At 38.4% G+C, this 123,681-nt stretch overlaps 4 protein-coding genes across 5 annotated transcripts; 3 read left to right on the top strand and 1 right to left on the bottom strand.

Annotated features, from left to right (window-relative positions):
* Nucleotides 2,431–27,041, bottom strand: IL18 (interleukin 18; the record flags this gene model as incomplete). Its single annotated transcript, NM_001285544.1, is given in 6 exon segments — nt 2,431–2,662; nt 5,244–5,377; nt 6,188–6,319; nt 10,378–10,389; nt 11,286–11,372; nt 27,019–27,041. Coding segments are annotated over 5 exon segments (579 nt in total). The 5' UTR covers nt 11,365–11,372; nt 27,019–27,041.
* TEX12 (testis expressed 12) lies at nt 27,266–35,388 on the top strand. Its single transcript, XM_005689452.3, has 6 exons — nt 27,266–27,611; nt 30,323–30,932; nt 32,937–33,015; nt 33,725–33,836; nt 33,927–33,978; nt 34,744–35,388. Exons 3-6 carry the CDS (start codon nt 32,953–32,955, stop codon nt 34,886–34,888), a joined length of 372 nt encoding a protein of 123 aa, XP_005689509.1. The 5' UTR covers nt 27,266–27,611; nt 30,323–30,932; nt 32,937–32,952; the 3' UTR covers nt 34,889–35,388.
* Nucleotides 39,526–107,056, top strand: BCO2 (beta-carotene oxygenase 2). Of its 2 annotated transcripts, none has more exons than XM_005689454.3 (12): nt 39,526–39,702; nt 41,917–42,121; nt 77,299–77,510; nt 77,731–77,846; nt 78,636–78,738; nt 84,497–84,625; nt 86,569–86,729; nt 87,866–88,033; nt 102,289–102,426; nt 103,296–103,478; nt 104,726–104,836; nt 106,441–107,056. In XM_005689454.3, exons 1-12 carry the CDS (start codon nt 39,615–39,617, stop codon nt 106,552–106,554), a joined length of 1,728 nt encoding a protein of 575 aa, XP_005689511.2. In that variant the 5' UTR covers nt 39,526–39,614; the 3' UTR covers nt 106,555–107,056. The 2 variants fall into 2 exon arrangements, with proteins under 2 accessions (XP_005689511.2, XP_017915272.1); XM_018059783.1 differs by lacking the exon at nt 106,441–107,056 and adding an exon at nt 106,266–106,428.
* PTS (6-pyruvoyltetrahydropterin synthase) lies at nt 113,763–121,663 on the top strand. Its single transcript, XM_018059782.1, has 6 exons — nt 113,763–113,928; nt 116,647–116,726; nt 117,971–117,993; nt 118,371–118,427; nt 121,060–121,130; nt 121,320–121,663. The coding sequence occupies exons 1-6, from the start codon at nt 113,846–113,848 to the stop codon at nt 121,441–121,443; spliced, it is 438 nt and encodes a 145-aa protein (XP_017915271.1). The 5' UTR covers nt 113,763–113,845; the 3' UTR covers nt 121,444–121,663.

Below are 123,681 nucleotides of genomic sequence, written 5' to 3'. Positions count from 1 at the left end.
TCCTTTTTCTATTGTTTTGATCATAGCCATTCTGGTGGGTGTGAAGTGGTATCTTATTGGGTCTTAATTTGCATTTGCCTAATAACTAATACACCTTCCCTGGTGGCTAATAATGTTAGGCATCATTTTATGTGCTTATTAGTCATTTGTATATCTTCTTTGGAGAAATTTCTATTTAAATCTTATGCCCATTAAAAAAATTGGACTGTCTTTTTATTGAATTGAATACTTCCTTGTATTTTCTGGATACAAATTTTTTGCCATATATGTGATTTACAAATATTTTCTCTGTAGCTTGCTTTTTTACTTTCTTAATGACATCTTTTGAATAAAATTTTTTTGAAAAAATTTAAAATTTGGAATAATAAAGAATCACAGGACCTTGCAAAGATATTATCTAGAGGTCCCCTGCACCATTCATCCAGTTTAACTCCCAAATTTTGAATTTTGATAAAGTTCAATTTATTAAACTTTTTCTTTTACAGATCATGCTTCTTGGGTTGTGTCTAAAAAAAGCTTTTGCCTAACTCAAAGTTCTTGACATTTTCTCCTGTTTTATTTTAAAAGTTTTACAACTTCAGTTTTTACATTGAAGTCTCTGATTTCGAATCAATTTCTGAATATAGTGGGAAGGGTCTAGTTCATCTCTTTGTTCATTTTGCATGTGGATATTCAGTTGTTCCATCATCATTTGTTGAAAACTCTCCTTTTCTATCAAATTGCTTTTGTCAAAAATTAATTGGCCATAAATATAGGGGTTTATTTCTGGACTCTCAAATTTGTTCCATTGATCTATATGTTTACCCGTGTGTCAATACTAACCTATTCTGAGTACCGTAGCTTATATTAAATTTTAAGATTAGGAAATGAAAATTATCCAACTTTTTTGTTTTTCAAAAAATTTTGGCGATTCCATGCTTTTGGATTTCCTGCTTCCCAGGTGGCTCAGTAGGTAAAGAATATGCCTGCAGTGCAGGAGACACAGGAGACACGGGTTTGATACCTGAGTTGGGAAAATCTCCTGGAGGAGAACAAGGCAATCCACTCCAGTATTCTTGCCTGGAGACTCCCATGGACAGAGGGTTCCTTTTTTTTTTTTTGGACAGAGGGTTCTGGGAGGCTAGTCCATAGGGTCACAGTCAGACAGAACTGAAGTGACTTAGCACAGAGCACACACATACGTTTTAAGCACAGGTTGTCAACTTCTGCAAAAAAACCTGCTGGAATTTTGGTGGAGATTGAGTCGAATATAATGATCAATTTGGGGGAGAACTGCCATCTTAACAACATTGAGTCTTCCAAACAGTGAATATGAAATGTCTCATCTCTCCATTTAGAACGTATTTAATTTTTCTCAGCACTGTTTTGAAATTTTCAGTGTTTAAGACTTGTACTTCTTTTGCTAACTTTATTTATATGTCATATTCTTTGTAATATCATTGTAAATGGAATTGCTTTCTTATTTTTGTATTTAGATTGTTCATTCTCATATATAAAAATACAATTCATTTTTGTATACTAATCTTGTATTCTGTGACCTTGCTGAGCTTGTTTATTAATTTTAATAGGGGTTTGTGTAAACACATGAGTATATATTCCTTAGGATCTTCTACATTTAGAAACATGTTGTCTGCAAATAACATTTCCTTCTTCCTTTCTAATCTGGATATGTTTTATTTCTTTTTCTCGTAATTTTATTGGCTTGAACCTCTAGCATGATGTTAAACAGAAGTTGCAACAGCTGAAATTCTTGCATTTTTTTTACCATTAAAGTATGATATTAGCATTAGCTTTTCATAGATGCCATTTATCACATTGAAGAGGTTCTCTTCTCTTTCAAGTTTGTTGAGAACTTTTACTATGAACTAGATTTTGTAAGTGCTTTCCCTGCATTTATTCAGATAATTGTGGGTTTTTATCCTTTATCCTATTAATATGGTATATTGCTTGATTTTAAAATTTAAACCATCTTTGCATTCCTGGATTGAATGGTACTTCACCAGATTGCATAATCCTTTTTTATATGTTGCCAGATTCAGGATTGATCTGACTTTTAAAGATATCCTGACTTTGAAAGGAATACAAAAATTAACATTTAAGGTTTTAATTACTTATTGAAAACTAGAAAATTCAAGTATCAATTTTATTCATCATTAGGACCAATAACCCCAAAGTTTCAAAACATTTCTATTGAATATAATCTATTTTCCAGTTAACACTGTACAATGTGTTTTCAAACTATTCATTCTTTTTACACTATAGAGATATTTTATTCACCTGGATGAGAGGAAGTCAATTTAATTTTTCAAAAGCTTATTATTAATTTTTCAGTGACATCTTTGAGATCACTATTCATTTTATCATTATAATTACACATTCAAACTCATAATCTTTTTGAAAGGTAAAAACTCAGACAGTTCAAACTATGCCATTTTAATTTCTAGTTCTGGTTTTGAACAGTGAACATTACAGATTTATCTCTATTATCATCCTGTCTTTTCAAAATGAGTTTGAAAAGGTCATTCTCTTTTTTACAAGCTAGAAAGTACCCTTTGTACAATGAAGACTCAAATTGTATCTTATCATCATGTCCTGGAACACTTCTCTGAAAGAATATGATGTCACTTCCTTCATTATCAATGTTATCAGGAGGATTCATTTCCTATAAAGAAAAAAACTGCTTAATTTTTTTAGGACATGACTGATTTGAATATGTGCAATTTATTGTGAAATACTGTATAGAACTAAAGAAGTTCATATTCTCAAGAATTAAGAAAAAAAATCTCTGAATGTAGGAATACTGATCTCCCCTCCCTCTTAATCTCTAATCTTCCATTCTTCTTGACCACTTTGGCTTTCCCCACTATGTAATGCATATTTAGGTCCAGGCCTCTGTTTTTCCCAATATATCCATCAGATGATTTCCTTCTCTCCTTTCCCATTCAGTGGAGTCCATTATTTGCTCAAGACGAAGTAAAGTTCTAGCAAAGGCCACAGCCCTTTTAGGCTAATATCAGTTCCTATCTTCTTCAACCATTCACAGCTGTAGACTTTGATGACCTTCAGCCATGAGCCTAGGGTAGCTCCAGTTTGTGAACCAACTATGAGAGAGACAGGAAGGAGCAGGAATCTCAGCTGCTTCCTTCAGTGGAGACAAGAACTGAAACCGGCTGTAAATAGACCTGTTACTTGTTCCAGGTCTTGGTCAGCAACTTTTGGTGCTTCCCTGCCAAGCACTTCATTTCCATAGTAGTCCTGAATTTCTGTCCTGGAAGTAGTCTGTCTCTTGGCTGGACCCTGCCCTGGGAGGTCACATGCTGATTCCTACATCTAAGTGGCAGAATGGGGTTTTCCGAAGAATGGCTAGATCTCTTGAAACTATAGCCCTGCTGGTCACTTAACTGATAGTACTGCCTGTGCCTTCCCCATTAGCGCATCATGCATACTTTTCAGGATGGACTAGAAAATGTGAGCACCTCTTCAGGTTCTTTCCATGTTAATCCCAGAACCAGTAGAATATTTGAACTTTATTTTCACCCCCTGGTAGCAAAGATCTTCATGATCCTAACCAAGGACTGACAAAGAGCCCTCCAAACCCAAAACAGCATCCTGGTATCCTCCTTAGATGCCTAAAAGGACCTGGATTTCCCCCCTAAACTTCTCAACTGGAATTTATAAAGCCATAACTCTTGACCTTTGTCCTTTATCAACAAGTGTGGATCTGATTTAATGACACTATAAACTAGTTCTCCCTTTCTATTTGCCAAGAACTATGTCCATCTTCCTGACACTGCCCCAGTTGCTCAGGAAGAGTCTACTTACATGTGAAAGTGAAGAGTTAGTTGCTTAGTCATGTCTGACTCTCTGTGATCCCATGGACTACAGCCCACCAGGCTCCTCTGTCCATGGGATTTCTCAGGCAAGAATACTGGAGTGGGTAGCCATTCCCTTCTCCAGGGGATCTTCCCAACCCAGGGATTGAACCTGGGTCTCCTGCATTCCAGGCAGATTCTTGACCATCTGAGCCACCAGGGAAGCCCCCACTTACATATAGATCAGGCTTTTCCCAGTTTCTGAATCTGTCTCGCAGCTGAATTAGTTTTCCTCTATCCCACGTGGCTTGAGCTTGGCCATCTCCCTCCTTCCCTTCTGATTTTGTTGCTAAGTAACAACTTGCTTAATCCTCTCCACCCTGTCTGTCTACCTCCAGGCTTCTAAAGCCATTACAGTAACTGAGCTTCCTGACTGTCAGATCAGGGAACAGGGATTCCATACTGTCACTTGAAGGGGTGGTACTTTGCTTGGAAGGGAATGGCTAAGGGTTTTTTTTTTGGAGGCTCTATTTGTTACAGATGCACTGATCTTACTTGGATTATATTTTAGTGTGGCTTTTCCCTCTGTCCCAAGTTGCTCCTTTGCATGTCTGTGAAGGTCTTACTTTAACTTTCAGTGGGAACTGGGTGATCTTTATTGTAGTTCTTTATTGGCAAATCTCCACTCAGAAAGTCTTCATGACATGAGATTCCCTTTTGAAATACTGCCAATATGTGAGCATCCCCTGGCTGCTCTCACTGGGAGGAAAGTTTTCTGAGTCAACCTATATCTATAGTTGGTTGTTTATTTAATAATAATGGAAAAAATAGAGAAAAATAATGATGGTGAATAGAGAAAAAAGCAGTGGCCAAAAAGAATTTATATCTGGCTTTGAGATATATCATACCATTGCTTTACAACTGATCCTATTAATTTTGGTCACTTAGATTAACATTGAAAATAATATATATCAACTGAATGTTATGTTGCAAGGTTATATCAAGACTTAGGCTAAGAAGCAGGAACAAAATGATTAGGGGTTAAAATATTATCATCATAGTTTATACAGTAGAAGATTTACAGAAGAACTATTAACTTCATTCCTTGCAGCAGGACTTATTCTGGAAAATCACATGCAGTTCTTAAAATAAAATAATTCATAAAGTATTCTGTGTTATTGTTTATCTATAGGTTGATTATTCAGAAGACCTGGATTATGAAACAAGTGTTGAAGACCCTCTTTCCCTGTGGCAAACTCCGAAAAACTATGATGTTACTACAGTAGGTTAAAGAGTTTAACAATTTTCAGTAATGATTTTAATGGTTCTCTACTTGCTATTCTTGTCCAGATGAAAGGTGGGACTGGGGATATTTGGGCTTTCTAATTTTGCACATAAATATGACTAAAACAAATTAAGGCTCAGTCTTACCTTAAAGGAAATAATTTTGTTCTCACAGGAGAGAGTAGACATTTTCTTACACTGCACAGAGATGGTTACAGCCAGACCTCTAGTGAGGCTGTCCTTATACATATATATGATAAATATGGTCTGGGGTGCATTATCTGAAATAAACATTAATAAATAAGAACACTAGTTAGAAGAATTTTTGCAAATAAGTATTTAAGGGAGTTAGCCAAAAGATAATCCTTAATAGGCCCATTTCCAATCCCATACTCTGAGATTCAGCCACTTAGCAGGAGACTATATACAGTGATTCATACATTCTTTAAAACATATTTAAGTATGTATTAAAATACAAATACAGCAGCTTTTTAAAGTATGTTAGAAATATTCTGAATTTTAAAAGATTGTCTTTAACTTTTAAACACTAAATAGAATATTAAAGCTCTATCTGTTAAGATAAAAATTCAGCATTTTTCAAGAGTGCACCATTCACTTTTCCCACTCTGCCTAAAGTCTCATATTTGAAATTCATACCCTGGAAGGCACAGTAAACTTATACATTTTCTAAGGCACTCTAAATTTCTGGTGGAAGACAGACTTACTTGCAGTGCTTATATATTTATATTTAATGTTTAGTTTTGAAAATGTTATCAGCAGTTTCAGCTATCACCAGCAGATATTAAGGATCCAACTCAATGAAGATCACATAGAGTTAATGCTATTATAGTGAAGGGATTGATGATTCAAGGATAGGTTCAAACAGTGTGACCCCTAGCACTATCTTTATTGCATCATTTTTTCAGCCCAACTAAAAAATATGGATTCCCTATAAAGTTTCTTGTCAGTGAAATTACACCACTATGACTTTTCATGTAAGCTACTGTCTATCACAGAAAATGTAAGCAGTTAAATGGAATAAGAAGAAGTAGCTTGTTATTTCCATATTTACAAATGTATATTAAAAATACCTGAACAGTCAGAATCAGGCATATCCTCAAAGACAGGTTGATTTCCCTGGCTAATGAAGAGAACTTGGTCGTTCAGATTTCGTATGATTGAGAGCTTAGGTTCAAGCTTGCCAAAGTGATCTGATTCCAGGTCTTCTAAAATGCACATGAAATCTCATTAAAAAATTTTTTTTTCCCAAGTTTACAAATAGGTATACTACACATTCCAGTTTTTAATAACAATCACAATTTTCTGTATAAGAAGCTAAGGTAAAATTGTACAGTGTTTTTAAATGGACTTCCAGGGGCACCTTGATTCGTGTTATTACTCAGAACCACTCTATTTTTTAAATCTTCGAATATCCTGCTTTTGACCACAATTTTCTATCTTTTTAGTCTTCTTAACACTTTTCTTTCACTTTTTCCTGACTCTTGATTTTCTTCCTGTCTTCCCTTCCTTCTCTATGCAGCCTGGACCTCATGATTCATCATTTATACCCTTTTGCCACTGTCTTAAATCCCAAACTCATTTGTCTTTCCACTGCAGAACTCTAAACCTGGCTGCTGAATGCACTGCTGGTAACCAGTCATACAAATGTACAAATTGGTGCTATAACGAACCTTCTTTTCTGGTTCAACATTCTCTTCCATAGTCCACAGCTGCAATTTGAAGCCTTCTTCGTTATCCTCAGGATCTCTACACCATCATCTCTGCTTTCACTTTCAGCAAATGATTTCCTGCTACTTCACTTACAAACTTAACTAGGGCATCACCTCTTATTTCCTCTACCCTTCTCGTCTCAAGGGATATGTGAAAACGGGGCCTCTTCTGGTATCTAAGGCCAAATTCATCTGTGTGTAACATGTACTTTCAATGAATCAATCATTCCCTCTCTTCCATCGACTCAGCAATTTTACTTACTGTATTTTATCCTGAGGAAATAGCAGACAAACGTGTAAATATTTCTCTACAAGAATGTTTATGGGGTGACTTTTTAAAAATTTTTTATTTATTTGGCCATGTAGGATCTTCGTTGTGGGAACTCTTAGTTGCGGCATGTGGGATATAGTTCGCTGACCAGGGTTTGAACCCAGGCCCCCGTGCATTGGGAGCGTGGAGCTTAGCCCCTGAACCACCAGGGAAGTCCCTATGGGATGACTTTAATAATAAAAACAACTGGACACAACTTAAATGTTCATCAGTTGGGAATTGATTAAATAGATTTTGATATTTCCTTACTATGAATTATCATGAATTTAGTATAATTATAATTTAAAACAATTATTAATTGCCATGGAAAGATGTCTATGTATATTATATTAGAAAAAGAAGTTTAAGTATGGTATTTTATTGATATATATATATAAAACATCAAAATAATAGCAATGAATATTTTGAGGTTATTTTCATGTTTTAATTTTTCTTAATTTTCTAATCTTCATTGCCTGAATTATTTATTATAAACAAGTATTTTTATAATCAGAACAACATAAAGCTTTTCATTTTGAGATTTAAAGCACCTCCATCAACAGAATCCCACTCTAAAGCCTGTCTTGTTTCTTTCCTCCTTGTAGTAGCTGAGCTTCTGGTAAGAATTTTATGTATCATTTCCTTACTTTCCATTCACAATTCTACTCATTGCAAGCTTCTACTCACTGGCTCCATTTTTCCATCAAACTGCTTTCACCAAGATCACCAAACTCCCTGTTGCTAATTATAATAGATGCTTTCTGGCTATCGATTTTCAAGGCTGCAAAATTCAACACAGTGCCTATTATCTCTGTCCTGAAACGCTCTCCTGGGGTTCCATGGCATTCTCTGGTTTTCTTCTTCCTCTCTGGCTACTCTGCTCTGTTCTTTGTTAGGTTCTCTTTCTACTGAATCCTTTAAATATAGGTATTCCTCAGAGTTTAGTCCATGACGTTTACTTTCTCATGCTACGCATTTCCTCCAATTTGTCATTGTTACTCTTATAGCTCCAGACAACGTTTCTATATGTCTCTCACATCATGTGCAGCTCAAATTTTTATCCTGAGTTTAGAACCACATGTCCAAAAATCTACTGGACATCTCCACTAGGAAGTCATACAGATAAGATCATCATTCACCATCACTAAATCTATCATCTGTCTTCCTCTTTGCCTCTCAAACCTCTCCACCTTGCTCTTCCTCCTGTGTTTCCTATTTCACTGAATAGTACAGATTGCCTATGTGAAAAAACATAGGCATCATCTTTTCTTTCTTTCCATCCCCTTCAAAATACATGTCCTATTGATTTTTCCACGTTTGTTTTTAATCCATTCACAGCTCTTCAATGGCACCCCACTGTGCCTATCTTAATTCATGTCACCATCATTTCTTAAAGGGGCTACAATAATAGCCTCTTAATTGGCATCCCTCTTTTACTGTCCACACGGCAATTCTTTATAGAATAGAAGCTAGAAGGAATTAAAATTCAATCTTAACTAAAGTTAACATCCAGAGATATGATCATGTTAATCTTTCAATTTTAATGAATGACATGGTCTCCTTGAATAAAGTTTATATTTTCTATATTTCCCTTGCAGTTTGTGCCATATGACTAAATTTGAGTCAATGGAATATGAGTGGACTTAATGTTTACAACTTGTAAATAGAGCCTTTCTTTGAAAAGAGTGGACCTGTCTTCCTCTTATTTTGAACACTTTCTTGCTAGCTGGGATACAGGTTCAGAAAGTGTGATGAAGATTTTCAAGTATGTAGATGAGTTCAACAACTAGGGGATGATGGAAGAGAAAAAGAAAAAGTTTAGATTCCAATATCATCAGGCTGTATCCAGCCATACTAATACTGAACTGCTGCCTACTTGGATTTATATTCACGAGAAATTTTTTTTTTTTATCTTATCCAGTTACTATATTTTGGGATCTCTTTGTTACAGAAAACTAATTTGTATCCTACATCATACATATTGTGCTTAATGAATCCCCAAAACCCAAACATAAGGCTGAGATTCCATATATCAGAATAAGAGACACTTATGGATCTGCATCCTATTTTTCATTCCTCTCTCATTATTTTCCTACTGCTGCTCTATTCCCATTCTGACTAACTCGAGTTCTTATATATGCCATGCTTTCTTTTGCATCTTGATATTTGCATGTGTTCATCTCTCTGCCCAGAATACCTTCTCTTGGCTAACCCCTATTGACTTTTCAATTCTGTCCCTCCTTCAAATTGCCCTTCCAGAATCTACTAGACTAAGTTAGGTGCCCTTCTATGTGCTCCCATAGCATCCCCGGCCTTTCTAACACTCCATATTCCAACTGCCTTCCTAATGGGCCTGCTTCTCCAATTAGAACTGTGTTTTGCTCACCATTGTATCGGAGTGCCTAACATAGTGCCAGGGATACAGATGCCAGTACTTGCTGAATCAAGTAAATAGGTATAGAGCAATCTTCCAGAAACATGAGGAGCTATATGGCAATAGTATCACAATAAATCTAGAGAAAGGAATAGTATTTTTCAAAAGTCCCTGTTTTCTATTTTTGGTCTAGTAGGGATCACACTACGAATGGGGAAAGTGCAATTTTTAAGGAAAAGTATGAGAAACTGGTGACCTTTAATAATTCGGGGGTCTGTTAGGAGATCATAGGCTTTATATGGGTATGAGCCTCTCTGAATGCCAGAGGGACAAGGGTTGGGTACATTCACTTCTTAGGAAGACTTACTGACTCAACCTCACTGGTCTGTTTGCTCTACCCTCCCCCTTCTCCACTACTTCCGGAATTGCCTGCACCCTGGGAACCTGCCAGGCTTCTTTCCAGACCATTCTGAAGGGGAGGGTTGAAGAAGGAAGATGTTCCTGATTTTAGGCAACAGTTCTCATTCTTCAGTACCCTGTTCCTATATACACCAGAGAACACATGACTTTCTGCTAATCTCAGGATCTGCATAACAGGCAAGGTCTATTTTGGAGATTCTAATAGCTGAGAATTTCCTAAGCTGGGAGAAACATATTTTGTTGGAAATTCTTTTTTGTATCCCTTATAGTCGTCTTTATTCCGAGGCAGTGCTAGTGAGTACACATTCCTTTGAGGGAATATTAGCTTCTCAAATAGACTGGTATCAGTTTCTATCAGCTGAGAATGGTATTATGGCTGTGTCTGTGGGATGTTTACTCAAGTAGCTATCTATTTTGCAAAGAAAGAGAAATAAAGTTATACTTTACCGCCATTTTCAGCTAAAGGGGGAAAAAAAGAAACAAAATATGTTAATTCTATATTTAAACTCAGAATATCCTCTCACAAACCCTTTTATTACTCTTTTCTGCCCCTCTGTATTCTCTAACCCATATCTTACTGCTTATGGCCTTTGCTGGCCTCCATAAAAATATATAATCATCCAAAAGTTTCCATAAAATGAAGCTAATTAGACTTGGTATGTTCTTGGGTATGGTAGGTTTAAAACCTAAATCTCGGATTCATAAATTTAAATTTGTAGCTAAAAAGAAATTTTATAAAGTGATAGATTTTAATCTTAAATTTATTGCTTCAATGGAAAGTCACCAAAGAATTTTCTATGAAGCTTTCAAGTGAAGCCCAACTGCCCAGGGAAGACTAATCGTAAGAATCTGTTTTTATTTGTCAAACGTATTTACATAAAATAACTCACAGAACTCTAGATTTAAGATACATATCTCTTATGTAATTTGCCAGTTTGCTTTGGGAAATTGTATTACCCAAATGTATCTGATTTAGTGGGATTTTCATGACATGCACCTGCAGCCACCTTCTGGGTGGGCTACTATGAACTAATTGCTTGGAGAGGTGGCAGGACAAAGTATTGGGACCTTGGACATACTACGATTAATTTCTAGAGGCCCAATATTTTTTTCCAGGGAAGTGTGTATATTACAATGGAATCTGGTAACAAAAACCAAGTGACTTAATAGTTTGCCTATAACATATTTTCTAGATGAATTGTTGTTCAGTTGCTCAGTCATGCCCGACTCTTTGTGACCCCATGGACTGCGGCATACCAGGCTACCCTGTCCTTCACCATCTCCTGGAGCTTGCTCAAACTCTAGTTGAATACATGTGTCTAAACCCTGTATTTGGCCCACTGTTTTGAACTTACCTACAAAATAAAGTGTATTGTTAATAAATTTCATTTCCACAAAGCTGATGCAATTGTCTTCTACTGGTTCTGCAGCCATCTTTATGCCTAGTGAAAGCAAACAGTCATCTGTTAAAAGGTAGTGATTATTTCTTTTACACAAAAGGAATCTTTTACCACTTACAGCCTCGTTCTGTTCTACCTCCAATTTCAGAAGTCCAGCATGCTGATGAACACTCTGGACATTTAATAAATGACAGGAGTCTTCAGTTTATGAATGCATGTGTTCAAATGTACTCTTGCAAACCATTAGATATTTGAAATCTAGATAACGGAAGTATATTCTCATTAAACAGTGTTATAAAGGGAGGATAAGTTGTCCATTATTGAACTGATTTACTATTCCGGTATTTTGTTAGAAATATACATATATTATCAGTATAAACATAGGAAACACATCTAATCCTGTCCTTTAACTAGGGACTGGTTCCATCTCTGCCTTACAACCCACGGGATTCTGTGAGTGAAAGACTGAAGACTGTGACTTCACTGTCAAAGTGCTAAAGGTGAGGCAATGCTAAAAATGGTGTTTCTGCCTGGAGGAGGGGTGAGGTAGAGAAGGTTGAAGGGCTCTGCGTCTTGATGGCTCCCTCTCTGAGCCAGAGGAGCTTTTGATCTGGAGTCTGGACTGGACTATGTTATGCTTTTAGCACAAGTAATACATAAATTCAATCTTTCTGTAAAAAAATAATCAAATATAGAATTTGAAAATGCTAAGAATTTTTTTGCTCTTTTCCTCTGTTCCACTCCACCCACCCTCACTCCAAAATAGTATGTATCCTTCCAGACCTTTGTTTATTGAGCAAGGGTTCTAAATCTGGGAAATCTTTGAACTTGGATGGGGGAAAAAAAACCACACAAATATTTTCACCAACTTCTAACTGAAATTTAACAGTTCCTTCCATTATGCTTCAGGAAACAAACCACAGTATTATACACAGTATCTGTGACTATCATTAATAGACATATATATTTTCTACTGTATTATAATTGTTGCAGAGATCTTGAAATATGGCTCATTACTACTTTGAAACATATGGAAGTTATTATTTTCAATGTGACATCTTGTTATTTAATGTACAAATAAAGACTCACATATAAACCTATTAAAATTTGTTAAAAATTTTTTGGTAACTCTTTAATTATGAAGGATTTCCTTTCTAATCCTAAGTATTTAATTTTATGCATATAAAATCATGATTCTGAAAAGGACTCCACAGACTCACCAGATTGGCCATAGGAGGGTCCATGTCACAGAAATGATTAAGAAATTCTACTCTAGACTTCAGAGGTCCATGGCTCCCTGAGGATAGTTATGGTTGGTCCTCCAAGGAAGATGGTTAGGACAAAGTTGTCAATTGGTTTATACGCCTATACTTAGAGGTGACTCAAATTTTTTCTAGCACAGTTTGCTAGAGGCCAAACATATATAGAAGGAGGAAATTAAAACTCAGTTGAAAACACTTAACTCATATTGCTGCTGCTGCTAAGTTGCTTCAGTCAGGTCCAACTCTGTGTGACCCCATAGATGGCAGCCCACCAGGCTCCTCCATCCCTGGGAGGAGGTGGATGTTCAGCGACTGAACTGAACTGAACTGAACTGATTCCATTATATACACCACATCTTCTTTACCCATTCATCCGTTGATGGATACTTATGTTGTTTCCTGTTCAGTTCAGTTAAGTTGCTTGGTTGTATCCGACACTTTGTAACCCCATGGACAGGAGCACACCAGGCTTCCTTGTCCATCACCAACTCCTGGAGCTTGCTCAAACTCATGTCCATTGAGTTGGTGATGCCATCGAACCATCTCATCCTCTGTTGTCCCCTTCTCCTCCAGCCTTCAATGTTTCCTAGCATCAGGGTCTTTTCCAATGAGTCAGTTCTTCACATCAGGTGGCCAGAGTATTGGAGCTTCAGCTTCAGCTTTAGCATTTGTCCTTCCAATGAATATTTAGGACTGATTCCCTTTAGGATTTACTGGTTGGATCTCCTTGTAGTCCAAGGGACTCTCAAGAGTCTTCAACACCACAGTTCAAAAGCATCCATTCTTTGGCACTCAGCTTTCTCTGTGGTCCAACTCTCACATCTGTACATGACTACTGGAAAAACCATAGCTTTGACTAGACAGACCTTCGTTGGCAAAGTAGCATCACTGTTTTTTAATATGCCATCTAGGTTGGTCATAGCTTTTCTTCCAAGGAGCAAGCATCTTTGAATTTCATGGTTGCAGTCACCATCTGCAGTGATTTTGGAGCCCAAGAAAATAAAGTCCTCACTGTTTCCATTGTTTCCCCAACTATTTCCCATGAAGTGATGGGCCTGGATGCCATGATCTTTGTTTTCCGAATGTTGAGTTTTAAGCCAGCTTTTTCACTCTCCTTTTTCACTTTCATCAAGAGGCTCTATTGTTCCTCTTCACTTTCTGCCATAAGGGTGGTGTCATCTGCATATCTGAGATTATTGATATTTCTCCCGGCAATCTTGATTCCAGCTTTTGCTTCATCAGCTTAGCATTTCATATGATGCACTCTGCATATAAATTAAATAAGCAGGGTAACAGTATACAGCCTTGATGTACTCCTTCCCCAATTTGGAACCAGTTCATTGTTCCAAGTCCGGTTGTAACTGTTGCTTCTTGACCTGCTTACAGATTTCTCAGTAGGCAGGTAAGGTGGTCTGGTATTCCCATCTGTTTCAGAATTTTCCACAGTTTGTTGTGATCCACACAGTTAATGGCTTTAGCATAGTCAATGAAGCGGAAGTAGATTTTTCTTTGAAATTCTCTTGCTTTTTCTATGATCCAGTGGATGTTGGCAGTTTGATCTCTGTTTCCTCTGCCTTTTCTAAATCCAGCTTAAACGTTTCTGGAAGTTCCTGGTTCATGTACTGTTGAAGCCTAGCTTGGAAAATTTTGAGCATTACTTTACTAGCATGTGAGATGAGTGCAATTGTGCGGTAGTTTTTACACTCTTTGGCATTGCCTTTGTTTGGAATTGGAATGAAAACTGAAATTTTCCAGTCCTGTGGCCACTGCTGAGTTTTCCAAATTTGCTGGCATATTGAGTATAGCACTTTAACAGCATTATCTTTTAGGATTTTCCATATCTTACCTATTATGAATAATCCTGCAATAAACATAGGTTTGAATATATCTCTTTGAATTAGTGTTTTTGTTTTCAATACTCAGAATTAGAATTGCTAGATCATATGATAATTCTATTTTTAATTTTTTATAGTCTGCAGTAATTTACATTTCCACCAACAATGCATAGAGTTTCTTTTTCTGCACATTTTTGCCAATACTTGCTATTTATTATTCTTTTGATAATTTTGAGAGATATGTAGATGATAAGTCATCTTTCTGATGATTAGTGATACAGAACATCTTTTTATATACCTGTTGGCCATTTGTATGTCTTGTTTGGCAAAATCAACTCAGATTCTCTGACCATTTTTAAAGTCAGGTTTTTTTTTTGTTGTTGCTATTATTGGGTTTTAAGAGTTCTTTATACACTTTGAACATTAATCCCTTATTGGATATGATTTGCAAATATGTTCTCCCATTCAAATGTTGCATTTTACTTTTGTTGATAAGTTTTCTTCACTGTGCAGAAGGTTTTTTGTTTGACATAGTCTCATTAGTTTGGAGTCAGAGCCAAATATATATATATATATATGTACTGCCAGACTGATGTCAAGGAGATGTCTGCTTATGTGTTCTTCTAGGAATTTCATGGTTTCTGGTCTTACATTTAAGTCTTTAATCCACTTTGAGTTATTCTTTCTGTAGAGTGTAAACAGTGGGCCAGTTCAATTCTTTTGCACACAGCACCAGTTTTCCCAATACTTATTTATTGAAGAGACTGTCGTTTTCCATTGTATATTCTTGCCTCCTTTTTCATAGATTACCTGGTCATATATATGTGGGTTTATTTCAGGACTCTTTGTCGTTTCATTGATCTATGTGCCTGTTCTTGTGTGTGTGTGTGTGTGTGTGTGTGTGTGTGTGTGCTAATACATACTGTTTTGATTACTATAGCTTGCAATGTATTAGCAGTTTGAAATCAGGGAGTATAATGCCTCCAGCTTTGTTCTTCTTTCTCAAGATTGCTTCAGTTATTCAAAATCTTTTGTGGTTCCATACAAATTTTAGGATGTATTGTTCTATTTCTGTGAAAAATGCCATTGAATAGGGATTGCATTGAATCTGTATATTGCTTTGGGTAATACAGACATTTAAATCATATCAATTCTTCCAATTCATGAGCATGGACTATATTTCCATTTATTTGGATATCTTTCATTTCTTTCATCAGTGTCATATAGTTTTTGGCATTATAGGTCTTTACCTCTTTGACTAAGTTTATTCCTAGATATTTTATTTTTTTTGATGTAATTGTAAATGGGCTTGTTTTCTTAATTTCTCTTTCTTGTTCTTTGTTGTTAGTGTATAAAAAACAACAATATTTGTATACTGATTTCGTACTCTGCAATTTTACTGTATTAGTTCTAACTTTTTTTTGTGGCGTCATGGGGTTTTCTATGTATAAAATCATGCTTTCTGCAAATAGTGACAGTTCTACTTCTTCCTTTCCAACTTGGACATCTTTCATTTCTTTTTTTTTTTCCATTTCTTTTTCATGATGAATTACCCTAGCTAGGAGGGCCCATACTGTGTTGAATAAAATTGGCAATAGTGGGTATATTTATCTTGTTCCTGATCTTAAATAAAAAAATTTCAGCTTTTTGATGTTGAGTACGATGTTAGCTGTGGGCTTGTCAAATATGGCCTTTATTATGCTGAGGTGAGATCTCTCTATACTCACTTTGTTGAGAATTTTTTGTGTGTGTGTGTGAAAGGGTATTGAATTTTGTCAAATACTTTTCTGCATTTATTGAGATGATCATAAGAGTTTTATCCTTTGTTAATCTAATGTATCACATTGATTTGTGGAACTGAACAACCCTTGCATCCCTGGAATAAATCCCACTTGATAATGGTGTTCAGTTCAGTTCAGTTCAGTCACTCAGTCGTGTCCAACTCTTTGCAACCCCACGAATCACAGCACGCCAAGCTTCCCTGTCCATCACCAACTCCCAGAGTTCACCCAAACTCATGTGCATTGAGTTGGTGATGCCATCCAGCCATCTCATCCTCTGCTGTCCCCTTCTCCTCCTGCCCCCAATCCCTCCCAGCATCAGGGTCTTTTCCAATGAGTCAACTCTTTGCATGAGGTGATTTCAGCTTTAGCATCATTCCTTCCAAAGAAATCCCAGGGCTGATCTCCTTCAGAATGGACTGGTTGGATCTCCTTGCAGTCCAAGGGACTCTCAAGAGTCTTCTCCAACACCACACTTCAAAAGCATCAATTCTTTGGCACTCAGCTTTCTTCACAGTGCAACTCTCACATCCATACATGACCACTGGAAAAACCATAGCCTTGACTAGACGGACCTTTGTTGGCAAAGTAATGTCTTTGCTTTTGAATATGCTGTCTAGGTTGGTCATAACTTTCCTTCCAAGGAATAAGCGTCTTTTAATTTCATGGCTGCAGTCACCATCTGCAGTGATTTTGGGACCCCCAAAATAAAGTCTGACACTGTTTCCACTGTTTCTCCATCTAATTCCCATGAAGTGATGGGACCAGATGCCATGATCTAAGTTTTCTGAATGTTGAGCTTTAAGCCAACTTTTCACTCTCCATCTTTCACTTTCATCAAGAGGCTTTTTAGTTCCTCTTCACTTTTTGCCATAAGAGTGGTATCATCTGCTTGTCTCCTTAAGGTTTGTCAATTTTCTTTATCTTTTCAAAGAACCAGATCCTAGTTTCATTGATCTTTTCTATTATCTTTTGGGCTTCCCAGGTGCCACCGTGGTGAAGAACCAGCCTGCTGGTGCAAGAGATGCAGGAGACACAGGTTCGATCAATCCCTATGTCAGAAAGATCCTCTGAAGAAGGAAATGGCAACCCACTCCAGTATTCTTGCCTGGAAAAGAGGAGCCTGGTGGGCTGCAGTCCATGGGGTTGCAAAGAGTAAGACATGACTCAGCACACATGCTTGCACTTTGTCCTTTTAGTTTGTACTTCACTTATTTCTGCTCTGATTTTCATTATTTCATTCCTTCTGCTGACTTTGGGCTTAATTTGTTCTTTTTTTCTTTAATTGTAAAGTAGGATCATTTATTTGAGATTTTTCTTGTATCTTGAAGTAGTCCTGTATCACTATAAACTTCCCTCTTAGAGCTCCTCTGGCTGTATCCCATAAGTTTTGGCATGTTAATTTTCCATTTTCACTTGTCTCAAGGTAATTTTTAAATTTCTCTTTTGATTTGTTCATTGACCCTTTGGTTGTTCATAGAATGTTTTTTAATCTCCACATATTTGTGATTTTTCCATTTTTTAAATAGATGATTTCTATTTTCAAACTACTGTAATGAGAAAAGATGCTTGACATGATTTTGATCTTAAGTTCATTAAACTTATTTTGTGGCCTAACATATGATCTATCGTGGAGAATGTTCCACATGCACTTGGGTGCACTTAAGTAGAACGTATATTCTGCTGGTTTTAGCTGGAATGTTCTGTATATATCCATTAAGTTTGAAATAAGTCTTGTAGGCAGCATATAGATGGTTCTTATATTTTTATCCATTCAGCTACTTTCTGTCTTTTGATTGGAGAATTTAGTCCCCTTACTTTGAAAAAAATTTATTTAATTGGAGGATAATTACCTTACAATACTGTGATGGCTTTTGCCGTACATCAACATTAATCGATCATGGGTATACATGTGTACCCCCATCCTGAACCGCCTTCCCACCTCCCTCCCCACCCTATCCCTCTGGGTTGTCCCAGAGCACTGGCTTTGGGTGCCTTGTTTCATGCATCGAACTTGCACTGGTCATCTATTTTACATATGGTAATTACACGTTTCAATGCTATTCTCCCAAATTATCCCACCTAGTCCCTTACCTTTAAGATAATTATTGATTGGTATGTACTTATCACCAATTTGTTAATAGTTTTCTGCCTGTCTGCCTGTTTTATCATTTCTTTTTGTTTCATCATTTGATTTCTTCTCTGTTTGATGACTTTCTATAGTGTTATGCTTAGATCCCTTCCTCATTTTTGTGTGTGTATCTACTATAGATTTTTGCCTGGTGGTTACCATGAGAGCGATATCTAAACAGCTTCTACATGAAATATATACTCTAAGTTTATAAGAAGTTTGAATGTATTATAAAACCCTACATTTTCATTTCTACATTTTTATGTTTTGATGTCACACTTTAAATTTTTTACTTTCTATAATCCTTAATTAGTTATTTTGTAGTTTTAAAAATTACTTTTGTCTTTTAATCTTTATACTAACTTTGTAAGTGATTAATCCACTAATTATTATATGTTTACCTCTATAATGAGATTTTTACTTCATCTATTTCTTGTTCCTAATTAGTACACTTTCTTTTCAGCTTAAGAAAGTCCCGTTAACATTTTTTGTAAGACTGGTTTAGTGGAGATGAACCCCTTTAGCTTTTGTTTCTTTGAAAAGTTATTTATTTTTTTACAGTTTTGAATGATAAAACTTTCCAGGTAGAGTACTCTTGGTTGGAAGTTTCTTTCTTTCACCAGTTTGAATATATCATGCTTCTCTTTTCAGGCCTGCAAACTTTCTCCTGAGAAATCTGCTGATACTCTTATGGGGCTTCTTTTGTATGTAATAAATTGCTTTTCCTTTTGTTGTTTTCAAGATTCTCTCTTTAACTTTTGATATTTCAATTATAATGTGTCTTGGTGTCTTTGCATTTTTCTTTTTTTGAAACTCCCTGGATTTCCTGGATCTGGGCATCTGTTTCATTCTCCAGATAAGGGAATTTTTCAGCTATTATTTTTTCAAATAAGTTTTCTGCTCCCCTTTCTCTCTCTTCTCCTTTTGAGAACCCAGTAATGTGAATGCAATTCTGCTTGATGTTTGTCCCACTGGTTCCTTAACTTCACTTTCTAAAATTTGTTTTCTATTTTGCTGCTCTGTTTGAGTAAGTTCTACTGCCTTGTATTTCAGATAACTGATTCATCTAGTCTGCTGTTGAGTCCCTCTAGTGTATTTTTCAGTTTAGTTGTTGTCTTCTTCAGTCTGTGACTTCAGTTTGGTACTTTCATCTATATTCTGTTTGTTGAGGTTTTTACTGAGTTCATCCATTCTTCTCCTGAGTTTGATGAGTATCTTTATGACCATTACTTTAAAATATTTATCAGGTAAATTACTTATCTCCATCTCATTAAGATTTTCTTCTGGGGTTTTATCTTATTCATTCCTTTGGAAAATATTCTTCTCATTCCTTATTTTGCTTGACTTTCTGTATTTGTTTTTATATATTAGGCAAAGCGGTTATCTCTCCTAGTCTTAAAGGCATGACCTTGTGTAAAGATGAACCTTATTATTTAACCTTGCCCTAGTTCTTGGCGGTCACTCAACCTTCGTGGTTGTATATGTAGCCTGATTTATTCTTGATAGGTCCCAAGTGTTGAGGGACCTGTGAGTATTTCAGAGGAAGAGACCTCAGTTAGCACCTAGCTTCAGGCTGATTAGAAGCCAGACTCCCAGGCAGCAGTTTTTAAGGTATGTAAATATATATTGCCCTGTGGGACTGCAATGATAAATTCTGCTAGCCACCAGAGCTAGCCATCTGAAGGTGTCCTTTTGACTACAGTTGGCAAAAATCAGGGCTATCGTAGTGTGTGTGAGATCCTCTCTTGTAGGTGCCAGTGAACTGCAGTAAAGCCAAAGAAGAGTGCAGAGATGGTTCCCCCCTAGCTTTTAGATGAGCTAAACGTGAACTGTGCTCTTCATCCTGAAGCTCAAGGACAAGTTGTTAGTCCTTTTTCACACGGACACTGGAGGTACATTTCAGTCTGCTGTCTGTGCAGCACCCTGAGGGTGGTAGTCTTCTGAGAACTCCCCATTTGATTGTCTCAGATTCATGGGACCTAGAAATGCATTCCCTCCAGCCATCAAAATAAAGAGGTCTAGGAACATTCCCCCATGTGGGCTGTGTACACCTGCCTGGCCTTGGCAGGTACAGGATAGAAATATGGGGGTGCAGTGTGCCCAGTGGTATTAGCAGGTTATAGGGAGAGTGCCAAGACAGCACTCGTCTGTGCCAGTGCTAGCAAGATAGAAGGAAATTGCCAAAACAGCACCTGCCAGTGTCTTCATCCAGGTGGAGAGAGTACTAACAAGCTCCTGCACCTTCCTCAGATGCTTTAAGATTAGCAAATGACTCTTCTTTCACATTTGGTCTGGGTGCTTTTCAAACTGCTACTTTTATGATGGGTCCTATGGTAAATAAATCTGCACACAAGCCCTTTAAGAGCAGAATCTGTTTCCCACAGCCCCGTGGTTCTCCTGGATATAAACTCTACTGATTTTCAAAGCCAGATGTATTGGGGGCTTATCTTTTTGGTGTAGTTCTCAAGGGCTGGGGTGCCTGCTGTGGGGCACTGACTTTTTGCTCCTCGAGGAACAGCTCTGCTTTATGTTATCAGTCTCTGTTATGGGTTGCTGCACCCTAAGTGGGGTTCTTGGTGAAACCATGTTTCTCCATCTCCTACCCATCTGGATGTGGCTCTTTTATCCTTTCTTGTGGAGGAAATTTCAGCTAGATTTTAGGTATTTTTCAGAGGGAATGGTTTATATGTAAAACAGATAGTGGGAACTTGGAGCTTAGCCTGGTCTCTGTGATGACCTAGACTGGTGGGATGGGAGTGGGCAAAAGGGAGGCTCAAGAGGGAGGGGAGGGAGTCTATATATATATAGACTTATGGCTGATTCATGTTGCTCTTTAGCAGAAAGCAACACAACATTGTAAAGCAATTATCCTCCAATTAAAGAAAAAAACAAGAGAAAGAATGAGATGTTGGAATATCTAAGTGCCTTGATGAAAGGGATCAAGGCAAAGTGGGGGTGGGGATATTGAAAATAAATGGCTGAGATTTCCAAAGAAAATTACACCTTCTAGACAATTTCATAAAAATATGGCCTCAAATATTTTAACATGGTTTGTAAATATATCCTTTATTATTTTTCCCCCTGCTAGAATGTAAATTCCATAAGAGTAGGAATATCATCAGCTTTAGTTTTGTGAACCTGATGTGTAGCAGACATCTGATAAATGCTTGCTGAATGAATGAATAAATATCTAAAATTATAATAAAAATAATGCCACAATAACCTGTTTGTCTCAAGAGCTTCTGAGATGTTTAAAGAATAGCCTCACTTACAATATGCCAATGTGAAAGCAAATATTTTTACCAGGTAGAAGAGACACTTCTATGTGGCAATAGTGTTAGCAGTTCACAACTCACTTGGCCTACCAGCTTTGAAACCATCATTCTAAACAAATTATTTAATTTGGAGTTCACATATTTCATTTTGCCTATAAAGTGAGATTATTATTTTCATTTTAAATTAGTTTGATTCTGCCCAGTTCAATTCAAATAAATGCAATTTGCAGTGTAGTTAAGTTTGTCAAAAGCTTGAAAAGGAGAGTAGGCTAAAGAATTTGAACTTTTTTTCTGAAAGTACTGACTTATTTTCAGTAGAAGAAAGACATGGTGAAATTTATGTTTCAAAGAGCTCTCTCTGGCACCAGTATAGAAAATAGATTTGATGAGATATTAGTGAATTTGGACAGAGGCCAGAAAACAGCTGCAGAAACAGTTTTAACAAGCTAAGAGTTGATGAGTCTACAAACTAAGGCAGTGGCTGTAGGCATGATTCAAGAGAGATTAAGCAGCATTTTTTAGCTGATTACTTGCAGGTCAAATGGAAAAAGGAGGAATTGAGGATGACTTCAAAGTTTCTGGGCAATTTGTTGAGTGATTACCTTATTAAGAAAACAGAATGAAAGACAGTCTTGAGTAGAAAATTATTAAATCAGTTTTGCAAATCTAAGAGATCAGTATCACGGAAGTCAAAGAGCAAAGGAACTTCAACGAGAAGCAGCTGGTTGGAGTCAGAAGCTGTAGAGTCCATAATTTACACACAAGCTTAAACTTGTTCATTGAATTTGGCAATTAGAAATTTTTGATATCAGTAGAACAGTTTAGGGAATGCGGAGGAAGGGAAGGCAAGTTGACAAAGATCTAGAACAGAATGAGATGAAAAAAAAAAAGTAAAGACACTGAATATAAACTGTTCTTTTAGGAAGTTTAACTATAAAGAGAGAGTGTGGCAGTTACTGGGGGATATATAACTTGCAAATTACAATTTCTGGCTCCAGATCCATAGTCCCAACTGTAGGATATACTAATGAATTACCTTCTCAAGTATGTCCAAATAACCTGTCTCAAACTGAAACCTGGGCTTCCTAGGTGGCAGAGTGGTAAAGAATCTGCCTACCAATGCAGGAGACACAGAGATGCGGGTTTAATACCTGGTTGAAGATTCCCTGGAATTGGAAATGCAACCTGCTCTAATAGTCTTGCCTGGAAGATTCCAAGGACAGAGGAGCCTGGGAGGAGTCCATAAGGTTGCAAAGAGCTGGATGTGAACGACCTACCCAGCGAAACTGAAACCTGGGAGTTCTTCTCAATTCCTTTGTTTAACCTTCTCCTGTCTCAAAAATACCATAGATTTGAACTCAGAAATGTGCCTAGAATTTGGTGTCTCCTCTCCATCTCCACCAGCACTATTTTAAATCTAGCCTTTGTCATTTCTCATATCTTCTATTTCAATTTCCTCTCCTTGTTTTTCTTCCTTTCAGACTCTCCCTCACTCCACTGTCTAGCCAGTTATTTCCCATCAGGCCAAAATTTCCCCTCCCTTTTTTGCCTGCCAAACCCTTCTTCACTGTTTATTCTTTAAGTCACAGCTCAAACATTTCCTCCAGGAAAACTGACTCATCCACACTGAGTTAATCCTTCTCTCATCAGTGCCCACAACCCCCTCCCTGTGTTCATGCTTCTAAAATAGTTCTTATTACCCTGAATTAAGATTACTTTGATTACAAATAGGTCTACCCATCTTCAATCTGAGTTTATTTAAGACAATGAAATGCCTTCTGGGTTTTTAGTCTTCAACACCTGGAAAGAGTTTATCACATAGTAGGAGCTCAAAAAATGTTAAATAAATGTTTTCTATGATAAACCTTGTTGCCATGACAACACTGTGTAAAGAGACTGGTAGAAATTTTTTTTTTATCTTAAAACTCTAACTCTGGGACTTCCCTGGTGGTCCAGTGGTTAAGAATCCACCTTGCAATGCAGGGGACATGGGTTTGATTCCTGGTCAGGGAACTAAGATCCCACAGACTGCATAGCAACAAAATCCACGTGCCACAGTTGCTGATTCCATGCTTCAGAGTCCGAAGCAACTAAGACCTGACACAGCCAAAAAAAAAAAACCACCAAAAAAACTTAAACCATCCGAAAGCCACTAAGAAAGGGAAAGAATAGGGAAGTCTGGAGACAGATTTTTAAAAATAGAATTTCTCAAATATTCTTCTTTTTTTCTCTAGTATTAATAGTTTTACTTTCTCTTTTATTTCATGCAAGTGTTTATTTTGAATTCTTTATTTTCTTAGCACTTTTTTTTGGTTAGATCTTAAAACATCTAGATTACAAGTATTGTGTTCCTCTTCCGCTCCCACTGCCCTCAATTTTCCTCTTTTCCTTTCTCATCCATGTTCCTTTGCTTTCTTTAATCTATAAAAAGTATAGGTTCCATCAGATAAAAATGCTTTGAATATTTCAGGCTAAGATTCTGAGATTATTAACTTTTTCTTTTTAAAGAGTTATAAACTACTCCAGACAGATTCTTCCAGGAATATGCAGGGGTAATTGATTCTTTGCATCAATAAAAAGTTTTAGTTATACAAGCCTTGGAAACTAGCCAGAGGCTAGTGAATGGTAGAAAATCATTCATCTATCATAAATGGTGATTAAACCACATATGTTCCAAACTTTTCTGGGGTAAGTCATTTAATTCTGAGGGTCTCAGTTTCCTCATTTGGACAAGAGAGTGTTGAATGGTCAATATTTGAGGTTTTTTTTTCCCCTAGCTCCAGCATTCTATAATTCTAGATTCTAGTTAAGGTTGCAGAGAAAGAGGCATTTATATGCGGCAAACACTCTAGTAACCACTTCCTCATAATTCAAAAACAATACATACCAATGGAATATTTATTATGTAACCAGCTTTATTAAGCCAAGGGAATTTAAAAACATACTATCAGATTAAAAGTCAAAATGTCTTGAAATTGAAAAGCAATAATGATTATGTTTATCTTTGCTGTGGAATTCCAATTCTGTGGAATAGGTACGGGATGAAATGAGGAAGCATGTTACCTAACTAATTCCCTAAAATCAGGTAGGTAATCATCTCGACAGCAACAAGGTCAAAATAGAACTCTTCAGTTTATAAGTCATTTTGTCCTTCAAGATTTTGCCATCTTAATGAAGGTAAGTATGTGGGCATGGTAGAGGTGGGGAGTGGAAGAAGACTCAGGTAAAAATTTAGGTAAATATTAAATGATAAAAGGTGTACAGTGTATAATCAACTGCTAAATACAGACTCAAAGCAAGAAGCCAAAATAGAACGGCCAGATTGACCTTGTGTGAAAAGGAGAATTGAATTTAATCCTGATTGCTTGATTGAAGAGATGGAGTGCAAGGAAGAGCATTTAGGTGATAATTAACACCATACTGTGGTGAGAGGTGGACTGAATGGAGCTATTTTTTTTGACTGCAGTGGAACAATTTTGCTGTCCTGCAGTGAACACAAGGTAGGGTGGGTTAGACTGTAGAGGGCTTGGAAAAATCACAAAGAACATATTTAATCTCACAGGCAATAGGAAAGCAGATTACTGAGCTGGCAATGACACGAGGAAAAAGATTAGAGACAGGCTATGAAACTCTGATAAGAATTCATGAACGAATTAATATAAGAATTCATAATATTTACATAGGGATATTATGGACAAGCCAGATTTAAAAAGATATTTTGAAGGAAGATTTAATAATCTATTAAATAATCTATTAAATCTTCCTTCAAAATATCTTTTAAAATATCTTTTAAAATCTGGCTTGTCCATAATATCGAGTTGGACTATGAAGAAAGCTGAGCGCCGAAGAATTGATGCTTTTGAACTGTGGTGTTGCAGAAGACTCTTGAGAGCCCCTTGGACTGCAAAGAGATCCAACCAGTCCATTCTGAAGATCAGTCATGGGTGCTCTTTGGAAGAACTGATGCTCAAGCTGAAACTCCAATACTTTGGCTACCTCATGTGAAGAATTGACTCACTGGAAAAGACCCTGATGCTGGGAGGGATTGGGGGCAGGAGGAGAAGGGGACAACAGAGGATGAGATGGCTGGATGGCATCACTGACTCGATGGATGTGTTTGAGTGATCTCTGCGAGTTGGTGATGAACAGGGAGGACTGGTGTGCTGCAAGTCATGGGGTCCCAGAGTCGGATACAACTGAGCAAATGAACTGAACTGAACTGACTGAGATAGTTGCAGGTAGGCGTGGGCTTCCTGGTAGCTCAGATGGTAGAGAATCTGCCTGCAATTTAGGAGACCAGGGTTTGATCCCGGGGTTGAGAAGATATCCTGGAGAAGAGAATGGCAACCCACTCCAGTATTCTTGCCTGGAGAATTCCAAGGAGAGAGGAGTTTGGTGGGTGAGCTACAGTCTATGGGGTCACAAAGAGTCGGACACAACTGAGCAACTAACACACATATACAGACGGCATAAAGAAGAATTTAAGAATTTAAGAATCTTCATTTAAGAAATGAAGATATTACTCAGCCCTTTCCTTGCTGTGAAATAAAATTCTCCTGGGAATGCTATAATATTGTCCAATGTAGCACAGCATAAGGGTGCTGATGCAGATTCCATCAAGATTTCATATGAATAATTTTTTGTTTTTAAAATAGTTGATTCAGAGTTGAGGCTCCCTTTATAGAGAAGCTTGTTTAACATTCTAAAGCAACGATTCTTGAGGGTTCATGAGGTCAAAGAAATTTTCAAAATAATTCTAAGATGTAATTTGTAATTTTCACTTTCATAAGTGTACACAACAGAGTTTACCAGGGGCTACATTTTGTGTGATATTGCATAGACTGAATGCAGAAGCAGATGAGAATACACCTGTTTTTTTTTTATTAGGCCAGATGTTAAAGAGATTTGTAAAAATGAAAACAATTTCACTCTTCACAGGAGATTTTTTCTTTTTGTAATATATAGTTATCCATAATTTAAAATGTTATTTAGTTATTTATGCTAACATGTCATGTGCCTATTGTTGTCTTCAAATAAACAGGTCATTATTTTTTACATTTCTCAGTTTTAATTTCTAGTATAGCAAATGACAGTAATACAAGAAATAGCCCAGAGAAACAAAAATTCTTCAGGATCCTCAATAATTTTTAGGAGTATAAAGAGGTCATGGGATCAATATGTTTGAGAACATTTCCTCTAAAGTGATACTCTCCAAGAGTGGCCAAAAGAGAGAAAAAGATTTTTCTCTGACTTCGCTATCTATGTTCCTTATGTTGTTACCAACTAGTCTCCCATCATAGTGATGTGAGAGAAGTTAAATTCCTCTCAGTCGCTTTTCTATCTTATCACTTACTTCTCATCTCCATGCTTGAGTTTCTAAATAGCAAGTAATGATATTTCTTACCTGTGCTCAATAGCTTCCTAGGAGAGGAAACGTGATCTGAAAGGTTTGAGGTCCTTTTCTTTTCCGTATAGAAGACGGCAGCAGAAGCAGGCAGCCAGGAGAGCTGAAAGCACTGGAAAGCAGAACTCTCTGCCGGTCCGGATCCGACTGCTGTCTGGGAAGGAGGGGGCGTAGCCCTAGGGAGAAAGGAGGAAGAAGGTGGAGGGAGGAGACTATTCTGGCACGCCTAGGACCCGCCTTCAAACGGGGCCTGTTTCCTAAGGCAGTGAAACCTGAAACAGTGTCAGAGAATAAGGATATTTCTTTTAGTATAAAATCATGTTAATGAAATCATTTCTTCTGTTGCAGTTCTGGCCCTTCAAAGTTTGTACCTCTTTCAGAGGTACACCCAAACACTTAAAAAAAAAAAAAAAAAAAAAGCACCTGCTCGGTCAATCAGAAGCATTTTTCTCATATTAATTTTTCTCTTCTGAGACTTTCTCTTCAGGCTTTAGCACATTTTCTCATCTAACTGAGCTGAATACCATGGGATGGCAGAAGCGGAAAACGACTTAACAACTGAACATCAGTGATGAATAATCAGCCCTAGGAGGGTAAGTCCTGTAACGTAACCACTCCACTTAAAATGAAACTGGTAAAGAGCAGAGTGTTACTATCACAGCCTTGAAAATAACTAAGGGAAACAAAGTTTCTTAGCTATTTTCTCTTGAACATGTGCTAAATTGTATTACCTTGCTAGCAAGGGAATTAGCACAGTGATTTTTTTTTTTCCGCCTTTTTTGCCAGTTCAGAGACTGTATGGAAACAGGGGGTTCTAGAATTAGGAAACAAAACGTTTATAAAAACAGCTAGTTGAGCTGTTTTCGTTGTTGTTGCTTGTGTGTTTTTTTAGCTGTCAACAAGATAGGGTTTTCATTTCATAACGTCAAAGAAACGTTATGAAACAGTAGTTATTACAAAGGAAGTCTAAGATAGGATGGTTGAGGGTGCTTGGTACAGTGATTATCAGAAGGGAAAAAAAAGGCACACTTAAGAAACCAATGCAATATTGTAAAGCAATTATTCTCCAATTAAAAATAAATAATAAAAAGAGAAGTGTATGATGGGATTTTGCTGGTGGTTCACTGGTTAGGAATCTGCCTGCCAATGCAGGGAACAAGGGTTTAATCCCTGGTCTGGGAAGATTCCACATGCCCTGAGGTAACTAAGCCTGTGCATACAGCTACTGAGTGCAGGCACCCTAGAGCCAGTACTTGGCAATGAGAAAAGCCACTGCAACAAGAAGCCCATGCACTGCAACTACCGAGTAACCCCCAGTTGCTACAACTAGAGAAAGCCTGCACGCAGCAATGAAGACTCAGCACAGCCATAAATAAGTAAATAATTTTTAAAAACTTAAAATGTGTTACTAAAACTGATGACAGGTTTCATCCTCTGTGTTGTTCAGTTGGGTCAGTTAGCACAAAAGCATTAAGTAGAGTCAAACTGTGATTTAAATAAGCAGAGCACCAAGCAAGTTAATTTTAAATGGCCCATTGCCAATTATTTCTCTCCAGTTATAAAAGTGCATAATGCATAATTTACCCATTTCTTACTTTAGGGACAAACATTTTTTTCTTTGACATAGAGCAACTCAAATGTGTCTATGTCCTGCCTACTTCATAGGGTTGTTTGTGAAAATTAAATGAGATGATAGCTCTTTGAATATTTTAAAGTGCTGGACAATTATAACCCTCTGCACCCTCCCATTTACTCTCACTCATGTATTTTATATAATGGAAAAAAGATTTTAAAAAAGAAAATGTCCATGGTATCCTTTTAATCTGATGTAAGCATTTATGTATTAGGTGGAATCATTTTTCTTAGCCCAATGTGCTGCAGTCCATGGGGGTCACAGAGAGTCAGTCACAACTGAGCTACTGCACAACAACACAAATTTTTCCTGGAAATATTTTAATAAGTACATAACTACCTGTTTGGCTATCATGCAATGTGAAGGCTGGGAGAGGAATTAGATCAGTATCTCTCAGACTTTTGGATTTAATGGACCATTAAGAATAATAACAACAGTAATGATAATAATGAAAAGATAAACATTGATTGGATAACTTTATATTTTACCAATTAAGGGTATTAAAATTTTTTTTTAATTTTATATTTTTATTTCTTGAGAGGACACTTGAACACCAAAAAATTTAGGACATAGCATCAGAATGACAATGTTTTCCTTCATTTTTATCACAAATACAGAATGTTTCAATATACATTGCTACCAGGCCTAAGATGGTGATTAGAATCTTTAAAAAGACTATCAATTGTGTTCAGTTGCACCTACTCTTTTTTCAGTTCCACCGACTGTAGCCCCCCAGTCTCCTCTATCCATGGGATTTTTCAGGCAAGAGTACTCCAGTGGGTTGCCATTCAGCTGCACATAATCATGTGGTCCAGTTTTATTGAATGACTTACATTTCACAATAATAGCAGCTCAAGGTAAACTGAGTCCCTTTTGCCTAGGAGTTGAAACAATTGGCTTTTTCACAAACAATAAATATATACACATAATACTTACAATTCTTTATAAAATATTTTTTTGGAAGCTGCCAATGAAGTCGACTAACATTAAATAAGCCAAAGGGGGGGCACTAATAATATACATATGTCAAGTATAATTTGCTGAGGTGCAAGACTGTTGACCTGGAATTTACAGGAAGTGTTACTGACCTTTGTTTTATGAGGTGATAGATAGCATATTGAAAAGCAGAGACATTACTTTGCCAACAAAGGTCCGTCTAGTCAAGGCTTTGGTTTTTCCAGTGGTCATGTATGAAAGTGAGAGTTGGACTGTGAAGAAGGCAGAGCGCGGAAGAAGTGATGCTTTTGAACCATGGTATTGGAGAAGACTCTTGAGAGTTCCTCGGACTGCAAGGAGATCCAACCAATCCATTCTGAAGGAGATCAACCCTGGGATTTCTTTGGAAGGAATGATGCTAAAGCTGAAACTCCAATACTTTGGCCACCTCATGCGAAGAGCTGACTCATTGGAAAAGATTCTGATGCTGGGAGGGATTGGGGGCAGGAGGAGAAGGGGATGGCAGAGGATGAGATGGCTGGATGGCATCACTGACTCCATGGACGTGAGTTTGAGTGAACTGCGGGAGATGGTGATGGACAGGGAGGCCTGGCGTGCTGCGATTCATGGGGTCGCAAAGAGTCGGACACGACTGGGCAACTGAACTGAACTGAACTGATGGTTTTTATTTTCCTTCACAACTGAACATTAAATGTAGAATGTCTATCTTTTAAGTTGCAGGTCAAAGTCACCACATTAAAGCGCCCAATGAGAGTAAATTTCAAATATGTGAGCCACGTGTTACAAAATATTTTTTTGGAAGCTGCCAATAAAGTCGACTAAACTGAACATCAAGAATGGAATTTCTTATAAAAACTATAATTCCCAAAGTTTGCTTGCACCAAAGAAAAGGAGGTGAAGAAATGGATGTTCTGGATAAGGAAATCTCGGTTTGCTAAGGCACGGAAACTCAGGTTTATACCGTTCCGGCAAACAGACCATCTGCAACAGGATGTTACTTTTACTTGGAAAGTGGTGGTGGTGCGCTACTCTTTTGTGTTTCCTGTCTGAGGTTTCAAGAGGCTGGGACACACTGCCTTCCTCTGACAGTTCTTCTTGGTCTTTCTTTTTAACGAAACATCCTCAAATCTCCCCCTTCTTCTCTAGACAAGCACTGGGGAAGCGAGAGGAGTTTTGTCTCACGAAGACTCCAAGCCGAAAGGCCGGCGGGGAGAAACCCCCTCTCAGTGGAGGCGGCGTGGGCGTGTCACGTGATCTGCGCGCTGCCTGCTGGGAAGGCCAACGCGGCAGCCTCCTCATTCCCGCGCTTCGGCCTAGGAGGAAGGTATGGATCCTGGGCTGATGTTGGAGTAGGGCAGCGGAGGATGAACGCTCAAAGGGTGTTTGTGTGGAGTGAAGCAGTGAGAGGGGGATGTTTCCTCGCAGGGTCTCTAGTGGGGCTGAAACGCTAGTGGGGAGGAAAGGAGAGGTGGGGTGGGTGGTGAGAAGCAAGGTAGGTGTGGTGGCGTGAGGGCCCCGGTGCGAAGAAAGAGAGGGTGAGGAGAAAACGATTGCTTAAGGCCGAGAGGTAGTACTTGGTAATGACGATGGCACCGACGCGCCAGGTTGCACAGCCAGGGTCCGGGACTGTGAACGGTTATATATTGAAGGTGGAGGCCCAGTTTCTTGACCAGGTTCAGCTGAGGCCTTTAAAGTGAAAGTAGTGAAAGTGTTAGTCGCTCAGTCACGTTGGACTCTTTGCGACCTCATGGACTTTGGCCCCCCAGACTCCTCTCTCCAAGGGATTCTCCAGGCAAGAATACTGGAGTGGGTTGCCATTTCATCCTCCAGCTTATCTTCTTGACCCAGTGATGGAACACAGGTTTCCTGCATTGCAGGCAGATTATCTTCTGAGCCACCAAGGAAGCCCAAAACTGTGACAGAAAAAGTCATCTGTTTTTTACAGAAGCAGAATTACCTAATTAAAAGTTTTGATTTGATATACATGTATGTTCTTTGAGTGAGGCGAGAAGAGGTGTAAAAGGGAAGAGAGAAAGGGGAAGGGAGACAAGAACAAATCTCATGTTGGCTTCCCTGAAACAGTCTCTTAAACTTCCCAAGGCAAACCGAGCACTACTGTGCATGTGTAGTTTTTTTTTTTTTTAACAAATTAATGTTATATGTGAAGTTTACATATTAGAAAGATACTGACAGCAGTGTAGAAGCACAGTTTGGAGTTTGCCGAACAGACATCTTTATTGTTTGTTGCTGCTGTCTTTATGTCATATATATGATTCTTAAATATGACTAAGCAAACAGATTCATTACAATATTCCAGGTCCACATAGTTTCTCAAAAAGCAAGCAAATTGATAACTTGAGTGTTGACAGGAATTCACATCTATTAAGATGAAGAGATTATATCATTCTAGGTTTCAACATTTTCCAAGTTTAATCTTTCAGGCTCACATCTTCAGAATTTTTGAGAAAGCAATTTAAAACTAAAATTTAATGCTATATGAAGGTAAGATAGGACGGTAGAAAGAGAAGTCTCTTTTAGACTAGAAGAGATCTTGATTCTTCTAGTCTGGCCTAGTTTTACATGTTTGCATTTGGTCAGCTACTTCTGCCTCTTATTTTTTCACCTCTGTAAAACTGAGATTGAATTAGATGAACTGTAGGATTTTTGGGGCTTCCCTGGTGGCTCAGTGGTAAAGAATCTGCCTGCCAATGAAGGAGGTGCGGGTTTGATCTGTTGGTCAAAGATCAAACTGTGGGTCCAGAAGATCCCCTGGAGAAGGCAATGGCAACCCACTCCGGTATTCTTCCCCAGAAATTCCATGGACAGAAGAGCCTGGCTGGCTAAAGTCCATGGGATCTCCAAAGTCTCAAACATGAATTAGCAACTAAACAACCAGTCAGCAAGATTTGTTTCAACATTAAGATTTTGTGAAGGCAGAAAAATCTTTTACTGAATCCTGAAACAAAGTAGAAAGTGCCAAAGAGACTAGTGTGACTGTAGACGGAGTAGGAGAAAATCACCAGACTGGTAGGCTGGCCCCAGGTGCTCTACCACACAATTTGAACTTCCTCTGGGGCAATGAATGGTCAAGGAAAGGTTCTTTTAAGTGTAGGAATGCAGTAATCAGAGTTTTGAAAGATTGCCCAAACAGCAATTGGTAGGATGGTAGGATGAAACAGAGGAGGGATAATTTGAGTAGTTTAGGTAAGTGATGAATAATGAGAGGCTAAACTAACAGTGACAGGAGGAGTGGAAAGACAGGGAAGGATTCAAGAGAGTTGTATTGTGGAGTTTGCACCTAAAATTGGCATTGCTTTAAACTTTGCAGTTCCTGCCTCCAGAATATGATGGCAAGTCAACTTGTAAAACCTGATACTAGAAATTGCAAGAGACCAAGAGAGTTAGAGGTAATCTTTATGCTTGTGGAGTTTTACTCTGTTATATACTTCTCAAATTTCTTCATTTAAGATAATTCTGTTGATAAATGGAATTTCATGTCTTCATATTCCCAGAGCTGGTGGTGTCCCAGCAGGAACTATGTTGATTCCAGCAGCCTATTCACTAAGTATAGGCTTTCAGGAAACTAGTGGAAGGTTTCTTTGTGGTAATTTGTGATCTAGAGATAGAAGTGGACTCATGACTTTTGATATGTAGGACTTTAAATAATTATTTTGATATATATTAATAAATAGGATACTTAGGTACTCTACCTACTGACATTTTTTGAAAAAGAGTACTATATCCTGCCATTCTTACTGCTGCCCCTACCAATTGATCTGTTTACATTTGAGACATTATTTGTTCCCTTAAAGATTATGTTAGCTTGCAAAAATTTGCAAGCATATGGCTGTTACCCAAATGAAAGTTTTGATCTTTTGCTATGGCAGCATCTGCTGGCTACAGGAAACTTTTTCATCAGGGGATTAATAGCATTTTCAAAGTCTAATGTAAATTTACAATAAAATGAACAAGTGATTATTAGGCCTACATTTCCAGCATGCTTGCTTTTTTCTGAAGATGTTTTATTTGCTGTTTTCTTTCTTTTTTTTTTTTAACAGAATGTATATATCTTAAGGATCTTATTAACTGCCTATTTCCTTTACTTTCTTATATTAGCCTCAAATGCCAGATAGTCCACAGCTGTCCTCTCTTGGAAAATCAGATTCTTCTTTGTCTGAAAGCTCTGGACTATTTTATAAAGATGAAGCTCTGGAGAAAGACTTGAATGGTGATGTGTAAAGTGCTTATATTTCTATATATTGATTTTATAATATGGAAACTTTATTATAGTTCATAACTTAGTGATTTTTTTAAACAGATATGAGCAAGGAAATTAATCTAATGCTGTCAACATATGCAAAGATCTTAAGGCAAGTATTTATGGTATGTTCTTTTGAGTCTTTATTTTAGACATAGAAGTTTCCTTCTGGAAGCTCCGTGATGGGAAGTTTAGCTCAGGGTCTAAAAAACCTATCTGGTAATTATAATTTTCAAATTTTTTATTCTGCCTCAGTTTCTTAAATTAGCTGGTTATTTTCAAAGACTAACTTTTCCACTAAATATCTTTTGTTTTAATACTCTCAGAGCTGAAATGAGGCTGGATATATTTTGTTTTCTAATTTGATGATAAAACACTTAAAATTTTATGAAAACATTTTCACAAAAATACCATTTGGTGAAGTTAAGCATAATAATAGAGTGATACTGAAGATAAATATTTATATTTATGAAATATTAAACATTATCAATATATATTTGAAGACGGAATTTAAGTATTCTATTGACCTGAAACTATCGTGTTTTATAAGGTGTTTTTTTAGAGAACTACTGGGCAGTCACTGTTTTTAATAATAATGGTTTATGTGGCTGTTAAAATAATGTATGTAGTTTAATATTAGAATTATAATGTATAAGATACACATTCTGCTGTGTCAAAGGGACTTTGAGTAGTCAAAAATATTTGTGGAACTAATTTAACATATTGAGCAGTGTTGGTAAATTAATGAAGCCAACTACTGTACAAAGCAATTTAAATGAAATAGCTAACAAATATAGCATAATAAAGCACATCATTTTGATGGTATGTTTAGATATTATGACTATTTGGTTTAACATAAAACCTTTTTTCCCCTTAGTGAGAGAGCAGCAGTAGATGCATCTTATATTGACGAGATAGATGGACTCTTCAAAGAAGCCAATACTATTGAAAACTTTCTAATACAGAAAAGAGAGCTCCTGAGACAGAGGCTTACAGTGATTGCAAACACTCTACACAGATAAAATTGTGTACTTAAAATAAGCTGAGAATTTAAGCTCATTATTGTTTTAATGAGAGAGTGACATTTGTGCTCTGAATGTGCTCTAGTTGTTAAAAAAAAAGTATACCTTAAATGTAGAAGGGGAAACTTCTTAAATTTCTTTTCTAGATTTAAAAGCATTAAGCTGGACATTAATATGAAGTATGTAGCCTTTCTTTTGAAGTCTAATATTTGGCATATTTTGTAAAAGTGTAAATTTTTTCTTAAACATCCTAGCCTTTCTTAAATTTCTAAAAGAAGACTCAGTGGATTAACTTGATAATATTTAACAATATTGTACTTTTTCTTTTAGTAGATAGAGATTTAAGGTATCTTTCATGGTTAGAATTGAAAAGAAATTAAAACCCAAAAGTAATCTGTCCAGTTTCTCAATATGTAAACTGTGCTATTGCTATTTAATGTTACCATATGATAATTTTCACTAATATTATTATACAATGTTAATAAAAATTTGTTTTATTATCATGTTGTTTTTATTATCATATGTTAGAGAAGGAAATGGCAACCCACTCCAGTATTCTTGTCTGGAAAATCCCATGGACAAAGGAGCCTGGTGGGCTACAGTTCATGGGGTCACAAAGAGTTGGACACAACTGAGCGACTGAGCACAATAAAAATTTGGTTTCAAATTATCTTGTGGTAAAATAAAAACTAGAAATTTGTAACCAGAGCTTTATATGAATTGACTTTTTTACACATTAACAGTATCAGTGGTGCAGTTAATGAAGTATATTTAGAAGCCTTAGCAAGCTATGTGGTATGGGATAAAGATTAGTGGTCCAAAAGTAAAGAGGTTGGTTAAACAAGTTAGCCTTAGTGAGTCATTTCAGTCCTGTTATAATTCAGGAATTGAATTTGGACTAGGAAATCTCTAATATTTTTCTAGTAAAAAAATCCTCCTTTTGAGGAGAGTTCGGGAAGAATGGATACATACATATCTGTGAACCAGTCCCTTCACTGTTCACCTGAAACTCACATTATTAATCAGCTATACTCCAATACAAAACAAAAACTGTTTAAAAAAAAATCTACATTGTTGAAAGGTACTATGACTTTAATGAAAACTTTTAGTATGTTATGTATAATTTATATAATAACTTGATCAGATTAAAAAAAAGCAACACTCAACTGTTATATGGACAATTCTATCTAGTATATGTGTATTTTGCCTATATAAGTAATCACAAATTTGGATATATATTTAGACAGTACCACGGGGAATTTGGTATTCTTCAGGTGGACAGCAGGGATTCCCTGGTGGCTCAGATGGTAAAGCATCTGCCTGCAATGCAGGAGACCTGGGTTCGATCCCTGGGTCGGGAAGATCCCCTGGAGAAGGAAATGGCAACCCACTCCAGTACTCTTGCCTAGAAAATTCCATGGATGGAGGAGCCTGGTGGCCTACAGTCCATGGGGTTGCAAAGAGTCAGACACGACTGAGCGACCTCCCTCACTCACTCACTCACTCAGGTGGACAGCGTGTTTGCCCTGCTGCCTTCTAAATGTTAAAATCTCATTTCATCAATTACTACCTTAAGGCATATATACCATGTAAGATAAATATTCATACAAGAAAGGATTGAAAACAATAATGTAATATTTACTAAGTATATTGGTTACAGTGGAAAAATTATTTGCCCCATAGGCAGATATGTTAATGGCACAGGATAGGTTGGAGGTCAGTAAAGATTAGAAATAAGATTTTAAAAACTAAATGCAACAGGATGACCACATTTGAGTTGGTATGACAAATCTGTTGGATTTTGAGTTATCCTGTTGCCTTACAGAGTTTTTTAATGTTTAACTGTGAAAATGACTGCTAACTTGGGCAGAAGCTAGCAACATTAAGAAATGTTCTTGAGTTATTTTTTTCTTAAATATGTTATTAATGTAAAAGATAAGGCTAGCATTGTTTCAGAGTAGATTTTGATTTCATATTATATTTATTATACCTTTTTTTTTTTTCTTTTTGCTGTGGCATATGGGGTCTTAGTTCCCTGACCAGGGATGAAACCATGCCTCCTGCATATGAAGTGCGGAGCCTTAACCACAGGATGGCCAGGGAAGTTCCAATATTTGTTATATCTTATATGGGTCACCATTGCTTGGCATCTGGTTCTTCCCTGTGCACGTTAAATTTGATCATTTCATTGGGTATATGTTTAAGACTAGAGAATGACTTTTAGTCACAATGTTATTTACCGGTCAGAACAGATACCTCCTAGGGAAGAAGTTCGTGAAAGTCTAAATACGGCTTATTTTTAAATCAAATGATATCTTTGGTACCATCTACATGAGAATAATTATCTTACAACTGGAAATATGCTATTGCAGGAATATATTTGCCCTTTAATTTACACTTGTCACTCATTTCAGTAAAATTTTGTAAGTTTATATGTTATTTTTCAATAATTACAAATCAAAAAATATATTGAATTTCTTTATATCATGATCTGCTAGACACTGTAGGGAGTACAGAACTCTGTTCTCCCTTCTGACAAGTTTAACCACTCCTTTAAAAAAATTTTTAATTTATTTATTTTAATTGGAGGCTAATTACTTTACAATATTCTAGTGGTTTTTGCCATACATTGACATGAACTTCAGTACTTCGGCCACCTCATGCGAAGAGCTGACTCATTGGAAAAGACTGCTGGGAGGGGTTGGGGGCAGGAGGAGAAGGGGACAACAGAGGATGAGATGGCTGGATGGCATCACGGACTCGATGGACGTGAGTCTGAGTGAACTCCGGGAGTTGGTGATGGACAGGGAGGCCTGGCGTGCTGCGATTCATGGGGTTGCAAAGAGTCGGACATGACTGAGCGACTGAACTGAACTGAACTGACATGAATCAGCCATGGGTGTACATGTGTTCCCCATCCTGAATCCCTCTCCCAACTCCCTCCCCATCCCATCCCTCAGGGTCATCCCAGTGCACCAGCCCTGAGCGCCTTGTCTCATGCATCAAGGGAAGGAGTGGCACAATGAAATAGATACCCTGGGTCAGCTGACTTAATCAGTGGACAGATCTGAAACAGGAAAGTTTAGAGAGGGAGACCACTATTGGTGGTCCAGTTACAGTATTTCAAACAGCAACTTATCATAAACAGGTTGTAGGGATACTAGTCCTGAAAATGAGACTAAGAAAGATTGTACATGTTTTGAAGCCCCACCCCTCAACTGGGCTGGCGATCTGTTTCATATATGATAATATACATGTTTCAATGCTATTCTCTCAAGTCATCCCACCCTCGCCTTTTCCCACAGAGTCCAAAAGACTATTCTTTACATCTGTGTCTCTTTTACTGTCTTGTATATAGGGTCATTGTTACCATCTTTCTAAATTCCATATATATGCATTAACATACTGTATTGGTATTTTTCTTTCTGATTTACTTCACTCTATAATACGCTCCAGTTTTATCCACCTTATTAGAACTGATTCAAATGCATTCCATTTAATGACTGTAACCACTCCTTTCTTGAAATACACTTACATGTCTTTGCTAGGAGGGCATGATATGTCAGTGTTAAAAGTATTTCCTGGAACACCAGGAATTCCCTGGTGTTCCAGTGGATAAAATCCACCTGCCAATGCAGGAGACACGGGTTCAGTCCCCGGTCCAGGAAGATTCCACATGTTATGGAGCAACAAAGCCCGTGTGCCACCACTACTGAGCCTACATACAGGCTGTAACTACTGAAGCCCATGTGCCTAGAGCTTATGTCCCACAACAAGGGAAGTCACCGCAATGAGAAGCCTGTGCACTGCAACTAGAGAAAGCCCATGTGCAACAATGAAGACCCAGTGCAGTCATAAATAAATTCTGTGGCCCTGCTATTAACTCCTTTTAGTGGGAGTTATTGGAAGGCTTTGGCAAGGGGATCCCAGAGGTAGATTTTGAAATGGGTTTTTGAAAAGGAAAGAGGGAGGGTATTTCAGGCAGGGAAAAGTTTGTTTAAAGGCACAGAAGAATAAAAACACTTGGCAAATCATTTTACTGGACTGAGAATTCACAAAAGGGAATAGTGTATCATCTATATTGCTAGAGAGCAAGATAGAATCTGTTCTCAACTTGTAGCACAGTATTAGATTGGAGCTCAGAAATATTTGTTATATTAATAAAATGATGTATGGTTATTCGTTTTTAAGGGTATATCTTCACAGGGCTTTATTCATATTAGATTGTTGAGGATGTTCTGTAAATTAAGTGAACAGGAAACGAAAGATGAAATGCTAGAAGGGCAGAAAGAAAAAGGATGAAAAGTAGATTGTGGCCAGATTGTAGAGTCTTGTTGTCAGACTAAACTTGGACTTTATTCTGTAAAGGAAATCTGAATCATTCAGAGGGAAGGAGTGGCACAATGAAATTGATACCCTGGGTCAACTGATTTAATCAGTGGGCAGATTTGAAAGAGGAAAGTTTAGAGAGGGAGACCACTATTGGTGGTCCAATTTCAGTATTTCAAGCAGCAACTTATCATAAACAGGTTGTAGGGATACTAGTCCTGAAAATGAGACTAAGAGAGATTGTACATGTTTTGAAGCCCCACCCCTCAATCCCCAACCCCACCCCTTCCTATTCTGTCAGTGAGCCAAGGACAGCCCAGGAAGTGAGTTTTTGACTGTTAGTCTGCATGAGGATTTGGGAATCACAGGATCTGCTGCTGCAGAACTCAACACAAAAATGTTTCCTGAACTCTTTCTACGTTCAGTCAGCAGCTTTTCTACCATTGCAGTTGATTTCCTTTCTATGATATTACGCCGGATCCCAGGTAGGGGATTTGCCCCTTCCTTCTCTTCTCTCTCCTTTTCCTGAACTTAGGACTCTGTGTCTCTTTCTTGAAGAATACCAGGGGCTTCTGAAGTTTCCCAGTCTGTGTGGAACAGATTCAGGCAGCAACACTGCAGAGGTGGGAGTTAAAGGAGAGTTAAGTCAGGATTTGTTAACTTGTCAGGCAAACAGCCTTTCTGTTTGTAGATTTCTGTTTGAGAAAGTCCTAAACAGTGAATATTTTTCCTATTGCAGATCCAAGAGAATTTCTAAACCCTGAATCTCACCCCTGTATGTTGCATAAAATCTACAAACAGAAAGGCTGTTTGCCTGACAACAAGTTAACAAATCCTGACTCACTCTCCTTTAACTCCCATCTCTGCAGTGTTGCTGCCTGAATCTGTTCCACACAGACTGGGAAACTTCAGAAGCCCCTGGTATTCTTCAAGAAAGCAAAAATATTCACTATTTAGGACTTTCTCTTGGAACCTTCCCTGGTAGCTCAGAGGTTAAAGCGTCTGCCTGCAATGCAGGAAACCTGGGTTCGATCCCTGGGTCGGGAAGATCCCCTGGAGAAGGAAATGGCAACCCACTCCAGTATTCTTGCCTGGAGAATCCCATGGACGGAGAAGCCTGGTGGGCTGTAGTTCAGGGGGTCGCAAAGAGTCGGACACAACTGAGCGACTTAACTTAACTTAGGACTTTCTCAACTAAAAATCACTGCTACATCTTCTAATGTAAATGTTTGGTTTTACTATTTGCATTCTGGTGGACTTCTTTAAAAACTCTATTTAACACTTCTAAGTATTACACCGTGCTGCCTCTTAAAGGGAATAGCATTTGAGATGGACTTTGAACAACAGATAAAACTTCCTTAGGGATAGAATAGTGGGAAGGACATTTAGGGTGAAAGTGAATTTTCTTTGGGAAATAAGGAAATAGTTTGATTTGACAGAATTGGTTACTTACAGGGCTTCCCAAATGGTGCTAATGGCAAAGAACCCGCCTGCCAATGCGGAAGACGTAAGAGATGTGGGGTTCTATCCCTGGGTTGGGAAGGTCCCCTGGAGAAGGAAATGGCACCCACTCTAGTGTTCTTGCCTGGAGAATCCCGTGGACAAAGGGGCCTGGCAGGCTACAGTCCATAGGGTTGCAAAGAGTTGGACACAACTTAGTATGCATGTGCTTTGAGCCTACATCTCTGAGAAGGTCTCAAGTGCTCTAAACGGAATTTTTGCAAGATTTTAAAGAAGTGGGATAATAGATACAATGTTGTAAAATATTTTGCTAAAAGACTAGTATCCCTATGTTTTTCTAGTTTAGACTTCTATATCACTGTTAGTTTTATGATTTAAAATGAAAGATTATCTTATAGTATCCAATTAGTTATGTACTTGACCACCCCTCTGTGTTAGGCAATACTGCCTGTGAACACTGAATACATATGAAATAATAGGGACAATTTTCAGCTCTCTATTTTAAAATAATTTTTTTTGTGGCTTTTGAATTTGAGGTAATTTCAGAACAGGTATCAGTGCATTATTTGATTTATAACAGCTCTTTCCTAGGAAATGCCATGTATGTTCATGTGTATACCATTAAAATAGAAGAAATTAAGTTTCAGATCCTATTAAATTCACATAAATCCTGTGAAATATTTAGAATCACATTCTAGTCTGTCAAAAGTACTGAGATTAATGTAATTGTAATAATATCAAATGGTGGTTATTTATATTTCTTTATTTAATTTTTTAAGCTGTGTGGCATGTGGGGATTTTAGTTCCCCAACAGGGATCAAACCCATACCCCTGCAGTGAAAGCTCAAAGTCTTCATTAACCACTAGACTGCCAGGGAAGTCCTGGGCATTTTTTACTAAACAATGAGATGTAGCTATTAGCACATCTGTGGTTAACATGTAGATTCAGTCTTGTGAAAAGGCCTGCATTGTTCAACTATGAGAAATGATAGCAATGGTAATTAAAGTCCTGAGTTAATTAAGCAGATTTGTACTGCAGGAACACAAAAAGGACTGCGGTTCACAAGTGGAGAACTGAAGAGTTGATGGTCTGAAAATAAGGAAGGAGATGAATTTAGAGACTGTATTTGGTGATAGGTTTACAGTTTCCTTACCAGGAGATGAGACTGTCTGTGGAGAAACAGGCGTGTTTATAGAAGACTGATACAATTTTTGTGCTTTTGATTTCCTCTTCGCAGTTTTGAAGAAGTACATGGAACAGACTCATCAGAAAACAGTGATCTTTAGTCAGGGGAAGACTCTTCCATGCATTGCACCGCTTCTAACCACGGTGGAAGAGACTCTGCAGGTCGTCTCAGCTCGAGTCCAGGGACATTTTCCTGAGTGGCTCAATGGCTATCTACTTCGTGTTGGACCTGGGAAATTCGAGTTTGGGAAGGATAAGTAAGCGTTGATTTTGGAGAACAGTTTAGTTTTCTTAGCGTGGGCTCTTTCTATGTAATGTGCATAATATCTGCTTCCTCTCCGAAGCTAACATTGCTACACAATCCCTTTGATCACAGCTAAGGAAACTATAGCTTACAGGAAAAAAAAAAAGGAGATTTTAATTCTTCTTTAGAAGTCCTGACTTCTGCTTTGCAGACTGTTATAAATTTTAAGTCATCCGAAAGTTTAAAATAGAAGTGTCAGAAACTATCTGTATGACTGCTGAGCTCTGTTTCATCACAAGTTCCTGGAGGAAGGGGCAGTGTCTTCACTTCATACCACTCTTACCCAGTACTCCCCAGACACAGTGGCTCTTTCGGTTCCTCAAACCAGGAATGTTTATTTTTGCTCAAGGTCTTGGCATTGGCTGGCTTATCTCTCTTCCCAAGTCTGATTTTTGTCATTCAGATATCAGCTGAAATTTCACATCTTTTGAGCTTTCCCTGATCTCCCAATCTAAAGGTGCTGTTTTTTATATTATTTATTTTAATTATCTGCATTATCAATAGCTAATGTATTTTTGCTTGTTTACTTATTAGCTGTGTTTTTCTCTAGATGGCAGTTTCATGATGGCAGGGACCTTTTCTTGATCAACCCGTATCTCCAGTATCTAGGATAGTGCTCTGTAGTTAAATAGCACTCAATATATATATGTAAGTAAATGAGAAGCCCAGCAACTCATTGGTGTATCATTTCTCTGTGTGACTACTAGGGACATGAAGTGATGTGGAGAAACCATTGTGGTCGGGAAGAAATCTACATTGCTTTAAACATTTAAAAATTTTAGAAACATTTTTTTCATTGTGAAAGTTTTTACCTGTATTAAACTTTTTGAAGTATAAAACCAAGTGAGGGAAAAGTGTGTACCACATCCTTTGTTAGCACTTTGAAATATTTCCTGCTGATCTTTCCCCCATCTCTATAGATTTGTTTTAAATAATCACAATCATGTGAAAAAAATTTTTAGTGAGGTATAATTGACATGTTAGTTTCAGGTGTACAACATAATGATTCAATATTTGTATATATTGTGAAATTATCATCACAAGTCTAGTTAACATTCCTAACCATACATGTTAATAAAAATTAATTTTCTTATGATGAGAAGTTTTAAGATTTACTGTTGTACATGCTGCGTGCTAAGTTGCTTCAATTGTGTCTGACTTTTTGCAACCCTATGGACTGCAGCCCACCAGGTTCCTCTGTCCATGGGATTTTCCAGGCAAGATACTGGAATGGGTTGCCATGCCCTCCTCCAGGGGATCTTCCTGACCCAGGGATCAAACGTGCTTCTCTTATGTCTCCTCTATTGGCAGGCAGGTTCTTTATCACTAGAGCCACCTGGGAAGCCAAAGATTTACTGTTAGCAACTTTCAAATATGCAATACAGTTTTATTAACTATAATCTGACTCTGTACTTTACATCCCTTATTTATTTTATAACTGGAAATAAATTTTCATCCCATTTACCTCTTGCAATAACAAATCTCTTTCAACCACCAACTTATTTTCTATGTCTGTGAGCTTGTTTTTCTTCTTTCTTTTTATTTTTTTTTTTTTTTTTTTTTTTTTTTTTTTTTTTTTTTTTTTTTTTTTTTATTTATTTTTTATTTATTTATTTTTTTTTTAATTTTTTTTTTTTAATTTTAAAATCTTTAATTCTTACATGCGTTCCCAAACATGAACCCCCCTCCCACCTCCCTCCCCACAACATCTCTCTGGGTCATCCCCATGCACCTGCCCCAAGCAAGCTGCACCCTACGTCAGACATGGACTGGCGATTCAATTCTTACATGACAGTATATATGTTAGAATTCCCATTCTCCCAAATCATCCCACCCTCTCCCTCTCCCTCTGAGTCCAAAAGTCCGTTATACACATCTGTGTCTTTTTTCCTGTCTTGCATACAGGGTCGTCATTGCCATCTTCCTAAATTCCATATATATGTGTTAGTATACTGTATTGGTGTTTTTCTTTCTGGCTTACTTCACTCTGTATAATTGGCTCCAGTTTCATCCATCTCATCAGAACTGATTCAAATGAATTCTTAGAGAAATGCAAATCAAAACCACAATGAGGTACCACTTCACACCAGTCAGAATGGCTGCGATCCAAAAATCTGCAAGCAATAAATGCTGGAGAGGGTGTGGAGAAAAGGGAACCCTCCTACACTGTTGGTGGGAATGCAAACTAGTACAGCCACTATGGAGAACAGTGTGGAGATTCCTTAAAAAATTGCAAATAGAACTACCTTATGACCCAGCAATCCCACTTCTGGGCATACACACCGAGGAAACCAGAATTGAAAGAGACACATGTACCCCAATGTTCATCGCAGCACTGTTTATAATAGCCAGGACATGGAAACAACCTAGATGTCCATCAGCAGATGAATGGATAAGAAAGCTGTGGTACATATACACAATGGAGTATTACTCAGCCGTTAAAAAGAATTCTTCTTTCTTTTTAATCTTTAAGATTCTACATAAAAGTGAAATCATATGGTATTTGTCGTTCTCTGTCTGACTTATTTCACTTAGGATAATGCCTTCAAACTCTACTCATGTTAAAAATGGCAACATTTTCTTCTTTTTTATGGTGGAGTAGTATTCCATTGTGTGTATGTGTATTTATATATATTCAGTTCAGTTCAGTTCAGTCGCTCAGTCGTGTCCGACTCTTTGCAACCCCATGAATTGCAGCACGCCAGGCCTCCCTGTCCATCACCAACTCCCGGAATTCACTCAAACTCACGTCCATCGAGTCGGTGATGCCATCCAGCCATCTCATCCTCTGTCGTCCCCTTCTCCTCCTTCCCCCAATCCCTCCCAGCATCAGAGTCTTTTCCAATGAGTCAACTCTTCGCATGAGGTGGCCAAAGTACTGGAGCTTCAGCTTTAGCATCATTCTTTTCAAAGAAATCCCAGGGTTGATCTCCTTCAGAATGGACTGGTTGGATCTCCTTGCAGTCCGAGGGACTCTCAAGAGTCTTCTCCAACACCACACTTCAAAAGCATCAATTCTTCGGCACTCAGCCCTCTTCACAGTCCAACTCTCACATCCGTACATGACCACAGGAAAAATCATAGCCTTGACTAGATGGACCTTTGTTGGCAAAGTAATGTCCCTGCTTTTGAATATGCTATCTAGGTTGGTCATAACTTTTCTTCCAAGGAGTAAGTGTCTTTTAATTTCATGGCTGCAGTCACCATCTGCAGTGATTTTGGAGCCCCCAGAAATAAAGTCTGACACTGTTTCCACTGTTTCCCCATCTATTTCCCATGAAGTGATGGGACCGGATGCCATGATCTTCGTTTTCTGAATGTTGAGCTTTAGGCCAACTCTTTCATTCTCCACTTTCACTTTCATCAAGAGGCTTTTTAGCTCCTCTTCACTTTCTGCCATAAGGGTGGTGTCATCTGCATATCTGAGGTTATTGATACATCTTCTTTGTCCACTCATCCATCCGTGGGCATTTAGGTTGTTCCCATATCTCAGCTGTTATAAACAATGCTGCAGTAAACACGAGGGTGCATGCATCTTTTATGAGCTAGTGTTTTTTATTTCTTTGGATTAATATCCAGTGGATCATATGGTAGTTCTGTTTTTAATTTTATGAGGATCCTCTATTTTTTGTGGCTTTGATATTGGCTATACTAATTTATGTTTTCACCGTCAATATGTAAGTGTTCTCTTTTCTCCACATCCTCCCCAACACTTGTTATTTCTTGTCTTTTTGATAGTAACCATTTTAACAGGTGTAGTGTGGTATGTCACTGTAATTTTGATTTTCATTTCCCTAATGATTAGTGATGTTGAGCATCTGTTCATATATCTGTTGACCATCTGAATTTTTTTTTGTAAAATGTCTATTCAGATCTTTGGCCCATTTAAAAAATAGGTTTATGTGTTTTTTTGCTATTGAGTTGTATGAGTTTTAAAAAATATATTTTAGATATTAACTGAATTTTTTGTCCTTATTTTAAAAATTTCATACTGTCTTAAGGCTTTTTATCTGCATTGCTACAAATCTGAATGATTTACTTTTTTAGTGACTATCTAAATTTAACCTTTATTTAAAAACTTTCTTGTATTTATTTATGTTTAATTTTTTATTTTTAAAATTATGAACATATAATAATGCATTTATAGGAGACTTGGAAAATACAGAACAAAGTTACAGTTAGTTCCACTATATGTTACAATTATTTTTTAAATAGATAAAGTAAGATTTTTAGTTGGAGTTTCATATCAAGCTCTCAAAAATTAATAGAATGAATAGACAGAAAAGTGGAAGATACAGTAGGCCTGAAAAGCACTATGAACAAGTTCTGCATAATTAAGATTTATACAATTTTCACACAGTAGCAGGATACAAATTCCATTCAAGTTTCCATGGACTATGAACCAGGAGACACTGGAATATATCCAGGGACATAAAACAAGACACAAAAATTTCATGATCTAAAGGTACTGAAATGATATAGAGTCTGTTCTCTTATCACTGTGGAATTATGTTGGAAATCAATATCAAAAGATACTTGAAAATAACCCACATACTTTCAAGTGCAATGTGACATTTCATGAATCTTTGACTTAGTCACTGAAAGCCTTAATAAAGCTAAAAGACTGAAAAAAACACAGAGGGTGACTGAAGCGAAGAAAGCCTTTAAATGAGAAATTAATATAAAAATGAGAAATTAAAATCAAAGACTTGCCTTTTATTTGGAAATTACATGTCCACTTTTAAATGATGGATGTGGATGACTTACTTTTAATGGCTGGATGATATTCCAGGAAACTTTTTAAAAAATGTGATAAAATATACATAACATTTACCATCTAAAATTTGCCAACTATTTCTGACTGTACAGTTCAGTAGCATTAAGGACATCCACACTGATGTGCAATTATCACCACCATCCATCTACTTTTCATCCTGCAAAACTGAAACCCTGTATCCATTAAACAGTAACTCCTCACTCTCCCTTTCCCCAAGCGTGGCCGCCACCTGTTCTACCTTCTATTAGTCTTATTCCTGTGGGCCTGGTGGGAATCTGGTCATGGCCATACTGTGCTTCTCCACCTGTTGTTAGAAACAAATCAAGAATTAGGGCATGTTTAAGATATATTTCTTAATAACTCAGATACTTTAATTTTCTGAATCTGTTGTATCTTGTCTTCACTGAGTATTAGACTTCTAAGATGACAGTGCTAGAAGGAAACAAAATGCAGTGTTCTTCTACTACCCTTCTACTACCCTCTCCAACCAGCTGAGGCAAGAAGCCCTTGAGAAATTATTTTAAATGCTTAGGGGAGTGGTTGGGGGACTGGGAGGGTAGAGGGCTGATTTGGAGGTAGAGAGAAAGAAAATTACTTGTCTATGGATCACCCCTGCCCCCTTAAGCCCTAACAGAGAAGTTATTATTTTCCCTATTTTTATCTGGATTTCATGAAATTTATAATTTGAAAAAAAAGATCATGAAGCATAAAGGAGGAGAAGGAGGAAAAATAAAAATAAAAGTATCTTTTTTATGGATCCCCAAGTCTCTTTCATATATTTCTTTTCAATAGAATTTACTTGCAAATATTTGGGGGCATTTCTTTGTTTTTAGACTTTTTATTTTATTTTGGAGTACAGTTGATTGACAAAATTGTGATAGTTTCAGATGTACAGCAAAGTGATTCAATTAGATATATACATGGTATATAGTCACTAAGTGGTGGTGTTTAGTCACTAAGTCATGTCCCATTCTTTGCAACCCCATGGACTATAGTCCACCAGGCTCCTCTGTCCATGGAATTTCCCAGGCGAGAATACTGGAGTGGGTGGCCATTTCCTACTCCAGGGGATCTTCCTGACCCAGGGATTGAACCCATGTCTCCTGCATCTCCGGCCTTGCAGGAGGATTCTTTACCACTGAGCCTCCAGGGAAGCCTCCATACATGTGTATGTTCTTTTCCAAATTCTTTTTCCATTTAGGTTGTTACATAATAGTGAGCAGAGTTCCCTGTGCTATACAGTAGGTCCTTGTTGGTTATCCATTTTAAACATAGCAGTTTGTACATGTCAATCTCAAACTGCCTAACTATCCTTCCCACCCACACTTTCCCTGGGTAACCATGAGTTCCTTCTCTAAATCTGTGAATCTGTTTCTGCTTTGTAAATAAGTTGTTTTGTATAATTTCTTTTTAGATTGCATATATAAATGATACATAGATATTTCTGAGTTACTTCATTCAGTATGACAATCTCGGTGTGTGTCATCCATATTGCTACAGATGGCATTATTTCATTCTTTTTAATGGCTAAGTAATATTTCACTATATATATGTGCCACACCTCTTAATCCATTCACTTATTGATGGACATTTAGGTTACTTCCACATCTTGGCTATTGTAAACAGTGCTACAGTGAACACTGGGGTGCAAGTATCATTTTGGACCATGTCTTTCTTTGGACATATGCCCGGAAAGGATTGCTGGGTCATATGATAGCTGTATTTTTAGTTTCTTAGGGAACCTCCATACTGTTTTCCATAGTGGCTGTATCAATTTATATTTCTACAAACAGTATCAGAGGGCTCCCTTTTCTCCACACTCTGTCTAGAATTTCTTGTTTGTAGTCTTTTTGATGATGGCCGTTCTGACTGGTGTGAGGGGGTATCTCATTGTGATTTTGATTTGTATCTCTCTAATAATTCCCTGGAGAAGGAAATGGTAACCCACTCCAGTATTCTTGCCTGGAGAATCCCATGGATGGAGAAGCCTGGTAGGCTACAGTCCACGGGGTTGCAAAGAGTCGGACACAACTGAGCAACTTCACTATTCACTACTAATAATTAGTGAGGTTGAATATCTTTTCATGTGCTTCTTGGCCATCTGTTTGTCTTCTTTGGAGAAACGTCTGTTTATGTATTCTGCTCAGGTTTTGATCGGGTTGTTTGTTTTGATGATATTAAGCTGAATGAGCTGTTTGTAAATTTTGGAGACTAATCCCATGCTGGTCATATAATTTACAAATATTTTTTCTGAATCTGTGGGTTGTCTTTTTGTGTTATTTATGGTTTCATTTGCTGTGCAAAAACATTTAATTTGGTCTCATTTGTTTATTTTTGTTTTTATTTCCATGACTCTGGGAGATGGATTGAAAAAAATATTGATATAATTTATGTCAGAGATTGTTCTGCCTATATTTTCCTCTAAGGGTTTTATAGGATTTGAGTTCACATTTAGATCTTTAACCCATTTGAGCTTATTTTTGTGTATAGTGTTAAAGAATGTTCTAATTTCATTTTTTACATGTAGCTGTCCAGTTTTCTCAGCACCATTTATTTAAGGGACTATCTTTCCACCATTGTATAGTCTTGCCTCCTTTCCTGTAGATTAATTGACGAGAGGTGAGTGGATCTATTTCTCAGCTTTCTGTCCTGTTCCATTGATCATATTTCTATTTTTGTGCCAGTACTATACAGTTTTGATGACTATAGCTTTGAAGTGTAATCTGAAACCAGGAAGCCTGATTCCTCCAGCTTTATTTTTCTTTCCCACGGTTGCTTTGGCTGCTGCTGCTGCTGCTGCTAAGTCGCTTCAGTCGTGTCCGATTCTATGCGACCCCATAGACGGCAGCCCACCAGGCTCCCCCATCCCTGGGATTCTCCAGGCAAGAATACTGGAGTGGCCCTATAGAATGAGTTTGGGAGTTTTCTTTCCTCTGCAATTTTTGGGAACAATTTCAGAAGAACAGGTGTTAGCTCTTCTCTAAACGATTTGTAGAATTTGCCTGTGAAGCCATTCAGGTCCTGGACTTTTGTTTGTTGGGTTTTTTTTTTTTCTTTCTTGTTGGGAGTTTTTAATCACAATTTCAACTTCAGTGCTTATGACTGGCCTGTTCATATTTTCTATTTCTTCCTAGTTCAGTCTTGGGAGATTGTACCTTTCTAGGAATTTGTTCATTTCTTCCATATTGTCCATTTTATTGGCATACAGTTGTATTGGCATACAGTAGTAGTCTCTTATGATCCTTTGTGTTTCTGTGGTTTCAGTTTAACTTCTCTTTTTCCATTTCTAATTTTATTGATTTGAGTCCTCTCCCTTTTTGTCTTGATGAATCTGGTTAAAGGTTTATCAGTTTTGTTCATCTTTTCAAAACACCAGCTTTTAGTTTCATTGATCTTTGCTATTGTTTTCCTTGTTTATATTTCATTTATTTATGCTTTGAGCTTTATGATTTCTTTCCTTCTACTTAGTTTTGTTTGTTCTTCTTTCTTTAGGTGTAAAATTAGGTTGTTTATTTGGGATTTTCCTTGTTTCCTGAGGTAAGATTGTGTTGCTATAAATTTTCCTCTTAGTACTGAAGGATTGGTTGGAGTATTTAATCCATTTACATTTCAAGTAATTATTGATATGTATGTTCCTACTGCCATTTTCTTAATTGTTTTGGGTTTGTTTTGTAGGTCTTTTTTCTTCTCTTCTCTTGTGGTTTGATGACCATTTTTAGTGTTGTGTTTGGGTGGCTTTTTCTGTGTGTGTATCTGTTGTAGTTTTTGGGTTTGCTATTCCCATGAGGTTTTGGTATAGCAATCTATATGTGACAAAGGTGTTTTAAGTTGCTGATCTCTTCCCTGCCTAGGGGAGTTCCTTTCGCAATTGTTGCAAAGCTGGTCCTTCAGTATTTGTTGCAAAGCTGATGCTGAATTCTCTAAGGTAACAGAGGCCTTCAAGAGGGCTCATGCCAATGAGCACTTCCCAGAACTACTGCTGCCAGTGTCTTTGTCCCCACAGTTGTGTGCTCTGCCACCTCTGCAGGAGACTCCAGTACTAGCAGATAGGTCTGGCCCGGTCTCTTGTGGGATCACTGCTTTTTTCCCATGGGTCCTGGTGCACTTAAGAATTTGCATGTGCCCTTCAAGAGTGAAGTTCCTGTTTCCTCCAGTCCTGTGGTAGTCCTGCAATCAAATCCCACTGGCCTTCAAAGCCGGACTCTCTGGTGACTTCTCTTCCCGTTGCTGGACTCAGGGCTCAGAACCTTCCCTCCAGTGGGAGAACTTCTGTGGTATGACTGTTTTCCAGTTTGTGGGTCACACACCCTGTGGGTATGAGATTGATTCTATCAAGTTGTGCCCTCCCTACTGCTTCACGGTGGCTTCTCTTTTGTCTTTGTGTGGAGGGTATCTTTTTTGGTAGGTTCCAGCATTTTTCTACTGATAGTTGCTTACAAGTCAGTTGTGAATCTGGTGCTCTCACAATAAGGGGTGAATGAATGTCCTTCTACTCCACCATCTTCAGATCCAAACTTAGGTTTAAAGGCAGTGGTGGAGACCTGAAGTAAACGTGACTCTTAACCTATGGACAAGAATAGCTCTGCTTGGTTATCCAGGCCATATCTGAAGCTTATTCCACATAATTGTCTACCCCTGAAACCTTGAACTCTGAAACTCTACTCTGTTCTTAAAACCCCAATTTCCACACCCCTCCATTCCTGTGAAACTTATCTTTAATTGCTTCATGTTCTCGTCTTGCTCTTCTCCATCTTTTCAGTTTATCAGCTTTCCTTTAGTTTCTTCTTCCTGGTATAGATTCCATGATCTATAGATTTCTATAGATTCCTTCAAATACACTGTTACTGCCACCATCCTCTCTATCTTTGCCCTGGTGAGCTACCTGCCTCTGACCATTTCTGGTCCTACATTAGCCTATTTCTGGTTTTCTCTGCTCAGTGTCCAGGCCTGCTAAGCATTTCTAGAGGAAATCACATAACCTAACAGATTGATTCAGTTACAGAATTATGATTTCCAGCGCCATCTGAGTCCTTGGTGCTGCCAGGAAACCTTTAGCTCTTTCCAGCTTCCCATGGGGTCCCTTTCCCGAAACTTCCTTCACTCTCCCTGTCCCCTTGACTGTCAATAGACAGACCTGCCCACTTCATTATGGATAGAGGGACAATGGGATTTGAGCTCCTTGAACTGCCCTCTTCCTTACCTCCCTAGTTCCCCAGAGTTACTCCTGCCTTTCATCATCAGAGCAGAAAGAGGCCTCTTCCCCTCCTCTGAAACCTCACTGCATCATTCCTGCCCGCCCTTTGTATCTGTTTCTCCTTCGCTAATCCCTCATGTCAGCCTGCAAGTGTCCTCTCACCCTGAAATCCCCTCATTCCTTCGCACCTTCTTCTCCAACTAATACCCTCTCTCCTCCCCTCATTGTTTCTGTTTTCCTGCTTCCTGAGGTTTTTTCAGTTCACTTCCATCTGACTTTTCACCCCACCATGGTACAGTGCGTGCATATGTGCTGTTACTTCAGTCATGTCTGACTCTTTGTGACCCTATGGTCTGTAGCCCGCCAGGCTCCTCTGTCCATGAGATTCTCCAGGTAAGATTACTGGAACGTTTTTTCATGCCCTCCTCCAAGGGATCTTCCTGACCCATGGATCAAACCTGCGTGTCCTGCGGTTCCTACCTTGCAGGAGGATTCTTTTACTGCTGAGCCACCAGGGAAGTGGTATCAGTTCTCAAAAAGGCCACCAAAGCCTAGTGAGTGTTAAATGAAATGGGTTTTCCAGTTCTTAGTCTACTTTTCTACAACATTTGACCTTCTTGTCAATGTCCTAACATTCTCTGGTCCTAGACTCCCACAAACACTTTCCTGATTCTTCTCCTGTCCCTCTGATTGTATGTTCTAAAATAATTTTTTGCTGCTCACTTTGCTTCACTTGTCCCTTCAGTGTTGATGTACCCCAGCCTCTGACCTGAGTATTCCTTCCTTTTCTTTCATTGTGTGATTTCTTTGCTATAGTAGAAATAGTATATTCTTTAGAGTAAGATGGAGTGGGTTCAGATTCCATGTTCACCACTTATCAGCACCATAATCTTGAGCAAGTTTTCCCATATGAAAAATGGGACTAATAATACTGATTTTAATGACTGAGTATGAGGATTAAAGGAGATAATGCATATAAAGGGCTTCACTCAATGGCTGACAGGAATGAACACTTAAGTGCATTTTCTTTCTCTTCTTTCCCTTCAAATGCCCTCTTTCCCCATTCCCTTTCATGATAAGTAACTTCTAGTTCACCTTACTTTTGTAGATTCCAGGATGTGGAGTCAGCACTGGACTGAGATCTTTGTTCTGCCACTTGCCTGTCCTGTGACCTTGATTTGTTTTTGCTGTGAACCTTGGTTTCCACATCTATACTGTGGTGATAGTAGTTCCACATCTGTAATCAACGTTGGGTCAGTGGAATAAATATTTATATATTTGACCCTTGAACAACACAGGGGTTAGGCGTGCCAAACCTCTGCATAGTGGAAAACTGTCTACAACTTATAGTCAACCTTTTGTACCCATGGTTCCTTCACATCTGTGGGTTTTTAACAACCAACTGCAGATTGTATAGTTTACTACAGTATTTCAGTCCAGTTCAGTTCAGTCACTCAGTCATGTCTGACTCTTTGTGACCTCATGAACTGCAGCTTGCCAGGCTTCCCTGTTCATCACCAACTCCCAGGGCTTCCTCAAACTCATGTCAATTGAGTCAGTGATACCACCCAACCATCTCATCCTCTGTCGTCCCCTTCTCCTCCTGCCTTCAATCTTTCCCACCATCAGGGTCAATGAGTCAGCTCTTCACATCAGATGACCAAAGTATTGGAGCTTCAGCTTCAGCATCAGTCCTTTCAACAAATATTCAGGAATGATTTCCATTAAGATTGACTGGTTTGATCTCCAATGGACTCTCAAGAATTTTCTCCAGCACCGCAGTTCAAAAGCATCAATTCTTCAGTGCTCAGCTTTTTTAATGGTCCAACTCTCACATCCATACAACACTACTGGAAAAACCATAGCTTTGCTATATAGACCTTTGTCAGCAAAAATCTGTATAACTGGATCCATACAAAATAAACTTATGTTGTTCAAGGATCAACTGTATATATACACACACACATTATATATATGTATATACACATATTATGCATTATATATATGTATATATACATATTTCATAAGTATTACTGTTGTACTGCTCAGTCATGTACAACTTTTGTGACCCAATGGACTGCAGCATGCCAGGCTTCCCTGTCCTTTACCATCTCTGGGAGCAGTGAGTCAGTGATGCCATCCAACCATCTCATCCTCTGTTGTCCCCTTCTCCTCCTGCCCTCAATCTTTCCCAACACCAGGGTCTTTTCAAATGAGCTGGCTTTTTGCGCTAGGTGGCCAAAGTATTGGAGCTTCAGCTTCAGCATCCATCCTTCCAATGAATATTCAGAGTTCATTTCCTTTAGAATGGACTGGTTTGATTTCCTTGCAGTCCAAGGGACTCTCAAGAGTCTTCTCCAGCACCACAGTTCAAAAGCATCAAGTCTTCAGTGCTCAGCTTTCCTTATGGTCCAACTCTCACATGCATACACGGCTACTGGAAAAAACTATAGCTATGACTAGGAGAACCTTTGTTGGCAAAGCAATTCTCTGTCTAGGTTGGTCATAGCTTTTCTTCCAAGAATCAAGCATCTTTTATTTTCATGGCCATAGTCACCATCTGCAGTGATTTTGGAGCCCAAGAAAATGAAGTCTATCCCTGCTTCCATTGTTTCCCCATCTATTTGCCATGAAGTGATGGGACTGGATGCCATGATGTTTGTTTTTTGAATATTGAGTTTTAAGCCAGGTTTCTCACTCTCCTCTTTCACCTTCATCAAGAGGCTTTTAGTTCCTCTTCACTTTTGGCCATAAGGGTGATATCATCTGCCTATAGGGGGTTATTGATATTTCTCCAGGCAATCTTGATTCCAGCTTGTGCTTTTTCCAGGCCAGCATTTCACATGATGTGCTCTGCATAGAAGTTAAATAAGCAAGGTGATAATATACAGCCTTAAAGTACTCCTTTCCCAATTTTGAACCAGTCCATTGTTCCATGTCCAGTTCTAACTGTTGCTTCTTGACCTGTGTACAGGTTTCTCAGGAGGCAGGTAAGGTGGTCTGGTATTCCCATTGCTTCAAGAATTTTCCACAGTTTGTTGTGAACCACACAGTCAAAGAATTTAGAATAGTCAATGAAGCAGAAGTAAATGTTTTCTTGGAATTCTCTTCCTTTGCCTATGATTCAACGGATGTTGGCAATTTGATCTCTGTTTCCTCTGCCTCTTCTAAATCCAGCTTGAACATCTGGAAGTTCTTGATTCATGTACTGTTGAAGCCTAGCTTGGAAAAATTTAAGCATTACTTTGCTAGCATGTGAAATAAGTACAATTGTGCAATATTTGAACATTCTTTGGCATTGCCTTTCTTTGGAATTGGAATGAAAACTGACTTTTTCCAGTTCTGTAGCCACTGCTGAGTTTTCCAAATTTGCTGGCATATTGAGTGCAGCACTTTCTTTTAGGATTTGAAATAGCTCAGCTGGAATTCCATCACCTCCACTGGCTTTGTTCATAGTGATGCCTCCTAAGGCCCACTTGACTTCACTCTCCAAATGTTTGGTTCTAGGTGAGTGATCACACCATTGTGGTTATCTGGGTCATTAAGATCTTTTTTGTACAGTTCTTCTATGTATCCTTGCCACTTCTTCATAATGTCTTCTGTTTCTTTTAAGTCCATACCACCTCTGTCTTATTTTGCCCATCTTTGTATGAAGTATTCCCTTGAAGTGAACTGAACTGAAGTGAAAGTTGCTCAGTTGTGTCTAACTCTTTGGGACCCCATGGACTATAGAGTCCATGAAATTCTCCAGGCCCGAATACTGGAGTGGGTATCCTTTCCCTTCTTCAGGGGATCTTCCCAACCCAGGGATCAAACCCAGGTCTCCCACATTGCAGGCAGATTCTTTACTATCTGAGCCACAAGGGAAACTCATATTCCTTTGGTATCTCTAATTTTTCCTGAAGAGATCTCTAGTCTTTAACACTTTGTTGTTTTCCTCTATTTCTTTGCATTGATCACCGAGGAAGGTTTTCTTATCTCTCCTTTCTATTCTTTGGAACTCTGCATTCAGATGGATATATTTTTCATTTTCTCCTTTACCTTTTGCTTCTCTTCTTTTCTCAGCTATTTGTAGAGCCTTCTCAGATGACCATTTTGCCTTTTTGCATTTCTTTTTTTTTGAGGATGGTTTTGATCCCTGCCTCTTGAACAATGTCACAAACCTCCATCTATAGTTCTTCAGGCACTCTATCAGATCTAATCCCTTGAATCCATTTGCTACTACCACTATATAATAAGGGATTTGATTTAGGTTATACCTTAGGGACTAGTGGTTTTCCCTCCTTTCTTCAATTTAAGTCTGAAGTTTGCAATAAGGAGTTCATGATGTGAGCCACATTCAGCTCCAGGTCTTGTTTTTTCTGACTGTATAGAGCTTCTCCATTTTTGACTGCAAAGAATATAATCAGTCTGATTTCAGTATTGACCATCTGGAGATGTCCATGTGTAGAGTTGTCTCTTCTGTTGTTGGAGGAGGGTGTTTGCTATGATCAATGTGTTCTCTTGGCAAAAGTCTGTTAGTTTTTGCCATGCTTCATGTTGTACTCCAAGGCCAATTTTGCTTGTCACTCCAGGTTTCCCTTGACTTCTTACTTTTGCATTCCAGTCTCCTATGATGGAAAGGACATCCTTTTTTTTTTTTTTTGGTGTTAGTTCTAGAAGGTCTTGTAGATCTTCATAGAACCATTTGGTTTCCACTTCTTCAGCACTAGTGGTTGGGGTATAGACTTGGATTACTGTGATATTGAATGGTTTGCCTTGGAAAAGAACCAAGATCATTCTGTCATTTTTGAGACTGCATCCAAGTACTGCATTTCAGACTCTTTTGTTGACTATGAGGCCTACTCCATCTCTTCTAAGGGATTCTTGCCCACAGTAGCAGATATAATGGTCATCTGAATTAAATTTGCCCATTCTGGTCCATGGTAGTTCACATATTCCTAAAATGTCAATGTTCACTCTTGCCGTCTCCTGTTTGACCACTTTCAGTTTACCTTAATTCATGGACCTAACATTCCAGGTTTCTATGCAATATTGTTCTTTACAACATTGGACTTACTTTCACCACCAGACACATCCACAGCTGGGCATTGTTTCTGCTTTCGCTCAGCTTCTTCATTCATTTTGGAGCTATTTCTCCACTCTTCTCCAGTAACATATTGGGCACTTACCAACCTGGGGAGTTCATCTTTCTGTGTCATATCTTTTTGCCTTTGCATACTGTATATGGGGTTCTCAGGGCAAGAATGCTGAAGTGGTTTGCCATTCCCTTCTACTGTGGACATATTTTGCAGAACTCTCCATCAAGACAGTCTGTCTTGGGTGGCCCTACATTCAGTTCAGTTCAGTTCGGTAGCTCAGTCGTGTCAGACTCTTTGTGACCCTATGGACTGCAGCATGCCAGACTTCTCTGTCCATCACCAACTCCCAGAGTCCACCCAAACCCATGTCCATTGAGTTGGTGATGTCATCCAACCATCTCATCCTCTGTCATCCCCTTCTCCTCCTGCCATCAATCTTTCCCAGCATCAGGATCTTTTCAAATGAGTCAGCTCTTTGCATCAGGTGGCCAAAGTATTGGAGTTTCAGCTTCAACGTCAGTCTTTCCGATGAATATTCAGGATTGAATATTTCCGTTAAGATGGACTGGTTGTATCTCCTTGCTGTCCAAGGGACTCTCAAGAGTCTTCTCCAACACCACAGCTCAAAAGCATAAATTCTTTGGCACTCAGCTTTCTTTATAGTCTTACTCTCACATCCATGCATGACTACAGGAAAAACCATAGCTTTGACTAGATGGACCTTTGTTGGCAAAGTAATGTCTCTGCTTTTTAATACGTTGTCTAGGTTGGTCATAACTTTTCTCCCAAGGAGCAAGTGTCTTTTAATTTCTTGGCTGCAGTCACCATCTGCAGTGACTTTGGAGCCCAAGAAAATAAAGTCTTTCAGTTTCCATTGTTTCCCCATATATTTGCCATGAAATGATGGGTCCAGATGCCATGATCTTAGTTTTCTGAATGTTGAGTTTTAAATCAACTTTTTCACTCTCTTCTTTCACTTTTATCAAGAGGCTCTTTAGTTCTTCTTTGCTTTCTGCCATAATGGTGGTGTCATCTGCATATCTGAGGTTATTGATATTTCTCACAGCAATCTTGGTTTCAGCTTGTGTTTCATCCAGCCCAGCATTTCACATGATGTACTCTGCATAGAAGTTAAATAAGCAGGGGACAAAAATACAGGCTTGACATATATGGCATGGCTCATAGTTTCATGAGTTAGATAAGGTTGTGATCCATGTGAACAATTTGGTTAGTTTTCTGTAATTTTGACTTTCATTCTGTCTGCCCTCTGATGGATGAGGATAAGAGGCTTGTGGAACCTTCCTGATAGGAGGAACTAGATGTGGTTCTTGCTCTGGTAGGCAGGGCCATGCTCAGTAAATTTTTTATCCAATTTTCTGCTGATGAGTGGGGCTGTAGTTTGTATTACCTCCCTATAGTTTGGTCTGAGGCCAAACTGTGGTAAGGGTAATGGCAGTAACGGGGACCTCCTTCAAAAGGGCATATGTCGGCCCGCAGTTGCTCCCAGGGCTGTTGTATTCAGTGCCCTTGACCCCGCAGCCAGTCGCTGTTAACCCACGCCTCCACCAGAGACTCACAGACGCTCACCAGCAATTCTGGCTCAGTCCCTTGTGGGGTCACTGCTCCTTTCTCCTGGGTCCTGGTGCACACAAGGTTTTGTTGTGCCCTCCAAGAGTCTGTTTTCCTGGGGGTTTTCAGTCCTTTTGTCGGATCCCCAGGTTGGGAAATCTGTTTTGGGTCCTAGAACTTTTGCAACAGTGCGAGAATTTCTTTGGTATAATTGTTCTCCAGGTTGTGTGTCATCTGCTCAGTAGCTCTAAGTGGGGCTAATGGCGACTTCCTCCATGAGGACTTATGCCACTCGCTGCGCCTCCCAGGGCAGCTGCAGCCGGAGCAGCTGTGCCTGCGGCAGGTCACTGCTGACCCAGTCCTCCACAGGAGACACTGAAACACTCAAAGGCAGGTCTGGCTCAGTCTCTTATGGGGGTCACTGTTCCTTTCCCTTTATCCTCGTGCACACAAGTTTTTGTTTGTACCCTCTGATTGTCTCTGTCGGGTCTGATATTTGATTTCACAAGTATATATTTCATAAATATATATATATTATATAAAATTATGTTGTTCAAGGATCAACTGTATATACACATTATGTACATACATATCTTTTCATAAATATATATTTTTATGTCCTGGTGATGTGCCCAGCACAGCACCCAACACACAGTAAGTTCTCAGCAGGTAGTGGTGTTATTCTAGAGCCATCCCTATTCGTGTCACACACAGGTACTCTCAAAGATCTCTCTTCCACACCACACCCATCTCTTGTATCTTAAACCTGTATTTTGCCAGCTGACTGTGACATATCTCTACTCTGATGATTTGCAAATGGCTCGGACTCTTGTTCAAAACTGAACTGCTTGCTTTTCTCCCAATATTTGCTCTTCCTGTATTCTCCATCTCAGTTAAAGAGTCACCATCCATTCAGGTGTGATTTTTTGGACTCTGTCTCTTTGTTACTGCCTACTCATGACAGTCATCTGACTTATTTCTGCAGTTTGTCCTTTTCTCATTGTACTGTTTCATTTTAAGCTTTCATCTTCTGTCACTTGAATTATTACCTGATTGTTCGTCTTTCTGTCCCATATTCTAGTGTGTTCAGAGTGACCTTTCTAAGATACAGGTTTCACTGTTTCACTTTCCTGTTCTTAAACTCCATGCTTTCCTGTTGAAGCTGACCTATTTCTCCATCATCATCACCTGCCACTAATGGCTAATACTAATTTGTTAACTGGCTGCTTCTTTAAGATACCATATACCTTCAGGTTCTTCCTTTTCTTTTTCTTTTAATCACCTAATCCTAAGATGCCTTTTTACTCTTCTCCACCTGGCAAACATCCTTAAAGAATCATATTCTTCTCTCTTGACTTTTCTCTGATATCCACATCCTTCCATTCTGTTGTTCCTCCTATGCATAGTTTTTTTAAAAAAAAAAAAACAAACACTTTTCCATTGTTGCAGTAATCATTGTGTACTTCCCAGGTGGTGTTAGTGGTGAAGAATCTGGCTGCCAATCCAGGAGACTCACAAGATGTGGGTCTATCCCTGGGTTGGGAAGATTCCCCTGAACTAGGAAATGGCAACCTATTCCAGTATTCTTGCCTGGGAAATCCCAAGAACAGAAGAGCCTGGAGGGCTACAGCCCATGGGGTTGCAAAGAATCAGATGTGGTTGAACACACACACACATCATGATAGTTATTTATATGCCTATAATTTCTGGGCTTGGACAATGCCTCTCAGATAGCAAGGGCTTAAGAAATGTTGGTTGATTTGACTAAATAAACACCTAGAATGACAGAGTCAAGAAGGATCTTGTGAGATGGAATCTAACAAGCTAATTATCTAAAAGTAATTTGGGTCAAGAAACTCAGTTATTATAAGAATGAGCATGGAAGAGATTGGCTTAATAGCAGAACGTGCCAAAAATTAGGGGTTTGCTTGACAGCTCAGTGTGAGTCAACAATATGAGGTGGTAACAAAGAAAAATAAGAAGGAAAGAAAAACATATGAATAAATGAGGAAGCTGAGTGTCTGAGTTTACACCCAGAGTATAGGTTTGGCTCTATGTATCATGATTTTTTTGGGATTTAGACTGGAAAAACAATAATTATTGAAACTATTTTGTTTTTAATGTTTTTTGAAAAAAATTACGAAAACTCGGTGAGAAACTGCTAGTTAATGTTATCAAGGAAAAAAGGGAGAAAGCCCAAATGCGCAAAATAAGAAATGACAATGAAGGAATTCTCTGGCAGTCCAGTGGTTAGACTCCATGCAGGAGGCACCAGTGTGATCCCTGGTCAGGGAACTAAGATCCCACAAGTTGTATATTGCAGGCAAAAAAAAAAAAAAAAAAAAAAGAAATGACAATGAAAAAGAAGTCACTGAATAGATAAAATATTATAAAAGACTTTGTGGGCCTCTATGCAAATATGCTTGAAAACCTCAAGGAAATGAATAATTTCCTGGGGAAATACAGATTACCAAACTTGACAGAGGTAGAAAGTTTAAAGACACCAGTTTTTGTAGAAGTAAACAAGAAACTTATTGAGTAACTAACTGCCTCTTTAAAAAAGCACTAGGCCTCGATTATTTCACAAGAAATTCTACCAAACTTTTGAATATCAGATAGTTTCAGTGCTTTATAGATTATTTTTTGTTCAGTTGCTCAGTCATGTCCAACTCTTTGCAACCCCATGGGCTGCAGCATGCCAGGCTTCCCTGTCCTTCACCATCACCCAGAGTCTACTCAAACTCATGTCCATTGAGTCAGTGATACAATCCAATCATCTCATCCTCTGTCATCACCTTCTCCTCCTGCCTTTAATCTTTTCCAACATCAGGGTCTTTTCTAATGAGTCAGCTCTTTGCATAAGATGGTTGAATTATTGGAGTTTCAGCTTCAGCATCAGTCCTTCCAATTAATATTCAGGATTGATTTCCTTTAGGATTGGCTGGTTTGATCTCCTTGCAGTCCATGGGACTCCCAAGAGTTTTCTCCAACACCATAATTCAAAAGCATCAATTCTTCACCGCTCAGCTTTCTTTATGATCCAACTCTCATATCCATACATGAGTACTGGAAAAATCATAGCTTTGATTATACAGACCTTTGTCGGTGAAGTAATATCTCTGCTTTTTAATATGCTGTCTAGGTTTGTCATAGCTTTTATTCCAAGGAGCAAGTGCCTTTTAATTTCATGGCTGCAGTCACCATTTGCAGTGATTTTGGAGCCAAAAAAATAAAGTCTTTCACTGTTTCCGTTGTTTCCCCATCTATTTGACATGAAGGGATGGAACCAGATGCCATGATCCTAGTTTTTTGAATGCTGAGTTTTAAGCTAGATTTTTCATTCTCCTCTTTCACTTTCACCAAGAGGCTTAGTTCCTCTTTGCTTTCTGTCATAAGGGTGGTGTTATCTGCATGTCTGAGGTTATTGATATTTTTCCTGGAAATCTTGATTCCACCTTGTGCTTTATCCAGCCTGGCATTTCGCATGATGTACTCTGCATAGAAGTTAAATAAGCAGGGTGACAATATATAGCCTTGAAGTACTCCTTTCCCAGTTTTGAACCAATTTGTTGTTCCATGTCTGTTTCTAACTTTTGCTTCTTGGGCTGCACAGGTTTCCCAGGAGACAGGTAGGATGGTCTAATAATACCATCTCTTCAAGAATTATTCAGTTTGTTGTGGTCCACACAGTCAAAGGGTTTAGAATAGTCAATGAAGCAGAAGTAGATATTTTTCTGGAATTCTCTTGCTTTTTCTATGATCCAACAGATGTTGGCAATTTGATCTGTTTCCTCTGCCTTTTCTAAATCCAGCTTAAACATCTGGAATTTCTCAGTTAATATACTGTTAGAGAATTTTGAGCATTACTTTGCTAGCATGTGAAATGGTTTTGATCACCACCTCCTGTGCAATGTTACGAACCTGTGTCCATAGTTCTTCAGGCACTCTATCAAATCTAATCCCTTGAATTTATTTGTCACTTCCACTGTATAATCATAAGGGATTTGATTTAGGTCATATCTGAATGGCCTAGTAGTTTTCTCTACTTTCTTCAATTTAAGTCTGAATTTTGCAGTAAGGAGTTCATGATCTGAGCCATGGTCAGCTCCCAATATTGTTTTTGCTGACTGTATAGAGCTTCTTCATCTTCCACTGCAAAGAATATAGTCAGTCTGATTTCAGTATTAACAATCTGGTGATGTCCATGTGTAGAGTCATCTCTTGTGTTGTTGGAGAGAGAGTTTGCTATGACCAGTGCATTCTCTCGGCAAGAGTCTATTAGTTTGGCCCTGCTTCATTTTGTACTCCAAGGCCAAATTTGCCTGTCACTCCAGGTATCTCTTGACTTCTTACTTTTGCATTCCAGTCTCCTGTGATGGAAAGGATGTCTATTTTTGGTATTAGTTCTAGAAGGTCTTATAGGTCTTCATAGAACCATTCAACTTCAGCTTCTTCAGCATTAGTGGTTGGGGTATAGACTTGGATTACTGTGATACTGAGTGGTTTGCCTTGGAAAAGGACAGAGATCATGCTGTTGTTTTTGAGACTGTACCCAAGTACTGCATTTTGGACTCTATTGTTGACTATGAGGGCTGCTCCATTCCTTCTAAGAGATTCTTGCCCACAGTAGCAGATATAATGGTCATCTGAATTAAATTTGCCCATTCTGGTCCATGGTAGTTCACATATCCCCAAAATGTCAATGTTCACTCTTGCCACTTCCAATTTACCTTGATTCATGGACCTAACATTCCAGGTTCCTATGCAATACTGTTCTTTACAGCATTGGACTTTACTTTCACCACCAGACACATCCGCAGCTGGGCATTGTTTCTGCTTTTGCTCAGCTTCTTCATTCCTTTTGGAGCTACTTCTCTGCTCTTGTCCAGTAGCATGTTGGACACCTACTCACCTGGGGGGTTCATCTTTCCATTTCACATCTTTTTGCATACTGTTCAAGGGGTTCTCAAGGCAAGAATGCTGAAGTGATTTGCCATTCCCTACTCCAGTGGACCATGTTTTGTCAGAACTCTCCATCAATACCCATCTGTCCTGAGTGGCCCTACATGGCGTGGCTCATAGTTTCACTGAGTTAGACAAGGTTGTGCTCCATGTGAACAGTTTGGTTAGTTTTCTGTAATTTTTGTTTTCATTCTATCTGCCCTCTTATGGATGAAGATAAGAGGCTTGTGGAGGCTTCCTCTTGGGAGTGACTGCTGCTGCTAAGTCACTTCAGTCGTGTCCAACTCTGTGTGACCCCATAGACGGCAGCCCGCCAGGCTCCCCTGTCCCTGGGATTCTCTAGGCAAGAATACTGGAGTGGGTTGCCGTTTCCTTCTCCAATGCATGAAAGTGAAAAGTGAAAGTGAAGTTGCTCAGTCGGGTCTGACCCTCAGCGACCCCATGGACTGCAGCCTTCCAGGCTCCTCTGTCCATGGGATTTTCCAGGCAGGAGTATTGGAGTGGGGTGCCATTAGTGATTGGCTGTGGTTAAAACTGGTTTTGCTCTGGTGGGCAGGGCCATGTTCAGTAAATCTTCAATCCGGCTTTCTGCTGATGGCTGGGGCTGTGTTCCCTCCCTGTAGTTTGGCCTGAGGTCAAACTGTGATAAGGGTAATGGCAGTAATGGAGACCTCCTTCAAATAGACTTATGCCAGCATGCAGTTGCTCCCAGGACTGTTGGATTCAGTGCCCCTGACCATGTGGCAGGCCACTGTTGCCATGCCTCTGTTGGAGACTCCCGGATGCTCACTGGAAATTCTGGCTCAGTCTCTTGTGGGGTCACTTCTCCTTTCTCCTGGATCCTTGTGTGTGCAAAGTTTTGTTGTGCCCTCCAAGAGTCTGTTTCCCCAGTCCTGTGGAAGTTCTGTAATCAAATCCCACTGGCCCTCACAGTCAAATTCGCTGGGGGTTCTCAGTCCTTTTGCTGGATCCCCAGGTTGGGAAATCTGTTTTGGGCCCTGGAACTTTTGCTACAGTGCTAGAACTTCTTAGGTATAACTATTCTCCAGTTTGTGTGTCATCTGCTCAATGGCTCTATGGTGGGGCTAATGGCGACCTCCTTCAAGAAGACTCATGCCACATACCATTCCTCCCAGGGCTGCTGCAGCCCGAGCCGCTGTCCGTGCGGCAGGTCACTGCTGACCCATGCCTTCACAGGAGACACTCAAACCCTCAAAGACAGGTCTGGCTCAGTCTCTTGTGGGGATCCCTGCTTCTTTCCTTTCATCCTGGTATGCACAAAGTTTTGTTTGTCCTCTCTGATTTTCTCTGGTGGATCTGAGACTTCATTTTAAACATGATTGCACCTCTCCTACTGTGTTATCGGGACTTCTCCTTTGCCTTTGGATTCTTTGTTGAGATCCAACATTCTCCTGTTGATGGTTGTTCAGCAGCTAGTTGTGACTTTGGTGTTCTCACAGGAGAAGATGAGTGTACATCCCTCTACTCTGCCATCTTACTTACAGCAGATGGAAGATTAATTTAGAGGCTTGAAAATACAGAGAAGTTTCCCACTTCTTTTTTTGAAGCAAGTCTAATATTGGTATCTACACATGACAAAGTTGATACAAAAAAGGAAACAATTATTCCTATTATTTATGAATATCCATGAAAAAGTACAAAATATATAGTACTAATAGAATGCTAATAAATATTTTCTTAAGAAACAGAATCCAACATTACATTAAAAGCATAATTTACTATGATCAGGAAGGATTAATTCCAAGAATGCGTGATAGGTTTATAATTTGGAAATCTATTTTGTCATTCACCATATTAATAGATTCATAGAAAAATAATCATGTGTGTGCATGCTCAGTCATATCTGACTCTCTGTGACCCCAAGGACTGTAGCCCACCACACTCTTCTGTCCATGGGGTTCTACAGGCAAGACTATTGGAGTAAGGTGCCATTTCCTACTCCAGAGGATCTTCTTGACCCAGGGATTGAACCCACATCTCCTGCATCTCCTGCATTGGCAGGCAGATTCTTTACCACTGTGCAACCTGGGAAGCCACACACACATATATTATATACGCATATGTATATACATACACACATATAAATTGATATATTTTCATCTTAGTCCTAAAGCCAGTACTACTAATTGGGAAACACTACATATATACCCTCCCTTTTGAAACTCCCTCCCATCCTTCACCCCATCCCACCCCTTTAGATTGATACAGAGCCCTTGTTTGAGTTTCCTGAGCCATACAGCAAATTCCCGTTAGCTATCTATTTTACATATGGTAATGTAAGTTTCCATGTTACTCTTTCCACACATCTCACCCTCTCCTCCACTCTCTCCATGTCCATAAGTCTATTCTGTATGTCTGTTTCTCCACTGCTGTCCTGCAAAGAAATTCTTCAGTACCATTTTTCTAGATTCTGTATATATGTGTTAGAATATGATATTTATGTTTCTTTTTTCTGACTCACTTCACTCTGTATATAGATGTGAGGTTCATCTACCTCATCAGAACTGACTCAAATGCGTTTCTTTTTATGGCTGAGTAATATTCCATTGTGTATATGTACCACAACTTCTTTATCCATTCATCTGTCGATGGACATCTAGGTTGCTTCCATGTTCTTGCACTGTTGGTGGAAATGTAAATTGATACAGCCACTGTGGAAGCTGGTATGGAGAATCCTTAAAAAACTAGGAATAAAACCACCACATGACCCAGCAATCCCACTCCTAGGCATATACTCTGAGGAATCCAAAATTGAAAAAGACACATGTATCCCATTGTTCATTGCAGCACTATTTACAATAGCTAGAACATGGAAGCAACCTAGATGTCCATTGACAGATGAATGGATAAAGAAGTTATATCAATAACCTCAGATATGCAGATGATACCACCCTTATGGCAGAAAGTGAAGAGGAACTCAAAAGCCTCTTGATGAAAGTGAAAGTGAAGAGTGAAAAAGTTGGCTTAAAGCTCAACATTCAGAAAACGAAGATCATGGCATCTGGTCCCATCACTTCATGGCATATAGATGGGGAAACAGTGGAAACAGTGTCAGACTTTATTTCTGGGGGCTCCAAAATCACTGCAGATGGTGATTGCAGCCATTAAATTAAAAGACGCTTCCTCCTTGGAAGAAAAGTTATGACCAACCTAGATAGCATATTGAAAAGCAGAGACATTACTTTGCCAACAAAGGTCCATCTAGTCAATGCTATGGTTTTTCCTGTGGTCATGTATGGATGTGAGAGTTGGACTGTGAAGAAAGCTGAGTGCCGAAGAATTGATGCTTTTGAACTGTGGTGTTGGAGAAGACTCTTGAGAGTCCCTTGGACTGCAAGGGTATCCAACCAGTCCATTCTGAAGGAGATCAGCCCTTGGTGTTCTTTGGAAGGAATGCTGCTAAAGCTGAAACTCCAGTACTTTGGCCACCTCATGCGAAGAGTTGGTTGACTCATTGGAAAAGACTCTGATGCTGGGAGGGATTGGGGGCAGGAGGAGAAGGGGACGACAGAGGATGAGATGGCTGGATGGCATCACTGACTCAATGGACATAAGTCTGAGTGAACTCTGGGAGTTGGTGATGGATAGGGGGGCCTGGCGTGCTGTGATTCATGAGGTCACAAAGAGTCGGACACGACTGAGCGACTGAAATGAACTGAACTGAACTGAACTGAATAATGAGTGATGTTGAGCATCTTTTCATGTGTTTGTTAGCCATCTGTATGGCCATTTCTCTTTGGAGCAATGTCTGTTTAGGCCTTTTTCTCACTTTTTGATTGAGTTGTCTGTTTTTCTAGCATTGAGTTGTACGAGTTGCTTGTATATTTTGGAAATTAATCCTTTGTCAGTTGTTTCACTTGCTATTATTTTCTCCCATTCTGAGGATTGTCTTTTCACCTTACTTATAGTTTCCTTTGCTATGCAAAAGCTTTTAAGTTTAATCAGGTCCCACTTGTTTACATTTGTTTTTATTTCCATTACTCTAGGAGGTGGGTCATAGAGGATCTTTCTTTGATTTATGTCATCGAATTTTCCGCCTATGTTTTCCTCTGAGAGTTTTATAGTTTCTGGTTTTACATTTAGGTCTTTAATCCATTTTGAGTTTATCTTTGTGTATGGTGTTATGAAGTATTCTAATTTCATTCTTTTACATGTAGCTGTCCTGTTTTCCCAGCACCATTTATTGAAGAGGCTGTCTTTTCCCCATTGTATATTCTTGCCTCCTTTGTCAAAAATAAGGTACCCATAGGTGCATGGGTTTATTTCTGGCCTTTCTATCTTGTTCCATTGGCCTATATTTCTGTTTTTCTGCCAGTACCATACTATCTTGATGACTGTAGCTTTGCAGTATAATCTGAATTCAGGAAAGTTGATTCTTCCAGCTTCATTCTTCTTTCTCAAGAGTGCTTTGGCTATTTGGGATCTTCTGTGTTTCCATATGAATTGTGAAATTTTTTGTTCTAGTTCTGTGAGAAATGCCATCAGTAATTTGATAGAGATTGCATTGAATCTGTAGATTGCATTTGGTAATATAGTCATTTTCACAGTATTGCTTCTTCCTTTTGTCTGCTTAGGTAAGTTTATTCCTAGATATTTAATTCTTTTTGTTGCACTGGTGAATGGGATTGATTCCTGAATTTCTCTTTCTGATTTTTCATTGTTAGTGTATAGAAATGCAAGTGATTTCTGTGTATTGATTTTGTATCCTGCAACTTTGCTAAATTCATTGATTGGCTCTAGTAATTATTTGATATTATCTTTAGGGTTTTCTATGTACAGTATCATGTGATCGGCAAACAGTGAGAGCTTTACTTCTCCTTTTCTGATCTGGATTCCTTTTATTTCTTTTTCTTCTCTGATTGCTGTAGCTAGGACTTCCAGAACTTTGTTGAATAATAGTGATGAAAGTGGACATCCTTGTCTTGTTCCTGATCTTAGGGGGAATGCTTTCAGTTTTTCCACCATTGAGAATAATGTTTACTGTAGGCTTATCATATATGGTCTTTGCTATGTTGAGGTAGGTTCCTTCCATGCTGATTTTTTGAAGCATTTTAATAATAAATGGGTGCTTAATTTTGTCAAAAACTTTTTCTGCATCTATTGAGATGATCATATGGTTTTTATTTTTCAATTTGTTAATATGGTGTATCACACTGATTGTTTTGCATATATTGAAGAATCCTTGCATTCCTGGGATAAACCCAACTTGATCATGGTGAGCTTTTTGATGTGTTGCTGAATTCTGTTTGCTAAAATTTTGTTGAGGAGTTTTGTATCTATCTTCATCAATGATGTTGGCCTGTAGTTTCTTTTTTTGTGTTGTCTTTGGTTTTGGTATCAGGATGATGGTGGCCTTGTAGAATGAGTTTGGAAGTGTTCCTTCCTCTGCAATTTTTGGAAAGAGTTTTAGAAGGCTAGACATTAGCTCTTCTCTAAATGTTTGATAGAATTCTCCTGTGAAGCCTGGGCTTTTGTTTTGGGGAGATTTTAGGTTACAGCTTCAATTTCAGTGCTTGTAGTTGGGTTGTTTATAATTTCTGCTTCTTCCTGGTTCAGTCTTGGAAGATTGAACTAAGAATCTGTCCATTTCTTCCAAGTTATCCATTTTATGCCATATAGTTGTTCATAATAGTCTCTTATAATCCTTTGTATTTCTTCATTATCTGTTGTAACCTCTCCTTTTTCATTTCTAATTTTGTTGATTTGATTCTTCTCTCTTTTTTTTCTTAATGAGTCTGGCTAAAGGTTGGTTAATTTTGTTTATCTTCTCAAAGAACCAGCTTTTAGTTTTATTAATTTTTACTATTGTTTCTTTCATTTCTTTTTCACTTATTTCTGCTCCAATCTTTGTGATTTCTTTCCTTCTACTAATTTTGGGGTCTTTTTTTCCCTTTTTTTCCATTTGTTTTTGGTATAAAGTTAGGTTGTTTTTTCTAAACAAAGTTTAGGTGTTTTCCTTGTAAAGTTTCAATGTTTTTCTTATTGCTATATTGCTATTTGTATTGCTATAAGCTTCCCTCTTAGAACTCCTTTTGCTGTATCCCATAGATTTTGAGTTATCATGTTTTTGTGGTCATTTGTTTCTAGAAAGTCTTTGATTTCCCTTTTGATTTCTTCAGTAACCTGTTGGTTGTTTAGAAATATGTTGTTTAATCATGTGTTTGTGTTTCTTAGTTTTTTTTTTTGTAATTGATATCTAGTCTTATAGTGTTGTAGTTGAAGAAGATGCTAGATATGATTTCAATTTTCTTAAATTTACTGAGGTTTGATATATGACCAGAGATGTGGTGTATTCTGGAGAATGTTCCATGTGCACTTTAGAAGAAGGTGTATTCTTCTGCATTTGCATGGAGACTGTCCTGAAAAAATCAATGAGATCAATGTCATCTAATATATCATTTAGGACTTGTATTTCCTTATTAATTTTCTGTTTTGATGATCTGTCCATTGGTGTGAGTGAGGTGTTAAAGTCTCCTACTATTACTGTGTTACTGTGAATTTCTCCTTTTGTATCTGTTAATGTTTGTCTTATGTACTGAGGTGCTCCTATGTTGGGTGTATAGATATTTACAATTGTTATGTCTTCCTTGTGGATTGATCCCTTGATCATTATGTAGTGTCCTTCCTTATCTCTTGTCTTCCTTATCTTCTTTATTTTAAGGTCTATTTAGTCTGATATGAGGATTGCTACTCCAGCTTTCTTTTGCTTCCCATTTGCATGGAATATATTTTTCCATCCTCTCACTTTCTGTCTATATGTGTCTTGAGGTCTGAAGTGGGTTTCTTGTAGACAGCATAAATATGGGTCTTGTTTTTGTATCCATTCAGCCAGTCTGTGTCTTTTGGTTGGAGCATTTAATCTGTTTACATTTAAGGTAATTATTGATATATATGTTCCTATTGCCATTTTCTTAATTGTTTGGGGTTGATTTTGGCTTCCCTGGTGGCTCAGAGGTTAAAGCATCTGCCTGCAATGCAGGAGACCTGGGTTTGATCCCTGGGTTGGGAAGATCCCCTGGAGAAGGAAATGGCAACCCACTCCACTATTCTTGCCTTGAGAATCCCATGGATGGAGGAGCATGGTAGGCTACAGTCCACCAGGTCGCAAAGAGTCGGACACGACTGAGCAACTTCACTTTCACTTATTGCCATTTTCTTAATTGTTTGGGGTTGGTTTTGTAGATTTTTTTTTTCTTCTCTTGTATATTTTGACTGTGTAAGTCCCTTTAACATTTGTTGTAAAGCTGGTTTGGTGGTACTGAATTCTCTTAACTTTTGCTTGTCTGAGAAGCTTTTATTTCTCCATCAATTTTGAATGAGATCCTTGCCTGGTACAGTGATCTTGGTTGTAGATTTTTCCCTTTCAGTACTTTAAATATATCCTGCCACTCCCTTCTGGCCTGTAGAGTTTCTGCTGAAAGATGTTAAGCATATGGGGTTTCCCTGTATGTTACTTCTCCCTTGATTCTCCTAATATTCTGTTTTTGTGTTTAGTCTTTGGTAGTTTGATTAGTGTGTATCTTGGTGTGTTTCTCCTTGGGTTTATCCTGTACGGACTCTTTGTGCCTCTTGGACTTGACTGACTATTTCCCTTTCCATGCTGGGGAAATTTTCAACTATAATCTCTTCAAAAATTTTCTCCTACCCTTTCTTTTTCTCTTCTTCTTCTTCTGGGACCCCTATAATTCAACTGTTGGTGCATTTGATATTGTCCTGGAGGTCTCTGAGACTATCCCCAGTTCTTTTCCTTTTTTCTACTATATTCTGCTCTTCAGAAGTTATTTCCATCATTTTATCTTCCAGCTCACTGATTCATTCTTCTGCTTCAGATGTTCTGCTATTGATTTTTCCAGAGTATTTTTAATTTCAATAATTGTGTCATTTGTCTCTGTATGTTTATTCTTTAATTCTTCTTGGTCTTTGTTAATTGATTCTTACATTTTCTCCAATTTGTTTTCAAGGTTTTTGATCATCTTTAGTATCATTATTCTGAATTCTTTTTCAGGTAGTTTGCCTATTTCCTCTTCATTTATTTGGACTTCTGTGTTTCTAGTTTGTTCCTTCATTTGTGTAGCATTTCTCTGCCTTTTCATTATTATATTTTAACTTATTGTGTTTGAGGTCTCCTTTTCCCAGGATTCAAGATTGAATTCTTTCTTCCTTTTGGTTTCTGCCCTCCTAAGATTGGTCCAGTGGTTTTTGTAAGCTTCCTGTGGGGTGAGATTTGTGCTGAGTTTTTGTTTGTTTGTTTTTCCTCTGATGGGCAAGGCTGAGTGAGGTGATAATCCTGTCTGCTGATGTTTGGGTTTGTATTTTTGTTTTGTTTGTTCTTTAGATGAAGTGTCCTGCACAGGGTGCTACTGGGGGTTGTGTGATGCCTGGTCTTGTATTCAGTTGGATTCCTTTGTGTGATTTCTCACTATCTGACACTACTAGGGTTAGTTCTCTGGTAGTCTAGGGTCTTGGAATTAGTGCTCCCACTCCAAAGCCTCAGGGCTTAATCTCTGGTCAAGAATGAAGATTCTACAAGTGGTTTGTTATGGTATTAAGTGAGAGTAAAACAAATATCCAAAAATGAGAAGCCAAAGATGAACCCCAGACAAATGGCAGTTATAAAATCAGGGAAATAATAATTAAATAATGGAGTATACCCATATATATATATATACCTAGAAGCAAAGTCAAAACAGTCCAAGAAAAATAAAGTATAGTAGGTTGACCTGGAAAACAAAGGAAATAAAAAATTTTATTTACCAGTTAAGAACAAAACTAACTAAAGTGCAAACTGAAAAACAAAACTAAAGCAAGGTGTCAAATGGGGAATAAAGCAATGAAAACAAAACTAAGAAACATGTTGAAAGGAAAGGGAAGAAAGAAAGAATAGATATGCAAAGTTAAATAGAGGTAGATGAAGATTTATATATGTTAAAATTTAACTGCAAGGGGAAAAGAACAGTAGGAAAGGCAGACAAAGGAATAAATGTAGAAAAAATATAATATGTTTTTAAAAATTAAAATTATAAAAAAGAGAAAAGAAAAAACGGAAGAAGAAAGAAAAAAGGAAAGAAAAATGGAAAATTCCACAGAACTGCAAAAGCCCAACATAGAGCCAGAGGTTTATAAGAACAATAAAAAGTGTGACTGAATATACCCATATTCATATACACCCATAAGCAAAATCAAGCAGTCCTACAAAAGTAAAGTACAATAGATTGACTCAGTGAGCAAAGGAAACCAAAAATTACATCTACCAGAACAAACCTAAACAAAGCACAAACTGGAAAGCAAAACTAAGGAAGGTGCCAATTGGGGAATGAAAACAAACTAACAAATATGTTGAGAGGAAAGGAAAGAAAGAAAGAACAGATATGCAAAGTTAAACAGAGGTAGATAAAGAAGATTTATATACATTAAGGTTTAACTGCAAGGGGAAAAGAACAGTAGGAAAAGCAAACAAAGGAATAAGTGTAAAAAAATAATAGGTTTAAAAAATTAAAATTAAAGAAAGAGAGAAAAAAAAGGGAAACTCCACAGAACTGCAAAATCCCAACGTAGAAACAGAGGTTTATAACAACAATAAAAAATGTGACTGAGGGGAAAAATAAAAAGCTCAAAAGCTTAATTAGATTTCATAGTGCCAATAAAATTGACAGCTACAACAGAGGGGGGAAAAAGAAAAAAAAGAAAAAAAAAGAAAAAATACAAAGAATCTACAGAAAAGTCAAAGAATAACAAATGTTTTTCTTGAATCACTGCTGTCAGAGTCCTTTCCCTCACTGGGAGTCACAGTTCACCTCACCTCCCTAGGATGCCCTCCAACACTGTGCTGATCTCTGGGCCTGCTGTGGGGGCAGCTCAGATTCTAATCTGGCCCTACTCCTGTGTGTTCTTGCCTCCAGTGTCTACAGCTATCAGAACTAGTACGTTTTCTTTTGTGGGAACTTTCAATGACCTTTTATATATTTCACAGACTCAGAGTCTGGCTAGTTGATCTTGTGGATTTAATCTGCAGCTTGTACAGCTGGTAGGAAGGCTTTGTGTCTTCTTCGTTAGCCACTCTCCCCTTGGTTTCAATTGTGGTTTTATTTCCACCTCTGCATGTGGGTCGTCCACTGGGGTTTGCTCCTGAGGCTGCCCTAGAGGACTGGGTTTGCTCCTGTGAGGGCCAGGGGTGGATGTGGTGCAGCTGCTTGGGTCACAGGGTTTCTGGCAGCACCAGGTTCTCAGGGGAGTTGGCGGCTAGGGCAGCAGGAAATATAGTGCTCTAGAAGGGTATGGAAACCAGTATTGGCCAATATGCCCCAGTATTCTTGCCTGGAGACCCTCCGTCCCTGACAGAGAAGCCTGGCAGGCCAGTCTACAGGGTTGCAAAGAGTCAGACACTACCAAAGTGACCCTGTGCCCATAGATGCAAGACATGTTTTGCTTGTTGCAGCTCTGCCCCAGTGAGAGTTGAGTGTGAAGGTGGTGCAACTGCTTGGCTTGTGGGCACTCTGGCAGTGCCAAGTATGCAAGGACAGACTGCCTCTGCTGCAGGAGTTATGGTCCTCTCAGAGTCTTTTTTTCAGCCTCTTGTAGCTGGCAATCGAAGGCCTGTTTGGCTAGTCTTTCTCCATAGCTCTGCCTGTTCAGGCACTTTGAGGGCTCCCTTGCCTGGAGTCCTTCTCTGTTGTTCAGCACATCAGGCACATGGAGGGGCCTCCTGGCTGGGATCCTCCTCTGTAGATCAGCATGCCAGGCACTTAAAGGGGCACCTTAGGCGGGGTCCTACTCTGTAGATCTGCACATCAGTCACTTAAAGGAACATCCTGGGTGGAGTCCTGCTCTGTAGTTCAGTGCCTCAGGCGTTTTATGGGCCAGCCTCTCTATTGTTCAGGTGCTGGTGTGTGGGGAGAGAGAGGCTATGGTGATGGCTCCACCGCCTATGCGTGACTCAGCAGTATCGCCTTGCTTCCATGGCTGCCTGGCTTTCCTCCACAGGCATTTCCCACCATAACCTCCTTCCTCACATCCCCTCAATCCATCTTTCTGCAATCAACAGCAGCCTTTGCCCTGGGATTGCTCCACAGTCCCCAAACGCCAGCTCCCAACCACTGTGCCTTCCAGGGGACCTGTGTCCCTGTCCAGGGTATGTATGGCTGCAGCAAGGACTGTCTGGTCCTCATTCTATTTAGGCTGCTGCAGATCAGCTGTTTCACTCTCAGCCTTCAATGTTTCTCCTCTGACTCAGACAATCGCCTTGATGTGGGGATTGGGCCCCTGCTTCAGTTCCCCCACCCACTGAGGGCAGATCCAGTCCTACTAACACTCCTGCTTTTCCCCCTAGTTCCTTGTCCTGCTGAGTTTTGCGTGATTCTATATATTCTTTGCCTCTGGTCAGGTATTCCTGTCTGCTCTCAGCTGGTGTTCTGCATTCTGCATGAGCTTCTGTGTCTAAAGGTATATTCCTGATGTTCCATGGAGAGATGTACTCCACATCCACCTACTTCTCCACCATCTTGTTCTCTTGGATCCTCTGTTCTTTGAGTAGGATGGATGGTTCAATATCATAAAGATGTCAGTTCTCCCTAAGTCAGTTTTTAAATTTAATACAACCTTAATAAAAATTCTAATTTTTAAAGGAAATTAGATGAATGAATATGAAGTTTCATGTGGAAAAATAAATATACAAGAGTAGTCAAGAAAACACTAAAAAAGAAAATTGTCTGAGGGGTGGAGACTAGCCTTGTTGTTATTGTCTGGTCACTCAGTCATGTCTGACACTTTGCAGCCCCATGGACTGGAGACTAGCCTTATCAGATGTTAAAATATAATTTTATATTATTTTAATTAAATATTTAAATGTAATTAAAATATTATGATACCAATATATTAATGGACAAATGGGCAATTTATATAGAATAGAAAACCCAGAAATGGAGCCAAGAACTTACAGAAATTGAGTTTATGGTAAAGATGGCATCTTAAATCAATATGTAAAGAGGGCGTTTTATAAAAACTTTCTTATTTCTTGCAGTTTAACACAATTTGTGATGAAAAATAAAATTTACTATCTCAGCCATATTTAAATGTACAAGTTAGTGTTGTGAAACAGATCTTCAGAACTTTTTCATCTTGAAAAACTGAAACTCTATACGCATTAAACAATAGCTCCCTATTTCCCCCTCTGCTGAGCCCCTGGTAATCACCATTCTACTTCATGTTTTATGAGTTTGATGACTTTAGATATCTCATTTAAGTGCTATTGTATAGTATTTGTCTTTTTGTGACTGGCTTATTTCACCATGTTATAGCATGTGACAGAATTTCTCTCCTTTTTAAGGCTGAATAATATTCCATTATATGTTAAATTTTGTTTATCCCATTCTTCAGCTGATGGATGCTTAGGTTGTTTCTACCTTTTGGTTATTGTAAATAATGCTGCTATAAGATGGGTGTACATATATCTACTTGCATCCCTGCTTTCAAGACAATAACCTTTTAAGACAAGCCTTTAAGATAAGACCAAGCATTTTTGCTTCCTTTTACATGCTGAAGACATTAAACATTCAATTGGTCAAGCATACGAGAGAAAAGACTAATGTTAAACCCTTCAAAAAGTAAAGTGAAAAATTTTCCTTACAGTATTTTAATGTTCCATCATTTAGATACATCATTTGTAGTGTGATAATATGGAGAAGACTCTTGAGAGTCCCTTGGACTGCAAGGAGATCCAACCAGTCCATTCTGAAGGAGATCAGCCCTTGGTGTTCTTTGGAAAGAATGCTGCTAAAGCTGAAACTCCAGTACTTTGGCCACCTCATGTGAAGAGTTGACTCATTGGAAAAGACTTTGATGCTGGGAGGGATTGGGGGCAGGAGGAGAAGGGGACGACAGAGGATGAGATGTTTGGATGGCATCACTGACTTGATGGACGTGAATCTGAGTGAACTCTGGGAGTTGGTGATGGACAGGGAGGCCTGGCATGCTGCGATTCATGGGGTTGCAAAGAGTTGGACACAACTGAGCGACTGAACTGAACTGAACTGAAATATGGACAAAAATGATTATCCACTAAGGACATTCATCTTATTTGCTTACTTTAGCATAGTTTTGATAAATTTGACAAAAAATTTAAATAAACAGAAAATATAATACATAAAAGATATGAAGATAAGTATGTCTAAAAGTCTTGAAATCCATTTTAATTTGAGAAATATCAAGCAATCCATATGCTATTATCTTGGCTATAGGGTAAAGATACAATTATCTTAGAAGTCAACAGCTTAGGGTTTTCCTGTAGCCCTCTGCTGTATGAGGTTAGTGATAAGGGGTTAGGATCAAGAGAATGCAAGTTGGTCTTTCATTGTTGTACTCCGGATATACTCAAAATCTGTCATCCCTCAATTTCCAGTTCTTTGACTAATCAGGTTGTGCTAGGAACCCATCCCACAGAGATAACCCATCCCTTATCTCTGCATCTGAAATCTCTCTTTTTGACCCCACGTTTTTCTTCCTAATACTTTTCTATTTTTGCTCCTACCAAGGTACAATCACTGGTTTGATGGAATGGCTTTACTTCACCAGTTCAAGATGGAGAAGGGCACAGTGACATATAGGAGCAAGTTTCTACAGAGTGATGCATATAAGGCCAACAGTGATCGTGATCGAATTGTGATCTCAGAATTTGGTACACTGGCTCTCCCTGACCCATGCAAGAATGTTTTTGAACGTTTCATGTCAAAATTTGAAAAGCCTGGTAAGCACCCTTTATTATGCCCAGAATTTTCAGGTAATAGGGATGATTCTTTAAATTATTATGACATATGTCAATCTTTTTTTTTATAAGTATGGATCTTGATATTTATTTATTTTGATATGAGAGGATGTTTCAACTGCTTTCTCCCTTGATTGTGTGCTTTAAGATCTGCTATAGTAGTAAGTTGTGGTGTTTAAATAACTTTGGGGTTTGATTTCAGCAATTACTGACAACACCAATGTCAACTTTGTGCAGTACAAGGGTGATTACTACCTTAGTACGGAAACCAACTTTATGAATAAAGTGGACATTGAAACCCTGGAAAAAACAGAAAAGGTAAAATATAGGTTAAAATATAATAGACCCTAAAATTTCTCTCCATTCAAATACTTTTTAGAGTAGTTATTATCAGAAGGAAAAATTGTATTCTTAAACAAAATAAAAGTTACCCACTGATTCAGGTCATTATGTACCCTCTGTCTTCATTAGAATGGCCTGTGGTGTTGGTTGTCCTCAAATATAATTCTAGATTTCTTCCTTAGTCCAACTGTCTGAAGGCTAGGGCAAAGGAGACATAGCATAGTACAGATTTATTTTTGTCATTTCATTTTCTGCTTAGCTATAGGTAGAATTTGACTAGAGATTACCTAGATCCATACTGCCCTGGAGAAGGAAATGGCAACCCACTCCAGTATTCTTGCCTGGAAAGTTCCATGGACAGAGGAGCCTGGTGGGCTACAGTCCATGGGGTTGCAAAGAGTCAGACACGACTGAGCGACTAACATATACTGCCTTCATGTTATACATTAATTTAAAGCAAAATAAAATTTGGGGCCAGAATTTTAATCCTTATCCTTTTGAACTTTCTTGTGATCTGGATAATCATTTTTGTGCATTTCTTGGTGGTGGTGGTAGGAGGGATTTTGTTTGGTTTTCTTGTTTGTTCTTAGTTTCTTTTTCTTTAGTAGGAAAAATAATTTTGATTTCACAGAGGTGAGACATCAGGGCTTAAACTATAATTTTTATATCTTATTTTAAAAGTATTTGATACATCCCTACTGTCTATGCATCTAAATAGAGACCTAGCCATGTAATTTAAGTCTCTGAGTGGTCTTAAATTTTCAGGTTAACTGGAGAAAATTTATCGCTGTGAACGGAGCAACTGCACATCCTCATTATGATCCAGATGGAACAACATACAACATGGGGAACTCCTATGGGAAACATGGTAACATTGGGGTGGGAGTCTTTGAAAAAATAATTGGGAGTTAATTATCTTCCCAGAGTTCCATATGGCTAAGATGTTAACTTATATGAAACTCATTTAAAAATTTCAGAAAGAAATCTCTGAAATTGCATTTCTGAACTTAAAATATGTAATTTATTATTATGTTCTGTGGTCTTTTTGTGTATATACTTAGAAGCTGATTTTCTATTTGATCTTTTCATCATGACTCACATTTTTATGTTCCATTATGCTTTTTGGCTCACATGCATTGTAGGGATTTTCAGTATATATTTCTCAAACTTGAATTTTTAAGAGGTACCATACTATAAGACATTTAGAATGGTACAGCAAAGAGATAAAGAGAAGGTACACTGTAGGTTACATAGAGAGGAATTTATTTTTACCATGGGAGTAATACCCTACAAAGTAAGTTAAGGTTAAAGTTTGGTTGCATTTGCAGCTACTTACATCACATCCCCTTCCTGTTCATCTGTATACTTTCCTAGCTGTCTGTTAGTCTGTTTCAGAAGGTTCTAATGGCTAATAATGATAGCTAACATTTATAGAGTAACTAGTGTGTGCTGGTGTTAACCATTTTTTCCCTGATAGTTTCTCATTTAATCCTATAACAAATCTCTGAGAAAGGTACAATTATTTTTATTTTTTTAATTGAGGTATAGTTGATTGACAACGTTGTGTTAGTTTCCCATATTCTTTTCCATTATGGTTTACTGCAAGATATTGAATATAGTTCCCTGTGCTATACAGCAGGACCTTGTTGTTTAACTATTTTATATACAGTTTGTATTTGCTAATCCCATACTCCTAATTTACTCCCCACCCATTTCCCCTTTGGCAACCATAAGTTTGTTTTCAGTGTCTGAGTCTATTTCTGTTTTATAAATAAGTTCATTTGTATCATATTTTAGATTCCCATACAAATGATATCATATGATATTTGTCTTTCTCTGTCTTACTTCGCTTAGTTTGATCATCTCTAGGTCCACTGATGGCATTAAGAAAGGTATTATTACCCCCATTTTATAGATGAGGGCAGTGAACCTTGAGAAGATTTAAGATGCTTGCTTAAGCAAGCCTCAAGTGTCTAATACCAGGCTTGGCAGCAAGCCTGAATAACACAGAAAAAGCTTGCTATTAGTCATTTTGTTAGACCACCTTAATAATTATATATCACTGAGTACAGAGGATTCTCTCAGGGCATGCAAATTCATTATCATATACTCGAATATACATCTCCCTCTGTTTGGAAAGGAATGTGTAAGAACAAGTATTAGAAGTTTCTGACTGTCTATCTTAGCTGTCAATCTATCATTTATGACCTATGAATCCTTTGTATAGGTTAACTTTTGAATAGGTTAATGTAAGGAATTGGCTTTTTGGGTTGTTCATCTCTACCTCTCCATATTTACACATATAAGTATATGTGAACATGGAGACTTCAGGTTTGTTTTTTTACTGGCTCAAGAAGATATAGGGTACCCTGGAAACTTCATCATCCAGCCATCTCTGCTCTTTGTTACCTGACCTCAGGTAGGGATGTATTCTTCAAATCTGTTATAGGAAACATCAAACATGTTTTTAGGTAAAATCTTTAAGCAAGTGGGTAAACTGACTCAGCTCTTTTTTTTTTTTTTTGGTCCATTCAATTTTTTTGATCATTAAAAATTCATTTCTTAAAAAATTAACTCTAATAACCAAGTGAGGCTTCCCTGGTGGCTCAGACAGTAAAGAATCTGCCTGTACTGCAGGAGACCCAGGTTCAGTCCCTGGGTTGGGAAGATCCCCTGGAGAAGAGAATGGTTACCCATTCCATTCAACAGGTACAGATGTAAGAGTTGGACCATAAAGAAGGCTGAGTGCCAAAGAATTGATGCTTTCGAATTTTGGTACTGGAGAAGACTCTTGAGAGTCTTGGGCAGCAGGAGATCAAACCAGTCACTCCTAAAGGAAATAAATCCTATTCATTTGAATGACTGATGCTGAAGATGAAGCTCCAGAACTTTGGCCACCTGATGCAAAGAGCTGACTCATTGGAAAAGACCCTGATCCTGGGAAAGACTGAGGGCAGGAGGAGAAGGGGGAAACAGAGGGTGAAATGATTGGATGGCATTACCGACTCAACGGACATGAGTTTGTGCAAACTCCAGGAGATAGTGAAGGACAAGGAAGCCTGGTGTGCTGTAGTCCATGTAGCAAAGAGCTGGACACGGCTTAGTGACTGAACAACAGCAACAGCCCACTCCAGTGTTCTTACCTGAAGAATTTCATGGACAGAGAGGAGGCTGGTGGGCTATAGTCTGTGGAGTTGCAAAGAGTTATAGATAACTTTGTATATAGTCCATAATATAAGAAATACTGTTTAACCATTTTTATTTATTTTTCTAAAATAAATCCTCATTAGATCAGTGATTCTTAGCATTTAGAACACCCCAAAGCCATCTGGAATGCTTTCTAGCATTCAGTGGGCTTCATCTTCAGATATTCTGGTTCAGTATACTTGAAAAGGGGCTAAGAATCTGCATTGTAACCAACCCTTTACTCCTTATCTTGATGCATTTTAATAAGATCTCCAGGTGATTTTGGTGCAAATGGCCTATGAGTCTCTGAGAAACCTTGCACCAGTCATTATGAGTTGTACTTGGTATTTTGCCTCAATTTGATGTTTATGCAAAGTCCTGAGGTGTCTCCCAGAGTTAGACACAAAGTATTGAGCAAATCATTTCTCTGGGCATTCAGTCCTCTGCTGTGTGTTTCCTGGGTGTCTGTCTGCCTTGTACATACCTTCAAGACTTACAAGTTAGAACAGTTCATCAACTTGTAGTGTTCAAATTTAGTAAATTGAGTAATCGTCATTTAATCCAATTGCTGAGATAGGAAATTCTTCTCTTGATACTCTAATCTCAAGTAAAACTGGATTTACTTCTTTTTTCTTACTTGATTATTTGGTTCAGTGAGGAGTAGAACACAAATGTATGTGTAGCTGCAGAGAGCTCAACTAAACAATATGTGTTTGGGGGACATTTAGTGATTTTTTTTTTTTTTGGTAAATAAAGTGTTGCTAGTAATTTCTACCTTTACAAAATAAAAAGCTTTTAATTTTTTTCACTTTTCCAGATATTTTTAAAAAGCCCTTCTAAAAGTAACAGAAATCCTCTAAACATTTAATCTAGGTAGTTTTAAGTACTAATTTAAAATAATGCAATCTCTTAGACACTTATCGTAGATGGAGATGGAGATGGTAATATTGGAACTGTAGAGTTTATCTTTCATTTCTTTTATAACTCATCACTGTATAAAGCATGATGTTTTATTTATAATTGTTTCTCAAAACATACAGTATCCTAAGCTAGACCTCCACAGTAGTTGCTTACTCAGTGTTTTTACTAGGATGTCTAATAGAGGTTACAAATTCAATTTTTTAAAACCAAACTTTTGATCTTTCTCCCTAAATTTCTCTGCTTAAAATCTTCCCCATCTCAGTTTCGGGTAACTCTGTCATTCTACTTGCTTAAGATGATAACCTTGGGATCATGTTTTATTCCTCTCTCACATCCACATCTAATGGGTCAAAAAGTAATTTAAGCAATGCCTTCAAAATATATCAAAAATCCAGCTATGTCATATCACCTCCACTGCCCCCACTCTGGTTTGGGCCACCATTCTTTCTCACTTGAATCATTGTAATAGCTTCTTAACCAGTCTCCTTGCTTCTCCCTTTACCTGACTTCAGTTTATTCTCAGTATATCAGCCAGTTATCCCTTTAACCTACCCCACCTCATCTAGAATTTTCTCTCTGCTTCCTATGGGAAGGGCAACACTGCCCTCACTGCAGTTATTTGAATACTCCAAACTTATTCTTGGCTGAGAATCTTTGCATTTGCTCTTCTCACCTCATAGCTCTTGGTAAAGAATCCGCCTGCAATGCAGGAGACCCCAGTTGGATTCCTGGATCAGGAAGATCCCCTGGAGAAGGGATAGGCTACCCACTCCAGTATTTTTGGGCTTCCCTTGTGGCTCAGCTGGTAAAGAATCCGCCTGCAATGCAGGAGACCTGGGTTTGATCCCTGGGTTAGGAAGATCCCCTGGAGAAGGGAAAGGCTACCCACTCCACTGTTCTGGCCTGGAGAATTCCATGGACTGTATAGACCATGGGATCGCAAAGAGTTGGGCACAACTGAGCTACTTTCACTTTCATCACCTGAAATGCATTTCTTCCAGATATCCTCAAGGCTCTCTTCCTCACTCCCTTCAGGTCTTGACTCAAATGCCACCTTCTTAGTGAAGCCTTCCCAGACCACCATAATTTAAGTTGCAAATAGTAGCAGCCCACATCCTTATACACTCACTTCAAATTCCCATTCCCTTGTTTACTCCTCATTATAGTTCTCATCTGATGCATTATATTTTTACTTATTGTTTGATTTTTTTAAAATTTGAGTTTTATAAAAGAAGAGCCTTTTGTCTATTTTGTACACTACTTTGCTGTACACAAGTGTCTAGAATATGCTACTTAGGAGAGCACTCTTAGAAGAGTGCCTGGAATATAGTTGACACTCAGTCAGGGCTTCCCAGGTGGTGCTGGCAGTAAAGAACCCTCCTGCCAATGCAGGAGACTGAAGAGATGCAGATTGGATCCCTGGGTCAGGAAGATCCCCTAGAGAAGGAAATGGCAACCCATCCCAGTATTCTTGCCTAGAAAATCCCATGGACAGAGTAACCTGGTGGGCTATGGTTCATAGGGTTGCAAAGAGTCAGACATGACTGAAGTGACTTATCTCTCAAGGAGCTGCTGATAAATGAGTAGGGAATCGGATGGTTATCCTGTTTCAAAAGAGGTGAAGAGATTGTGAAATTCTATAAGTTACAGGTTCTTCAGGACCTACGCTGGCACTTCTAACACCAGAAAGATAATTCAATATGATCTCAGTATTTGTTCATTCACTGAGTTATTTAACAAACATATGTTCTTAGTCAATCCAACAATAGTTTTTTATGGTTTACCTACAGGTTGGTGTTTGGTGCTGAGGATGCAAAGATGTGTCAGACATAGTTCCTGCTCCAGAAGAGCCTAGTCTACTAGGAAACAGATAAATACACAGAAAATTATAGTAAATGAGATAAGTACTATGACAGTGTAGAATATAATCAGAGCATAAAGGAGGGGCAACAAATATCTTTGGATGGGAAAGTCTGCTTAAGGAGTGCGTACCTGAGTTGATTATTGAGGAAGTAATAATAGTTAGATGAATAATTGCATGAGTGAATGTTGATAAGATGGGAGGAGAGGGGACCCAAAGTGACCCCAAGCGTCTAGAAGACTGAAAGGAAGAAGTTGGACATAAGTACAAATGGACACTGTAGTTTTTGGAACTGGGGAGTGGGGAGATGGACAAATAGAATTTGAAAATATTCCTGGCTGCTATCCTATCTTTTTCTGTGAAGCTGGGATTGAGTTCATCATCAGAGAGCTAGAAGGGAACCATTTGTGAATATTAAAATACAATAGCTGTTGGTTGGTTACTTTGTGTATGATGTTTCAAAACCTTAGCTAATACTGTTTATAAAGTTAATATATTTTTTATATCCATGTCTTTGAAATAACCCCTTATGAAATATATGTGTCATACATATTGCATAAATATTTTAATTGCTTTTGCCTAATCTACAAATACAAGGGCTATCTTTTATTCTTCAAATGTATGTAAAACAGTTAAGATAGGACTTTCCATTTTCCAGGTTCCTGCTATAATGTTATTCGGGTTCCTCCAGAAAAATCTGACCTTGGGGAGACAATCCATGGAGCCCAGGTGATATGTTCTATTGTTTCTGAGGAGGGGATGAGACCTTCTTACTACCACAGCTTTGGTGAGCTCATAAATAAGGCAAAATTTAACGGGACCTGCCTTAGTGTCACTGTTGCAGGGGAACTAGTTTTGGAAAATAGTGTGTTAATATAGTTTATCAGAGTATGGTGATAAGAGACCAAGGTTGTGTTTTGATGTGAATTAAGTTCAGTCTGTTTAGTCATGTATCGCTTACCCTAGCCAACTGACTGATGGAAGAGATATTTTAATACAAGCAGTTATGAAAAAGTTGTTAACAAGTTTTTCATTAATTGACTGCTCTAGGAAACAGCTGTCAGTTTAGGAAGTTATCAGTTCCTTCCCAGCACACTGAGTCAGGGAGAAATAGGCTGAGATTTAGTCACCCAACTATAATTCCACTTAAGTTCTCTATGAAGAACAGCCTCTCCCTCCAGCCCCCTGCTCCAGGATGAAACAATGAATAACCCCTAGTCATAGAAATTATCTCTTTGGTTTGTTTTGTATTGTGTTGTTTGTCATTGAATAAATACAAAGGAAAAATATACCTTTGTGCGTGTTTCCACAATAGAAGCTATGGGCTTTGGGTGATTATGATGTGTCAATGTAGATGCATCAGCTATAATAAATGGACCACTCTGGTGGAGGAAATTGATAAAGTGGGAGCTTAGAGTGTATGGGGATGGCAGTATATGGGAATTCTCTGTACTTTCCCCTTGGTTTTGTTTTGAGCCTAAAATTACTCCAAAAAATAAAATCTTAATTTAAAAAAAAGAATTAACCATAAAAAATGGACAGAATTCAGTATTTTAGGTGATTTTAAAGACCACAAATAATAATCATGTTAATATTTTTGGGGAGGGAAATTCATATTCCACATAGATTGCTTCAGCTTTTTTACAGAATGTTTATTTTTTGCATTGTAAACTATTATAGCCAATCTGCTCCTGGATCCTTACCTCCAGTGTAAATAGCAAAAGGATTAAGGAATGAAGCTCTAGATCATAAATGACAATTTAATATAATGCTTCCTAAACCAAAACAATTTGAAAAGGAAGAAAAAAAAAGATTAAAATATGCAAGTTGAGGGCATTCAACCCAAGCTATTCTAAGAAGTTCCTGTTTCCCCCCCCGCCCCACCCCGGGACCTATGACTTTATTTCTTTTTTTTTCTTCTTTTTAAAAAATTTATTTATTTTAATTGGAGGTTAATTACTTTACAATATTGTATTGGTTTTGTCATACATCAACATGAATCTGCGGTATATGGGAATTCTCTGTACTTTCCCCTTGGTTTTGGTTTGAGCCTAAAATTGCTCCAAAAAATAAAATCTTAATTAAAAAAAAAAGAATTTAACCATAAAAAATGGACACGGGTATACACGTGTTCCCCATCCTGAACCCCCCTCCCACCTCCCTCCCCGTACCATCCCTCTGGGTCATCCCAGTGCACCAGCCCTAAGCATCCTGTATCATACATCGAACCTGGACTGGCGATTCGTTTCATATATGATACTATACATGTTTCAATGCCATTCTCCCAAATCAACCCCTCTCCCTCTCCCAGAGTCCAAAAGACTGTTCTATACATCTGTGTCTCTTTTGCTATCTCACATACAGGGTTATCGTTACCATCTTTCTAAATTCCATATATATGCGTTAGTATACTGTATTGGTGTTTTTCTTTTTGGCTTACTTCACTCTATATAATAGGCTCTAGTTTCATCCACCTCATTAAAACTGATTCAAATGTATTCTTTTTAATGGCTGAGTAATACTCCATTGTGTATAAAAGTTCCTGTTTTTATGTAGGAACAGAAAATATATATAGCAAAGCTGAGAAATGATGAAGAATTATTTCTGACTGGCATTTGTTTAGGTCAGCAGTAATATGTCCAACTATTCTGACAAGTCCCCATAACTGTTGCATTTCAGACATCTCTATTTTGCCAAATAACATTTTATTATTTACTTGAACCATTTTAGGAATGACAAGGAACTACATCATCTTCATTGAACAGCCTCTAAAGATGAATTTGTGGAGAATCATCTCTTCTAAAATTCGAGGAAAGCCCTTTTCAGATGGAATAAGCTGGGAACCCCAGTATAATACACGGTTTCATGTGGTGGATAAGCATACTGGTCAGGTAGAGAATTTTGACTGTGAATGATTAGACGTGAAGGCAAATTTCCATATCACTGATTTTTGCCTTGTTGGGTATTTTTTACATAAGCCACTTTTAATTAAAGGATATTGTCTTCTTCCATAAGGAGGGCTAGCTATTTATTTTTAATTAATACAGTGAATTTTGCATATCAGAAAATTATAGGAAATGGTTTTATCCTTTAAATTATCTGATTCAATTACAAAATGAATTGACAATAAAAATGACATCTAGGAAATCCTCTTAGCATGTTAGCATGGATTTTTCTGTATAATAATATTTGCCAAAGAGAATACTGTTCATGCAGAGGTCTTCTGTAACTTTTGCAATTATATTTTTATTAGTTGCTTTTATGACATTTTGATATACAAGTATGATAATAGCACCAAAGTCCAAAGTGTATTGGTTAAATATCTTTCTATAGATGCCTGATAAATAGCATTATTATATTCGTCTACTTTTTAACCCCTTAAAGAAATAGTATCCCAAATTTACTGTAGTCCCTCATATAATTTCATTACCAAAAAAATCCCATTTTAGTAATGAGAGCATTTTCCAGAGGATTCAGTTCAGTTCAGTTCAGTCGCTCAGTCGTGTCCGACTCTTTGCAACCCCGTGAATGGCAGCACGCCAGGCCGCCCTGTCCATCACCATCTCCCGGAGTTCACTCAGACTCACGTCCATCGAATCCGTGATGCCATCCAGCCATCTCATCCTGGGTCGTCCCCTTCTCCTCCTGCCCCCAATCCGTCCCAGCATCAGAGTCTTTGATTAGTCACTAAATTTATCATAAACTTTTTAATAGAAGTATTTTCTATTTAACCATGTACTAAAGAGTTTAGGATTTATTTTTTCTTCAAAATATTGGGCCATATTTCATGAGAACTTTGAAGTTAGTTAAATCAGTTGATTGGTCTATATCAAATAGCCTCAGTTTATTCATTAATATGAGATGAGATGATTTTAAATCAAAACATATTTGCTTCTACATTCCAAATTCTGGTTTTTATACCTACCAGGCCTATTACTTAAAGGGAGAGAAATCTTAATTTGAACTTTGTGGATTTGTACCCTAAAGGAAATAAAATATCTCTTTCTCATTGTCTGTGTTCCTGCAGCTTCTTCCAGGGATGTACGTCAGTAAACCTTTTATTACTTTTCACCAAATCAATGCCTTTGAGGACCAGGGCTGTGTTGTCATTGATTTGTGCTGTCAGGATGATGGAAGAATTTTAGAAGTCTACCAACTACAGAATCTTAGGAAAACTGGGAAAGAGCTTGATCAGGTAGAATTCTCTGATTTTCAAGAGTGGTCAAAAGAATTTTGATCTAGCCAAGTTCTGGCTTTGGGCTTGAAATTCGCAGTTTCTCTTGCCTCTTTGGCAAGTAAAGAGGGAGAATGGTTTTAAATCATTGAAGACACAAGTTTGTTATTTATTTATTTAATACTTCAAAATAATTTGAAATATGTACTTAATGCTTAATAAATAAAAATTATATTAAAGAAAGCCAAGAAATATGTTTTGAAACACTTGTGATTAGTTCCTTATTATACTTGAGCACTAAACATACTTAACATTTCTTAGAAGGGATAGTAAAATGGTAAGCAAAGCAAAACTATAATATTAATCCTTCGATAAAAGAAAATGTCTTAGTTCCTCAGCTTGAAGGGATTCATTTTTTCCTGATAATCAATCTAAGGCAGAATTTTTCCTTGGATTATGTAATGAAAATTGTTTTCTGCTATAGTTTTATTTTTTAATTTTTAAAAAACATTACTTTTAAGGTTTACTTACATTTACTTAGCTTACTTATGTTATTATACCTGTATGGTAGGTCTTGATATCTTGATATATACAGTATAAGGCCTTTAGCTCCTTTCTATTTAAAGATTGCCTCAGTTTTTGTTGGCCTTTTGCATTTCCATAAGTTTTAGAATCAACTTATTAGTTTTTGTAAAAGCAAACAAGCAAACAAACCAAAAAAAACCATAGTTGGGATCATATTGTATGATCTGTATAGATTAATTTGGACATAACTGACATCTTTACAATAATGAGAAATATTGAGTCTTCCAACTCATGAACAGGGAATATCTCTCCATTTATTTTAATCTTTTAAAATATCTTTTTAAAAGTTACCTTTACATTAACACAATTTATTCTTTTTATTTATTTGGCTGTGCTGGATCTTCTGGGCTTTCTCTAATTACAGTGAGCAGGGGCTCCTCTTCATTGTGGGGCACTGGCTTCTCATCGCAGTGGCTTCTCGTTGCAGGGCGTGGGTTCTGGGGCTCATGGGCTCAGTAATTATGGCTCACAGGCCCTAGAGAGCACAGGCTTTAGTAGCTGTGGTGCACAGGCTCAGAAGTTGTGGTGCCCTGACTTTAGTTGCTCCTCAGCATGTGGAATCTTCCTGAATCAGGGATTGAAACTGTATCCCTTGCAGTGACAGGCAGATTCTTGCCCATTGTACCACCAAGAAAGTCCTGAATCTTTTAAAATTTCTTGAAGTAATGTTTATAGTTTTCAGTGTGAGGAGATTATATATCTTTAGTTAAAGTTATCATTAGGCAGTTAGAATGTTTTGAAACTGTTGTAAATGTTATCTTTAAAACTTTCATTTTGTTTTTGATGATATGTAGAAATGAAGTTGATTTTGTATATTGATCTCATATTTAGAGATTTAGATAGCCAAATTCACTTATTTTGATCTGTAAATTACTTTGGATTTTCTACGTATACACTCATATTATCTGAAAATGATGACAGTTTTACTTCTTTCTTTCCAATTCTTATGCATCTTATTTTATTCTTCTTTTCTTACTGTACTAGCTAAGACTTCAACTTGAAAAGAAGTGCTGATAGCAGTAATTATTTTCCCACCTCATTTGGAAAATGTTTAATAAATCACCACTAAGTATGAAATTGCTGCAGGTATTTTTATAGATACCTTTATCAGATTGTCTTAATGGCACCTTTCAATAAACAGACGTGGTCCAGTATATCAGTATTTTCCTTTATGAGTAATACATTGTGAATCCTGTTTTGGACATCTTCCTATGACAAAGTCATAGAAATATTTTATGTTATCTTCTAGAAGAATTTTTAATTCTAAAAATTAAATATCTATATATATTTATATTCTCTTTCTGGACTTCATTTTTTAGCATATCATAGTTAGCCATTTGTTCCACTTTATTTCTCTCTCTCTCTCCTTTCCACCTGAACTTTCTTTTGGTTGAAAGGCGTGATAAGCTGTTACCAGCCTGGGCTCAGTGGCAAAATCAGGTTCTTTTAAATATATCTATCCTTTTAAAAATCTTTTCCCATTTAGGTTATTAAACAATATTGAGCAGAGTTCCCTATGCTATTTAGTAGGTCCTTGTTGGTTATCTGTTTTAAATATGGTAGTCTGTATATGTCAATCTCAAACTCCCAGTTTATCCCCTCTACCATCTTTCTCCTTGGTAAACCATGAATGCTAATTGCTTCAGTCATGTCTGACTCTGCAAACCCATGGACTATAGACCGCCAGGCTCCTCTGTCCATGAATACTGGAGTAGGTTGCCATGCCCTCCTCCAGAGGATCTTCTGGACCGAGGGATCAAACCTGCATCTCTTATGTCTCCTGCATTGACTGGCAGGTTCTTTACCACTAGCGCCACTTGGCAAGCCCCTTGTAAACCATAAGTTTGTTTTCTATGTCTGTGAGTCTGTTTTTGTTTTGTAAATAAGTTCATTTGTATCATATTTTTTAGATTCCACATATAATATTATCTTGTGATACTTGCTTTATCTGATTTATTTCACTTAGTATGATAATCTCTATCCATGTTGCTACAAATGGTATTATTTCATTCTTTTTAATGGCTGAGTAATATTCCATTGCATTATGTTACACATCTTCTTTATCCATTCTTCTGTTGATGGACATTTAGTTTGCTTCAATGTCTTAGCTGGGGCTTCTCTGGTGGCTCAGATGGTAAAGAATCTGCCTGCAGTGCAGGAGACCCAGGTTTAATCTCTGGGTCGGGAATATCCCCTGGAGAAGGGAATGGCTACCCACTCCAGTATTCTTGCCTGGAGAATTCCTTTACAGAGGAGCCTGGCAGGCTACAGTCCATAGGGTTGCAAAGAGTCAGACACAACTGAGTGACTAATGCTTTCACACTTCATGTCTTGGCTTTAATTTGTATTGTAAACAGTGCTGTAATGAACATTGGAATGCATGTATCCTTTTGGACTGACTGTCTTTTTTTTTTTTTTTCTTCTTCTGGATATATTCCCAGGGATTGCAAGATCATATGGTAGCTCTATTTTTGTTTTTTTAAGGAGCTTCTATACCATTCTCCATAGTGGCTATACCAATTTACATTCCCACCAGTGTAGGAGGGCTCCCTTTTCTCCACACCTTGTCCAGAATTTCTTGTTTATAGTCTTTTTGATGATGGCCATTTAGAGTGGTGTGAGGTAATATCTCATTGTAGTTTTAATTTGCATTTCTCTAATAATTAGTGATGTTGAGCATTGTTTCATGTGTCTCTTGGCTATCTGTATATCTTCTTTCTTTTTTCATTTTTTAAGTTATGAAAGTATGACAACACATTTACAAGAGACTTGGAAAATACAGAACAAGTTACAATATACTCCCACTATATATTACAATTATCTTTTTAAGTAGATAAATTAAGATTTTTAGTTGGAGTTTCAATATCAAACTCTCAAAAATTAATAGAATGACTAGAGAGAAAAGTGGGATGATATAGTAGACCTGAAAAGCAGTATGAACCAATTCAACATAATTAAGATTTTTGCACAACAGTAGGCAACAGATTCAGTTCAATTCTATTCTATTCAAGTACCCATAGACCATAAACCAGGAGACACTGGAACATATCCAGGGACATAAAACAAGGTGCAAGAATTTTGTTGTCTAAAGTTACTGAAATCATACAGAATCTGTTCTCTTATCACTGTTATACTGGAAATAAATATCAAAAGCTATTTGAAGATAACCCACATATTTTCAAGTGCAGTGTGACATTTCCCAAGAGAGAACTTTTACTTAGTCATTGAAAGCCTCAATAAAATTAAAAGACTGAAAAAACACAGAGGGTGATTGCAGAGAAGAAAGTATTTAAATGAGAAATTAATATCAAAATGAGAAATCAATATCAAAGATACTTTTAAAATGCCATGTATTTGGAAATTAAATGTATACTTTTAAATGATGAGTGTATCTAAGAAGTCATAACAAGGAAAATTAGAAAATATTTGTAACAGCATAAAAATGAAAAGAGAATTTATCAGAATTTGTTGCTTGCAGCTGAAGCTGCTCAATGCAATTAAATACAGTGTGGAGTCTTGAGTAAGGTATAAAAACAAACAATGGACACTAGCATAAAATTTTGTGAAATTTGAACAAAATTTATACTTTAGTTATTAACTGTTGTTGTTGTTCAATTGCTAAGTTGTGTCCAACTCTTTGTGATTCCGTGGGCTGCAGCATGCCAGGCTTCCCTTTTCCTTCACTATCTCCTGGAGTTTGCTCAAATCCATGTTGACTGAGTCGGTGTTGCTATCTAACCATCTCATCCCCTGCTTCCCTCTCCTCCTTTTGCTCTCAGTATTTCCCAGTATCAAGGTATTTTCCAATGAGTTGGCTTTTCTCATCAGGTGGTCAAAGCATTGGAGCTCAGCTTCAGCATCAGTCCTTCCAATGAATATTTAGGGTTGATTTCCTTTAGGATTGACTGGTTTGATCTCCTTGCAGTCCAAAGGACTCTCAAGAGTCTTCTCCAGTATCACAATTCAAAAACATCAGTTCTGTGCTCAGCCTTCTTTATGGTCCACCTCTCATATTTACATGACTACTGGAAAAACCATAGCTTTAACTATATGGACCTTTGTCAGCAAAGTGATACCTTTGCTTTTTAATACACTGTCTAGATTTGTCATAGCTTTCCTTCCAAGGAGCAAGCTTTTTTAAATTTCAGACTACAATCACCATCAGCAATGATTTTGGATCCCAAGAAAATAAAAGCTGTCACTGTTTGCACTTTCCCCCCTTTTATGTGCCTTGAAGTAATGCAATGATCTTAGTTCTTTGAATGTTGAGTCCTAAGCCAGCTTTTTCACTCTCCTCTTTCAACCTCATCAAGAAGCTCTTTAGTTCCTCTTCACTTTCTGCTGTTAGAGTGGTATCATCTGCATAACTGAGGTTGTTGATATTTCTCCTGGCAATCTTGATTCCAGCTTTTAATTCATTCAGTCTGGTATTTCTCATGATGTGCTCTGAATAGAAGTTAAGTGAACAAGGTGACAGTATACATCCCTGACATACTCCTTTCCCAATTTTGAACCAGTCCCTTGTCCCATGTCCAATTTTAGCTGTTACTTCTTGACCCACATACATATTTCTCAGGAGACAGGCAAGGTGATCTGGTATTCGCAACTCTTAAGAATTTTCCACAGTTTGTTGTGATCCATACAGTCAAAGGCTTCTGCATAGCTGATGAAGCAGAAGTAGATGTTTTCTGGAATTCCATTGCTTTCTTTATGATCCAACAAACATTGGCAATTTGCTGTCTATCATATGTTAATCTCCTGTTTTTTTTCTTTACAACATAGTATTTCTTATTTTCTCAGAATTGCATTTGAAGTTTAAACCTCATTCAAAAATTTTAAATTCACTAAGATAATAAGTTTTCTAGACTTTTAGCAGTAATACCAGATGCCAAAATGAATGGAACTATATCAAAGTATTGAACAAATATAAATGATAAATCTATCATTTACAGGTGGAATCAAGATGTCATAAATTTTTTAGCTAGACCAAAATTCATGTTTTCTAATATATATATTATCTTATACATATATATGTCTGCATATATATATACAAACCTTTATAAATATATGTGTGTATATATATGTATACAAAAGCTTTTATACTACACTAGATAAAGGTTTGAAAAAGAACAACAAAAGGAGAGAGATGGAGAAGTAGGAAAACAAACTAAATGAAATGGGAGCACTGAATGTGAAATAGAAAAATGAAACAAACTAGATAAATGTAAAAGATCATCATATAGTCCAGTTGTTTTTAAACATGGCTGCTCATTAGAATCATATCTGGAGCTTTGGAGAGAGAAACAACACTTGGGTATTTGTATTTTTCAAAAACTTCCAAGATTTTGCATCTGGATTTAAAAAGTGATTACAAGTTTTTCTATTAAATGGTAGTTTCAGTATTACGGAATCCTATTATTTTCTGTTGACCAATTATGATACAATGGTATTAAATGAATAATAGTTACATAATGGAAAAGATGTTATCAGTTTTCACAAACAATAGCCAGACCAAAAAAATAAAAGATAATTACAAGCCATAATGGAAATATGATTAACCAAACAATATAAACCTGCTAGAACTAACACCCCCAAAAGATGTCCTTTTCATAATAGGGGACTGGAATGCAAAAGTAGGAAGTCAAGAAACACCTGGAGTAACAGCAAATTTGGCCTTGGAGTACAGAATGAAGCAGAGCAAAGGCTAATAGAGTTCTGCCAAGAGAATGCACTGGTCACAGCAAACACCCTCTTCCAGCAACACAGGAGAAGACTCTACACATGGACATCACCAGATGGTCAACACTGAAATCAGATTAATTATATCCTTTGTAGCCAAAGATGGAGAAGCTCTATACAGTCAGCAAAAACAAGACAAGGAGCTGACTGTGGCTCAGATCATGAACTCCTTATTGCCAAATTCAGACTTAAATTGAAGAAAGTAGGGAAAACCACTACACCATTCAGGTATGACTTAAATCAAATCCCTTATGACTATAAAGTGAAAGTGAAAAATATATTTAAGGGACTAGATCTGATAGAGTGCCGGATGAACTATGGACTGAGGTTCGTGACATTGTACAGGAAACAGGGAGCAAGACCATCGTCAAGAAAAAGAAATGCAAACCAGCAAAATAGCTGTCTGAGGAGGCCTTACAAATAGCTGAGAAAAGAAGAGAAGTGAAAGGCAAAAGAGAAAAGGAAAGATATACCCGTCTGAATGCAGAGTTCCAAATAACAGCAAGAATAAGAAAGCCTTGCTAAGTGATCAATGCAAAGAAATAGAAGAAAACAATAGAATGGGAAAGACTAGAGATCTCTTCAAGAAAATTAGAGATATCAAAGGAACATTTCATGCAAAGATGGGCTTAATAAAGGACAGAAATGGTATGGACCTAACAGAAGCAGAAGATATTAAGAGGTGGTAAGAGTACACAGAAGAACTGTACAAAAAAGACCTTCACGACCCAGATAATCATGAAGGTGTGATCACTCACACTCACCTAGAGCTGGGCATCCTGGAATGTGAAGTCAGGTGGGCCTTAGGAAGCATCACTACGAACAAAGCTAGTGGAGGCGATGGAAGTCCAGGTGAGCTACTTGAAATCCTAAAAGATGATGCTGTGAAAGTGCTGCACTCAATATGCCAGCAAATTTGGAAAACTCAGCAGTGGCCACAGGACTGGAAAAGGTCAGTTTTCATTCCAATCCCAAAGAAAGGGAATGCCAAAGATGCTCAAACTACTGCACAATTGCACTCATCTCACACACTAGTAAAGTAATGCTCAAAATTCTCCAAGCCAGGCTTCAGCAATATGTGAACCATGACATTCCAGATATTCAGGCTGGTTTTAGAAAAGGCAGAGGAACCAGAGATCAAATTGCCAACATCTGCTGGATCATGGAAAAAGCAAGAGAGTTCCAGAAAAACATCTATTTCTGCTCTATTGACTATGCCAAAGCCTTTGACTGTGTGGATCACAATAAACTAGAAAATTCTGAAAGAGATGGGCATACCAGACCACCTGACCTGCCTCTTGAGAAACCTGTATGCAGGTCAAGAAGCAACAGTTAGAACTGGACATGGAACAATAAACTGGTTCCAAATAGGAAAAGGAGTACGTCAAGGCTGTATATTGTCACCCTGCTTATTTAACTTCTATGCAGAGTACATCATGAGAAACGCTGGGCTGGAGAAGCACAAGCTGGAATCAAGATTGCCAGGAGAAATATCAATAACCTCAGATATGCAGATGACACCACCCTTGTGGCAGAAAGTGAAGAAGAATTAAACAGCCTCTTGATGAAAGTGAAAAAGGGAGTGAAAAAGTTGGCTTAAAGCTCAACAACATTCAGAGAACGAAGATCATGGCATCTGGTCTCATCACTTCATGAGAAATAGATGGGAAAACAGTGGAAACTGTCACATTTTATTTTCCTGGGCTCCAAAATCACTGCAGATGGTGATTGCAGCCATGAAATTAAAAGACGCTTGCTCCTTGGAAGGAAAGTTATGACCAATTAGACAGCATATTAAAATCAGAGACATTACTTTGCCAACAAAGGTCCGTCTAGTCAAGGCTATGGTTTTTCCAGTAGTGAAAACCCAGTAGTATGGTTTTTCCAGATGTGAGAGTTGGACTACAAAGAAAGCTGAGTGCTGAAGAATGATGCTTTTGAACTGTGGTGTTGGAGAAGACTCTTGAGAGTCCCTTGGACTACAAGGAGATCCAACCAGTCCATCCTAAGGAGATTAGTCCTGGTGTTCATTGGAAGGACTGATGTTGAAGCTGAAACTCCAATACTTTGGCCACCTGATGCAAAGAGCTGACTCATTTGAAAAGACCGTGATGCTGGGAAAGATTGAGGGCAGGAGGAGAAGGGGATGACCGAGGATGAAATGATTGGATGGCATCACCGACACAATGGACATGGGTTTGAGTGGACTCTGGGAATTGGTGATGGACAGGGAGGCCTGGCGTGCTGTGGTTCATGCGGTCACAAAGAGTCGGACACGACTGAGTAACTGAACTGATCTGAACTGAACAATATACAATAATTACATAGAATTTGAGCTGTTAACTAGAGTGATGTGGTCAGTAGAAGTGCATACATGCACACATTTTCATCTGCCCAGCCAGTTGGTGCCTGTAATCTATTTACATTTAAGGTAATTATTGATATATATGCTCCTATTACCAGTTTCTTAATTGTTTTGAATTTATTTTTTGTAGGTCTTTTCCTTCTCTTATGTTTCCTGCCAAGAGAAGTTCCTATAGCATTTGTTGTAAAGTTGGTTTGGTGGTGCTGAATTCTCTTAACTTTTGCTTGTCTGGAAACTTTTCATTTCTACATCAAATCTGAATGAGAGTCTTGTTGGGTAGAGCACTCTTGGTTTTAGGTTCTTCACTTTCATCACTCTAGATATACCATGCCATCTCCTCTGGCTTGTAGAATTTCTTTCTACAAGCCAGATTTGAGAAATCAGTTGATAACCTGATGGGAGTGTATGTTATTTGTCGTTCTTCCTTTGTTGCCTTTAACATTTTATCTTTGTCTTTAAGTTTTGTCAGTTCAATTACTGTGTGTCTCAGTGAATTCCTCCTGGGGGTTGTCCTGCCTGGAACTCTCTGTACTTTCTGGACTTGGTTGACTATTTCCTTTCCCATGAAAGGGAAGTTTTCAGCTTTTATCTCTTCAAATATTTTCTTGAGTCCTTTCTCTCTCTCTTCTCTTTCTGGTACCCCTCTAACTCAAATGTTGGTGCATTTAATGTTGTCCTAGAGGTCTCTTGGGTTGTCTTCTTTTTTTCATTCTTTTTTCTACTTTCTGTTTTGTGGCAGTGATTTCCACCATTCTGTCTTCCAGGTCACTTATCCTTTCTTCCGTTTCAGTTATTCTGCTATTGATTTCTTCTAGTGTATTGTTCATCTCTGTTTGTTTGATCTTTAGTTCCTCTAGGTCTTTGGTAAACATTTCTTGCATCTTCCCTGTTCTTTTTATGAGATCCTGGATAATTTTAACTAGCATTATTCTGAAATTTTTTTCTGAAAGTTTTCCCATCTCCACTTCATTTAGTTGTTTCTGTGGGGTTTTATCTTGTCCATTCATCTGGGACATAACCCTCTGCTTTTTCATTTTGATTAACTTTCTGTAATGTGGTTTTCATTCTAGCTGCTGTGATTCTGCTGTGATTCTAGCTGCTGTGGGATTTTGGTTCTTCTTGCTTCTTCTGTCTGCCCTCTGGTGTGAAGTGATATCTCATTGTAGTTTTGATTTGCATTTCTCTAATAATGAATGATGTTGAGCATCTTTTCATGTGTTTATTCGCCATCTGTTTGCTTTTGAGAAATGCCTGTTTAGGTCTTTTGCCCATTTTTTGATTGAGCTGTTTGTTTTTTTGGTATTGAGTTGCATGAACTGCTTGTATATCTTGGAGATTAAGCCTTTGTTAATGATTTCATTTGCTATTATTTTCTCCCATTCTGAGGGTTGTCTTTTGACCTTGTGTATAGTTTTCTTTGCTGATTTAGCACAGTATATTATTAGTTCTTTTAATTCTTTCCAGACAATGGAGGGAGTCTGGAACACTTTAACTCCATTTATTATATTCCTGATTTATATGCTACTGTTCATTATATATTTTAATTCTCTCTTTATATTAACCCCTGTAAAGCATTATTATCAATGTTGTTTTATGTAAACGTAATTACCCATACTACCCATTTACCTATATCAGCACCTTCTCTTGCTCTTAATTCCTTCTTGCCTCTCTGAGTGTCCATGTGGTATCATTGTCTTTCTGACTGAAGAACATCTTTTACTATCTTCTTTAGTTCAGATATGCTGATATGGTGATGAAATCTCTATTTCTGTTTGTCAGAAAAATGTCTTTATTATACCTTCTTTCTTGAAAGATGTTTTAATTGGATAAAGAATCTAGGTTTTTATTTTCTTTCAACACTGTAAGGATATTTTATTGTCTTCTGATTTCTGTTGAGAAATCAGTTGTCAGTTAAAAGCTTTGCTCCTTTGAAGTTGATCCATTACCCCCCAAAGATTTTCTCTGATTTTCTGAAGTTAGTACTATGATATTTTTCAATATGATTTCCTTTTGCTTTATTTTCTTAAGTATTTTTGAATCTATGATTTGATGTCTTTCATTAGCTTTGAAAAATTTCACCCATTATTTTTTCAAATATCGCATCTAATAAATCTTTTCTTTCTTTTCTTTCTGGGACTACAGTACACGTATGATACCCCTTTTTACTCTAGCTCTCTGTTGCTTATGTTCTTTTTAAGTATCTTCCATCCTTTGCTCTCTCTAAGTATCTTGCTTTGGATATTTTCTTCTTATCTTACCATTCAAACTTTCTTTCTTCAGCTGTATGTATCCTGCTCTTAAAACTAGGCACTATGGTCTTAAACTCATTGCTTTTTTTCACTTCTAGAACTTTGATTACCTTCTCTTTTATAATTTGTGATTCTCTGCTATAACCCCAATTTAAAATAATTCCTCCAATGTATTCAGAATATTTAAAGTTTGATAACTCTATTATATGGATCCCCTGCGTTTCTATAATCTGTTGCTTATCTTTTTTTTTTTTCCTTTAAATTATACTTTGCTGTCTTCTTAAGTGCTGACTAAGTTTTATTCTACACAGAATATTGTGTTTGAAAAATTTTAGGAGGAATATTTGGAGACTCTGTTGTCTTCCTTCAGAGAAGATTTTCATTTGTATCTGGCAGATGGCTAAGGTACATTATCAATTGCAGATATTCTTAATCTAGTTATAAAGATTGAGATACTTTGAAACATGACACAGTTGCTGCAAGAGCTGGACTGTTTTTGTTTATTCTTACTTCTAGGTACAGCTTCAGGGGTCCTGACCAAAAGAGCTAGAGGTTTATCAAGACATTCCCTTCTTGTCCCTCTAGCTTTTCAAAACTATCAAAATCTCTTCTCATTAGGGTCAAGTGATGAGGGAGTTGTTGTAGCAATATCCTTATAAAAGCGTTAACATGAAGGACCCTGGTAGAGATAGAACTGTTCTGTATCTTGAGTGTGGTGGTGATCATATAAGTTTACATATGATGAAATTTACACACACAAGCACACATAAGTGAATGCATGTTAAATGAATAAAATCTGAATAATGTTGGTGGATTATATCCATGTAAGTTTCCTGGTTGTGATATTGTAGTGTAGTTATGAAAGAAATCATTGTTGAGACTTCATGAAGGATATGTGAGACCTCTCTTCATTGTTTCTTTTTTCTGTGGTAAAATATACATAACACAGAATTTACCATTTGACAATTTTATGTGTATAATTCAGTGACATTAAATGTAGTAACAATGTTGTGCAACCAGCATCGCTGTTCATTTTCAGAACTTTTTCTTGATCCTAGGTAGAGGCTCTGTACCCATTAAATAACAGCTCCCTATAGCCTCCCTCTCCCAAGGTTGTGGTAGCCTTTACCCTACTTTCTGTTTCTATACATTTGTCTATTTTATGTACCTCATATAAATGGAATCATACACTATTTCTTCTTTTGTGTCTGGCTTACTTAATTTATCATAATCTTTTCATGGGTCGCTCATGCTGTAGCATGTATCAGAATCTCATTCCTTTAAAAGGTTTAATAATATTCCTTGTATGTATATACTCATTTTTTTAATTCATCTGTTCAGGGACATGTGGGTTGTTTTCAGCTTTTGGCTGTTATGAATAATGCTGTTATGAACATTGGTGTACAAGTATGTGTGTGAGTCCTTGTTTTCAATTCTTTTTGGCATATACCTAGAAGGGAATTGCTGGATCATATGATAATTCTATATCTAACTGTTTGAGGAACTGCCAAATTGTTTTTAACAGCAAATGCACCATTTTACATTCCCACCAGCAATGTACAAAGGTTCCACTTTCTTTACATTCTCAAACCACAAACACTTGTGGTTTCTGTTTTTTTTTTTTCTTGATAATAACCATCCTAATGAGTGTGAAGTATTATCTCATTGTCATTTTGATTTGCATTTCCCAATGACTAATAGTGTTCAGCATCTTTTCCTATATTTATTCACCATTTGTATATCTTGGTGAAATGTCTAGGTGAAATGTCCTTTGCCCATTTTAAAATCAACTGTTTTTCTGTATTGTTTCTTACAGCTGCATATGGGTCTGCAATAATCTCAAAATGAAAAAGTTTAATAAAATACGTTTCTTTTTTCTTAGCCTTTCAACTGCCTCTTCTTAAAAGTAGCTGATGTCCTTAGTGGAAATTTGCCCCCAATACGTAGTTTCTATCTGTGAGTTTCCTTTTCTTTTCAAATCTATGCTCTATCATTCTTTGTTGGCTTTTTAGCTCACCAGTGCCTTCAAACAGCTGTTTTAAACATTTTGTCCAGCTTTTCTATCTGTTATCAATGAAATGGTTGATCCATGCTGCCTAACTCACCACTATTGGAACTCTCTTTTTATTCACCTTTGGTTTTGCAAAAGACCAAACAAGTTAAATAAATTTAAAAGTAAATTTTTTAAGCTAATTCTTTTTAAAATTATTTATTTGGCAGCACTAGGTCTTAGTTGTGGCATGTGGGGTCTTTGATCTTCATTGTAGCATGCATGATCTTTAATTGTGGCATGTGAACTCTTAGTGTGGCATGTGGGCTGTAGTTCCCTGACCAGGGATCAAACCTGGAACTCTTGCTTTGGGAGCGTGGATTACTAGCCACGCTAATTAGCATAAAGCTAATTCTTTATGAAGCCTAAAAACAACACTAAAGCTTTACTTAGTAGGAGTATTGAAAACAGTTCTGCATGATACGGAGATAATACGGACTAGGTATATAGGATTAAATGATACAGTTTATTCCCCATCTTAGAGTATTTCCAGAGAGGAAGATGTGCTTAAACCATTCTTACTGTCAGAAAAGACACTTATTTTATCAGGGTCTCCTGCTTAAACATTATCTCTGCAGAGCAGCTGTGTTGAGGGGCCCCCAAAACCATTCTTTGTTTTGATGATTCATTAGGAGGGCTCATAGGTCCCAGAAAAATCAACAGAAAGGAAAGATGTACGGGATGAAGTTTAGAGGAAACCAGGGGCATGCTTCCAAGAGCCCTATCCTAGGACTTGCCTAATTGCTCCAGCAACTGATTGTGACATGTGTGAAATGCTGCCTGCCAGGGAAGAGCACCCAAGCTGGTTGCCCAGAGTGTTGGGGATCAGCACATAAGCATATAGCCCTACATGAGTAATTTCAATCACTGAAGTTCCAGAGCCCCATAGAGAAAGACCAAACCTGAGGAAGGAAGCACCCATTTTACTCTCTAGTCCCTCACTCTTCAGGGTGTTTCTTAATGGTGCTTATCATTATCTGACTTCAGCTGTATAATCGTTATTTATTTGATACTACTTAAGTAGCATATATTTTATTTCTTATCTATTACCATTCTTCCTCCACTAGAATATAAGTCCAGAAACTTTTGTATTCCCAGTGTCTAAAACAATGCTTGGTCTAGAGAAGGCACTCAACTGATATTTGATGAGTAAATGAATGAATGAAAATGATTGTTTATGCAGTTACTTAGAAATGCCAATAATGTTGGCTGGATCTCAATTATTGGGATGTGCTGTTATTCTATGCATGACAGTTTTCTCATCTGTTTACTTCTCTCTCCTAAACAGGTCTATAATTCAATAGCCAGATTTTTCCCTCGAAGGTTTGTTTTGCCCTTACATGTCAATTTGAATGCCCCTGAGGGAGAGAACCTCAGCCCGTTGCCCTATTCTTCAGCCAGTGCTGTGAAACAGGCTGATGGAAAGGTATGCTATGAATGGATATTAGCCTAAGACTTTGACCCTCAGCTGTGTTTCTTTATTCACTAATAAAGTAGTGTGGCTTTGTAGTGTGGCTGTTCTCCACAATGTTTGGTGCCTAGTAAGTTTCATAACATTCAGCTGAGCAGGGAAGGATCATGGAGCATGGCTTGCAAAAGAGTTGCAGAATTCTAGGTGGGAGTGAGCACTGTGTTTACCTATCCCTTTTGTATTTTCCCCACTCCAGTACTCTTGCCTGGAAAATCCCATGGACGGAGGAGCCTGGAAGGCTGCAGTCCATGGGGGCGCTAAGAGTCGGACACAACTGAACAACTTCACTTTCACTTTTCACTTTCATGCATTGGAGAAGGAAATGGCAACCCACTCCAGTGTTCTTGCCTGGAGAATCCCATGGACGGAGGAGCCTGGTGGGCTGCAGTCCATGGGGTCGCTAAGAGTCGGACACGACTGAGCAACTTCACTTCACTTTTGTGTTTTCCTATCCCTTTTGTGTTTTGAAAGAGGTTTATACAGCTTTCAAACTGTCGTGCCCTGTCTCAGTATTTAAGATTGGCACTGACCATCCCCACATTTTAGAGGGTTTGTGCTTACATATCACTATATAGCTATCAGTGTCTCAGCTCTAGTAAAATAAAAGCCCATGTCCACCTCCTATGCCATTTGACAACTTAGTCACAAAACCCAATAATCTTTTATGTGCTCTTACGTATGATGAAAAGAGAATCAATATTTTAAAAAATGATGTAGAACTTCAGTTCTCAAGCCCTGTCATAAACTTTTATGTGGTGTTAGCCCTCACACTGACCTGGAGAAAGTAAGAATTAAGCAATCAGTTCTTTTGTGCCCTCTCTTAGATTTGGTGCTCTTATGAAAATCTATGTCCTGAGGCTCTAGAAGAGGAAGGAGGTATTGAATTTCCCCAGATCAACTATGGCCAATTCAGTGGCAAAAAGTATCAGTTCTTCTATGGCTGTGGCTTCCGGCATTTGGTGGGTGATTCTCTGATCAAGGTTGACGTGGTGAACAAGACGCTGATGGTAATGAAATTCCGCTTCCTTTTCTGAACTCTTTAAAGACCTGTTCTGCCCTTTGAATTAATTCCTGTTTTTTTTTTTTAAGGTAGATCTTGAGATTTTAAAATAGTTAAGCATGTGTGAAACTGTATACATCTTAATTATATTGAATTGGTTCATGGTGCTTTTCATATCTACTATATCCTTTTACATTTCTGTGTAGTCATTCTATTAATTTTTGAGAGTTTGATATTGAAACTCCAACTAAAGATCTTAATTTGTCTACTTAAAAAAATTATTGCAATATATAGTGGAATTATATGTAATTTTCTTCTGTATTTTCCAAGTCTCCTGTAAATGTGTTATCATACTTCCATAATTAAAAAAAATAAAAAGGAAGAGAATAAATTAAAAATAAAAATTATTGCTTATAAAAAATAAAATAAAATAGTTAAGCAGCTACTTACTTTTTTTAAAAAAAGACTTTTTATTTTATATTGGAATATAGCCCATTAACAATGTTGTGATAGTTTCAGGAGGACAGCAAGGGGACTCAGCCATACATATACATGTGTCCATTCTCTCTTAAGTTCCCCTCCCATCCAGCCTGCCACCTAACACTGAGCAGAGCTTCTTGTACTAACATTAGGACCTTGTTGGTTGTCCATTTTATTTATAGCAGTGTGCACATGTCAATCCCGAACACCCTAACTATCCCTTCCTCATATTCTTTTCCTAGCAATCATGTTTGTTCTCTAAGTCTGTGAGTCTGTTTCTGCTTCATAAATAAGTTCATTTGTATAATTTCTTTTTAGATTCCACATACAAGGAATGTAAAATGATATTTCTCCTCTCTCTGACTTACTTCACTCAGTATGACAATCTCTAGGTCCATCCATGTTGCTCAAATTGGCAGCCACTTATTTCTGTTAAATCTGAGAACCATGGAATTAGGGGTATGTTCCCTCTAGGGAATCTAAATGAACCACAAGCCCAGAAAAATAATTCTACGCTTGATGGTATTTTGAGAGAAATCATGGGACACATCTATTTCCGGTTGATGGGAAATTATAACTATACAACTTGTGTTTGATGAGATGGAATTTGCCACTGCAAAGGCTCCCTCTCCTATATTCAATTCAGTAAGCCTGATTCTTCCACTGTTGGACTGTTGTATTGGCAGCCAAATTCATGCTGGGGCTGACAAAGGCTATCGAACACTTCCAGCTCATAACCAGTCTTCTATCAAATACTTTTTTGGGGACTTACAGGTTTGGAGAGAAGATGGCTTTTATCCCTCAGAACCTGTTTTTGTTCCAGTACCAGGAGCCAATAAAGAAGATGATGGGGTCATTCTTTCTGTGGTGATCACCCCTAACCAGGTAAATGTATTTCCACCACTAGACAGAAAGAAAAGTAGCACTGGGCCTTTTGAGGGTTATATTTAGTGATGCTGTTGATCATTTATTTTTATTCCAGTTTGATACCTTCTCCCTTTTGTTTCTCTCTTTATTATTTAGATACCCTTTTATCATAATTAGTACTTTATTACAGTTTTAAAATTCTACTTGTAGAATCATAATAATTTACATTTGGATAGGAATCTATTTACAAACTACTTTCATATATATTATCTTATTTAGTCATCAAAACAGCTTTGTGGGTATCATTTTACACATGTTGAATTTGTAACTTAAGGAAGTTGAAAGAGACTTGCATCAAATCTTACAGTTGTAAAGCCAGTATTGAAATCCCAATCTTCTGAATCCTAGTCCAATATTTTATAGCACCCTCTGTGCTGCCAGTTTTAATTGAGAGACCCAAAAATCTAATGTGATAGCCTCTGACTTAGTGTCTCAATAATCTTGATATCTAATTTCTTGTCTAGAGAAGCCTTGTGGCTGATAGATTCACTCTGAGTTCCAACTTTGATCATTTATAAGTAGCTGCCTAGGTATAGGATCAAAAGCAGAGACATTACTTTGCCGACTAAGGTCCGTCTAGTGAAGGCTATGGTTTTTCCTGTGGTCATGTATGGATGTGAGAGTTGGACTGTGAAGAAGGCTGTGCACCGAAGAACTGATGCTTTTGAACTGTGGTGTTGGAGAAGACTCTTGAGATTCCCTTGGACTGCAAGGAGGTCCAACCAGTCCATTCTGAAGGAGATCAGCCCTGGGATTTCTTTGGAAGGAATGATGCTGAAGCTGAAACTCCAGTACTTTGGCCACCTCATGTGAAGAGTTGGCTCATTGGAAAAGACTGTGATGCTGGGAGGGATTGGGGGCAGGAGGAGAAGGGGACGACAGAGGATGAGATGGCTGGATGGCATCACCGACTCGATGGACGTGAGTCTGAGTGAATTCCGGGAGTTGTGATGGACAGGGAGGCCTGGCGTGCTGCGATTCATAGGGTCGCAAAGAGTCGGACACGACTGAGCAACTGAACTGAACTGAACTGAGGTATAGGATTGTGATGCTTTTTAAGGTTTTGGTGAGAAAAGTGTAATCAGTTAGTAATGTCTGCCACGGGCTTAGGACTTAGTCCTCATTCAGTATATTTGCCACTTCTGTAATTAGACCAGGGCAAATCTCAATCTGCCTTGCAATGCTACCTTTTGAACAGCTCCAGAATAACACAGAATGGAGGCATTTTATTTTGGGAGAAAGAATTTTTATAGCTCTTAGGAGATGGAAAAGGGGCAGGTAGGAAGATCCTTAAACAAAGAGATTCTATGAAGGTGATAGATATAAATGTAATTTCTTTGCTCTACGTATGAACTTCTTCAGCTATAATTTCCTTTTTTTCGTTCAGTTCATCATTCTGCAAACACTTAGTGAATGAATCAGCAAGCCACTGTGCCCAGTGCTGGGAATAGATATAAAGATGAGAAAGATGGTCTCTCCCTTAGGAATTTTACAGCCCACTAGAGGAAACAGATTTCTGACAGAAACAAAGAGAATTTTCAGTATTGTCTTTCCTTTTCTAGAATGAAAGAAATTTTCTCCTTGTCTTGGACGCCAAGAACTTTGAAGAACTGGGCCGAGCCGAAGTGCCTGTGCAAATGCCGTATGGGTTCCACGGCACCTTCGTGACCATCTGATGGAACGGCCACAAGCTCTGTGAACTACATTTGAATGAATGTGCTCGCTACATAAGAGAGAGCAAAAGTGTACCTTACCTTCCAAACAGTAGACATCTGCTTTTAAAATTTCTGTTAAAAATTGAATTCATGAGATAATTATGGTGTTATATTTTCTTAGGGATTGTCAGGGAATGTTTAACGGGAGGATTCCTACGTGCTGTTTCTCACAAGTCCTTCATCTCTTTTTAAGCGGAACAGCACGCTTCTCCCAGGACCTGGGGTCATTGTGTGAGACAGACTTAAATCTTCAGTAAACATTCTCTTTACGACAAAACCACTCAGTCCCAATCCCCTTTCTTGAGATATGGACTGTCTCCTGACCTTGTGACCATCATTGTCCCTTGGTAACAGTTACTGTACGTTTGGTTTTCTGATCTTTATCATTGACCAAAGAAATTTCTTGTACTACAGACTATATATACTCAAAGAAAAATCATTAAAGCACCTTTGCTCCATCAGAGATTGGGTCCCTGTGTCTTTCTTTCTTTCTATCTCTCTCTCTCCGGCTGATTCCTTGGAGCACAGAGACCTGTCTTGCTCACTCTCCTGCCCAGGCTTCTGAGACTCTCTCAAGAAGGCACCCTATGCCTTCACCCCTCCTCGAGAGGGTGCCTGGTGCCTTTGTGAGAGATGCAAGTCCTGTGTCAAGGACTTTATTGGTTTTCTGCGTAAACCAGGGAGTATCAGCCTTTTTCTCTCTTTCACTTTCTTATCATTGCCTCCGGACCACCAGGTCCCGGTCCATTAAAGGACTCCAACAAGGGATCTTCTTTGAAAACCTTAAGCACTGATACAACTTTTGAAGAGAGTTTTTAAATTTATATTTACTGGAAATATCTTATGGGTAATAAAGATACATTAAAGAAAAACTAGACCTGGATCAAAAACTAAAAATTGTCACCACCAGATAGATGGGTAACAGAGGTTCTCATACTTGGAAGAAGAAATAAAAATAAATATAGCTAGTAAAATGTGAATATAGGTCTGAAAAATCTCCCCCTTTTTTTCCATCACAGTTTACCTGTTGCTTCTAAGTAGTCACAGAGGATGTCATGCTTGCATGCTCCTTCTAAAATGCCTACTTTTCTGCTGTCCACAGCAGATGCCCCTGCAGTTGAACCACCCACTACCACCTCCTATCCTGCCCCCAGCTCAGGCTTGGGAGGCTGTTGTTTTCAGAGATGTTGTTAAAATCAGGCATTTTCCCTAATCTTCAGGTGTCTGGTTCTTCAGAGATTCATGAAAAGTTGGTCTTAGGTTGGTACAAAAGTAATTGCAGTTTCAGACCATAAATTTTAAATCATTATAACTAGTCTCAACACATCTTTATTAATCAAAATAGGAACGATTACAATTAACACATTTTTACCAATGAGAAATAAGTGTTAAAATCCATGCTTCAGGATTCAATGAATTCTCGGAAATCATTTTCTGCCTCCTGCTGGTTGTAGAAGTGTTTTCCTTGGAAAAAGTTGTCAAAATGCTTGAAGAAGTGGTAGTTGATTGGCAAGAGGTTGGATGAATATGGTGGATAAGGCAAAACTTCAAAGCCCAATTCATTCAACTTTTGAAGCATTAGTTTTGTGACCTGCAGTCTGGCGTTGTCATAGAGAAGAATTCGGCCCTTCCCGTTGACCGATACTGGCTGCAGACCTTGCAGTTTTCAATGCAGCTCATTGATTTGCTGAGCATACTCTCAGATGTAATGGTTTCACTGGGATTCAGAAAGCTGTAGTGGGTCAGACAGGCAGCAGATCATCAAACAGTGACCATGACCTTTTTCTGGTGCAACTTTGGCTTTGGGTTAGATGGACATGGGTTTGGGTGGACTCTGGGAGTTGGTGATGGACAGGAAGGCCTGGTGTGCTGCGGTTCATGGGGTCGCAAAGAGTCGAACACGACTGAGCAACTGAACTGAACTGACTGAACTTGGCTTTGGGAAGTGTTTTGGAGTTTCTTCTTGGTCCAACCACTGAGCTGGTCACCGTGGGTTGTTGTATAAAATCCACTTTTCATTGCAAGTCACGATCTGATTGAGAAATGGTTTCTTGTTGCACAGAATAAGAGAAGACTATACTTCAAAATGAAATTTTAAACAATTTCTGGTCAGCTCATGAGGCACCCACTTACTAAGCTTTTTCACCTTTCCAGTTTGCTTCAAATGCCAAACGACTGTAGAATGGTCGACACTGAGGTCTTTAGCAACTTCTCGTGTAGTTTCAAGAGGATCAGCTTTGTTGATTGCTCTCAATTTGTTATTGTCAACTTCTGATGGTCAGCTACTATGCTCCTCATCTTTGAGTCTCTTGTCTTCTTTGCAAAACTTCTTGAACTGCCACTGCACTGTATGTTCGTTAGCAGTTCCAGGGCCAAATGTGTTGTTGATGTTGCAAGTTATCACTGCTGCTTTACTGCCCATTTTGAACTTGAATAAAAAATTCATTTTAATTTACCTTTTGTGTAACATCATTTCCCTAGTCTAAAATAAATACCAAATAAACAAGTAATAAGTCATTAGCAAAAACAATAAAGCAAGAAATGTGCATTAAAATGATACATAACATAGACCACATTTATTCAAGAATGTATTCCAATATCAAAAGGCAAAGTTCAGCCAGTGCAAAACCTCAGTTACTTTTGTACCAACTTAATAGTTCTTACTTCCAGATGTTCAAGCTGGTTTTAGAAAAGGCAGAGGAACCAGAGATCAAATTGCCAACATCCGCTGGATCATGGAAAAAGCAAGAGAGTTCCAGAAAAACATCTATTTCTGCTCTATTGACTATGCCAAAGCCTTTGACTGTGTGGATCACAATAAATTGTGGAAAATTCTGAAAGAGATAGGAATACCAGACCACCTGACCTGCCTCTTGAGAAACCTGTATGCAGGTCAGGAAGCAACAGTTAGAACTGGACATGGAATAACAAACAGGTTCTAAATAGGAAAAGGAATATGTCAAGGCTGTTGTCACCCTGCTTATTTAACTTCTATGCAGAGTACATCATGAGAAATGCTGGGCTGGAAGAAGCACAAGCTGGAATCAAGATTGCCGGGAGAAATATCAATAACCTCAGATATGCAGATGACACCACCCTTATGGCAGAAAGTGAAGAGGAACTAAAAAGCTTCTTGATGAAAGTGAAAGAGGAGAGTGAAAAAGTTGGCTTAAAGCTCAACATTCAGAAAACTAAGATCATGGCATCTGGTCCCATCACTTCATGGGAAATAGATGGGGAAACAGTGGAAACAGTGTCAGACTTTATTGTTTGGGCTCCAAAATCACTGCAGATGGTGATTGCAGCCATGAAATTAAAAGACGCTTTCTCCTTGGAAGGAAAGTTATGACCAATCTAGATAGCATATTTAAAAGCAGAAACATTACTTTGCCAACAAAGGTCCATCTAGTCAAGGCTATGATTTTTCCAGTGGTCATGTATGGATGTGAGAGTTGGACTGCGAAGAAAGCTGAGTGCTGAAGAATTGATGCTTTTGAACTGTGGTGTTGGAGAAGACTCTTGAGAGTCCCTTGGACTACAAGGAGATCCAACCAGTCCATTCTGAAGGAGATCAGCCCTGGGATTTCTTTGGTAGGAATGATGCTGAAGCTGAAACTCCAGTACTTTGGCCACCTCATGTGAAAAGTTGACTCATTGGAAAAGAGTCTGATGCTGGGAGGGATTGGGGGCAGGAGGAGAAGGGGACGACAGAGGATGAGATGGCTGGATGGCATCACTGACTCGATGGATGTGAGGCTGAGTGAACTCCGGGAGTTGGTGATGGACAGGGAGGCCTGGCGTGCTGTGATTCATGAGGTCGCAAAGAGTCGGGGACACAACCTAGCGACTGAACTGAACTGAACGGAATAGTTCTTCATTTAGTTGGGCAACAGGTGGCACTAGAGACCGTATAATCTTTGCATTTCTAAACCCCAGCAGTTTTTACCAACAGCCCAGATCAGTCTAGATCTGTCACTTAAACCATATGCTCAAATGCCTTGTTCTTTTTTCCTTCAGTTATACTCCAAGCCCAGGCCAGTTAAACTGCGCATGCTCCTTGTGCATACTGACTGTTGCTGGAGGAAACCCCGCTCCCCCGCAAACATGTAGTCTGGGGCAGTGTGAACTCATTAGGCTCACTGTACAGTCCTGGACCAACATAGTTTCATCTCAGTTTTCCTTGAGGGTTATTATAAACATCACAAACCCTATTCACTTTAGCAGAGAGTTGCATAGATACAAATGCCACATGTTGGAGTTTCATGTCTGGATTGGTGAGACACAGGAAAACAGCAGTAGGTACAGAATGGCAAGAAGATGCCCAAACAGAACTTAATACAACAGGTGTGGGAGCTTAGAGGCCGAGATAACCATAAGAACATAAACCCCTTGCTATTCACAGGAGTCTTTGAAAAGGTGTTGTATCCCCCCAGACAAAACATGGAAGTTTTATCCAGATCTTATTTGGATCTGAAGGGTGAAGAAGATCACAGTTGACATCTGGGAGATACATAGATATATCTGATCATGCCTTCCTTCTGTTTATAAACCTTTACTCTGTCCTACTACACAAAGAGTGAATATCAAACATATGAAGATTAGCAGTATAAAAATAAGATTTTGATCCAAAGATGCCTGGATTCTGCCTTGGCCCTGCCATCAACACAGTTCTCAAAGGAGAAGACAAAATAGGATCAACAACATTTTATAATCTAAGTGTGTATGGCTGGTAAACCTGTGCACAAAGTTTTGGAAATTGAATGAGTATATGACTTAGTCTTGGGGCTTTCCTGGTAGCTTAGCTGGAGAAGCATCCACCTGCAAGGCAGGAGACCCTGATTCGATTCCTTGGTCAGGAAGATCCCCTGGAGAAGGGATAGGCTACCTGCTCCGGTATTCTTGGGCTTCCCTGGTGTCTCAGATGGTAGAGAATTTGTCTGCAGTGCGGGAGACCTGGGTTTAACCCTGGGTTGGGAAGATCCTCTGGAGGAGGGCATGGCAACCCATTCCAGTATTCTTGCCTGGAAAATCCCATGGACAGAGGAGCCTGGTAGGCTGCAGTGACTAAGCACAGCAGGGCATGACTGAGGCTCAAAGCCTAGGCTGGCCTCTTCCTTTCCATAAGCTCAACTTGTAACTGGCCAGTGTCCAAAGACTCAGGGAAAGAAGTATGTGGTATACAAGTGAAGAGAAAAGGGATTAGGGTGCACCCTAGTGGCCTTTTTGCTTCTGCAGACTATTTTCAAATAAAGCTATATTCTGAGGTACTGAGGGTTGAAACGTCAACACATTTAACTTTGAAGAGGACACAATTCGATTTGTAACAGGATGAATACAAATTCATTATTGTATTTGAATACAGTAGAAATTCACCACAGGGGCTTGTGAATTTGAGGGTGAATCTGGTGAGTGTCTTCATATAGAATTAGCTTTGATAAAATAGAGCAGGAACTCTGCAAATACCGTGACATATTTTACTAAAGCAAATAAGTAAAGCAACTTCTCAGAAATTCTTTCTACCATTTTACCTTTTGTTTTGATTCCTTAAACTGTATTCAGAACAAGTGAAGTGCTAGAGGTTAGAGTGTTTATCTCCCATACAGTCAACGCCTGGGAAACATTTATATTGTAAGTGATCTTGGATAAATAATTCACTTATCCGGGTCTGTGTTTTCTTATTTGTAAAGTGAGAGGACTGAACTAGAATGTGAATCTCTATCTCAAAAATCTCTGGTTTATAATTATTTAAAGTTATTTTATTTCCAACCCAATGGGGGAAAGGAGAAAAATATTTGAAAACATGTGAGAAATATTTGCTGCATATTAATACTTTAATACAGAACAAAGAGCATATATAGCTGGAGTCAGGAGGCATTTGAGAGAAACCATCACTGGGGCTTTAATTTCTGCCACGTCCATGATTTTATCCATCCTTTCCAGTGCCTGGGACAGTGTCAGTCACAGTATATAACTATTTAATGCTGCTGCTGCTGCTAAGTCGCTTCAGTTGTGTCCAACTCTGTGCGACCCCATAGACGGCAGCCTACCAGGCTCCGCTGTCCCTGAGATTCTCCAGGCAAGAACGCTGGAGTGGGTTGCCATTTCCTTCTCCAATGCATGAAAGTGAAAAGTGAAAGTGAAGTCACTCAGTCGTGTCCAACTCTCAGCGACCCCATGGACTGCAGCCTACCGTCCATGGACGGCAGCCCACCAGGCTCCTCCGTCCATGGGATTTTCCAGGCAAGAGTACTGGAGTGGGGTACCATTGGTAACTATTTAACGAAAGAATGAATTGAGGAAAGACATGACCTGGTGCATACTGGGACCTGTAAGTAGTTTGAGCAGATGCAAGGAAACAAGATCTTTTAAACGCAAGAAAGCAAGATCTTTTCACTCTGGAGATGTCTACAATGGACAGAGAATTGCTAATGTGTGTGTGTTTCTCAAGTGAATGTGCTTGCATTTTGGCAACCTAGAGTGATAAGTGTCTCCATGCATGCATGTGGATGATAAAGACAGCTTGAGCGGTCTCCTTTATGAGACAATAGTTACAAATAGTCCAAAGCTAGTATTTCTGAAAGCCGCGTGATACCCCACTTTCAAATTTTGCTCCCTTTAAACTATATTTAGGCTGGCCCTGGGACTCATCTCAGAATAAGCAGCAACTGGCTGTTTCTACTGTAACCCAGGGCTTTCTAGAAGAGATTGGGAAGGACCTCATTGAGCAGAAGCAACAAAGAAGGACACTAAGCCCCCAACCACCTTATTCTATCGCTCTGAGGCACTCCCACCTCTCTGAGTGCGTGCTGTTCCAAGAGATGAGGATGGTACGGGACCTCGGTTAGGGCTTCCCAGGTGGCGCTAGTGGTAAAATGGTAAAGAACCCACTTGTCAAGGCAGGAGACATAAAAGAGGCCGGTTTGATCCCTGAGTGGGGAAGATCCCCTGGAGGAGGACATGGCAACCCACTCCAGTATCCTTGCCTGGAGAATCCCATGGACAGAGGAGCCTGGCAAGCTAAGGTCCACAGTGTCGCAGAGAGTCGGACCAGACTGAAGGGACTTGGCACGCACAAGGGACGGCTATTAACGGCCTCCGGCCGGCAGAGGGAGCCCAGCCTCAGCGAGAGGCAGAGAGAGCGTCTGCCGGGCGCCCGCCGCGCTGCGCCGCCGCGGAGGGGGGCTCCGCCCATCCCAGGCTGGCGGCGGGCCCAGGGTGGGGGACGCTCGGCGGGCCGTGGGCTTGCAGAGCCATGAACGGGGCAGGGTCGGGCCCTCGCCGGCGGGCGCGAGTGTCCCGCCTCGTCTCCTTCAGCGCGACCCACCGCCTCCACAGGTGGGGTTCGCCCTCCACAGGTGGTGGGGACAGGGCCGTGGAGCCCCGGGGCGAGGGCCCTGGTGTGGGAGGAGCGGGGCTGCGGCGGATGAAAGGCTGGGTGTGCGCCGCGGCCTCTTTGGGCCGCCAGGCTTTGTTGTTGGCGTCACAGCAGTGGCGACTGGAGTTGACCCGCTTCCCGGGGTCCCTGATGTTCAAAAGAGTTAAATTCGCCCAGGTTATTCAGTGCCAGGCACATCGTAAACAGGCAGAGCGTGCTAAGTCGCTTCCGTCGTGTCCGACTCTGCGATCCCATGGACTGTAGCCCGCCAGGCTCCTGTGTCCATGGGGATTCTCCAGGCAAGAGTAGTAGAGTGGGTTGCGTTGCCCGTCTCCAGGGGATCTTCCCGACCCAGGCAGGGCTTGAACCTGGGTCTGCTGTATTGGCAGGAGATTCTTTACCACTAGTACCACCTGGGAAGCCGAAACACTCGATACATGTTAGCTACTCTAATGTATCAAAAGCGGCATCTTTCCTCGCTAATATCGCTACTGCAGGGCGAGATTTGTTCACTTGTTACTGAACAGAAAATGAACCTGGATGTTCACTTTCCCGAGAGTGAGAAGCACAGTTGGGGTTTTGAACGCAGAGTACTCAGACTGCTTGATTGCACTCAAGAGTTGATTTTGTGGAGGGTGTTGCCACTCATTAGCAAGCTCGGCTGTCTGAGCATGTGTTTCTTGGTGTATACCATGGGGTCGCTAAGAGTCGGACACGACTGAGCGACTTCACTTTCACTTTTCACTTTAATGCATTGGAGAAGGAAATGGCAACCCACTCCAGTGTTCTTGCCTGGAGAATCCCAGGGACGGGGGAGCCTGGTGGGCTGCCGTCTATGGGGTCGCACAGAGTCGGACACGACTGAAGTGACTTAGCAGCAAGATGAAGATAATTTCTACCTAACAGGATTCACCCATCCATTCATCCACTGGACCGGTATTTATTAGATCTTGGTGCTAGGCAACAGGGATGCAGCACTGACTAAGACCTGTCACAGTTTTCTGTTTGGAATGTACAAACTGGTCAGTTTTGTGGCAGGTACAGTGAGATAATTTTGTGCAAAAACTTTGTGAACAGTAGCACTCTAAGAAGTAGGTGAGTAGGAGAAAGGAAAGTAATAGAATCTCAAAAAGAAAGGGGTTATTAATTAGGAAGCTCAAACGTATGAGAGTGGTAAGGCCTCATTGAAGGTGCACGGTTGACTGGACAGGTTAGGCACAAAAATCTATTAAGAAAATGGTTCTCTGCCTGGAACAATACCTGAGTATTGTAATTTTAAAGTTTACCCGGGTTTGAATACCCCTCAATGGATTGGTGGGGTTATCAGTAGGCAATAGTTGAGGAGAAGTAAAGCAAGATTTTAAAGAGATGTACTAGGTCATGTAATTGTTTTTTAGGAGGAATGAGTTTTTTATTCAGATTTTTGAAAAACTTATTTTCTGTTGGGTAATAGTTGATTAACAATGTTGTAGTTTCAGGTGAACAGTGAAGGGATTCAGCCATACATACATGTGTATCCATTTGCCCCCAGACCAGGAGGAATAAGATTTCAAGCTACTTGAGGATAACCATCTTCTTTTTTATTTAAGTTGCTGTGTACCATTGCTTCATTCATCCCATGCCTAGTATGTAATAGGTGCAGTAAGTCCCCATTATACAAACATTCAAGGTGTGTACTTTTCAAAGGTGCGAACGCACATCTGGTTCCAGCAAGGAACCAGAACCTGTGCCATCAATGTCGGGCATGAGTGAAGTTGCAGCTTGCTCTTTTCTCCTATTGTTGACGATCCTTCAGCTCTACCATTTTCCACCTCCTGTAAGGAAATCAGTCCTGAATATTCATTGGAAGGACTGATGCTGAAGCTGAAACTCCAGTACTTTGGCCACCTGATGCAAGGAACTAACTCATTTGAAAAGACCCTGATGCTGGGAAAGATTGAAGGCAGGAGGAGAAGGGGACGACAGAGGATGAGATGGTTGGATGGCATCACCAACTCAATGGGCATGAGTTTGAGTAAACTCCGAGAGTTGGTGAGGGACAGGGAGGCCTGGTGTGCTGCAGTCCATGGGGTCACAAAGAGTCAGACACGGCTGACCTCCTCCAGGCACTAGCTCTTTTTGCCTGTTTACTTGATGCTAGACCCTATATGCCAGCTGTTGTACTATACTACTGTACTTTTCAAGGTATTGTACTGGATTACAAATGTTTTATTTTTTGTGTTTTTTAGCTATTATTTGTATGAAAAGTCTTCTAAACCTATTACAGTACAGAACTATATAGCTGATTTATGTTAGTTGGGTACCTTAGCAAACTTTGGACTTATGAACACATTCTCAGAATGGTATTCTTTATATGTAGGGGACTTACTGTATTCAGTAAATGTTGAGCTGAAAAATGGAAGGGTCTTGCAACAGATCAGCTTTTGAAATCTTGCTGTGGAACAAGGATGTTGAATTTATTTATGCTAATTTGTATGGTATGTTTGTCTAATTAGGGGACACATTGTGGTTCCTGACATAAAATTAAGTAATGAAATCAAATGGATTTATGACTCTATTTGATGAACTAAAGAATAATAAGTTGTGAAGTTTTTCAAAGGCTAGAGAAAACAGTGAGTGTAGGGAACAGAGAAGGTATCAAAACTTGTGTCATGTTGATTTTTTTTTTTTTTTGTCAGCAAATCTCTTAGTAATGAAGAAAACTTGAAATTATTTGGGAAGTGCAACAACCCAAATGGCCATGGGCACAATTACAAAGGTGAGAGAAAAACTGGTGAAATTTTAGCCCTTTTGGTAATGATGAATGACTGTTGAGCAACTATGGTCTTAATGAGTATGAAACTTTATGGACAGAGCATGAATGCTTTGAGTCTTGAATGCGAAAGTAAATGAAAGTTCAAAATGAAAAGATCTGTTGCCTTAGTTGGATGTATCTTAAGTTACAGTTGAAAACAGAATGGTTTAAAAAATTTTTTCCTTGGCCTTCGAGTACATGACATTCCTTTGGCACCGTGTTTTCTTCTAATTGGGTATTGCTGAGGTCAATGTTAAAATTAGATTGTATTCACTGTGTAAGTAATGACTGACAAAAAGAGAGTATTGGAAAATAAGTTGGGTCTAAAACTTTGCCAGCAGTGTTCTAAGGAGGTAATTAATTTATGCAAGGACAAGAGACTTGTTTATTGAAATACAGATGATATAAAAAAAATAGCTGTGTAAGCCATAGAGTATCACAGCAAATGATATGGTGGAGTAAAAAGACCAGAAAAGATGTCAGAATATTGGGCTTTCACGTGTAGTTACTGTCTCTTACTTGATCTGTATCTCTCATTCTGTGTGCTCACTTATACCTGATGGTGTTTCTATGAAGCTGAAAGAAATATGTAAAAAGTCATTAATTTGCAAAGCATTCTCATCATCAAGATCTTTCAGACGTTTCACTTTTTAAAAATTAATTAATTTTAATGGGAGAAGAATTACTTTTCAACGTTATGATGGTTTTTGCCCTACATCAATATGAATTGGCCACAGGTATACATTTTTTCAAAAGTACTTGTTAACCTACAAATCATTGCTATATACTGTGTTTACATTTCTATAAGTAGAGGGACAATAATTTTAGGCCCAGTAATAGTTTGCTTGCTCAGGAAGGTAGGAGCAGCTCAGTGTGTAGCTGGATTTCTTCCTGTACATTTTCTGCTTTTATAGGCAGTGATTAAGCATCATCTTGAAGTAGAGATTCCTTCCAAGTACATCATAAGCAAAATTTATACCATTTTTGGCCTTGGCTAAGCACTCTTACGTTCCTCTGCCATGGTCGAATTGCATTAGTTGATAAAAAGATCTTAACCGAAAGAACAGACATTGTGGCCGGGGCTGGGGGTGGGGGAATACAGCTTTGTAGAGCAGAGATCTAACACCTAATTTATGTTGCTAACTTGTGTTTGGATGTTAATCTGTTGAAAGTCATGTTGGTTTTTGGTTTTGTTTTCTTCCCCATAGTTGTGGTGACAGTACACGGAGAGGTACGTGCTGAGCATGTCTGTGGTTTGTGCAGATTGCTGGGCCCTCTGTCAGCCAAAGTGATGGATTCTGTGTTGAAAAATTCTGTTAAGATTCGTGTTGCTTCACTGTTGGTCTTTGTGTACGGTGAGCTGCTGCCATTTCAGGCCTTTCCTCTCCCAAAGCATCATCTGTCATGTGCTGTATGTGGACAGGTAGAAGGGCAGTGCAGTGGAAAGGGAGCCTCGAGTACTTGGTGTTGCCATGCCGAGATGGATTGTCTCGGGGATGAAGGCAATGTGGGACCAGTTTCTGCACATGTTGCAGTCTTTAATAATTTACCAGAGGTTAAAATATGAAGAGCATACTATAGTAATACTCACCTTTGTTTATTCTTTAGGTTGATCCTGTTACAGGAATGGTCATGAATTTGACTGACCTCAAAGAATATATGGAGGTAATGGCATGCTGGATGCTATTTTGTGCTGTCTTCTGAATGTAATATTTGATGGCCCCCTTTTCACTTCCCCAGCCAAGTATCATCAGAGGTTCTGTGACCTGGCAAGTGGAATTGGGTGTGGGAATGGGATAGTATTAATAGTTGGAGGAGCTTCTCTCAGTGTTCTCTAAAGGTGTTGGGATGACTGAATGGAAATTAGTCATGGTTGTATTACAATGATAGGAATGAATGTGGTGTGCTCCTCTTGTCTTCTTTGTTGATGTATCCTGGTTTCCTCTGTTTAACAAATTCTTCCCTTCTTTCAGGACACAGCCTTATCCTTGAAGCTTTCTATTCTTGAAATCGGTGAATTTTCCTTACATCTTTAATCACAGATTTTAATACTGTCCTGTTTTATTCACTCTAGCTTTATTATAAACTCACTGGGGCAGTTGATGATAGGGATAACAAAAAAGAAGGTTTTCAGTAAAAGGCTTATTGCTTATATCATTACAGAATTCTTGGATTGTAAGAGACTACAGAGGTCATCCATGCCAGCTTCTTCCTTCCTTTGACTGAGGTCGAGAGATACTGAATAGTTAACCTCCCCTACTTGCCCTCAGTCCTGTAATTAATCCTTTGCAAAGTTGAGAATTAGATTTCCTTCCATTCAGCTTTGTTTTTATTATACCATCATTTCACCTGTTTGTTTTGCTTCAACTTTGCTCCTTACTTTTATTTTAAAATTGGACATTTAATTAAAAATGTTATTATGAGTAATTATTACTTCTTTCATGTTGCTTATCTTCCATATATTTAACAAGTTTGCCTGCTTTGCATCAGTCTTTGAGCTGAGCACTAGGAATCCAGTGATGAATGAGGCATAACTCTTAGCCACAGTGTGCTCACATGACTTTATAGCAGGTAAAGAACACTAAGTTGTTAAATGAGTGTTGGTTGAATAAATGAATGGGAGAATGAGTGGGTGAGCAAACAGTGCTGTGCTCAGAGTACTTTAGGAAAGCTATAAAGACAAAGTTCTTGCAAACACTAGTGACATAAATATATATACATGAAGGTTTATAAGAAACACCCTAGGCAGACATACAGCGAAATACCAGAGGAGAAATTCTCTGCACTTTTTTCCCATCTTTCTGTACCTGAAGGACGCTGCATACCACATACTTAACTTTTGCGTTAGTAAAAGTGGCTTATGACATACAGAGACAAATTAGAAAGAGGCCTGTAGAAGAGGTCTCAATGGAAAAGTTGGGATCTGAACAGGAGTTTTCAGTTGAAACAAAGATTAAACAAGGATTTATTTTCTTGATATCCATGCGGATATCATTTATTTTAAAGTTTGTTTGGTTTAGGACTTACTCTTTTTATATGATTCTGATTTTTCTCAGAAGACGATTGTTATTGTTATTATTAAGGTACCTTTCTTAGAACCATACCATATGGAAATTTAGATTGTTCCACAAATTCTTTTTTTTTAATTGAAGTACAGTTGATGTATAATATTATATGTTATGGGTGTACAGTATAGTGGTTGACAGTTTTTAAAGGTTATACTCCATTGATAGTTGTTATAAAATATTGGCTGTATTCCTCATGTTGTACAGTATGTCCTTACAGCTTATTTTATATGTAATAGTTCATACCTCTTAATCCTCTACCCTTTTATACTCTTCCTCCCTTCTCTCTCCCCACTGGTAACCACTAGTTTTCTTCATCTGTGAGTCTATTTTTTTGTTATATTCACTAGTTTATTAATTTTTTAAGATTGCTTAGGTTTTTTACAGTAGCTAAAAGCAGTACAAAAAGTGAAGTGAAAGAAGTCACTCAGTTGTGTCCAACTCTTTGCGACCCCATGGACTGTAGCCTACCAGGCTCCTCCATCCATGGAATTTTCCAGGCAAGAGTACTGGAGTGGGTTGCCATTTGCTTCTCCAGGAGATCTTCCTGACCCAGGGATCGAACCCAGGTTCTCCCACATTGCAAGCAGACACTTTTACCATCCAAGCCACCAGGGAAAGTTTACAAAGAATAAGGCAATTACAATTCTTGCCATTGACAAAGAAAAATGCTGTGTATAATATATATTATTAAAAAGCCAGTCTTTACATGTTTTTAGTTTTCTTTCTAAGAGCCCAGGATCATTGTTAAATTATTCCTTATGGCAGAAACTCAGAACACCTTACATAATTTCAGTCTTAATCTGCTTTATAAAATATAGTACTTATTGAAGATGTGTCCTAACTATATTGTGGCATTGTGCTGAAGGTGAGACTGTTAGAGAAAAGTATTTGTGGTAACATTTTGGACAGAATTCAAGAAGTGTTAAACTAAATTCTGAATCACAGAGGCTTGTTATGAGAAAGAACCAGTGAATTCTCTATTTTTTGTTTTTTTACCTCTGTGCATTCAGTAATGAGGATATCCAGCCATTATGGAGAGCTAGGCCTTTTTTTATTTTAGGAAGTTTATTTTAAACTTTCTGAGATTGTTTTGTAAGACACGAAGTTCTTGCAAGTACTGAGTTAGTGATGAGATGATAAGGTAAGAAGATTTAGAGGCAAAGGTAGGACACTTTGAAGTATGATTCATAAATGGAATCTGTGATATTTTTCCTTTGTTTTGTCTATAGGAGGCGATTATGAAGCCCCTTGATCATAAGAATCTGGATCTAGATGTGCCGTATTTTGCAGACATTGTAAGGTGAGTGACTGTTTTACTTTATATAAACAGTAGGAAAGAAGAATTTATTTTAACATTTTACTTGATTATTGTGTGACTTTTTTTTTAGTGTAATGATATCTTTTAAAACTAGAATTTTTATTCTCTGTAAATATTAAACATGAAGTTTCGCTTATTTGTCTTTTGATCTTCTTTCCTTTTCTTCTCCAGCACAACAGAAAATGTAGCTGTATATATCTGGGAAAACCTCCAGAAATTTCTTCCTGTGGGAGTTCTTTATAAAGTAAAAGTATATGAAACCGACAATAATATTGTAGTCTATAAAGGAGAATAACTCTTAGAGATTAATTTCCATCCATATTTGAAGAAGATCTTTATCCCCTTGAACAATTAAGAAGTCATCACCTAATTGTTGCACTTCCACATTGTGTTCTGGGATCATTGTGAGTGAGTCCTGTTCTAGACTCAAATCTAATTTAAAACCAAGTTTGTAATGTATTCTGAGTATCATTTAAAGAGTCTTTCATCTGTAGATTAAAATCACTTCAGCAAAATGTTCTGGTGTAGAATCATTTGGAAGCAAAAGAAATCTTTTTTTTTCATTATCTCATTTTTAGTATTCATTTTTTTCTTGGTATAATATAAATGGCAAAAATGTTTATAAGACTGACAGTAGGTGAATCTTATAAAAAATACCAGTGACCACAAAATCTGTAAACAGAGACTACATAATATTTCTAGTAGATTGAGCTCCCTTGATTACTTCTTCTAGGATATGCTAAACGTGTTCCACTGGAAAAGGGAATAGCAAACCACTTCAGCATTCTTGCCTGAGAACCCTATGAACAGTATGAAAAGGCAAAAAGATATGACACAGAAAGATGAAATCCCCAGTTTGGTGGGTGCCCAGTATGCTACTGGAGAAGAGTGGAGAAATAGCTCCAGAAGGAATGAAGAGGCTGAGCCAAAGCAGAAACAACACCCAGCTGTGGATGTGTCTGGTGGTGAAAGTAAAGTCCAATGCTGTAAAGAACAGTATTGCATAGAAACCTGGAATGTTAGGTCCATGAATCAAGGTAAATTAGAAGTGGTCAAACAGGAGATGGCAAGAGTGAACATCACATTTTAGGAATCCAGTGAACTAAAATGGACTGTAGTGGGCTAATTTAATTCAGATGACCATTATATCTACTACTGTGGACAAGAATCCCTTAGAAGAAATGAAGTAGCTCTCATAGTCAACAAAAGAGCCTGAAATACAGTACTTGGGTGCAGTCTCAAAAATGACAAAATGATCTCTGTTCATTTCCAAGGCAAACCATTCAATATCAAAATTCATTACAATATCAATAATCCAAGTCTACGCCCCAACCACTAATGCTGAAGAAGCTGAAGTTGAATGGTTCCATGAAGACCTTCTAAAACTAACACCAAAAAAAGATGTCCTTTTCATCATAGGGGACTGGAGTGCAAAAGTAGGAGGTTACAAGATACCTGGAATAATAGACAAGTTAGGCTTTGGGGTACAAAATGAAGCAGGGCAAAGGCTAACAGAGTTTTGCCAAGAGAATGCACCAGTTATAATGAACACCCTTTTCCAACAACACAAGAGATGACCCTACACATGGATAGGGCCAGATAGTCAATACTGAAATTAGATTGATTATATTTTTTGCAGGCAAAGGTGGAGAAGCTCTATACAGTCAGCAAAACAAGACCAGGAGCTGACTGTGGCTCAGATCATGAACTCCTTATTGCAAAATTCAGAAAGTAGGGAAAACCACTAGGCCATTCAGGTATGACCTAAATCAGATCCCTTATGATTATACAGTGGCAGTGACAAATAGATTCGATGGATTAGATCTGATAGAGTGCCTGAAGAACTATGGACACAGGTTTGTGACATTGCACAGGAGGTGATAATCAAAACCATCCCCAAGGAAAAGAAATGCAAGAAGGCAAAATGGTTGTGTGAGGAGGCCTTATAAATAGCTGAGAAAAGAAGAGAAGCAAAAGGCAAAGGAGAAAAGGTGCAAGCTTATTCAGTGAAAATTAGACCTGAATCATCTGGGACAATGCATTATAAATGAATGTACAGGGACTGATGCCAGGGCCTTTTGGTAGTGCATGGTGTTCATTGCAAATTTGCTTATTGAACCATGAACTGCTAGTGAGGAACACGGATCGTGTCATAGAAGATAATAAACTGCTTATGTATATTTGTCTGTTTTCAGACCTTATGGCTACCTGAACAATTTAAACTCAGAAGACTGAAAAATAATCACATGTATTAGACCTTGTTAAGATAATCAGCATGAAAAGGATATGTTACTCTGTACAGCATCTCTTTACGGAAGTTCTTCCTAGCTTGTTTTGTTCTGATCACTAAATTTACCTGTTTCAAGTTGAGCTGCTTTTGTGGCATTCATCTCTGGTATCTTTCTTCATGCCAAAATCTACAAGAATATATTTGCTTTCTTCCCACAAAGAACAGTTCTCACTTGTGTTCTCATTTGTATTTTAAAACCAAGTTCCTTAAATATAGGGTTCATTTTTCTTTCCACATAGCAGC

The sequence above is a fragment of the Capra hircus genome, chromosome 15 (genome assembly GCF_001704415.2).
Source record: "Capra hircus breed San Clemente chromosome 15, ASM170441v1, whole genome shotgun sequence".
NCBI classification, from domain to species: Eukaryota; Metazoa; Chordata; class Mammalia; order Artiodactyla; family Bovidae; genus Capra; species Capra hircus.
This window is presented reverse-complemented; position numbering and strand designations above follow the sequence as displayed.

Coding starts and splice junctions, on each gene's coding strand:
- TEX12 (XM_005689452.3), top strand. CDS start 32,953: ATGATGGCAAGTCAACTTGTAAAACCTGATACTAGAAATTGCAAGAGA. Junction 33,837..33,926: donor TCTGGAGAAAGACTTGAATG/GTGATGTGTAAA, acceptor TTTTTTAAACAG/ATATGAGCAAGGAAATTAAT. Junction 33,979..34,743: donor ACATATGCAAAGATCTTAAG/GCAAGTATTTAT, acceptor TTTTCCCCTTAG/TGAGAGAGCAGCAGTAGATG.
- BCO2 (XM_005689454.3), top strand. CDS start 39,615: ATGTTTCCTGAACTCTTTCTACGTTCAGTCAGCAGCTTTTCTACCATT. Junction 78,739..84,496: donor GAACTCCTATGGGAAACATG/GTAACATTGGGG, acceptor TCCATTTTCCAG/GTTCCTGCTATAATGTTATT. Junction 102,427..103,295: donor TGAAACAGGCTGATGGAAAG/GTATGCTATGAA, acceptor GCCCTCTCTTAG/ATTTGGTGCTCTTATGAAAA.
- PTS (XM_018059782.1), top strand. CDS start 113,846: ATGAACGGGGCAGGGTCGGGCCCTCGCCGGCGGGCGCGAGTGTCCCGC. Junction 113,929..116,646: donor GCGACCCACCGCCTCCACAG/GTGGGGTTCGCC, acceptor TTTTTTTGTCAG/CAAATCTCTTAGTAATGAAG. Junction 118,428..121,059: donor ACCTCAAAGAATATATGGAG/GTAATGGCATGC, acceptor TTTTGTCTATAG/GAGGCGATTATGAAGCCCCT.